General features: G+C 44.3%; 5 protein-coding genes, 2 long non-coding RNA genes and 2 pseudogenes across 12 annotated transcripts; 3 read left to right on the plus strand and 6 right to left on the minus strand.

The window, feature by feature from the left end:
* Positions 1-2,727: 2,727 nt before the first annotated feature.
* LOC114887815 (zinc finger protein 548-like) lies at positions 2,728-14,517 on the minus strand. The gene is given in 6 exon segments (XM_029209712.1): positions 2,728-7,460; positions 7,462-8,111; positions 8,114-8,326; positions 9,849-9,975; positions 10,872-12,552; positions 14,385-14,517. Coding segments are annotated over 5 exon segments (1,581 nt in total). The 5' UTR covers positions 10,878-12,552; positions 14,385-14,517; the 3' UTR covers positions 2,728-6,875.
* Positions 14,518-17,725: 3,208 nt separating this feature from the next.
* Positions 17,726-21,798, plus strand: LOC114903597 (annotated as a pseudogene).
* Positions 21,799-23,888: 2,090 nt separating this feature from the next.
* Positions 23,889-28,158, minus strand: LOC114903603 (annotated as a pseudogene).
* A 367-nt stretch (positions 28,159-28,525) lies between these two features.
* Positions 28,526-45,661, minus strand: LOC114887993. 2 transcript variants are annotated; one of them, XR_003791676.1, is made up of 3 exons: positions 36,078-38,322; positions 35,192-35,327; positions 28,526-29,743 (listed from the first exon to the last, which is right to left on the minus strand). It is a non-coding gene; the product is annotated as an uncharacterized LOC114887993 (long non-coding RNA). The 2 variants fall into 2 exon arrangements; XR_003791674.1 differs by lacking the exon at positions 28,526-29,743 and adding an exon at positions 45,441-45,661 and having other exon boundaries at positions 33,310-35,327; positions 36,078-36,204.
* Positions 29,733-33,118, plus strand: LOC114887990. The gene is made up of 2 exons (XR_003791671.1): positions 29,733-30,381; positions 32,522-33,118. It is a non-coding gene; the product is annotated as an uncharacterized LOC114887990 (long non-coding RNA).
* A 2,722-nt stretch (positions 45,662-48,383) lies between the features above and the next one.
* LOC114887896 (zinc finger protein 501-like) lies at positions 48,384-63,112 on the minus strand. Its single transcript, XM_029209727.1, has 6 exons — positions 62,879-63,112; positions 60,470-60,643; positions 53,562-53,600; positions 51,684-51,810; positions 51,039-51,158; positions 48,384-50,368 (listed from the first exon to the last, which is right to left on the minus strand). The coding sequence occupies exons 3-6, from the start codon at positions 53,574-53,576 to the stop codon at positions 49,194-49,196; spliced, it is 1,437 nt and encodes a 478-aa protein (XP_029065560.1). The 5' UTR covers positions 53,577-53,600; positions 60,470-60,643; positions 62,879-63,112; the 3' UTR covers positions 48,384-49,193.
* A 2,976-nt stretch (positions 63,113-66,088) lies between these two features.
* Positions 66,089-82,329, minus strand: LOC114903610 (zinc finger protein 547-like). The gene is made up of 4 exons (XM_029236559.1): positions 82,114-82,329; positions 79,498-79,624; positions 77,102-78,155; positions 66,089-66,320 (listed from the first exon to the last, which is right to left on the minus strand). Exons 1-4 carry the CDS (start codon positions 82,327-82,329, stop codon positions 66,089-66,091), a joined length of 1,629 nt encoding a protein of 542 aa, XP_029092392.1.
* Positions 82,330-83,433: 1,104 nt separating this feature from the next.
* LOC114887986 (zinc finger protein 548-like) lies at positions 83,434-118,035 on the minus strand. The gene is made up of 5 exons (XM_029209815.1): positions 114,934-118,035; positions 113,905-114,031; positions 110,878-112,379; positions 108,433-108,438; positions 83,434-86,638 (listed from the first exon to the last, which is right to left on the minus strand). The coding sequence occupies exons 1-5, from the start codon at positions 115,096-115,098 to the stop codon at positions 85,805-85,807; spliced, it is 2,634 nt and encodes an 877-aa protein (XP_029065648.1). The 5' UTR covers positions 115,099-118,035; the 3' UTR covers positions 83,434-85,804.
* A 14,137-nt stretch (positions 118,036-132,172) lies between these two features.
* LOC114887823 (zinc finger protein 501-like) lies at positions 132,173-142,379 on the plus strand. Of its 5 annotated transcripts, XM_029209722.1 has the most exons (4): positions 132,173-132,786; positions 134,841-134,879; positions 136,690-136,816; positions 138,154-142,379. In XM_029209722.1, exons 1-4 carry the CDS (start codon positions 132,772-132,774, stop codon positions 139,530-139,532), a joined length of 1,560 nt encoding a protein of 519 aa, XP_029065555.1. In that variant the 5' UTR covers positions 132,173-132,771; the 3' UTR covers positions 139,533-142,379. The 5 variants fall into 5 exon arrangements, with proteins under 5 accessions (XP_029065555.1, XP_029065554.1, XP_029065558.1 ...); XM_029209721.1 differs by lacking the exon at positions 132,173-132,786 and having other exon boundaries at positions 134,211-134,879; XM_029209724.1 differs by lacking the exon at positions 132,173-132,786 and having other exon boundaries at positions 134,838-134,879; positions 137,352-142,379.
* Positions 142,380-144,179: the final 1,800 nt, after the last annotated feature.

Raw genomic sequence — 144,179 nt, forward strand, 5'->3', positions numbered from 1 at the left:
GCCTGAGAACTCTTATTTCCTTTATTTTCAAAGATGTCTTACAAATTAACCCTTTTGTTCAAATCAAGTGTCCCCCAGAGTGGCCACTGAAGGCTCAAATCATCTTTGGTACAGTTATGCTATTCGGAAACACAGGCACAAGGGACTTCCCTGGTGGTCCAGTGGCTAAGACTCGGTGCTCCTGGGCTTCCCAGGTGGCGCAGTGGTTAAGAATCTGCCTGCCAATGCAAGGGACACGGGTTTGAGCCCTGGCCCAGGAAGATCCCACATGCCACGGAGCAACTAAGTCCGTGCGCCACAACTACTGAGCCTGTGCTCTAGAGCCTGCAAGCCACAACTACTGAGCCACGTGCCACAACTACTGAAGCCTGTGCACCTAGAGCCCATGCTCTGCAACAAGAGAAGCCACCACAATGAGAAACCCGTGCACCGCAACAAAGAGTAACCCCCGCTCGCTGCAACTAGAGGAAACCCACGTGCAACAACGAAGACCCAACACAGCCAAAAATAAATAAATAAATTTATTTAAAAAAAAGACTCCGCGCTTCCAATGCAGGGGGCCCGGTTTTGATCCTGGTCCTGCAACTAAGAGTTTGCATGCCACAACTAAAAAGATCATGCATGCTGCAAGTAAGACCTGGCGCAGCCAAAGAAAGAAAGAAAGAAAGAAAAAGAAAAGAAACACAGGCACAAGAATTAGGATTGTAACAAGAATATGAAGATTTAAACTTAGACCACCCCAGAGGGCAGGCAGTGATCAGTAGGTATGGAATACTTGTGGACCTCAAGTCCCTAACCTGATGGTTGGCTCCTCACCACACAGACCCACTGTGTTCCCCTGGCATGCAGATACCAGAGAGAATGCTCTCTCTAGTTTATAGCCCAGCTCTCAATACAACAGTTTTAAGATGGAAGGAGACCTCATTTGGTTTATTGGTAACCTGCAAGAAAGTTTGTCCATGTAGCCTCCAGTACTATGAGAACTGCAAACCCATTGGTCTGTGAGGCTGGCCTGAACAACAGGCTTATAGGGCAGTGTCTGTGTTCTACCCTGTGATTCATATTCTCATGAGAAACTACATTTTTAGACAGCACAGGAAAAACAAAAACAACCAGTAACTCAAAGTCATCAGAAAAGGTATGAAAAGGAATAGCCTGATTCACCCAAGTATCTCAACAGGGAACTATCAACAAAGTCCACGTGTCAAACTGAGAACGAAAAGCCAAGAAAATCAACACAGAGCAGAGTTTAGACCTACTGCTGATTTACCACGTCGTCATAGACTCAAGTTGCCCTTGAGCAGCAAGGCACATGGACATCTGTGGGTACTGCACCTGGTGGAAGGCTAGGGTCTGCGGTGACAGCATAAACCATATTTCAGTGGGACTTCCACAGTAAACATAATAGGTTGTAACATAGCTTCTACAGTGGATACATCCAATTTTATCTTGTTCCTTTTGTCCATTGAACGTTGATTAGTGAGACACAGGCTCAACAGTAGTGTGAGCTGGAGGACTGATTATATACAGTGTGGAAGCTCCTTACAACTTCTCCTGTTACTATTTTCCCTTCTTAATCTGAATTTCTCGTAACAATTACTTTTTCACTTGCTTTAATACTAGTTGAGGAAATCATATAACTCTCATGCTTAACTTTAGTAATGTTGATTTACATCTGTCCATCATTTTCAATATTGAATGAACAATTGTATATCATTCAGAGACCTCAAAGAGGACTTTTACCACATTTAATAAATAACCACTCTGAAGGAAATTCATCACAAAAATTTTTTTCTTTTTTTTTTGCGGTACGCGGGCCTCTCCCTGTTGTGGCCTCTCCCGCTGTGGAGCACAGACTCTGGACGCGCAGGCCCAGCGGCCATGGCTCACGGGCCCAGCGGCTCCGCGGCATGTGGGATCTTTCCGGACCGGGGCACGAACCCGTGTCCTCTGCATCGGCAGGCGGACTCTCAACCACTGTGCCACCAGGGAAGCCCCATCACAAAATTTATATTTGCATTTTGCATTTTTATATTCAGTATATACAAAAATAGATAATAGCAATTTCAGCAAGAATAGAAAACATTGCCTTTGAAATCTCACGTGTGTGTCAATTTGTCTGTTACAAGTCCAAACTCATAACTGCTAACAGGTTGAACCGTTGAAAGGTTTTCAAACTTGTGAACTAACGGTGAATTGAACTTGGTATCTGATACAAAAAAAAAAAGGAGGGGGAACATTCTGTTTGCCTGCCTGCTCTAATTGTCAGGCAGTCACCTCAAAAAAAGCCAGAGCGGTTCTCATAGGAGCTTTTGGGAAGTCTGACATTCAGGAATTGGCAGACTTTCAGAAATGGGCATGTTTAATGATTGATGGACTTCCAGGTGTGTTACTTTGCTCGCTACTGTTGACTAGGACTTTCAGAAGCAAGGTTGCTATAGTGAGGCACTTACTGATTGGTTGTTACCTAGGGGCTGGGGCTGTCACTGATTGGCTGTCTTTCAGGACTGGGGCCTGAACACTGATAAGCTGAATTCTAGAAGGTTGGGACTATCAATTATTTGCGAATTTTCAGAAGCTTCAGTTTACTGGGGTGAGGCTGTTGCTGACTGGCTGGCTTTCACAGGTTATCTGAAGTTATCTCTAAAAAACCATGTTTTCTTGTTCAAGATTTTGGAATTGGGCTAAAGAACAGTCTTTGCCTTCCTGTTATGAAAAATAAACACTTTAATTATTAGTCCCCTCTTTTGTTCTTCCTTAGCCAGACCCTAAGGAGAGACCAGAAGGCATTGTCCAGAAGGTTATTTCTGGGGCTATGTTTATGAGCTAATGTTGCCACTAAGTGATTTAACTGCCAATTACAGTGAGAGAAAAATAGCTCTAACTGCTGGGTTTTTGTAATATATTGTAAAGAGCTAAATACAGGATATTTAGGGCATTCTGACAGTATCAACACAGGATACAGGATGTGTGCTCTATATGCAGAACAGCTGGCAGTCCTATTCCTGATGTCTGTCATGCACCTACTCTTGGACCTGAATCCTTGTTAGTGCTCATTGAACAGTTGTAAATCAGTAAATACACAACAGCACAACTTCTTTATTCATTTTTACCTCTCTGGCAACTCTTTTTAAATATTGTCTTTACCTCTCCCTCCAAGCTGTTAATGCATCATGTTTTCAAGTATTTAAAAAAATAATCACATTTTGGAACCAAACTCTGAGTGTGGCTAAGGTTTCAGCAAGCCTTGAAGTCTCAGCTTCATTCTCTGACTTCTCAGACTCAGTGACTCTTTTTCAGACTTCATTGATTTCTTACCTTTTTTTCCTCCACTCTCACAGATAAATTTCTCTAGAACCATTTCTGCCACTTTCCTTGAAAACCTATAAAATTATTATTAATAACATTTAGTAATATCCATTTAACAACTGTTTTCCCAGAGATAATCTCAACTCCCTGTGTATACTGTTGCTGCGATTACAGTTGAAATGACAAACCATTTTCCAGCAAGGAAATGAGATCACAGAATCCCAAACCTTTATGTCAGGAATAAGATGGCCCCTTTGCACACGTGGTCAAATTCTCAGGAGAGACATATTCTGTCCTGGCAGAAGATGGCATGTGATAAGTCCCTGTTCTTTTAGAGAGGTTTCACATTTCTTAAAAGAAATGGAGTAACCTCAGAGTTAATTAATTTATTTAGGCCCTGCTGTGCAGCATGCAAGATCTTAGTTCCCCGACCAGCGATCGAACCCATGCCCCCTGCATTGGGAGCACGGAATCTTAACGACTGGACTGCCAGGGAAGTCCCAAAATGGTGTATATCTCAGAAATGAAGTAATATTATCTTAAATAGCAATGTTGTTGAAACACCATCACTGACTATTCAGGCAGGAAGGATGTTTTCTGTGGGAATCAGGTGCACATCGTCACCCTTTCTGGTGCCTCCAGACATCCCTTCTCCAAGTTCACCATCCTAAGCCCTGTCTGGGGGCTTCTTATATTGCGCTTGAGCGAAGCTACTGAAACTCATGAAAAGCGGGAGTGTACGTGTTTTTGACAAGCAGCAAGATAGCCGACAGCTACGAGAGGACGACAAGTAACATTATGGTATGGTGGATCCCTTTATATGTGCAGTCTTTGGAAATTTGCTGCGATTCATGCAGTCTGAAATAATATGTCTCTAAACATTTCTGTGACTTGCCATAGACTACACTCCAAGGAAATCTGGGTATAACGCCTTAAAGAGGCAGAGAAGCCCTGCCGGGTTTACAGCCTAAGAACCGCATTTCCCAGAGCCCTTCACGCCCTCGCTCGGCCTTTAGCCACAATCTGGAACTACCAACATTGAGAAAGCACAGGTAACACCCGTAGTGGAAACTACTCTACCCACAAGGCTGTGCAGCGGCGACCGCGCACCGGAGAGACTTCTGGGTAAAGTAGTTTCCGCTGCTAACATCACCTACTATCTCTCACAGAATGAGTTACTTCCTATCTGGCCTATTAAAAGCCAAGAGGCACCCTCAGGGACACTGGGAAAAGGAGTTCCCTGCTCCAACAATGGGACAGGCCTTGCTTACTCTTAAGTCGCACCCAGATTTGGAGAGCAGTGTTGGAAAAGCCCACAAAGATTAGGGACCTGTAATTTCAGACTCTATGAACTATAGCAAGTTCCCAAATCTACACACCGAAACAGACACACTATATCATGACACTCTATGTCCACACATAGTTGTCAGCTGTCTTGTTGACTGTCAAATAGACTGAAATTTTAGAGGCTGTTTCATGATATTGAATATGCAAGAAAAGACCCCAGACAGGGCACGAGGAAGAATTGGAGACAGGTAACTTTCCTGCCTTGATAATCAGTGATCGCGTTCCAACCTAGCAAACAACACTTTTATTGAAATGATATTTATTTCTCTCTAAGATTTCTTTCAAAATCTGAAGCCTAGCTCTAAAGGACAGCGAATCATCACATGCCATCTCCTGCCAAGATACATCACTGAACATTTAAAGATGGTAGATAAATTTTATGTGTATTTTACCACAACAAAATAATTAATGATTAAAAAATGCGCTAAGAACTTTTATGACACAAAGACATAGCTGAAAGACACTAGAAGAAAAAAGAAGTCAAATAAGAAAAATCTAGAAAGATGTGTCAGTGGAAGCTTGTTTACGAGGCACATGGTTCAAAATTTTTAAAGATATTAATTTCCTATGAAATTGAATTTAAATTTACTTAAACTTCACTTTCCCACTTTAAACAACTTTTTCTCAAAGTGCCTGTCAGAACACACAGCTTTACTACATAACAGAGACTTGTTTATTCTTATATGATGCCATGCTTTTGTGCACACAAAAGGGATAACACTAAATATATATTTATACACTTAGTGAAAGCAGCCATACAAGAGTAACTATAGGATTCCATTTATATAAAATTCTAGAAAACAAAAACTATATTGGGAATTCCCTGGAGGTCCAGGGATTAGGACTCCACACTTTCCCTGCTGAGGGCCCAGGTTCAATCCCTGGTCAGGGAACAAGATCCTGCAAGATGTGTGGCGCAGCCAAAAAGAAAAAAGAAAAAAGAAAAAAAACTATAATGTCTCCTTAGAGATGGCAGGTTGGCTAGGGCTGACAGAGAGAATACAAAGGGGCCAATGGAAACTTTACGACAGACATGTTCATTATCATGACTTTGGTGATGGTCCCATTATGCACACATGTGAAAATACATCTTACATTTTTAATAAATGCCGTTTATTGTATGTCAGTACCACAATAAAGGGGTTAATAAAATCTAAATCTCTTCCTCTACAAAAATCATATCTGGCAAGGTAGTATTGACTCCATCAGCACCCTTCCCCATGTCTTGGGTGGGTCAATTCTGATTCCTTCTCAAAACAGAAGGAAGTGCTGACAAATGCTTCAACATGGGGAAGTTATGCTCAGCTAAATAAGCCAGTTAAAAAGAGGTGAAAAATGTATGATTACACTTATATAAAGTATCCAGAGTAATCAAATTCATAGAGACAGGTCCAATAGAGAGGGCATAGGAAGAGATGTTGTTTAATGGGTATACAGTTTCATTTTTGCAAGATGAAAAGAATTCTGGAGATTAGTTGTACAAATACTTGAATTTTTAAACACACAAAACTGTACAATTTAAAAGGTAGAGGGTAGGGCTTCCCTGGTGGCACAGTGGTTGAGAGTCCGCCTGCTGATGCAGGGGACACGGGTTCGTGCCCTGGTCTGGGAAGATCCCACATGCTGCAGAGCGGCTCGGCCCGTGAGCCATGGCCGCTGAGCCTGCACGTCCGGAGCCTGTGCTCCGCAACGGGAGAGGCCACAACAGTGAGAGGCCCGTGTACCGCAAAAAATAAAACAAAAACTAAAACGTAGAGGGTAAACTTTGTTACATGTATTTTGCCACAATCAAAAATGTAAAATGTAAAAAAAAAAAAATACTGTATTAGGATACTATTAAGGATATATTACAGCAGATATTTTGCTGAAGTCTTTCCCCATTTGCAACACTTTCCCTGTTGTGAAATTTTTGGTGCTGAATGAGGTAGAAATTTTGGCTGAACATATGCCCATATTCACTGTACTTACAAGGTCTTTCTGCATTGTGAAATCTGTGATGTGCAATGGGCCTGACGTTTCACCTAAAGACTTATCCACATTCACTGCACTCAGAAGGCCTTCCTCCAATGTGAACTTTTGATGTCTAATGAGTGGGAAGCTGTACCAATTTCCCATATTTTCTGTACTCATAAGGCCCATTCCAACATCAACTCATAAGGTGCTCCTCCAGTGTAAGGAGTTTGGAGTAGTACCTAAAGAATTTACCATATTCTCTGAACTCATAAATTTTTGACCACTGTGAATTCTCTGCTGAATGAGGTTGGAGTTGTATCTAAAGAGTTCGCCACATTAAGGGCACTCATATCGTTTTCACTGTGGATTTTCTGGTGATGTATGAGGTAGGACTTCCTAATGAAGGCCTTCTGACATTTTCTGCACTCATAAGGCCTTTCTCCAGTATGGGTTTTCTGATGCTGAAGAAGTACATTCTTATGGCTAAAGGCTTTCCCACATTCGCTGCACTCATAAGGCCTCTCTCCACTGTGAACTCTATGTCTAATGAGTCTACAGTGGTACCTGAAGCCTTTCCCACATTCACTGCACTCGTAAGACCGTTCTCCAGTGTGATTTTGCCAATGTTTAATAAGCTTGGACTTGTAGTTAAAGAATTCCCCACATTCACTGCACTCATAAGGCCTTTGTACAGTATGAATTCTTTGATGTCTAGTGAGTGTGGAGGTGTACCTAAAGAATTTCCCACATTCACTGTACCCATAAGGCCTTTCTCCACTGTAGACTCTCTGATGTTTAATGAATGCAGAGTTGTACCTAAAGAATTTTCCACATTCACTGCACTTATAAATAAAGCCTTTCTCCAGTGTGAACTCTCTGATGTTTAATGAGTGTGGAGTTATACTGAAAGAATTTCCCACATTCACTGCACTTATAAGGCCTTCCTACAATGTGACCTCTCTGATGTCTAATGAATGTGGAGCTGTACATGAAAGATTTCCCACATTCACTGCACTCATATGGCCTTTCTCTGGTGTGAATTCTCTCATGTCTTACCAGTCTGTAGTTATATCTAAAGAATTTTCCACATTCTCTGCACTCATAAGGGCTTTCTCCATTGTGAATTCTCTGATGTTTTATGAAGTTAGCGTTGTACTTGAAGAATTCCCCGCATTTGCTGCACTCATAAAGCCTTACTCCAGTGTGGATTTTCTGGTGCTCAACAAGCATCTTTTCTCGGCTGAAGGCTCTCCCACACTGAGTACGCCTGTAATCACTCTGTCCACTACCAAAGGCCTCCCTGCACTCAGTGTCCCTGTGTGGCTTCCCCACACTGTGAGGGGCCGGCTGCTACAGAAGGCCTGCACTGCCTGAGAAGTCCTTTCTGTCTCTGTTGCATGTCAAGGTCCTCTTTGCCATGTGAACGCTGCTGTTGGTCAGAAATGAAGGCTGCCCCTCACCCCTTCTGGAAAGGTTGTCTCTAATCTGCTCCTTCTGGTGTGGAAAAGGTTTGCCCCACCAAAGTATAGTCTGGGATCAGAGAACATTCTGTCATGCTCAAGCAGCTGCAAAAAGTCTTTCAAGAGTGGGCCATATATCTCACAGGGCTGGGCCTTCCTGGAGGATGGATCTGGCTTTGGAGTCCTGACCGGTGACACTCCTACAGAAACATCTTGCTCAGAAGGTGTCTCCTCATCCTGGACTCCATGCCAACAACCTGTAAGCAGAGAAATGCTGGTGAAGTTCATGATGATTTTGGTAGGAGGGGCAGCCCCATCAGAAATAACACACCGAAGGCTAGAGCCAGAGAGAGGAAGGTCTGCTGTGCAGAATGGACCTGCGTAGCTCCCATGAGAGAGCCCTGACAATAGGTAAGGACTGAAGGAAAAGTTACTGTCTCAGTCCTATTTTGCTATGACAAAATACCACAGACTGGCTGGCTTATAAAGAACAGAAATTTATTTCTCACACTTCTGGAGACTGGAACCCATAGATCAGTCTGCACTCTCCTGCGTCACAGACTTCTCATAGTGTCCTCACATGCTGGAAGGAGCTAGGAAGCTCTGTGGGGTCCCTTTTATAAGGGCACAAATCTCATTCATGAGGGCTCTTCCCGCATGACCTAATCACCTCAAAGGCCCCATCTCCTAATAGTGTCACCTTAGGCATGACGTTTTCAACATACGGAACATGGTGGGGACACAAACATTCAGACCAGAGCAGGGAGGAGAGACAGGCCTCCAAGTCAACATGGCCATGGCTACTGGTGACAGGTGAGCACTGTGTCAAAGGTTGTACCCAGACCTAGAAATACTTGATACAAAAGAAATGCTAAAGTTCAAGGACTATTTAAGGATACATGCAGACCTCACAACATCTTACATATAGGTCAAATGTTGAACACTGCAAAGGGAGCAATGAAACAGAACATGTGACAAGTCACATGTGAGAGTCACAAAAGTGTGGCTGGAGTGTGACAGAAGAAATAAAAATGAAAAGTAAGAAATGAGGTGTGGCACTGGTCCAAACATCAATCAATGGTGAACACAGGACAGGTTCCCAGCTCTGACATGTGACCTTTCCCAGGACCTCACACGAAGCCCAAGTACTTCTGAGTGTCTCCTGCCATTGATGTAGTAATGGCCACACTAGCAGATACCCCGAGTCCTCCCCATTGTTCCAGGTGAGCATTGATATAACACCTGAAAGAGGCTAGTCCTACATGAAAGACAGAAAAAGAAGGGGCCAGCACACGTAGATAGAGATCCAACGCAGGGCTTCCAGCATTCTAAAATTATAAGAACTTCACAGGGGAGACTAGTGACAATCAGTGGTTCCCCAAGTTAGTAACTAGGTTGGTGCTAAAATTCCTGGCACAGGAGGCCCTAAGAAATGTCAGCAAGAGGAATGGGTTAAGCCTGGCACAACAAGAGTCCAAGCATCTAGACTGAGGACCCAACCAAGAACAGGCCAAGTCTGAAGGGGTCTCAGACAAAATCTAGATTTCTGACTCCTGAGCCCTATCTTGGAAGGACTCGGAGTAGAAGGGATGGGGCTCCCTGCGAAGAAAAATGACACTGTACACACAGTCCAGCCCCGGCACCAACAACACATATGCCAGGAAACCAGGAAAGGAAGCAGTACCCGTGGTCTCAGTGTGGGGAGTACAGAGCTGCCCCCTGGGAAAAGGGAAAGAACAGAGCACAGCTCAGGGCACTGGCTGAGCTTGTGGACCTTACCTAGGGAGGTCACAAGTGCAAAGTTCTCCGTCATCACAGCATGGTACAAGTGTCTCTGAGCTTCATCAAGGAGGCCCCACTCCTCCTGGGAGAAATACACAGCCACGTCCTCAAAGACCACACGGTCCTGCCAAAATTGGAAGAGTTTGGTTCATGGACAGCTTCTTGTTTTAACTATATTTTTGTGGATTCTGTATCTATTTGCCATCCATTAATTACAGGGCTAAACTATGGCCAAATTTGTTTATATCTCCCTTGCAATCCAGAGCCCATACTCTCAACCAACTCCTTAACTAACTCTCACGAACCAGGTGAGTATTTCCCCTGCCCTAAAGCAGCCCAGGGCCAGGTAACAGACAGCTAGGGACAGTTCCCATACCCCAGGTACACAGAATTATACAAACTAGTCACCCATAAACTTTTCATCCAATCCTCCCTGCATTTCCCTCAAAAGTCTAATAAAGGCTCTGACCTTTGGTGTCCCTTAGCTTGTGCTCACGCCTCCTGACCGAATCTGGTGCTTCTAGAGGTAGCCCTGTTACATAGTGTACCTCCTCCTCTTGGGAAATATAAGTAATAAAACTGTCTTTTAATGTCATTGGCCTCTCTGTATCACGACTCACTCGTCTCCACTAGTTAAAATCCTGCGGGTGCAATCACTGATGCACTTCCCTTTCCAGGACCTTCAGCCCTCCCCCTACACATCCATCCCTGCTCATCCTCCTCCCACACGTCCCAGCAATGGAAGATATACCAGGTCCCAGTGGCACCAGTGCCTGCTCTCTCATTATTACCATTGATCACTGTGTCTGGCACACAGCATAAAACACATGGGGGAGGGGATCCACCATCTAAGTGGAGTCCACCATCTAAGGTGTGGAACTGCATGCAGGGCTCTACCCCTCTCCTGCCACACAGTTTCCCTGGGGTCCCCCAGGTGTTGACCCACAGACACATTCAGACTCGTCCCTGTCCTCAAGCGCCCAGTGCTAGGGCCCAGGGCCAACCATTCACAGTCCTTACCTGCATCTCACTCGTTGGACTGCACCTTCCTCATGACTCTGACCCTTCCACAGTGACAGTTCCACAGACAGTCCCAGCCCACACCACAGGCACTTCCTTCACCTCCTTACAGGGTACTCTGCACATGGAATCCAGGCAGTGAATGGAAATGCATCCAGCATTCATCTCAGCCCAGTCCTGCCCCTGAACACCAAAGTCCCCTGGGGCCAGGGCCTGCCCCAAGCCCTTCTTGGAAGGTCTCACCACCTGGCCCTGTTTTTTCCTTCCTCCCCAGCCACCCTTTTTATGTGAGACCTCATGTCCCCTTAGCCCTCTCCCTCTTCCGTGTTGCACGAACTGTCCCATAAGCAGTCAGCACCTTCTCTCCTCACGTGAAGCCCAGGTACACCGACCTCCCCACCCACACTGTCAGTGCACCCTAAGTCTAGCGACTTTCCTAGCTGATCCCATTTCCTCCCTCAACATCCATCTCATGTCCGCTCTGGCCTCAGAAGACCCTCACGCCTACATCCCGCTGTCATGCACAGACAAGGACACTCTGCTCCCTCATGTGTCTTCGTGATGCGCATCACCACCAGCCAGGTACCCAACCCACAGACTTAGTCCTGAGGCCCTTCATTCTCACTCCTTGTCCTCTAATGGCATCACCACCATAAACTAGAAATGATGCCGCCTAAATCTTACCTTCGGCTTCATCATAGTCCACACACGGGCCACTCTGTTGTGGCTGTCTCCATCCTGAATCCGTCCTCTGAACTCCAGCCCTCTGTGTAAAAGTGCCCACTCAACACCTCCCCTTGGGAGTCTCTGGAACATTTGTGACGTGGACAAAAATGGACTCTCCTTATTCCACCTGCAAATTCCTCCTAAAGCTGACTTTGCCCATTTTAGTTGATGAGGCATCCATCCTTCCTAACAAGCCCAGAAACCTGAAGTCATCCCCAATTCTTCCTATCGGCCCACTTTCTTGAGTCCCTTTCTCTCCATTACATAAAACATGGGCAGCTCTAGTTCAAAATACATCCAGAAACCAGCCGATCCTCCATCTCAACAACTAGCATTCTTGTGTTACACCACCAACACTAATCTGGATTGCTGCAGGAAATCCCCCCTCCAAATATTCCTGCCTTCACTCATCCGTACCCCCAGCCCCATCTTTCTTCCGATTTGCAGCCAGAGGAAGCCTGTTAGGCTAGGTCATAGCACCTTTCTCCTCTGATTCAAACTTTCCCTACCACCCACCTTCCTCAGTAGAGGCTCAGGACCTCAGGCTATCATTCAAGGCCTCATACCTGTGTAATCCTCACTCAGCTCCCCATTTCCACTAGATATAACAGAGACATGCAGTTCCCTGACCTTCCCAGCTAAGTCTCACCTGCAACTGTCTGAATATTCTGCATCCTGTAGTCAGGACTCTCTGCCACAACTTACCCCACCAGTTGTCAGAAATGGAACTGTTCCATGTAACCTGGTACTAAATATAGGATCCTGGGCCTGGTGAAAGCACATGATCTATAGATGCGAGAGAGGGAGAATGGATAGAAGTCTTGGGAGCTACCATTCCCTGAGGGCATATATATCAGAGTGAAAAAAACATCAGGGTGATAATTGGGATGGGTGAAAGGACCCCTCCACTCACCTGTACAGGGTCCATAACCATTTCTGCCACTGCCGTGGGACCCTGAGGAAGAAGGAAGCCTTGAGAAATGGGTAGCATTGTAGGATCCTACAGCTGAGCTGGACCACCACCCCAGCCTTGCCCTGCCTTGGTATAACGGGATCTCAGCCTGACAGTCTGTGGTCAGTTCTTCAGAAAACAGTACTGCCTCTTACTAGCTGAGTGACACTGGAGAAGGACTAAGCCTCCCTGAGCCTCAGGGAAAAGAAAATGCTTATGAAGATAAGAATGCTTCCAAACTCATAGGGATCTAATGTAAGTAGGACATACCATGTATCAGCTATGATTGTACATAGGATCAATAGTTTTGTACATATTTTCAGTGCAAGTGAAGCAGCAGAGTTTTGAAACTTAGGGTCTTCATTTTTACTGCTTTTTAAGATTTCAGAGGATGTCATATATAGAACTTTGCATTGTAAGCAAATACCTAGAGGTAAATCAATGCCAAGCCATTTAAAAAGTGTTTACATAAATTTAACTGAGTGAACAGGCTTATTTCTAATTGCCTGTATGTATTTAGAGGAATGTTGATTAATTAGTGTTTAAATTAGTTTTCATACATTCTTAAGTTAATGAGTCATGGGGAGGGGCTGGGCAGGCAGGTCAGCTATTAGTCCATTCAGTACCAGGCCTATCACTAAATAATCCTCAAAACAGAGCTTGTTGGGGACCCTTGACCGAAGCAGTGGATCATCTCTCTTGCCTTGAGAGGTGGAGGTGAGTTGGCAGTGCCCTTGTCTGGGACCCACTGGCTGCACTAGCCTGGCTGAGTGGCCCTGAGGGTTGGCAGAGCCTGCAAGTGGAGAATCCGCACCAGCACACACTGCAGGCTCTACAGAAGGAAAGCTCCTTACTCCATCCAGGCCTCCCTTTCAACAGACATATCCCAGAATCCCTCCTATGTCAGGTCTGCTCTTCTGGAGGGAGCATCAGGGATGCCAGCACCAGCCCTCATGCCCTGCCCTCCAACTCTCAGCCCTCCCCTCCCTCACCACAGGGCCCATCTCAAGTAACACTCTTAAGACTCCCTCCTCAATCTGATCCCCAGGCCATGCCCTGGTCCAATCCACACCCTCCATGCCTTTGATATTTCCAACCCTGTCCCCTTCCTTTGCTTCCAGACTTTATGTTCACCTCCACATATGGTATCTCCATTTGGTGACATCTCCATCTTGATACATGTCAGGATCAACATGTCCAAATACAACTCATGATCTTCCCCCGGAACCTGCTCCTCGCGCTGACTTCCTCATCTCCCCACTATCAGATGTTCACGCAAAAAACTTGGATGGTACTTCATTCCCTACTTTTGCTTACAACCGTATTTTATGCAGCAGGAAATCCCGTTTCCTCCAAGTTTGAGATTTTTCCAGAATCTCATCCCATCTCCCAATGTCGCACTACCTTCCTGGCCCAGCCCCTGCCATAATTCTCCTGGGGTCTATCGCGGTGGTCTCCTCAGCAGTCTCCCTGCCTCCATCCTCAACCCGTTCTCCCAATTTTTAACTTCTAACTCTGGATACGGTTCTCCCATCCCCATTCCCTTCACAACCTTCCATGGATTCCACCTGCTCAGGTTGCCGTTTCAGGTGAGACAACTCCTCCCCCTCTGTCCACGACACAAGAGACTCCAGGTTTCCCCAATGCTGCCGACTCCGTAGCACCTGCAAGCCGTGCACCGGGGGCCCCCCGAGGGAACTCTCTCCCTCACCCCAGTCCACGGGCTGAAAGGGGACCCCTCCCAAGGCCGCCTTCTGTTCTGGGCGCCAGGGCTGACCGGCAGGGAATTGAACGGGCGCACCACCGGGTGGGGCCCTGGGAGACACATCACCCACCTGAGCTGGGCTCATCCCTAAGCCTCTCCGCCTGCTTCTTCGCTCGGTCACCTCCATGCCCGCCAAGCGGCGTTTAAGCCCGGAACTCCTAAACGTCCAGAGAGACCCCCAAAGACAGGAAAGAACTCCAGAAGTCCCGCCCCAGATGATGCGCACGCAACCATCCGTCCCTCCTCTAAGCTTTCATTGGCCCAGTTACCGCCGCCGCCGCCGGTCACCGAGCTAATGAAGGCTCAGCAGACGAACGTTTTCGTCTGCACGCATTCGGGGGCGGGACTTCCATAGGCTTCATGTGGGGTCCGGTTTCCGTGTTTTTTCACCTTTTTCAGGGTAGTGAGTCCTGAGTCGGGACCGAAGAGAATGGAACAGGCGAGGAGAGGCGTTGGCCCCGGTGCCCAGAGGCGGCTGTGAGGCCCCCCCGAGCCCGTAGTTGACGGCAGTGCCCTCGTTCCCGCCCCGCCCACCGCCTCTTCCGGCTCCGTTCTTCCCACCGACCGGTGACCCCGGTGACCGAGGCTGCGCCGATGAGGCCCGCTCAGGTGGGTGCTGCGTCTCCCGGGCCCCCATCCGGCCCGACTGCCGCCTCCGAGTCCTAAATATGGACGGAGGGGCGCCCGCTCGGTTCCCTGACGGTCAGCCCCAGAGCCCAGAACAGAGGGCGGCCTTGGGAGGGGGTCCCCTTTCAGCCCGTGGACTGGGGTGAGGGAGAGAGTTCCCTTGGGGGCCGACGGTGCATGGCTTGCAGGTGCTACGGAGTCGGCAGCATTGGGGAAACCTGGGGTCGCTTTTGTCGTGGACAGAGGGGGAGGAGTTGCCTCACCTGAAACGGAAGCCTGAGAAGGTGCAATCCGTGGAACGTTGTGAAGGGATTGGGGATGGGAGAACCGTGTCCAGAATTAGAAGTTAAAAATTGGGAGAATGGGATGAGAATGGAGGCAGGGAGACTGCTGAGGAGACCACCGCGATAGACCCCAGGAGCATTATGGCGGGCTGGGCCAGGAAGGTAGCGCGACCTGGGAGATGGGATGAGATTCTGCATAGATTTCATTAATAGAGCCTACAGGACTTTCTGATGTGCCATGTATAGCTGTGAGCAGAAGTAGGGAGTGAAGGACCATCTCAAGGTTTTTTTTGTTTTTGTTTTGTTTTTGCGTTTTTGGCAGGAAGCAACCACAAGGAGCAGGTTTCAGAAGATAATGAGTTAAATTGTGAATGTGTGACCCTAAGATACCTCAAGGTGGAGACGGCACATAGGTATGTGGACATGAAGGTCTGGATGCAGGGGAAGAGGGCTGGACTGAAGCCGTCAAACGAGTGGAGGGTGTGGACTGAACCAGGGCATGGCCTGGGGATCAGATTGAAGAGAGAGATTTTTTTTTTTTTAAGAAGATGTTGGGGGTAGGAGTTTATTAATTAATTAATTTATTTTTGCTGTGTTGGGTCTTCGTTTCTGTGCTAGGGCTTTCTCTAGTTGTGGCAAGCGGGGGCCACTCTTCATCGCGGTGCGCGGGCCTCTCACTATCGCGGCCTCTCTTGTTGCGGATCCCAGGCTTCAGATGCACAGGCTCAGTAGTTGTGGCTCACGGGCCTAGTTGGCTCCATGGCATGTGGGATCCTCCCAGACCAGGGCTTGAACCCGTGTCCCCTGCATTAGCAGGCGGTTTCTCAACCACTGCGCCACCAGGGAAGCCCGAGGAGGGAGATTTTTAAGGTTGTTATTTCTGATGGGCCCTGTAGTGAGTGTCCGGAGAGCTGAGACTTTGAGTTTGGGGCATTACAGGGTTCATCATCCCTGATGTTCTCTCCATAAAAGAGCATATCTGGCATAGGAGCTACTCTGGCCTGTGTCTGTAGAAAAGGATACCTGGATGTGATGAATTGCCGGCCTGGATGGAGATGAAGGTGTAAGGTCGTGTAGAATGAGCCCTGCAGGTCAGCTCTTCTCCTAGAGGAGAATCCCTGTGGAACAAAGAAATAGCCAGGTTTGTGGAGCAGATTGCTTCCAGACAAGCACACTTCTGACACACCTCTTCCACCACTCAGGGCAAGAGGAATGAGAGCACTATAGTCAAGGGACTCCTGCAGTGCACTTGAGCGGATCCTTTGCAAACAGGAAACAGTCTTGTTTGCAAAAAGGAAAAGTACCTGACCTGCCTGTTCAGACTCTCCCTACAACTCATTAAATTTAAAATGTATGAAACATACTTACTGATCAAAACATCTGTTAACCAGTATCCTTCTAAATATGTACACGTAGAGGGGCAGTTAGAAATGAAGACATTCAATAGATTAAACATAGGAACACTTTATAAAAAATTGCTTGAAATTTAATTTACCTGTAGTATTGGTAATACTTTAGGTGTTAGCAAATTTAGTGGAATGTTATATATCTCATTTTCTGAAAACCTTAAAAAGCAGAAACAGGAGGGGTGGGATGAGTTGGGAGATTGGGATTGACATATATATACTTTATGTATAAAATAGATAACTGATGAGAACCTACTGTACAGCACAGGGAGCTCTACTCAATGCTCTGTGTGACCTAAACGGGAAGGAAATCTAAAAAAGAGAGGATATATGTATATGTATAACTGATTCATTTTGCTGTACATCAGAAACTAACACAACACTGTAAAGCAACTATACTCCAATAAAACTACTTTTTTAAAAAAAGCAGAAACAATGCAAACCCACATTTTGAAAACCCAGTCCCTTCATTTGAACTGAAAACATGAAAAATTGTGAATCTTATGTATAGTTACAGCTGATAGGTAGTGTGTCCTCTTATGTTTAATACTACTGTCAGCCTTATGAGGTAGAAACCATTGTTATCCCTATTTTACAGTAAAGGAATTGAGGCTCAGGGAGGTTCAGTCATTAAAGAAGGGTCACACAGCTGATAATAGTGACACTGAGGTCAGAGAAACAGCATAGACCATCAGGCTGAGACCATTTTGCTCCAGGGCAGGCCAGAGGTGATAGTCTAGCCCAGCCTGTAGAATTCTAACGTGGTTGCCCATTTCTCTTGGCCTCCCTCTTCCCACAGGTTCCCATGGCATTTGCAGAAATGCTTATGGACCTGTACAGGTGAATGGAGGATGTGCCAGACCTTCATCCACCCCAGTTATCACCCTGATGGTTCTGCCACTCCCATATAAAGAATGCTGGTGGCCTGAGATTGTTCACCCATCCTCCCTTCCTTGGGTCTGAAGTCCCTGTGGTTTCACCAAGGCCTAGGGTCTTGAACTCAGTCCCAGATTATATGGAGCTGTTCCCATTTCCAACAACTGATGGAGTAAGATGTGGAAGGATGTCGTGGGCACAGGATCCAGAATGTCCAGATGACTGGAGGTGAGACTGAGCTGGAATGTTCAGGGAACTGCAAGTCTGTTACATGTGATAGGATTATGGTTGGGGGGAGTGAGTGGAGGGTAGGGGCACACAGTTATCAGGTCTCAATTACAGCCTGAGGTTTTGGGCCTCTAATCCCAGGGAAGTAGGAGCTAGGGAAGGTTTGAAGTAGAGGAGCCAGGTATTTGACCCAGGTTGTAACTGGCTGTGTCTAGCCACAGGAGATGCTGTGTGAGAGGGAAGGTAGAGGTAGAGTGACATGGGGGAAGTGACTGTGGTGGACGTTGGTGGTCTCTGGAAAAGAGTCACTGCCGTGGAGGGAGCGAAGTGGTTGCCTTCTGTTTGTGTTCTGAACAGACCTGCCCACATTGAGTGATGTGGAGAGCGTGGGACTGGGAGATGAGATGGAAGGGCGAGTCAGAGGTGACCCCAAGTTTCTAGCTTTCTCTGGAAAGATGTGTTCTGGACACAGTGATCAGTAGAAATAAGGAGAGAGAAATAAGGAGAGAGAGGCACTGGTGTCACTGGACCTTGTATCTCTTCCACATTTGGGAGAGAGAGGCACTGGTGTCACTGGACCTTGTATCTCTTCCACATTTGGGAAGTGGGTGTGGAGGTTGAGGAGGGAATGGACTTGTCGGGGGAAAGAGTAAAGATCCTGGAGAAATGAGCTGCGCATTGATTGAACCATCCCCATTTTGGCGGGGACTTGTGGTTTTTACAGACGTGGCCATACATTTCTCTCAGGAGGAGTGGGGGCTCCTTGATGAGGCTCAGAGACACCTGTAACACCATGTGATGCTGGAGAACTTTGCACCTCTCTCATGGCTAGGTAAGGCCCTCATAACCCTTCCCCCACCCCAGTGTCCTGGGCTGGGCTGTTTTTTCCAACCAAACCATGAGTAATCCTTCCTTCCTTGGTGTCCTAGCATATGTGTGTGGGAGCCATTCCCAGGCTGTGTGCACCGTACTGCCTCTCCCCAAGCAGCCCCATCCCATGTTGCTCTGAAACCTTGCCTGTCCCTGGTCAAGTTACTCTGTTCAGATGCATGGAGGCCTTCCCCCTTCTTGCTGACGTTTTGGGGGGCCTGCCTGTGGCAGAAATACATGCTTACTACTTGTAGAGACCACTGACTCTGCGAGACCCTCCACTGTAGTTCTTGCGATTTTTGAATGGGGGCCGTCATGTGTTGGCTCACTCTGGGGGCATGCTGTCCACTCCCTTTTCCTGTGTTTCACCTGGGTTGTTCTGTGCCAGGTCCCATAGAAGTGCTCACCATGAGGCAGAGAGAGGGGCCTGAGTGTCTTGAAAGGATGGACATTACTCCATCAGTGCCAACAAGAGGTGGCTCTGGAGCTTAGGAGCTGGGAGAGGGTGTGTTGTCAAAGCTGGCTTCAAATCACACTGGAAGCCAGGCCTTTGTCCACCACTGGGTGATGCCAGGAACAGTGGTCAAACTTCATTTCTACATTTTCTTTCCTATTGTCATTTCTAATCTTCCAGTCCTCGGCTCCCCTGACTTTTGTAGTCTCCACTTCCTATTTGTTCCTTTGCCGTGCTGTCAACATTTGACCGACACTTAAGCTATTGTGACATTTGCACATATCTTTTTTATCTAAGTTACAAGTTCCTGTATTTTTTTAATTGAAGTATAATTGATTTACAATGTTGTGTTAATCTCTACTGTGCAGCAAAGTGATTCAGTTATACATAGATATACATCCTTTTATTTTTTAATATTCTTTTCCATTATGGTTTATCACAGGATATTGAATATAGTCCCCTGTACTATACAGTAGGACCTTGTTGTTTATCCATCCTATGTATAGTAACTTACATCTGTTAACCCCAACTTCTCACTCCATCCCTCCTCCAACACCCTCCCCTTGGCAACCACCAGTCTGTTTTCTATGTCCATGAATCTGTTTCATAGATATGTTCATTTGTGTCATATTTTAGATTCCACATATAAGTGAAATCATATGGTATTTGTCTTTCTCTTTCTGACTTACTTCACTTAGTATGATAATCTATGGCTGCATCCATGTTGCTGTAAATGGTATTATTTCGTTCTTTTTTAAGGTTGAGCAGTATTCTATTGTATATATGTAGAACATCTTCTTTATACATTTGTCTGGCGATGGACATTTAGGTTGCTTCTATGTCCTGGCTATTGTGAATAGTGCTGCTGTGAACATACGGGTGCATTTATCTTTTTGAATTAGAGCTTTATCTGGATATATGCCCAGGAGTGGGATTGCAGGATCATATGGTACTTCTCTTTTTAGTTTTCTGAGGAAGCTCCATAGTATTTTCCAGTGACAGCACCAACTAACATTCCCACCAACAGTGTAGGAGGGTTCCCTTTTCTCCACACTCTCTCCAGCATTTGTTATTTGTAGAGTTTTTAATGAATGGCCATTCTATTTGCACATATCTTTAAACAGTCCTTGGATACCAACTACTGGGTCACAATCAGACATCTCTGGCTCTGGACACAGCCTTCTACCCAGTACTCACTTCTCACCAGCAGCCATGGCCTTGTGGAAAGCCATTTTCAGAGGAGTGAGCTGGGGACCCTTCTCCTTCCTGCACTGTACCCCTTCCTTGTGTCCTTACCTACTGTCAGGGCTCTCCCATCATCTGAGCTTCCCAGGCGCAGCTCTGCACAGCAGGCCTTCTCACTGGCTCTGGCCCCTGTTGCTTATCATCAGTCCTATGTATTTATTCGTAGGTGTGGGTGACACACATTTGTGGTGGGGCTGCTCCTCCCACCAGTGTCAATATGCTTCACCAGCATTTCTCTGGTTGCAGGTTGTTGGCATGGAGCCCAGGATGAGGAGGCAGCCTCAGAGCAAGGTGTTTCTATAGAAGTGTCACTGGCCAGGACGCCAAAGCCAGGTCCCTCCATCGGGAACGCCCAGCCCTGTGGGACATGCAGCTCACTCTTGAAAGACATTCTGTCCCTGGCTGAGCAGGGTGGAACGCACCCTGGGCAAGGACTATACACTTGTGAGGCAAAGCTTTGCCAGCACCAAAAATGTCACATTAGAGAGAAACTTTCCTGAAAGGACAAGGGGAGGCCTTCATTTGTGAAAAACTGTACTGTCCACATGACACAGAGGACCTTCACATGCAGGGAAGGTGGGAAGGACTTCCCAGCCAGCACAGGCCCTCTCCAGCACCAGCCTCTTCATGGTGTGGGAAAGCCACATGGGGACATTGCAGATGGAGAGGACTTTCAAAATGGGCAAAGTGCTTACAAGTGCAATCAATGTGGGAAAGCCTTCAGCCATAACCATACACTTGTTGACCAAGAGAAGATCCACACTGGAGAATAGTTTTATGAGCATAGGGAATGTGGGAAGGCCTTTCTTAGAAAGTCCCACCATGAGCAACATCAGAAAGTCCACACTGAGCCTGGGCTTTATGAGCGCTCAGAATGTGGGGTATTCGTTACAGAAATATCTGGCCTCAAAGACCACCAGAGAATTCACACAAGGCCAAGGCCTTTTGAGTGCAGCCTTCTTTAGACCGTCCCAACTCGTTGGTCACCAGAAAATCCACACTGAAGAAAGAACTTACGGTTGTAGTGAGTGTGGAAAATTCTTTAGGAACTGTTCCACACTCATTAGACACCAGAGAGTTCACACTGGAGAAAGGCCTTTTGAGTGCACTGAATGCGGGAGAGCCTTCACCTGCAAACATAGGCTTGTTGAGTACCAGAAAATCCACAGTGGTGAAAAGACTTTTGAGTGTAGAGCATGTGGGAAAGCTTTCAGCCACAAAGGCACAGTTGTTGAGCACCAGAGAATCCACACTGGAGAAAGGCCTTACAAGTGCAGCAAATGTGGGAAATTCCTTATGGACAGCTCCTCACTCATTATTCATTAGAAAGTTCACACTGGACAAAGACCTTATGAGTACGGCAAATGTGGAAAAAACATTTTTTTAATTTATTTTAATTTATTTATTTTTGGCTGCGTTGGGTCTTTTTTGATGCACGTGGGCTTTCTCTAGTTGTGGGGAGCGGGGGCTACTCTTTGTTGTGGTGCACGGTCTTCTCATTGTGGTGTCTTCTCTTGTTGAGCATGGGCTCTAGGGCACGTGGGCTTCAATAGTTGCAGCGCATGGGCTCAGTAGTTGTGGCTCGTGGGCTCTAGAGCTCAGGCTCAGTAGCTGTGGCACACAGGCTTAGTTGCTCCACGGCATGTGGGATCTTCCTGGACCAGGGCTCGAACCCGTGTCCCCTGCATTGGCAGGAGGATTCTTAACCACTGCGCCACCAGGGAAGCCCCAAATGTGGAAAATTCTTTAGGTACCACTACACCCTTATTAGACATCAGAGAAATCATACTGGAGAAAGGCCTTATGAGTGCATCGATGTAGGAAATCCTTTTGTTGCAGCTCCACTCATTAGACATTGGACAAATCCCACTGGAGAAAGGCCTTATTAGTGCAGCTAATGTGGGAAATTTTTGTAGTAAAACTCCAGAGTCAGTACACACCAGCGAGTTCACATTGATGTGAGGCCTTATAAGAACAGCAAATAAGGGAACATCTTTACATACAACTCTGGTCTTGTTAAGCACTGTTGAATTTACACCGGAGAAATGCCTTCTGAGTGCAGTGAGTGCTGGAATGTCTGTAGCCAAAACTTCCATTCATTTGGCTCCAAAAAGTTCACACCAGAGAAAGAACTTATGAAGTAAGCAAATGGGGAAAGGACTTCAGCCGAAAGTCTGCTCTGATTGGCACTGTGAAGTACATATTATGTACTTTTGGGGTTTTTTTTTTTCCTTCTTATTGTGTTAAAATACACACACATAAAACTTGCCATCTTTTAAGTATTTTAGTGTGCCGTTCAGTACCGTGAGGTACATTCACACTGTTGTGCAACCTAATCTCCAGAGCTCCTCTTGTTTTGCAAAAATGAAACCCTGTACTCATTAAATAACAACTCATACTCCTCTCCTTCTCCAGCCCCTGGAAACCACTATTTTCTGTCTCCTTGAATTTGAGTGCCGCAGCTGCCTCATGTAAGAAGAATCATACAGTTTTTGTAGTTTTTGAAGACTTCATTTACCAGAATCTCACATTTCACGTATCACGTGTTCTGTTTCAGAAGTCCTTTCCTTTTTAAGCCTGAGTTATACTCCATTGTATGCATATACACATCTTTATCCATTCATCTGGTGACGAAGACTTCCCTTGTTTCCATATTTTAGCTGTTGTAAAGAGTGCAGCTGTGAGAACGACTGCACAAATATCTCCTTGAGATCCTGTTTTCAGTTATTTTCAGTGTATAGCCAGAAGTGGAATTCCTGGATCATATGGTCAGTTTTTTTTTCTAATTTATTTTTGGCTGCATTGGGTCTTCATTGCTGCACGCGGCCTTTCTCTAGTTGTGGAGTGCGGGCTTCTCATTGCAGTGGCTTCTCGTTGTGGAGCACAAGCTCTAGGCGCGTGGGCTTCAGTAGTTGTGGCTCGCAGGCTCAGTAGTTGTGGCGCACGGGCTTATTTGCTCCGTGGCATGTGGGATCTTCCCAGACCAGGGCTCGAACCCGTGTCCCCTGCATTGGCAGGCAGATTCTTAACCACTGCACCACCAGGGAAGTCCCCGATCTATTTTTAACATTTTGAACTGTTCCCTTTATTGGCTGCTCCCATCCTTTATTTTATGCTCCCATCAAACGTCCACAGAGTTCCAGTATCTCCACATCCTCATTGACATAATTCTATTTTCCGTTTCATGTTTAATAGTAGTTATCCTAATGGATGTGAGATAATTTCTCACTGTAGTTTTGTTTATTTTATTTTATATTATTTTTTCTTTTTTATGGCTGCGTCGGGTCTTAGTTGCAGCATGCAGGCTCTTTGTTGTGGCGCACGGGCTTCTCTAGTGTGGCATGCAGATTTTCTCTTCTCTAGTTGTGGCCCGTGGGCTTCTCTCTAGGTGTGGTGTGCAGGTTTTCCGTTCTTTAGTTGTGGCGCGTGGGCTCCAGAGCATGTGGGCTGAATAGTTGTGGCATGCAGGCTCCAGAGCGTGTGGGCTCTGTAGTTTGCAGCAAGTGGGCTCTCTAGTTGAGGAGCACGAGCTCAGTAGTTGTGATGCGTGGGCTTAGTTGCCCTGTGGCATTTGGGATCTTAGTTCCCCAACTAGGGATCAAATCCACATCCCCTGCATTGCAAGGTGGATTCTTTACCACTGGACCACCAGGGAAGTCCCCTCACTGTAGTTTTGTTTAGCATTTCCCTAATGATTAATGATCATGTCTTCTTGGCCATTTGTGTATATTCTTTGTAAAAATCTCTATGTTTACCCCTTTAAAATTTTTCTTATTGGTGAGTTTTAGCAGTTCTTTATATAATCTGGATACTGACCACTTATCAAATATATGATTTGCAAATGCTTTTCTTCCATTCAGTAGCTTGCCATTTCACTCTGTTGATTGTGTCCTTTGCACAGAAGTTTGTACCCTTATTTTTGCTTTTGTTTCCTATGCTTTTCATGTCAATGCCAAGAAGTTATAAATCCAATGTCATGAAGCTTTTCCCCTATGTCTTCATCTAAGAGTTTTTGAGCTTACATCGTACTGTCAGGTCCTTGTTTATTTTGAGCTCATTTTTGGGTGTGGTGTAAGGTAAGGGTCCAACTTCATTCATTTGAATGCAGATATCCACTGTAATTTGTTGGAGAGACTGTCCTCCTCCCATGGAATTGCGTTGGCACTCTTGTTGATTATTTGATCAAATATACTGGCTTCCAGTTCTGGGCACTCTGTTCTGTTTCATTGGGCTAAAGTTTTGTGCTTATGGCAGTACCAGTGTTTTGTTTTTGCTTTTTAAAAATTTTTATTACAATGTAGTTAATTTACAGTGTTGTGTTAGTTTCAGGTGTACAGCAAAGTGAATCAGTTATTCGTATACATATATCCACTCTTTTTTAGATTCTTTTCCCATATAGACCATTACAGAGTTTTGAGTAGAGTTCCCTGTGTTAGACAGTAGCTCCTTATTAGTTATATTTCAGTTTTGAGTCCCTGGCTTGATGCTAGTCATTTCCTCTTTTAGAGCAACAGCTGATTAAGACCACAACCAATCACTGTCTATATCAGGCACTCACACTCTGAACACCATCCCTTATGTCCCAGGGCCAGGATACCAGGCAACTGGAGACAGCCTGTATGCCCCTGACCCCATGAAATTATTCCAGCTAGGTCATCCATGGGGAGCCTGGGAAACCTAGGTAGCCCCAGACCACCTGCTATGTATAGGGTGCTCCCTACAGCCCCAGGTTACTTACTGTGTCCCTGTACAGCCTGTTGTGTGCCCTGCCTGATGCCCTTGTCTCATCCTAGGCCCTAGGTAACAGAATTCTTCTTTTTATCTACCCAAGTGTCATCAAGAACATTTAAATCTTACAAAACAACTACAAACCCAGAAGAGTGTTAGGAATGCAGTGAATGTTGAAAGTTATTCAGCTATTAGCCTAAACTCAAACAGCACTGGTAAATTTAAATCGGAGAAACATCTTCGGAGTGCAGGCAACATGCTGTTTCCTTGTTCTACGTAATTACAGAGCGACATTTGGAGATTAGTCTTTGTGAAAGAGAACTCAGCCATAAATTGAACTTCATGCCTCCAGACATCCCAGGAAGATTCTCTTAAGTACCAATTATATTGGAAGCTTTCATGATAACACCTTGCACTTCCGGACCTGCCTGGAGTCCTTGCCAGAAATAAGTTGTTACCAGTATCTGTTACGTTAGCCCTCCCTCCTCTGCCACACGGCAGGGTGCCGCAGTGTGTATGAATCATCCTTACAGTGCTTGGGAGGCAGGAAGCTACACTTTCTCCCTTCATCTGGAGGACTCACCCGTCTCTTGACTTTTGGGGTATCTCATTCACTTCCCACTGATTGTTTTGGGTGGGATATTACCCAGTTCTGGAAAAGAGGACTCCAGCTGGCTTCTGCAGGCAGCTTGTGGAGATTTCCCTTCTTCGTGAGTATATTTGATTGACTTGTAATGGTTGGGTTGATTTTTCCACCCTCAGAGTCACCCGACCCAGGACTATCAGCAGAGCTTAGAAGGGTTTGAATTCCGCTCTATCCCCAGAATCAAAGCTCTCAGAAACCAGGGAACACTACCCTGCTCACCTGTCCCATGACTCCAAGATTCAACCCTTCTCTCACTCATGAACTCAGGATACATTTCTGTCATAGCAGTAGAATTGTTTCACTGCATGCACCTGCTTTCGCATATGTGTACCATACTTAATGACGAGCTCCTTCCCTGCTCAAGGGCAGGACCCATATCTCTGTCATCCATATGACATATGACTACTCAGAACACAGTGCTTGGTGGGTGGAGCAGAAAGGCCACAGCCAGACCCTCTGAGTGACCACAGATATGAAGACAAGGCAGAGAAAACTGGATGGTGAGAGAATGAACCCTGGTGGGTCCTTCACCCACTGGGATGCATCTCATATGTCTTGCAGTTTGGGGCCCAGGTCCCTTTATGGGCCACCTTGTCCCAAGGAGCTCCCAGTTATGGAAAGAATAACCCTCTGCTTTGAACCAAGAATTGTTTCCTGAGAGTGGATTCTCCGACTCTCATGGATCCCAAGGCTCAGATTCATGTACAGCTACAGCTACAACCCAGACAATTATCTTGAGAGGAGATATAAGAGGGTAGTGTCTTCAAAACGCAACTTACTTTCCTACAGAATACAGGAACCACACAAGCTATTCTCAAAACATTATAAATTTAGCGGAAAAAATGATGTTTTTTCTCACTGAGAGCTGTGTGTGCGGTAACAATATTGGATAAAACAAAACATAAAGGGTTCGTGTCCACCTTGGCAACACAAAAGTATGTATTTGATTATATAAAAGGCTCCAAGGAGGGCTCAACTGGACAGTACATTTTTTTAAACCAAAGGTCATATTGATTATTTTATGCAGCTTTGAAATTAGCCCCAAAGACAGTCCCAAGGGAGGAATACCAACACAACATGACTGATAAGAGCATCCTGAGAATAAGACCACAGTAGTAACTGTGAAACCCATACGTGGCTACCTGTATGCATCCTGGTTTGCCTGTTAAAGTTCCAGTCACTTTACAATGCTTCACAGAAACTTTTTTTCCCCTGCAAAAAGCGCTATTTTTTCCATTTGGCCCAAGGCTTGGAGAGGGCTCCAGGGTGGTTAACAATCTGCCCAGTGGCTTCAGGGAGAGGCTTCAGGGAGAAGCCCTGACCCCAGAAGGACTCACAGGCCGCTGGGCTCCAGGGGCTCCTAGTGGTGCTTGAGGCTGAGCCTTTGGAAGAGACATTCGCCCAGCCCAGCCTGGGGGCCGAGCAGCCTGCGGAGGTTGGTCAGGTGGTCGCCAATCTTCTTGATGAATTTCACCTGCTCATCCAGGAAGTGGCTCCAGGAAGTCCAGAGGTGGAGTCTGCGCGGGGAGAACCGAGGGCCTACGGATCCACAGGGCCTGGCGCAGGTTCTTCTCCGTCAGCCGGGCGGCTTCCATGGCGTCCTGAGCTTTACCCACTGCTCTTGGAACGGCTTCAGCACGTCCTGGAAGAGGGCGCGGCCACGGCGCTGCTTTTGGCTTTTCCACTGAGCTCGGGCCCTCCGGCTTCTCCTCGGCCATTTCGCGAAACGATGTGTCACACCCTCGAGAGCTGATGCGTCGGGTCAAAAGAGAAGCGCAGAGACAGGTAGGTGTGGGAGAGCGGCAGATGCACGTTATCAGGCGGGTGACTGCGGCCTCCACCTGGCGGAGTAATTGTGACGAATCTGGGAGCTGATGCTTGGTCGGCAACAAGGAGCTAAGCTCAGAAAGTGGTGTTGGCTGGTCCCGGAGGGCGAGGAGAGCTGAGTGGGTGGTTCCAAGGTTGTGACTGGAAAAAAGGTTGGAGGGTGGTCAGAGTCAGGAGGAAGGGGCGCCCCTGGGTCTGTTCAGTCCAAATGCTGTTGAAATGAGAGATCTGCCGGACAGCCAAGAAACTTTTATAAAATTAAGCAATGAGCTTTCTTTTCCATGTTTGTTTTTCTGAATTTAACTTAGGTATGTGTTTTATTGTCTTTGTTGTAGTTGCAGTTCAGCACATAGAAAATTAGAAACGCCCGTCTACTCAGGAGTAAAGACTTCAAGAAACACCAGGAAAGGAAAGACTTAGGACTCACCTGGGATGACAACACAGCTACATGATCATCCTCACCCCTCTGGGTAAAATACAAACTTCCCAAACAATGGCTAACAATCCAGGGAAATAATTCCTCCCTTCGCCAAACCACCCTTGATCTGCTGTCCCTGAAACTTCCTCAACGCATACTGACCCTCCAGTAGAGGCTATAACCTCCCCCAACTGTCCCCTTCAGACTGTGATTCCTGGGCCTTGTTAGCAGGCATTTCGGATATAGGTTTCTGCTACCAGGGCTTGGGCTGATTTGCTTCCATCACGTGACCTTTAGTGTTTACATTCGGTCTTCAAACGTGTGAGACTGCAGGTTGTGGCAAGATGAGCACCCGGCTCCTGTTCTGGCTGCCATTGGCACATCATCAAACCTGCAGGGATGGTGCTAGGATGGGGAAGAGCAGGGGTTATCTCCCAGCCAGGTTGAAACCACCTGTCACACTCGGTCCACGTGCATGATTGTGTGATCCTGTGTGTATATCCACACACTAGGCTTTTGGGTCTCCCTGTCCCATGCTTGTCTCACAAGTCTCCCTGGAGCATTTGTGCATTTGTGTCCTCATACCTGGTGTGGTAGTTCAGCGCCTCTCTCTATTCCCACAAGCCTCTAATGTGTGTCACATACACTGGTTGTGTGTCTCATGACTATCACATGTCTTTTCAGTTGTGGACGTGGTGTAATGCATGTGTGTGCGTAGGCTTGTTGAGGGGTGTCAGCATGCAGACCTCATCACAGTGTCCCCAGGATGCCTGTGCACGGGCCTCCAAGTTGTGCTGAGGTGTATCATTATTGTTACCGGACTCAGTGGGTCCTTCCCTTGGGGTGCATAGCCAGTGAACACACCAAGTACTTTCAGTTAAAGCAGAAGCATTTATTACTTGTGACAAGTAAGGAGACAGGGAGATAGCTCTCAAAGCACTGGACTGAAGTATTAAGCCTGGGGGGCATGCATATTCAAGAAAATGTTACTGTAGGTTGCCAAAATCTGCAAGCAAGCAGGCACTGGGTTGTTTGCTCACAGTGTGTTATCTTGTTCACTGGGATTCACCGTAACCTTTTCGGAATGTTGGGTATTTGGAGCTTTGTGCCATGAATCTCCAATCTCTTTTCTTAGAGCATTTCCGTTAGCAAACTTCTAATTCTGAATTCTTTCTCTGTCCCTTTGAGACGTACATAAAGCTTTCGAAAAGCTAAATAATCCTCTTGTCAGTTTTACAACTGTGTAAAAATGTGCTCCCGGGATTTTAATTTATGGAGGTGACTGAGTGACGACAGGAGAGGCTACTGCCATTGAAAGTTCCCCAAGGAAACGACAGGCACAGCAGGCCACGTAAGGCCACATGAAGCCTGTCACATGCAGGTGTCAGGAAGCAGAGAGGAACTGGGGCTGTGCCTTTATGACCACAGTGGCGGGAAGAACTAGGTAGTGACCTCCACTAGTGGGCAGGAAGCAAAAACACACATGCTATAGCTGGGAGTTTGTAACCCGTGGCCATGAGACCAGCTCGGAGGTGGGCCGGGACTTAACGAGGTCGGGCATCCGGGCGGCCGGCAGTGCGCCCTCGCCGGCCAGCGATCCGGATCCGTCCCGCTAATGTTCCCGCCGGTTGTCGGGCGCCATCTGGCGGTCACGTTTATTTTGTCCCTTCCCGGCCGGAGCTCGGGCGACGTCTGCAGGGGATGGGATTCGGCCGCGATGCCCGAGGCAGAGTTCCGGGAGGTCGGCGGGGCTGGCGGGATCATTCCGGTCTTGCAGGGCGGGCGCGCTTAGTGCTCTCTCCGGAGGTTGTACCTGCAGACTTACAGGGAAGAGGCTGGGTCCTCTCCGGTTGCCGAAGGGAGCAGGAAGGGGGTCTCCCGGGTCCGGAGGTGGGAACCGGGCCGGGTGGGGAGGCCCGAGGAGGGCGTGAGCCGTTCGGCCGCGGGCTCGCGTCGCCCGGTCTGCAAAAGCTCCCCCGTGGGGTTTTCCCGGGTCCTGATTCAGAGGCCGGCCGGCACCGCACTGCCTGCGGGCGAACCAGGTAGGGCAAGCCGGGCCGCCTCTGCCCCCGGGGTCGGGGGTAGAAGGGGGGGGCCGTCAGCAGGTTCTGTCATTTTCTTCACAAGGGAATTAGTGATGCAGCCCTGGTCTCCAGCTCTGAAGGGCTTCCCCTACTCCTCAAGAGGTAAAAGTAAACATTTCAATCACAGCCAAGGAGTTTTTTTTTTTTTTTTTAAGGTCTGGAGCCACCTCTTTGGAAAGAAAACATTAAGGAAGATCCCAATTGCTGCGGTAGGCGTCGGGTCCTACGTTTCCGGTCATAAAGACACGGATGGGAAGCTCTAGGATTGCTTCGAATAAAGGTGAAGAGCTCCTGCAGAGTGTCACTCGAATTCCCAGGCACATTTAGGATAAAACTAACAAATGGGGCAGTCAAGTCCTCTCACCTGAAGGCAAGTGAGTGTTCATCTTGGTGCTTGCGTTGAATGGGCTCTGTCTGCTTGGTGTATCATGAATGGGTGCGGTTTGTCTTTATAATGTCTTTAGTGGGCTGTCTGTGATGTGCATCACAGTTTAGTTTCGTGCTCATAGAACGAAGTATGTTTTTTCTCTACTTTGTGGAGAAGGTCTTGTTTTATTATCTCCCCAACATTGGTCACCGTGTCAAACAGTATCAGATCCAATACAGGTGAATTGAGAAACGTGGCAAATCCTAAAACAACGGCTATTACAAGAAGGGAAGAGTATTTTCTAGTATCAATTCTGTAGGCTAAAGGGGGGATTAATTACAAATGGCTAGGAGAAAACCTTTGGTGTCAGAAGTATAGGCTAAAGGGGGGATTTAATTACGAATGGCTAGGAGAAAACTTTTGGTTTCAGAAGTGTAACCCTGTGCCAATGTTTTTCAAACCCTGCACTTAAAATGCATTTTATTTTTAAGTTGATTATACGTAACAAAGCTTTTTAAAAAGCACAATTACGTTCTGGAATGTGGGAAGACCACATTCAGGTTAAATAAATTGCTATCCACACTTCCAGAAGTTAGAGAAGCTATTAAAAGGCTAATGATCTGTTACAGTGAAAGGATACAGATGAAAAGCAGGAAAGATGGCACAATAGGACAAAGTCACAGAGGGACCACATTGCCAGTTTCCTGTGCCCTGTCACTTAGGCCTCACAGCATCCGTGGGTGACAATATGAAGCGTACTGCTAAGGGGAGACCTCACACAAGACCTGGTATACAGGCTTTTTTTAGTATGTCACGCACAAGGGACACCTGTGTGGCTGAACTTTCTAGCTTCTCTGAATGTCAAACAGCTACAGAGACCCTAAGGCTCCCCTACCCACTGGCATGTCAAATTATTAATATAAATTAGAATGGCACAAGGCCCCGGGTAAACACACACTCTTATTAGTCCAAATGTTTCAAGGGCTCAGAGGTTTATTTCCCAAGAGTTGGGCCACTCTGCCAAACGTTTCTTTCAAATGAATACACATTGGACAACACAGGCCTGTGATGTAATCCTTTATACAGGTCAAGTAAAAATACTCAAAGCTCGTACCCTTGTTTTAATACATGTTGGTATTTATTATCTATGTCCTCAACCTTATTTATGGGCATCTCTGTATAAGGGAATAGTAGAAAGGAATGCTACTGCATGTGTTCCCCAGTCCACACTGGATGACCTTGAAACTGTGCCCCATAGGGTTAACAGAAGCTGATGACTAACAACTTCTTGAGCTAGAATTATAAAAAAAAAGGGAACAATATCATGTCAAAACCCCTAGCTTGTGAATTGTCTTAATTGGTTAAGCTCACTTGGGTGGGGTTTTTTTTCCTCCTACTTGCATGTGCTCCAAGCTCCCTCCCTAGTTGGGCCATGTAGGTTTTCTCTTCTCTAGTTGTGGAGTGGGCTCAGTTTGTGGCATGTAGGCTTAGTTGCCCACTGCATGTGGGATCGTAGGTCCCTGACCAGTTGTATCACCCTCATCCCCTATATTGGAAGGTGGATTCTTTAGCACTGGACCACCAGAAAACATCTCTGACAGGGTGGGGACACTGTAGGGAAGGGAGCCTCAGTTGTTTTTTAGAAAATTGGAGTCAGCTCTTGTCCAGCTATGTGTGAAGAACAGAAGCCTGTAATGCAGATACAGCTGTACACACTGACTACTGCCTCACCTTTTCTCTGATTGCCCTTCCCCCCACCTAAGACTACCCTGCCTCTTTGTCCCCTACAGCACCTCACCTCCAGGAAGGTGGCTGTGAGACTTTTTTGTCTCCTGGCTTGCTGCCTTGTGAGTGAAATTCCTCTCCGGCAAGCTTTGACATCCCACTGTTTGGCTTCTTGCACCTCTGGTTCAGTAAAATAACCTCCTGTTCACAGTGTGAAACTCCCCACAGTTGGAGTATTCATACCAGGGAAATTGGCAAAGACAATAATTGGGGGGGGGTGTTGGGTTTTTTTTTTAAGTAGGTGCTAGACTTACAGTAATGGAGACTATGTTAATACAGGTGGGGCACTGAACATTTATTCCATCCAGCAAAGTCACTGAGAAACTCAAGTTGCAACACATTTCTTTTTATTCTCTCCACAGTTACTAATAAAAAGACATTTAATCAAAGAAGACAATACACCTGGCAGATGAACATAGGAATGTTCAACATCGTGAATCACTAGGGAAATGCATCAGACCACAGTGAGGTATGTATCCACACTTTAAAAACAGCTAATATTCTGGGGCTTCTCTAGTGGTGCAATGGTTGAGAGTCTGTCTGCCGATATAGGGGACACGGGTTCGTGCCCCAGTCTGGGAAGATCCCCACATGCCGCAGAGTGGCTGGGCCCATGAGCCATGGCAGCTGAGCCTACACGTCCAGAGCCTGTGCTCCACAACGCGAGAGGCCACAACAGTGAGAGGCCCGTGTACCGCAAAAAAAAAAAAAAGGTAATATTCAAAACAGTAACCATACCAACCCACTACTGGTGAGGAACACAGGGGATGGAAGGTTCCCATACTGTTAGAATGCAAAAAGGATACAACCCTATTCATTCGTTTTGAAACATGAAACCAGGGGTTTCCCTGGTCCAGGGGTGTAAGACTCTGTACTTCCACTGCAGGGGCCACAGGTTCGATCCCTGGTTGGGGTAGATGCCCCATGGTGTGTGATGTGGCAAAAAAAAAAAATAATAATGTGAACATAAAGACCCCAATGATATTAAAAGTCTAGAAAACACTAACTGAATGGGAAAAAAGGAACAATAGTTGCCTGGGAGTTGTGAGGGGGTGTTCAAAGGTGGGTGTGGCAGTGATGGTGGATGTTTGTAATTATGACAATTATGACACTGGTTCTGGGGGTTTACATGTATCAAAATTTAATCAAGCTGTTATGAGGTATGTTCAAATTCAATACATGCCCATATACTACAGCTCAATTAAATTTTGGCTCCACATAAAAATCTGAATTTGGGGTGTGTGTGTGCCATGTGCCTTGCAGGAGCCAAGGATCCCCCTGAATCTTACTGTGAATCTCCTTTTCAGTAGAACTCTGGCAAACCACGACCCCATCCTTGATTCCTTGTCTCATGGGAGGGATTCTGTAGTAGTAGTGATGAAGACTGGTGAGAAATGAAAGGTTTTTTTAAAATTTATTTTTGGTTGTGTTGGGCCATTGTTGCTGTGCCTGGGCTTTCTCTAGCTGTGGTGAGCAGAGGCTACTCTTTGTTGTGGTGTGGTGGCCTCTCTTGTTGCAGAGCACAGGCTCTGGTAGTTGTGGCACACAGGCCTAGTTGCTCTGAGGCATGTGGGATCTTCCCAGGCCAGGGCTTGAACCCCTGTCCCCTGCAGCAGGTGGATTCTTAACCACCGTGCCACCAGGGGAGTCCCTGAAAAGTGTTTCCACTTAAGTTATCCAAGAACTCTGCCTGGGTCCTAAAAATCACATGCCTGTACTACACGATTTCCACACTCATTCCCCATTGTTTTCACTGTGCATCAAATGGCCTTGAGATAAACTTTGCAGATGCTGAGGGAATCCTAAAACCTTTACGTTACTCAGTCTGACACTGACTGAGGCTCAGGAGGTTTCTGCAAAAACCTTAATGCAGAACAGCCACAGTGGTGGGAACATACATGAATGCAATTTTATATTTTATTCCTTCTTCTTTGGTAGTCTCTCCCTATAATTCCCTGTTTTAGTCCCACAGAGAGCCCTGCACTCTACCCCAGAAGGCCTTGGACAACGATGCAAAATGGGCCAGAACTGGAGTGAAAACTATTCTCTGCCATGATACTACCCCCAGTGAGGTATACTAAGTTTGGAACACCCACAAAACCTGTTCCTGTGTCCTGTCCTAGCCAGTTGATGGAAGAGAATGACAAAACCCACGTGCTCAGGGAATCCATGCTCTTCTACAGGGGATACGAGAGCACAAAAGGCTACCTACCCTGATCACACTTAGATGACTGAGTCCCAGTATGGGGATCTGCCACTTGGAAAAGGTAAGAAACTCACATTGACAGTAAGTCAGAAAGTAGAGCATAGCTCCTGAAAAGCTTCCTACAAACTTCGACAGGTAATCTGCACACTAGGGTTGTTCAGTTGTATGGCATTCAACTTCTGTTGATGAGTCCCTCACAAAGCCTATTCAGTATGATGTATTAACTAAGGAGACAGTTCATTTGCTACTCTCCTCATCTCATCTCAAGGTCTTTCTCCAGTATGAACTCTGGTGATAGATGAGGTTATAGACCTTTGGCTGAAAGCTTTCTTACATTTGCTGCACTCATGGTCTTTTTCTGTGGCGTGACCTGTTTGGTGTTCAGTAAGCTGGGTGTTTTGTCTGAAGAATTCTCCATATTTAGTGCATGCATGTGTTTTTTTCCTCCAGTGTGACTGTCTTCTTAAGGCCTCTCTCCTGTGTGGACTCTCTCATGCTCTGCAAGCCTATACATCCAGGAGTAGTCTTTCCCACACTCATGGCACTTATAGAGACTTTGACCACTGTGAAACACTGCTGTGCAGTCAGCATCCTTTTGTGGAGTGACCTGGTGCTGGAGAAGGCTAGAGCTACCAGGGAAATCCTTCCCAGCCTCCTGGCATGTGAAGGAGTTCTTGGATGCATGGACTATGTGGCTCCTCATAAAGGCCTTACCCCTGTCTCTTCTAAAGAGATTCCCTCCACTATGCTGGTGAAATTTCACACCTGACACACACAGTTTCTGGCCAGGAATTGTTCCCAGGTCTTCACCTAGAGGCAAACTTACTGTTTAAGGCCAGGCTACACATCTTGCAGGGACAGGACTTTGGATGGACAGGTCTCTGAAGTATTTATTCATGGCACTTCTACAGAAACATTCTGCTCAGAAGTTATCTCCTTGTGCTCTGCTCCATACCAACAAACTGAAAGCAGAGAAATGACACAATGTTGGGGGGAGTGCACACAGAAATGAGGTACACAGTCACTGGCTTTGGCACCAAAACACTGTGGGGCACAGGACATGATCCTGATATAATTTGAACCCCTGATGCCAAATCAATGGAGCCAAGCCCACTTTGAACCCCTCATGCTGGGGCTTGGAGTCATGTCCACTCTGTCATGTCCCAGGTTTCACCTCCCATCCAGCTGGACAACAATATGGAACCTAGAAAATGCAAGTCCTAAGGGAAAGACAGGACAGGTGAACAGTCAGTACTAGCCCAGGAGAACAACCAATCCCCCAAAAAACCTGAGGAAAGAAAAACAGTGTCACAAAATGAACCAGTGACCCTGCTGGATCCCAACAATTCCTGGTACAGTCAGGGCCCAGGAAATATCAGCTGGAAGGGGGCAGAACCTAGAGCACAGAGGTGTGTGGGTCTACAGAGTCAACTTAGCAGGGAGTGGCTGAGACTAATGGAACCCACTGAACTAATTCCAAGTCTTATGACCCAGAAAAACTTCACTGAAAAAACTTCAGAGCTGCTGGTACTGGGGATACTTCTGAAAGGAGGTCGTACTCATTCAGCCTTGGCACCAACAACACAGATGAGAGGGAAGCAGTAATAGAGACGTGCCCACTGTCTAGGAGTCTGTGAAAAAACAGACTTGCCTTTGGAAAAGGGAAAGGCAGAGACCTGCCTAGGATGCTGGGATAGGTGGGAGGGCCTTACCCAATGATGCAACAAGTGCAAAGGGCTCCAGGATCACATCACGGTACAGGAATCTCTGGGCCTCATCAAGAAGCTTTCATTCCTCCTGGGAAAAGTACACAGCCACGTCCTCAAAGGTCACAGGGCCCTGTGATGATGGGACAGATTTGTACATAAGCAGCCTCTCTCCCCAGAACCCCATAAGTACTTCTAAACCCAGCCCATACTCTGGGTTCATCATCCACCCCAGCTCCGTGACTTAGAGGGCAGTGGGGCCCAATAACTCTTCATGCTTCCTTGATCAGTATGTACAACCCTGAGCAACAACAGGCAGGTGGACAGATAGATACCATGTAATCTGTGAGCCTGGTATGCAGGGCCCTTTCCCTTTCCTCCAAGACAACAGCCTGAGTGTACCCACATGTCTCCCAGACACAAGCAAACTTAGCCCCATCTTTCTTATACTTCTAATACTAGGGCCTGGGGCAATTAATTACTTCACACACTTTCCTCACATGCATATTACTCACTGAACCTCCTCATACATTACATATCTACCAATCATTCTCAGAACAGAAACCTCGTGCTACCATTCTAACTCTGCCTCCCTTGCTCTCTGTCCTTATCAGTTGTTAACAGACCTACAAGTCCTAGAGCACTCCCATCACAATCACATCCTCAAGCATTTGTATATACTAGTCCCATTACTAAGACAACCTTTCATGTCTCTGTCCACTGGCTGCCAAAAATTGGAATCTGTCCATAAAACCTAGGGTCTACAGACACCAAGTCCACGAAGACACCTGACACCAGTGCAGGGGTCATAAATGGTTCTGCTGAGTGAACCATTTAATATTTCAGGCAAAGACAAATACTCAAGAGAAAAATAAAGCATGTAAAAGAGGGCAGAAAATGTTATAGAGTTGTGCCATAAGGTCATGTGGATACCTTGAGAAAAGGCTGTCCAGAAGTGGGACAAGAAAGTGCAAAGCCTCTCTATCAGAGTCATGTCTGGTGTGTATGAGCAGCATCCACGAGGCTAGTGTGACTGGAGCCCAGTGAGCCAGAAGAATAAGGGATTGTGTTGGGGAGGAAATGGTTCTTTTCAAATTTTACTTTGGTTATATTAAAAATTATTACTTTATAAAAATCTCCACCTTACATAATCCATAGATTAAATTTTGATTTGGAATTGTGCTAACATTACATAATAGGATTCAAGAATACTTTTTATACTTATCCACCATATTCTTTGATATAGCCATTTTTTCCCCCCATACCTGTTCAGAGAGACTATCTGTAATTTCCTACTAGATTTCTTCTCCAGGGGTAGAGATCATGAAGCACAATTTACTGAATTCACACTGAAAATGACTCTGGAAAAGGGGTTCTTGCCAGAATCAAAGTGCTTGGCCTCCAGCAGTTGGGGATAACTGGGCATCATTGCTGACTCTTTAAACTTAAGAGAACTGCAACAAGCTATAGGACTTGACCTCTAGTCCATCTGCATTGTAGAAACACAGAAATACCATATTGAGTTCTTAACACCTTGCTAGGGATTCACAAAGCATTATAACTTTTTACACATACAATGATTCATTTTATCATCCTTAAAACAAGTATTTTAACAAGATAGCTTAATCATTTATGATTTTCCACTAAAATAAGTATTATTCAGGAACTTCCCTGGTGGTCCAGTGGTTAAAAATCTGCCTTCCAATGCAGGGGATGCAGGTTTGATCCCACATACTGTGGTGGGGCAACTGAGCCCATGTGCTTCAACGAAAGATCCTGTGTGCTGCAACTAAGACCTGACACAGCCAAAAATAAATAAAAGAATACATAAGCATTATTTGAAGAGTACAATCACATTGTACCTGAAAAAGAATTCAGAGTAATGATAGTAAAGATGATTCAAAATCTCAGAAAAAGAATGGAAACAGATGGAGAAGATACAAGAAATGTTTAAAAGAAAGGTAGATTTGATGAACAATACAATAACTGAAATTAAAAATACACTGGAGGGATTCAATAGCAGATAACTAAGGTAGAAGAAAGACTAAGTGAGCTGGATGACAGAGTGGTGGAAATAACAACATTTAATGAACCAACATTTGCATTATAAGGGTCGAAGAAGAGAAAGGGAAAAGGGCCTGAGAAAATATTTGAGGAGATTACAGCCGAAAACATCCCTAACATGGGAAAGGAAACACCCGAGTCCAAGAAGTGCAGAGTCCCATACAGGATAAACCCAAGGAGAAACACACCAAAACACATATTAATCAAACTGATACAAATTAAACACAAAGGAAAAATATTAAAAGCAGCAAGGGAAAAGCAACAAATAACATACAAAGGAATAATAACCATAAGGCTATATCAGCTGATTTTTCAATAGAAACTCTGCAGGCCAAAGTGGCACAATATATATTTAAAGTGGTGAAAGGGAAAAAACCTACAACCAGCAATACTCTACTCAGCAAGGCTTTCATTCAGATTAGATGGAGAAATTAAAAGCTTTACAGACAGACAAGCAAAAGCAAAGAGAATTCAGCACCACCAGACCAACTTTGCAAAAAGTGTTAAAAGAACTTCTCTAGGCAGAAAAGAAAAGGCCACAACTAGAAACAAGAAAGTCACAAAAGGGAAAGCTCATCAGTAAAGGCAAACGACGGAAACCATCCACACACGAAATATATCAAAACAGCAACCATGAGGAGTACAAATGCAGGAAATGGGAATTTCATTTGAAATTAAGACACCAGCACTTCAAAACAATCCTGTACATACATAGACTGCTATATAAAAACCACATAGGTGCAGGGGACACGGGTTCAAGTCCTGGTCGGGGAAGATCACACATGCCATGGAGCAAGTAAGCCTGTGTGCCACAACTACCGAGTGTGCACTCTAGAGCCCCCAAGCCACAATTACTGAGCTCGCGTGTCTAGAGCCAATGCTCTGCAATGAGAAGCCATGTAAATGAGAAGCCTGCACACTGTAATGAAGAGTAGCCCCCAATTGCCGCAACTAGAGAAAGCCCGCACACAGCAACAAACACCCAACTCAGCCAAAAAGAAAAAAAACACACAGGCAGACTGCAAACCAAAAAATTACAATAGGTTCAAAAAAATAAAAAAAAAAACAACCCCAAACACAACACTAAAGATAATCATCAAACCACAAGAGATGAAATCAAAAGGAAGGGAAGACAGAACACCAGACAAAAACAAATCCAAAGTTGGGGAACTATGATCCCTCAAGCCATGGGAAGAAGAAAAAATAAAAGAAATTGCCTATATGAAATCCAAAGAAAGCTAGAGTAGCAATACTCATATCACACAAAATAGACTTTAAGACTGTTACAAGAGACAAAGAAGTACTGCAGAATGATCAAGGGATCAATCTATAATGCAAAAAAGGCTAACAGCCGTAAGAAGAGAAACTGACAGCAACACAATGATGGGGGGACTTTAACACCCCACTTACACCAATGGACAGATCATCCAGAGAATCAATATGGAAAAACAAGCCTTAAATGACACATTAGACAAGATGGCCTTAATTGATATTTAAACCACATTGCATCCAAAAGCAACTGAATACACATTCTTTTCAAGTATACCTAGAACATTCTCCAGGATAGAACACATCCTGGGCCACAAAGAAAACCTTGGCAAATTTAAGTGAAATCATATCAAGCACCTTGTCCATATGAGATTAGAAATAAATTACACAATGAACTATTTAAAAAAAAACCCACACATGGAGACTGAACATGTTACTAAAAAACAATGGATCACTGAATACATGAAAGAAAATCAAAAACTACCTAGAGGGTTCCCTGGTGGTGCAGTGGTTGAGAGTCCACCTGCCGATGCAGGGGACACAGTTTTGTGCCCCGGTATGGGAAGATCCCACATGACGCGGAGCAGGTGGGCCTGTGAGCCATGGCCCCTGAGCCTGTGCGCCAGGAGCCTGTGCTGCGCAACGGGAGAGGCCACAACAGTGAGAGGCCTGCATACCGCGAAAACAAAAAAACTACCTAGAGACAAAGGATGATGAAAACACACTGATCCAAAACTACGGGACGTAGCAAAAAGTTCTAAGAGCGAAGTTTATAACAGTACAATATTTTCTCAGGAAATAAGAAAAATCTTCAATAAACAACCTAATCTTACTTACACCTAAAGCAAATAATAGCAAAGATCAATGAAACTAAAAGCTGTTTTTTTGAAAACATAAACCTTGCCAGAGTCATCAAGAACAACAGGGGAGGGCTCAAATCAATAAAAACGGACACCACAAAAATACAAAGGCTCCTAAGAGACTACTGCAAGCAACTATATACAATAAAATGGACAACCTAGAAGAAATAGGCAAATTCCTAGAAAAATACAACTTACTAAGACTGAGCCAGGAAGAAAAAGAAAATATGAACCACTGACCAGTACTGAAATTAAAACTGATTTAGAAAAAAACTTCCAACAAACAGAAAGGCCAGGACCAGATGGCCTCATAGAAGAACTTATCAAACATTTAAAAAGAAAACACCTATAAAAAACTGCAGAAGAGGAGACACTCCCAAGCTCATTCTGTGAGGTCATCACCCTGATATCAAAACCAAACATACCACCCACACACAAGAAAATTACAGGCCAATATCACTGATGAACATACATGCAAAAACTCCTCAATAAAATACTAGCAAACTGACTACAACACATTAAAAGGATCATACACCATGGTCAAGTAGGATTTACCCAGGGATGCAAGGATTCTTCAATATATGCAAATCAATCAATGTGATACACCGTATTAACAAATTAAAGAATAAAACCCATATGATCATCTCAATAGATGCAGAAAAAGCTTTTGACAAAATTCAAAACTGATTTATGATAAAAACTCTCCAGAAAGTTGGCATGGGGGAACCTACCTCAACATAATAAAGGTCATATACAACAAACCCACAGCTAACATCATTCTCAATGGTGAAACACTGAAAGCATTTCCTCAAAGATCAGGTACAAGACAAGGATGTCCACTCCTGCCAATGCTTTCGGAAGTTCTAGCCACGGCAATCAGAGAACAAAAAGAAAAGAAATGCAAATTGGAAGTAGTAAAACCATCACTGTTTGCAGATGACATGATACTACTCAGAGAAAATCCTAAAGATGCTATCAGAAAACTACTATGCTCATCAGTGAATTTGGTAAAGCTGCAGAATACAAAATGAATGCACAAAAATCTCTTGCATTCCTATACACTAACAATGAAAGATCAGAAAGAGAAATTAAAGAAATAATCCCATTCACCACTGCAACAAAAAGAATAAACTACCTAGGAATAAACCTACCTAAGGGGCTTCCCTGGTGGTGCAGTGGTTAAGAATCCACTTGCCAATGCAGGGGATGTGGGTTCGAGCCTTCGTCCGAGAAGATCCCACATGCCGCAGAACAGCTGAGCCCCCATACCATAACTACTGAAGCCTGCATGCCTAGAGCCTGTGCTCTGCAACAAGAAAAAAACGCCACTGCAACAAGAAGCCCATGCACCACCACGAGGAAGTAGCCCCTGCTCGGCATGACTAGAGAAAGCCTGCGTGGAGCAACAAAGACCTAATGCAGCCCAAGATAAATACATAAATAAATTTATTAAAATAATAAAAATAATAAAAATAAACGTACCTAAGGAGGCCAAAGACCTGTACTCAGAAAACTGTAAGATGCTTATGAAAGCAATCAAACATGACATAAACAGAGAGATCATGTTCTTGGATTGGAAGAATCTATATTGTGAAAATGACTATACTACCCAAAGCAGTCTACAGATTCAGTGCAGTCCCTAACAAATTACCAATGGCATTTTTCACAGACCTAGAACAAATAATTTTACCATTTGTATGGAAACAGAAAGACCTCGAATAGCCAAAGCAACCTTGAGAAAGAAAAACGGAGCCAGAAGAATCAGGCTCCCTGACTCCAGACTATACTACAAAGTTAGAGTAACCAAAAGTTTGGTACTGGCACAAAAACAGAAATACAGATTGATGGAACAGGATAGATAAAAAGTCAAGAGATAAACCCACACACCTATGGTCACCTAATCTATGACAAAGGAGGCAAGAATGTAAAGTGGAGAAAGGACAGTGTCTTCAATAAGTCGTGTTAGGAAAACTAGACAGCTACATGTAAAAGAATGAAATGAGAACACCCACTAACACCATACACAAAAAGTCAAAATTGATTAAAGACCTAAGTGAAGGCCAGACACTATAAAACTCTTAGAGGAAAACATACGCAGAACACTTTCGACATAAAGCGCAGCAAGATCTTTTTTGACCCACCTCCTAGAGTAATGAGAATAAAAACAAAAACAAATGGAACCTAATTAACCTTACGAGGTTGTGCACAGCAAAGGAAACCATAAAAAAGACGAAAAGACAACCCACAAAATGGGAGAAAATATTTGCAAACGAAGCAACTGACAAGGGATTAATTTCCAAAATAATCAAATAGTTCATGCAGATCAGTATCGAAAAAACCACAAACAATCCAATCAATAAATTGGCAGAAGACCTAAATAGACATTTCTCCAAAGACATTCAGATGGGCAAATGCACATGAAAAGATGCTCAACATCACTACTATTAGAGAAATGTAAATAAAAACTACAGTGGGAACCACCTCACACTGGTCAGAATGGCCATCATCAAAAAGTCTACAAATAATAAATGCTGGAGAGGATGTGGAAAAATGGGAACCCTCCTACACTGCTGGTGGGAATGTAAATTGGTACAGCCACTATGGAGAACAGTATAGAGGTTCCTTAAAAAACTAAATATAGAAGTACCATATAATCCAGCAATCCGACTCCTGTGCATATATCCATAGAAAACCACAATCTGAAAAGAAACAAGCAGCACAATGTTTACTGTAGCACTATTTACAACAGCCAAGACATGGAAGCAACTTAAGTGTCCACCAATGGAGGAGTGGATAAAGATGTGGTACGTATACACACTGGATAAAAAAGCCATAAAAAAGAACAAAATAATGCCATCGGTAGCAACATGGATGGACCCAGAGACTGTCATACTGAGTGAAGTAAGTCAAACAGAAAAAGGTATGATGATATTGCTAAAAAACAAAAAATAATAGAAACAAACTTATTTACAAAGCAGAAACAGAGCCACAGGTGTAGAAACAAACTTCTTGTTACCGGGGGAAAGTGGGGAGGGGGGGATAATTTGGGAGACTGGGATTGATATATACACACTACTATATATAAAACAGATAACTAATTAGGACTTACTTTATAACACAGGGAACTCTACTCAGTACTCTGTAATGACCTATATGGGAGAAGACTCTAGAAAAGAATGAATATATGTATATTTATAAGCGATTTACTTTGCTGTACACTTGAAACTAACACAACATTGTAAATCAACTATACTCCAATAAAAATTATTTAAAAAACCCCAAAACCCTCTAAGTGTGTGTACGCTGTAAAACTGAGTTTATGTAATGTATAATAAGTCTGTATCAAAATCTAACAATGGGGTAGTTGAAAAATATGTATAATTTCATTCAAAGAACTAAGTTAAAATTAGTAAGAACAAAATTAAAAAGTGGAAATGTTCATTTAAATAAAAATTTTAACATATATGCTAGATAAATGCATATGTGCACAAGAACAGATGGCAGGTATGGCTATAAATACAGAAAGTAGACCAAAAACAAAAAAAAAAAAGAAGAAAAAAGAAACACGTAAACAAAGAAGAGCCTTCAACAGGGGAACTTATAAAGACATTTTACTCATATATTCATATCTACAGAATACAGCACAAGAAAGGAAAATGAATGTGTTAGGGAACTGAAACCGCCCACCTTGGCCAGGCACAATGATAACCACTTGCCTGAATTGTCTCACAACAGGAAGTTCCGATAAAGAAAGGGGTGCTGCCTCTGAAAGCTAACTGGGAGAATTTGGGAGGGTCCGAAAGGAGGAGGGAAGAGATGATATGTCCTGCCTACCTCCCAGAATCCCCCTCACGCTGGAAACCACCTTGGCTGAGAGGTGAGTGCACCACCAGGAAGGACCCTGAGTCAGAACAACTGGCCATAGACAACCCGGAAACTAACCCTATTACCATAAAAGCTGAGATTGCGAGCATCATGGCAGAGCAATTCTCCTGGGTTCCCTACTGTGTTGCTCTTCGCCTAGGCACCCCTTTCCAATAAAGTCTCTTGCCTTGTCAGCATGTGTGTCTCCTTGGACAATTAATTTACGAGTGTTACACAAGTGCCCACTCTCAGACCCTGCAAGGGGTCCCCCTGAAACCATGCAACTCAGATTGGGACTTTACTTGATATCACACACCTGGTCTCAGGACTTAATGAATCTCAGGTTCTTGAAGTCTCCTCACAGAAAGAGTTCAGTGAGACAACGTGATAGGCAAGAATTGGATTTATTTAGCGAGGAACACACTCCACAGAGTGTGGGCCATCTCAGAAGGCGAGAGGCCTCAAAATATGACGTGGTTACTTTTTATGTTCTACGTAATTTCACAGGCTGAGTGGGAGGATTATTCCAACTACTTCCCGGGAAGGGGCAGGTATTTCCAGGAATTGGGCCACTACTCACTTTTTGGCCTTTTAGAGTTAGCCTTAGAACTGGCAGGTCGCTGGTGGGTGTGTTATTTACATGCTCATGTATTACAATGGGAATATAATGAGCCTCAAGATCCACCGGAAATCAAATCTTCCGCCATCTTGGACCTAATTGGTTCAAACCTGTTTGTTTTAGTCAAGTCCTATGGATATATCATTCCTTTAAAGGCTGTGCCCTGCCCCTTCCCTCCTGTTTCACCTCTTTCTTCCACAAAGTGATAGCCATGAAAAACATGGGTAAAGTCACACCACATTGCGCAAAAGAAGAAAAACGCATCATAAAACATATTACATTCATAAAAACTTTTAAAACAAGCGAAACTAAACAAGACACGTCAAATAGTTTCCACATAGTTGGCAAAACTATCAAGAAAAGAAAGGAAATGCTTACTTCAAACAGCAGCCAATACATTAACTTGCTGGGGATGGGGATAATTGTTTGGAAGAACCCCACAGGCTGCTTCTGAGGTCCTATTTATACAGCAATTTTGGCCTGAGCGGTGAACGGATATTAATCTCAGAGCTTCTTCAACCGCACATTGAAGTCCTCTGCAATTTTTTTTTCCCAGGCAGGTCATATTTCAAACTTCGGAAAGCCAAGTTTTGGGGGTACAAATAATAACTATAGGACACTAGTAAAAGAACACAGATAAAACACTGCTGAGTGAGAAGAGTTGGGGGAGGGCCCGGATGACGCAGCATTTACCTGAATCAGACACATCTGCGCCGGCGCCAGCGGAGTTTGTGGGTGAAGGTGGGGCCCGGGCACTGCGGCACCAACCGCCCAAGACAGAGTCAGGCCGGATAGCGCCCACGCCGAGCCTCAGACGAAGCTCAGAGAAGCGAGCACGGCGCCTTCCTGGCTCCCTGACCTCTGGCCTTCACAGCGTTGCGAAGTTCTCCGCCTGTGAACACAGCCGAGTTTACAAAATAACGACCTCAGTCGACGCCGGAAAAGCCGCCCAGATTCCGTCCTCTAGAACGGAAGTGACTCTTTCCTGAGCCTTCATTGGCCCAGGGGCGCCCACGAACTGGCGTAGTTTTTTTCTGGGTAATGCAGTTCACAGGCCTCTAGAACCTGTCAAGGGGTGGTGCTCCCCGCCTACAGGAAAAGCCCCGCCTCACTGCCCGGGTTCCTGGGAGTGTCCTGGAGGCTCTGAGGACGGGGGCGGAGTTTCACGCTTCTTAAAGGAGACGAACCCAGATTTCCATGGAATGTAGTCTTCGCTGGTCCCAGAGAGACAGCCATAATATTTCAGATGTTTCCGAAATCTACAAAACCAAACGGGCACATGATACCAGGTTGTCACTATGACACAAAGTTCATGCATCCATAGCTGGGGTCTATTTAACATTGTTTTATTGCTCTTCCAAAGGATGTAGGCTAAAGCTTTAGACCTCACTGTGTTAGGTCAGAATCAAGAGAACATAGACTCCAGACAGGGGGTCATAGTGAACAAGACAGAGGAGGAATGTCGGGTGGCCATAAGCAGGTGGACCATGTGTTGCTTCTCTGGTTCCCTCATTAAAGAGTAGAGCCAGTGATGTCCCATTCAGGGACACCATTTTTGAACATGCATCTGTGAAGAAGCATGTAATGAAATACACCTGCACACAGCAATTACCTCACCTTTTCTCTAACTCTGATGGCCTTTCCCCACACCTAAGACCACACTGCCTCTTTATACCTTAAATATCTCAAGCACATCGCCTCCGGGAAGGTGGATCTGAGACTTCTTCTAGCTCCTGGCTTAGCTGCCTTCTCCCCTGCAAACATTGGCATCTCAGTGTTTGGCTTCTTGCGCCTCTGGTGCAGTAAAAACTTCATATTCACTGCTTGGAATTGCTCACAGTTGGAGTATTCATACCAGGGAAATTGGCAAACACAACAATCAAGGTTCGGTTAGTTGTTTTATACGTGTCTAGACTTAAAGTAACGGAGACTATGTTAATAATGAGGACCATACGTGATGAATAACGATGTGAGCACATTTATTCCACCCAGCGAAGTCACTGAAGAAAAGTCAAGCTCCAACAGATTTTTGCCTTCTCAGTTACTAATAAAAGACAGACATTTTATCAAAGAAGACATACACCTGGCAAATAAACACAAAAATGTTCAACATCATGAATCATTAGGGAAATGTAATCAGACCATAGTGAGACACCTCTACACATTTAAACAGGTAATACTGAAACACTAGCCATATCAACCAAGTACTAGAGAGGAATACAGGAAAACTGGAATGCTCCCATACTGTGAATGGCACACAAAAGGGTATAGTCATTGAATTTTGAATATGAAACCATACGTACATATAATTTATTAAGCTTATCTGTCATAGACAAAAAGGATACAAACCACAAAAACCCATCCTTTAACAGATGTATGGATAAACAGTCAGTGGGTGGTGTATCCAAACAGTATATTTTTCAGGAAAAAAATGAATTATACTTATCAGCAACTTAAATGATTCTCAAAATAATTATGCATCATGAAAAAGAGACAAATATAAAAGTAAACATTAAGACCCCAATGATATTAAGTGTAGAAAACACTAATTGAATGGGAAAAAATAAATCAATACTAGTTGCCTGGGAGTCCTGGGAGAGATGTCAGAAGGTGGATATGGGAGTGATGGATGTTTGTAATTATGATGGTTCTGTGGGTTTACACATATTAAAATTTAACCAAGCTGTACACTTTAGTTATGTTCAGTTCAGCGCATACCAACTATACAGCTCAATTAAATTTAATAAAAATTGGATTCACATAAAAAATCTGAATCTTTTCTGAATCTCCTTTTCAGTAGAACTCTGGCAACCACATGTTAACCCCATCACATCTCCTTGTCTAATGGGAGGGATTCTGTTGTGGTAGCAATGAAGACTGGTGAGCAATGAAAGGTGTTTCCACGTGAGTTATCCAGGAACTGCCTGCATCCTAAAAACCACATGCCTGGACTACACGATTTCCACTTTTATTACCCATTATCTTTGCTATGCACCAATGGCCTTGAGATAAACAATCTGCAGATGTTACAGGATCCCAAAACCTTTACATTATTTAGCCTGACACTGACTGGGACCTCAGGAGAGAAACCGCTCCATAGCTCCTGAGAATTTTTGCAAAAACATTATCCTAAACAGCCACAGTCAAGGGAACATTCATGGATGCAATTTTAGAATAGGTTCATCTCTTTTTGTTTGCTAGTCACTCACTCCCTATTAATTCCCTGTTTCTGTACCAAATATGGTTCCCACCTGATGTCTGTAATCTAACGCTCAGCAAAACCAGCCTACCATGTTATGGACATTATGGCACATGGCTCTTTTCCAGCTGGACCTAGAGAACTTCTCTTGAACAGTACTGGAGTCATGATGTGACATCCCATGTGAAAAAAGAGAACTTATGCAGCTCCAAAAAACACTGGTGGTTCATACAACTGTCCTCATCTCAGGGTGACCTCGGCACCCACCAAAAATTCTAACATCCAGGTCATATTAGTCCCAGAGCCCTGTAGTCTACCCCAGGAGGCTTTGGACAACAATTCAAATTAGATCAAAACTGGAGTGAAAACCATTCTCCACCATGATACTATCCTTATTGAAGAATACAAAGATTGGAACACCCACAAAAGACGTGGCTTAAACTATAGTCTTTATTTTTTCACAGAGTAGAGCAAATGGAGGCAGATAGTTCCCAAACAGGGTGATCTGGAGCTAGAAACATCCATCGTGAGCATGACATGAGACAATACCACCAAGGAAAGTAAACTGTAAGCTGCCAAGGGAACCCACATTGGGTCACAGTGGTCAAAGCTGCTTAGGTCCTGTCCTTGACAGAAGAGCATGACAACACCCAAGTGCTCAGGCTATTCATGCTTCCCTCCAGGGGACAGGATAGCACAAAGGTCTACCTACCCTGATCACAATGCGATGACTGATGCCCAGTACTGGGATCTGCCACTTGGGAGAGGTTAAAAACTTACAGTGACGTTGAGTCCAGCAAGGGGCTTGCACAGGTTAGAAAGTAGAGTATAGCTCCTGAAAAGCTTCCTATGAAGCCAGTACTCATAGGCAATCTGCACACAAGGGCTGTTCAGATGTATGGCATTCAACTTCCAGTTGATGACTTCCTCAGAGAGTCTATTCAGTATGATGTATTAACTAAGGAGACAGCTCATTCACTGCTCTCATCTCATTTGAAGGCCCTTCTCTAGATGAACTTTCTGGTATCAAATAAGGTTAAGACCTTTGGCTGAAAGCTTTCCTACATTTGCTGTACTCATAGGGTCTATCTGAGCTGTGAAGTTTCTAGTGCTCAGTTAGAGCAGACCTTTGACAGAAAACTTTTCCACATCTGCTGCACTGATGAGGCCTTTCTGGGGTGTGAGCTTTTCGGTGTTGAGTAAGCTGGATGCTTTGGCTAAAGAATTCTCCTCATTCAGAATTCTCCTCATATGGTTTTTCTCCAATGTGAACTCTGGTGCTTAATAAGAGTAGAGCTTTGGCTAAAACACTTTCCACATTCACTGCACTTATAAGGCCTTTCGCCAGTGTGAACTCTCTGGTGCGTAGTGAGAATAGAGTTTTGGCTAAAACATTTCCCACATTCACTGCACTTGTAAGTCTTTGCTCCAGTGTGAATTCTCTGGTGGACCTGAAGGTGGGCCCTTTGCCTAAAGGACTTCCCACATTCACTACACTCATACGGCCTTTCCCCAGTGTGAATTCTTCTATGTTTAATGAGGCTGGCGATGTACCTAAAGACTTTCCCACATTCACTGCACTCATAAGGCCTCTCTCCAGTGTGGACTCTCTGATGCTGAACAAGCATGCGTTTATAGGTGAAGGCTTTTCTGCATTCTCCACATTCATAAGGTCTCTCTCCAGTGTGGACTCTCTGGTGCTGAATAAGTTTGCTTTTAGTAATGAAGGTTTTCCCACATTCACTGCACTCGTAAGGCTTGGCTCCAGTGTGAATTCTCTGGTGCACAATAAGTTGGGCGTTTTGTCTAAAGAACTTCCCACATTCTCTACACTCATAAGGCCTTTCCCCAGTGTGAATTCTTCTATGTATAACAAGGTTGGAGTTGCATCTAAAGACTTTCCCACATTCACTGCATTCATAAGGTCTTTCTCCAGTGTGGACTCTCTGGTGCTGAGCAAGCCTGTATTTACGGCAGAAGGCTTTCCCACATTCACTGCACTTGTAACGCTTTTCTCCATTGTGAAAGGCCTCTACAAACTCGGTGTCCTTTTGTGGAGTGATCTGGTGCTGGAGAAGGCCAGAGCTACAAGGGAAATCCTTCCCAGACTCCTGGAATGTGAAAGACTTCTTGAATGCATGGACGGTGTGGCTCTTCATAAAGGTCTTACCCACGTCTCTTCTAAAGAGTTCCTCTCCAGTGTGCTGGTGAAACTGCACACCTGCCCCACAGAGTTTCTGGCCAGGGTTTGTGCCAAGGTCCTCAGCTAGATGCAAACCACCTTCTAAGTACAGGCAGCACGTCTCCCAGGGATAGGACTTCAGGGTGGACAGGTCTGCCTCTGAAGTATTTATTTGTGGCACTTCTACAGAAACATTCTGCTCAGAAGGTGTCTGCTTGTTCTCTGCTACATACCAACACCCTGAAAGCAGAGAAATACGGGTAAACTTGACATAGGATTTTGGTATAAGGAGGCAGCCCCATCACAAATGTTTGTCTGACATAGAAAGGAATAAATCTATGGGACTGTTTTCAAGACAAGAAGTTGTAGGGAGGCTAGGCAAGCCTTGCTGTACAGTACTGACCCCCTACACATCACAGGACAGGGAGCACTCACCAGGCAAATGACAGAAGGACGGGGTGGAATGCATAAAGGAGCTAGGGGTCCACAACTCATTCCTCCAGGAACAGTTTTCACTAGGACCTTGGCTGCTGGTGGCATGTGTGTGCTATGTGGAAAGCTGTGTCCAGGTCCAGGAAAATCTGATTTTCATTGAGTAGCTGGCGTTCAAGGACTATTTTGGGGAGAGGTGCAGACCTCATGAAACATTAAGTGTAGGTTAATAGTGGAAAGCACAGCAGAGGGAGGATGGAGAGGAACAATTAGGAGTGGAAGACAAAGAGGTAAGGGATAATTCTGGGTTGGAAGTCAGAGGAAAAATCACAGGAGTCAAGTGTCAAGGATGGAGGAGAAACAGAAATGAGGTACACAGTCACTGGCCTTGACACCAAAACAGTGTTGGGTATGGGACATGTTCCTGATATGACGTGAATCGAACCATGATGTCACTTCCTCCCCCAATGCTAATTACCAGGGTCAGGCCATATTTGAGCACCTCTTGCTCTGTCTGGAGTCATGTCCACTCTGTCATGTACCCAGGGTTCTCCTCTCAGCTCCAGCTGGACAACATGGTACCTAGAAGATGAAAGTCCTAAGAGAAAGACACGACAGGTGAACAGTCAGTACTGGCCCGGGGGGCAACAAATCCCAAAACAACCTCAGGAAAAATAATATGTAACAAAAAGAATCTTTGAGATGAGAAACAGCCAAGAAGACCCCACAAATACCACATTAAGTCCCAACAATTCCTAGAATGTTAAGGCCCCAAGAAATGTCAGCTGGAAGATGGCAGAGCCTGGAGCACAGAGGTGCATGGGTCTACGGAGTCAACTTAGCAGGGAGTGGCTGAGACTAATGGAACCCACTGAACTAATTCCAAGTCTTATGACCCAGAAAAACTTCACTGAAAAAACTTCAGAGCCGCTGGTATTGGGGATACTACTGAAAGGAGATCGTATACACATTCACTCAGCCTTGGCACCAAAAACACAGATGAGAGGGAAGCAGTAATATAGATGTGCCCACTGTCTAGCTGTGAAAAAACAGACTTGCTTTTGGAAAAACGGGGAAAAGCGGAGACCTGCCTGGGATGCTGGGACAGGTGTGAGGGCCTTACCCAATGACGCAGCAAGTGCAAAGGTCTCCAGCATGACATCGTGGTACAGGAATCTCTGGGCCTCATCAAGAAGCCTCCATTCCTCCTGGGAAAAGTATACAGCCACGTCCTCAAAGGTCACAGAGCCCTGTGATGACAGGGACGATGTCTCCATAAGCAGCCTCTCTCCCCAGGACCCCATAAGTGCCCCTAACCCATACTCACTCGGTTCATCTTCCTCCCCAGCTCCCTAACTCTTCATACTTCCTTGAGCACTAGGTACAACTCTCAGCAACAACAGGTAGGTAGGTGGGCAGATAGATGCCATCTAAGCTGTGGGCCTGTTATGCATGGCTCCCTCCCTGTCCTCCAAGACAACAGCCTGAGAGTCCCCAGGATCATGTCTCCCAGACACAAACTTAGGCTCATCATTCTCTCTTAAACTGGTATGAGGGCTCTGGGGTAATTTTGTCACACACCTTCCCCACATGCATACTCACTGGCTAACTCCTCATACATCTGATCCCCACCACCACCACCCAGCCAACAAAACTGGCATGTCTCCTGCCTCCTCACATACCCTCCTGCACATGGCATCAGAAAGTTCCTGCCAATGCAACAGGATCCCACCGTACCCCAACTCTCCACCGGTCTGTTCTGAAGGCTTCTCCACCAGGCCTTGTTCCTGACTTTAACCTCAGTCAAAACATGCAAATCTAAATACGCCTGTTCATGTTCCACCTCTGTATTGCACGTTATGTCTCTTCACCAGTTGCAATCTCTGTCCATATAACACCCATTCAAAATCCACACCCACTTGACACACCTTAGGTAAACTCATCTGACATTCTGTCAGAAACTACCCAAGTTCCACCACAAAAGCCTAGTGAGTGCACAGGAAGAAAAATAACCACCAGCCTGACTTTACTTTCACTTCACCTACATTCTGCTTTCCCTCTGCATCAATTAATCAATTTCATAGGCACTCCCCCATAAAAACCTGAGCCACCTGATGGACTTTCCCTCCCACCCCCCACCTTCCCACTGATGACCACTCTTCTTATCTGTCTTTGTGACAGCCCCCTTATCTTCCCTTGTCCCCTAATGGCATCCTGAAGCCTCCCCCAGCACTCTAGATCTGCACCTTCAGCCGTCCCCTTGTCTCCTATACTTGGAGTCACTGGAATATCTGAGAATCAAAACAGCCAAAACCCAATTCCTAATATTCTCACGGAAAAGGACTGCTACCACTGACTTCCCCATCTCAGTTGATGGCACTGCCACCCTTCCAGATGCAAAGGGAAAAGAAACTTGGAGTTACCTGTGAGCCCTCCACATTAGAAAATCTGATCAGCCCCTACTTTAAAAGCAAATCCAGAAGCCAAGTATTTCTCCTACCTCCTCATGCACCACTTTGGTCCAGCAAGAAGTAATGTGCGTCTGGATGACTGCAATAGCCTCCTTCATTATCTCCTTTTCTTTCTCTCCCCCAGTCTCTTGTGCACTCTGCAGCCAGGAGTAGCCTCTTAAAACCTAAGTCACATCACTTTCCCTCTCTGTTCCAAAAATTCCATGTCTTCCATCATTCTCAGAACAGAAACCTCTTCTCAGTCTACCATTCTAGGTCTAACTCTGGCCCCCTTGCTCTCTGTTCTTACCAGCTGTTAACAAAGACCTACAAGTCCTAAAACACTCCCATCTCAATCTCATCCTCAAACATTTATATATATTACCCGCTATACCTAAGACAACCTTTCACATCTCAGTCCACTGGCTGCCAAAAATGGGAATCTGTCCATATAACCTCTGGCCTGGACTTGGAAACCTGGGCTTAGGGTCCCCAGACACCAAGTCCAGGAAGAGTGGCAGCAAAAGACTTCTAGGACACCTGACACTCACCAGTGCAGGGTCCATAAGTGGTTCTGCTGAATGTGGAACCTGTGGGAAGAGTAGGGCCATGTAATATTAATTCCCATCAGCAACATAGACAAAAAAGGTTAATGAGTGAACCATTTAATATTTCAGATGAAGACAAATGCTCAAGAGGAAACTAAAGCATAAAAGAGGGCAGAAAATGTTACAGTTGTACCATAAGGTCATGTGGATATCTTGAGAAAAGGCCTTCCAAAAGTGAGACAAACAAGTACAAATCCTCTCTATCAGAGTCATGCCTGGTGTCTTTGAGCAGCATTTACAAAGCTAGTATGACTGGAGCCCAGTGAGCCCAGAAGAATAAGGGATCGTGTTGGCAAGGAAATGGTGTTGACATGTCATAAAGCACTATTATAGTCGTAAGTCACAAATAACAAAATTAAGTCTCATTTTACATACAGGTCTGTTTCTGACACTTCCACTTGATTCCCTCTTCTATTTCTCCCTTGCTAATAATACATTTTTTTCTTCTTGTAGCTTGCAGTTGGCCCTCACATCTGATCAGAAGTTCGTATATTATACTTCCTTTTCCAATTTTACTTGGTTATCTTTTTGTTTTGTTGGTTTTTTTTTGCAGTATGCGGGCCTCTCACTGTTGTGGTCTCTCCCGTTGTGGAGCACAGGCTCCAGACACGCAGGCTCAGCGGCCATGGCTCACGTGCCCAGCCACTGTGTGGCATGTGGGGTCTTCCCGGACCAGGACACGAAACCGTGTCCCCTGCATTGGCAGGCGGACTCTCAACAACTGCGCCACCAGGGAGGCCCCTTTGTTATCTTATAAATTATTGCTTTATATAAAATTGCAGCTTATATAATCCATATACTAAGTGCTGATTAGAAATTATTATAACATTATGGAGACTGGTTCAAGATGGCAGAGTAGAAGGATGTGTGTTCTCTGCCTTTTGTGAGCACACTGGAATTACAACTTACTACTGAACGATCATTGACAGGAAGACACTGGAACTCAGGAAAAAAGACACCCCACATCCAAAGACAAAGCAGAAACTGCAATGAGAGAGTAGGAGAGGTGCAATCACAATAAAATCAAATTCCATAACTGCCGGATGGGTGACTCACAAACTGGAGAACACTTATAACACAGAAGTCCACCCACTGGAGTGAAGGTTCTGAGCCCCAAGTCAGGGTTCCAACCTTGGGGTCTGGCAACAGGAGGAGGAATTCCCAGAGAAACAGACTTTGAAGGCTAGCAGGATTTGACTACAGGACTTCGACAGGACTGGGGGAAACATATACTCCAAGCTTGGAGGGCATACACAAAGTAGTGTGCACATCAGGACCCAAGGGGAAGGAGTAGTGACTCCATAGGAGACTGAACCAGACCTACCAGCTAGTGTTGGAAGGTATCCTGCAGATGCAGGATATGGCTGTGGCTCACCACAGGGACAAGAACAGCAGCAGCAGAAGCTCTGGGAAGTACTCCTTGGCATGAGCCCTCCCAGAGTCCACCATTAGCCCCATCAAAGAGGCTGTAGCCTCCAGTGCTGCGTCACCTCAAGCCAAACAACCAACAGGGAGGGAATTCAGCCCCACCCATCAGCAGACAAAACAATTAAAGTTTTACTGAGCTCTGCCCACCAGAGCAACACCCAGCTCTACCCACCACCAGTCCCTCCCATCAGGAAGCTTGCAAAAGCCTCTTAGATAGCCTCATCCACCAGAGGGCAGACAGCAGAAGCAAGAAAAACTACAATGCTGCAGCCTGTGGAATGAAAACCATGTTCACAGAAAAACAAACAAAATGAAAAGGCAGATGACTATGTACCAGATGAAGAAACAAGATAAAATCCCAGAAAAACTACTAAATGAAGTGGAGATAGGCAAACCTCGGAAAAAGAATGGAGGCAAAGATCAAGAAGATGCAAAAAATGTTTTAAAAGACCTAGAAGAATTAAAGAACAAACAAACAGAGATGAACAATACAATAACCAAAATGAAAAATATACTAGAAGGAATCAATACCAGAATAACTGAGGCAGAACTCACCTGGAAGACAGAACGGTGGAATTCACTGCTGCGGAACAAAGAAAAAAGAATGAAAAGAAAAGAAGACAGCCTAAGAGACCTCTGGGACAAAGTTAAATGCAACAGCATTTGTATTATACAGGTCCCAGAAGCAGAAGAGAGAGACAACGGACCTGAGAAACTATTTGAAGAGATTATAGTCAAAAACTTCCCTAACATGGGAAAGGAAATAGCCACCCAAGTCCGGGAATCACAGAGAGTCCCAGGCAGGACAAACCCAAGGAGTAACATGCTGAGACACATAGTAATCAAACTAACAAAAATGAAAGACAAAGAAAAATTATTGAAAGCGACAAGGGAAAAATGACAAATAACATACAAGGGAACTCCCATAAGGTTAACAGCTGATTACTCAGCAGAAACTCTACAAGCCAGAAGGGAGTGGCATGATATATTTAAAGTGATGAAAAGAACCTACATGAAGATTAATCTCATTCAGGATCTCATTCAGATTTGACGGAGAAATCAAAAACTTTACAGACCAGCAAAAGCTAAGAGAATTCAGCACCACCAAACCAGCTCTATAACAAATGCTAAAGGAACTTCTCTAAGTGGGAAACACAAGAGAAGAAAAGGACCTACAAAAACAAACCCAAAACAATTAAGAAAATCGTGGCAGGAACATCCATATCGGTAATTACCTTAAACGTGAATGGATTAAATGCTCCAACCAAAAGACACAGGCTCGCTGAATGGATACAAAAACAAGACCCATATACATGCTGTCTACAAGAGACCCACTTAAGGGGTAAGACTTAGGGACACATAAGACTGAAAGTGAGGGGATGGAAAAAGATATTCCATGCAAATGGAAATCAAAAGACAGCTGGAGTAGTAATACTCATCAGATAAAATAGACTTTAAGATAAAAAATGTTACAAGAGACTAGGAAGGACACTACATAATGACAAAGGGATCAATCCAAGAAGCGATAACAATTATAAATATATATGCACCCAACATAGGAGCACCTCAATACATAAGGCAAATGCTAACAGCTATAAAAGAGGAAATTGACAGTGACACAATAATGATGGGGGACTTTAAGACCTCACTTACATCAATGGACAGATTATCCAGACAGAAAATTAATAAAGAAACACAAGCTTTAAATGACGCAGTAGGCCAGATAGATTTAATTGATATTTATAGAACATTCCATCCAAAAACAGCAGATTACACTTTCTTCTCAAGTGCACACAGAACATTCTCCAGGATAGATCACATCTTGGGTCACAAATCAAGCCTCAGTAAATTTAAGAAAATTGAAATCATATTAAGGATCTTTTCCAACCGCAATGCTATGAGATTAGAAATCAATTACAGGGGAAAAAGGTAAAAAACACACACAGAGGCTAAACAGTATGTTACTAAATAACCAAGAGATCACTGAAGAAATAAAAAAATATCTAGAGACAAATGACAATGAAAACACGACGATCCAAAACCTATGGGATACAGCAAAAGCAGTTCTAAGAGGGAAGTTTATAGCTATACGAGCCTACCTCAAGAAACAAGAAAAATCTCAAATAAACAATCTAAACTTAGACCTAAAGGAACTAGAGAAAGAAGAAAAAACAAAACTCAAAGTTAGTAGAAGGAAAGAAATCATAAAGTTAAGAGCAGAAATAAATGAAATAGAAACAAAGAAAACAATAGCAAAGATCAATAAAACTAAAAGCTGGTTCTTTGAGAAGATAAACAAAACTGATAAACCTTTAGCCAGACTCATCAAGAAAAAGAGGGAGAGGACTCAAATCAATAAAATTAGAAATGAAAAATGAGAAGTTACAACAGACACCACAGAAATACAAAGCATCGTAAGAGACTACTAAGGGACTTCCCTGGTGGTACAGTGGTTAAGAATCCACCTGCCAATGCAGGGGACACAGGTTTGGGCCCTGCTCTGGGATAATCCCACATGCCGCGGAGCAACTAAGCCAGTGCACCACAACTACTGAGCCCAGGTGCCACAACTAATGAAGCCTGCATGCCTAGAGCTTGTGCTCCACAACAAGAGAAGCTGCCACAATGAGGAGTCCACACACCGCAACAAAGACCCAATGCAGCCAAAAATAAATAAAATAAATAAATAAATAAAATTTTAAATTGAAGAATAAAAGCCATATGATCATCTCAATAGATGCAGAAAAAGCTTCTGACAAAATTCAACACTCATTTACATGATAAAAACTCTCCAGAAAGTGGGCATCGAGGGAACCTACCTCAACATAATAAAGGTCATATACAATAAACCCACAGCAAACATCATTCTCAATGGTGGAAAACTGAAAGCATTTCCTGTAAGATCAGGAACAAGACAAGGATGTCCATTCTTGCCACTATTAGTCAACATAGTTCTCGAAGTAGTAGCCATGGCAATCAGAGAAGAAAAAATAAAAGGAATACAAATTGGAGAAGAAGAAGTAAAAGTGTCACTGTTTGCAGATGACATGATACTATACATAGAGAATCCTAAAGATGCCACCAGAAAACTACTAGAGCTCATCAATGAATTTGGTAAAGTTGCAGGTTACAAAATTAATGCGTAGAAGTCTCTTGCGTTCCTATACACTAACAATGAAAGATCAGAAAGAGAAATTAAGGAAACAATCCCATTCACCATTGCAAAAAAAAAGAATAAAATACCTAGGAATAAATGTACCAAGGAGGTAAAAGACCTGTACTCAGAAACTGTAAGACACTGATGAAAGAAATCAAAGATGACACAGATGGAGAGATATACCATGTTCTTGGATTGGAAGAATCAATATTGTGAAAATGACTATACTACCCAAAGCAATCTACAGATTCAATGCAATCTCTATCAAATTACCAGTGGCATTTTTTACAGAACTAGAACAAAAAATCTTAAAATCTGTATGGAGACACAAAAGACCCCGAATAGCCAAAGCAGTGTTGAGGGAATAAAATGGAGCTGGAGGAATCAGACTCCCTGTCTTTCGACTATACTACAAAGGTACAGTAATCAAAACAATATGGTACTGACACAAAAACAGAAATATAGATCAATGGAACAGGACAGAAAGCCCAGAGAAAAACTCAAGCACCTATGGTCAATTAATCTATGACAAAAGAGGCAAGGATATACAATGGAGAAAAGACAGTCTCTTCAATAAGTGGTGCTGGGAAAACTGGACAGCTACATGTAGAGAATGAAATTAGAACACTCCCTAACACCATACACAAAAATAAACTCAAAATGGATTAGAGACCTAAATGTAAGACTGGACACTATAAAACTCTTAGAGGAAAATATAGGAAGAACACTCTTTGACATAAATCACAGCAAGATCTTTTTGGATCCACCTCCTAGAGTAATGGAAATAAAAACAAAAATAAACAAATGGGACCTAATAAAGGTTAAAAACTTTTGCAAAGCAAAGGAAACCACAAACAAGACGAAAAGACAGCCCTCAGAATGGGAGAAAATACTTGCAAATGAATCAATGGACAAAGGATTAATCTCCAAAATATGTAAACAGATCATGCAGCTCAATATTAAAAAAACATACAACCCAATCCAAAAATGGGCAGAAGACCTAATTAGACATTTCTCCAAAGACATACAGATGGCCAAGAAGCACATGAAAAGTCGCTCAACATGACTAATTATAAGAGAAATGCAAATCAAAACTGCAATGAGGTGTCATCTCACACCAGTTAGAATGGGCATCATAAGAAAATCTGCAAACAACAAACGCTAGAGAGGGTGTGGAGAAAAGGGAACTGTCTTTCACTGTTGGTGGGAATGTAAATTGATACAGCCATATAATGAAGAGTATGGAGGTTCCTTAAAAAGCTAAAAATAGAATTACCATATGACCCAGCAATCCACTACTGGGCATATACCCAGAGAAAATTGTAATTCAAAAAGACTCATGCAGGGACTTCCCTGGTGGCACAGTGGTTAAGAATCTGCCTGCCAATGCAGGGGACAAGTGTTCAAGCCCGGGTCCGGGAAGATTCCACATGCTGCAGAGCAACCAAGCCTGTGCATCACAACTACTAAGCCTGCACTGTAGAGCCCACAAGCCACAACTACTGAGCCCAAGAGCCACAACTACTGAAGCCCACATGCCTAAAGCCCATGCTCTGCAACAAGGAACTGCAATGAGAAGCCCACACACTGCAATGAAGAGTAGCCCCTGCTTGCCACAACCAGAGAAAGCCACACACAGCAATGAAGACCCAACATAGCCATAAATAAATAAATAAATAAATAAATAAATGATGCATGCACCCCAATGTTCACTGCAGCACTATTTACAAGAGCCAGGTCATGGAAACAACCTAAATGCCCATTGACAGACGACTGGATAAAGGAGATGTGGTGCATATATACAATGGAATATTACTCAGCCATAAAAAGAACGAAATTGGGTCATTTGTAGAGACGTGGATGGATCTAGAGACTGTTATACAGAGTGAAGTAAGTCAGAAAGAGAAAAACAAATATTGTATGTTAACACATATATGTGGAACCTAGAAAAATAGTACAGATGAACTGGTCTGCAGGGCAGAAATAGACACACAGATGTAGAGAACAAACGTATGGACACCAAGGGGGGATGTTGGGGTGGGGGGAATCAATTGGGAGATTGGGATTGACATATACACACTAGTATGTATAAAATAAATAACTAATAAGAACCTGCTGTATATAAAAAAAAATAATAAAACTCAAGAAAATTATTATAACATTATATAATAGAATTCAAGAATACAAATTTTAAATTTTTATCCATGTTATTTATGTATCTTTTTTCTTTCATAAATATTCAGACAGATTTTCTGTAATTTCCTACCTGCTTTTTTCTCCTGCAGTAGAGAAGGGAACCACCATTTGTTGACTTCACAGTGAAAATGAATCTCAGAATTCCCTGGTGGTTCAGTCGCTAAAACTTAGTGCTTTCACTGCCATGGGTTCGATTTCAATCCCTGGTCTGGGAACTAAGGTCCTGCTAGCTGCATAGTGTGGCCTAAAAAAAAAAGAGAGAGAGAGAGAGAGTTACAAGAAGAAAATGGCACCAGAAAATTAATCTGTGATAAAGGGGTTGTTGCTGGCATCAGAGTAAAAGTGCTTGGCCTCCAGCAGTTTGAGATAAGTGGCTGTCAAAGATGACTCCTTAAACTTAAGACAAAGGAAACAACATATGAGACCTGACCTCTATTCCAACCTCATTATAAAAACATGGAAATTTCTTTGGTTCTAAACATCTTGATAAGGATTCCCAGCATTATAACTTTTTATCCTTACAAGGATTCATTTTGTCCCCCTTAAAACAAGTATTTTAACAAGATGTCTTAATCATCTTCTCTTCCAATACCAGCAGAGGACGATGACGTAACAGTAAAATAAATACTATTAACAGAGTACAATCACTGCAAAAGCAGAAACCCTCTAAGTGGCTGCATACTGTAAAACTGTAAGTTTACCTAATGCATGATGTGTATAAAAATACAACTATGGCATCACTAATCATTAGAGAAATGCAAATCAAAACTACAATAAGGTATCACCTCACACCAGTCAGAATGGCCATCATCAAAAAGTCTACGAACAATAAATTGTAGAGAGAGTGTGAAGAAAAGGGAAGCCTCTTGCACTGTTGGTGGGGATGTAAATTGATACAGCCACTATGGAGAACAGTATGGAGGTTCTTTAAAAAACTAAAAATAGAACTACCATACGACCCAGCAATCCCACTACTGGGCATATACCCTGAGAAAACCATAATTCAAAAAGTGTCATATACCACAATGTTCACTGCAGCGCTATTGACAATAGCCAGGACATGGAAGCAACCTAAGTGTCCATCGACAGATGACTGGATAAAGAAGATGTGGCACATATATACAATGGAATATTACTCAGCCATAAAAAGAAACAAAACTGAGTTATTTGTAGTGAGGTGGATGGACCTAGAGTCTGTCATACAGAGTGAAGTCAGAAAGAGAAAAACAAATACCGTATGCTAACACATATATATGGAATCTAAAAAAAATAGGTTATGAAGAACCTAGGGGCAGGACAGGAATAAAGACGCAGATGTAGAAAATGGACTTGAGGACTCGGGGAGGGGGAAGGGTAAGCTGGGACGAAGTGAGAGAGTGGCACTGACAGATATACACTACCAAATGTAAAATAGATAGCTAGTGGGAAGCAGCCGCATAGCACAGGGAGATCAGCTCGATCAGCTCAGTGCTTTGTGACCACCTAGAGGGATGGGATAGGGAGGGTGGGAGGGAGACGCAAGAGGGAGAGGATATGGGGATATATGTATACATATAGCTGATTCACTTTGTTATAAAAAAGAAACTAACACACCATTGTAAAGCAATTATACTCCAATAAAGATGTTAAAAAAAATACAACTAACTACGGGATAGATTAAGACTAAGTATAACAATCTCATTCAAAGCACTAAATTAAAATTAGTAACATGGAGCAAAACAAGATCAAAAAGTGGAAATGTCCATTTAAATACAATAATAATTTTAACATATACGCTAAACAAATGTGTGCTTTATATACCCCAGAAAGCAAGGAAGGTATGGCCAGCATAGCAATGTTTATAATTACAGAAAGGAGACCAAAAACAAACAAGCCAAAAGAAAAAAACAAAGAAAACCTTCAACAGCAGGATTTATAAAGATATTTTACTCATATACTGTATTCACACTATTAGAACACTGCAAAAGAAGGAAAATTAACGGATAGCCATGAAAAAATGGGTAAAGTCACACCAATTGGGTATGACACATCATAATACTTATATGATTCCAGTCATAAGAGTTTTAAGATAACTGAGCGAAGGTAAACTACAGTCGTCGAATATTTTCCACACAGCTGAAACTATCAGGAAAAGCAACGAAATGCTTACTTGAAACATCAGACAATACCTTAACTTTGGGGGGATGGGGATAACTGTTATGAAAGGAACCCACAGGCGGCTTCTGGGGTCCTACTTATATCTCATATCTTGACTTGAGCAAAGAACGGGTATTAGTAAGAGCTGCTTATTCAACTGAACATGGAAGTTCCCTGCAATTTTTTTTTTCCCCACGCACGTCTTATTTCAATATTCGGAAAACCAAGGTTTTGGGAAACAAAAAAACATAAACATAGGATGCTTGTTATAGAACATTGATAAGAACGAAAATACTGCAGAATGAGAAGAGTCGTCTGAGGGTCCGGAGGGAGCAGCATTTACCTGAATCGCACCCATCCGCTTGGCCGTCCCAGCGGAGTCTGTGGGCAATGGTGGGGCCCAGGCACGGAGGCCCGTCCCGGACCCGAGACAGAGTCACGCCGGATGGCGCCCACGCGGAGCCTCAGCCTTTCCTCAGAGCAGCGGACACAGCGCCTTCCTGGCTCCCTTTACCTGGTGCCGACCCAAGGTACCGGAGCGGGCACCAGCGAACAGGTCCGAGTTTAAAAATGTCGCCCGCGGTCGACGCCGGAAGGCCCGCCCAGACACCGCCCCCTAGAACGGAAGTGGTTCTCTCCTGAGCTGTCATTGGTTCAGGGGCCCTTACGCGCAGCGCTTTGCCTTCAGGGTAATGTGGTTCACAGCGCTCTACGACCTGTCAAGTGGCGGTGCTCCCCACCTCTGGGAAAGTTCCTCCTCACCCTGAGAGTAGCTGGGAAGGAGTGTCCCAAGGCCCTGAGTACTGGCGGGGTTCACGCTTCTTAAAGGGGACGCACCCAGATATCCGCAGAACCACGCTTCTTAAAGGGGACGCACCCAGATTTCCGTGGAATGTAGTCTGTGCTGTTCAGAGAGAGGTACTCAGATATAATAGAGTTATATTCATATATATATATATATATATAAACTATAATAGAGTTATAGTTCAGCTGTTCCCCAAACCTAAAAAAAACAAACGCGCACATGATACCAAATTGTCACTCAGCCACAAAGTGCATCCATCCATAGTTGGGGTCTAATAAACACTGTCTTACTGCTCTTCCAAAGTATGTAGGCTGATGCTTTAGACTCAATTTATGAGTCTCAGTGTGTTAGGTCAGGGTCAAGAGAGCAAAGTTTCCAGACAGGGCCATGGTGGGGAAGACAGAGGAGGGATGTGGGATGGCCAGAAGCAGGTGGACAATGTGTTGTGTCTCTGGTTCCCTCAGAAGAAACGTAGAGCCAGTGACGGTGTCCCATTCAGGGGTGGACACATACTTCTTACTCCACATTTAGATATATATTCAGTTCTTTTCTAGAACCTAAGATCTACCTATCTCAAAAGAAGAGTGACTTACCGCATGCCATTTTCTCCCTGGACAGTGACTCTACGGTCCTAGTCATAGTTTATTTACAAAGGGGACATTTGAACCCTGAGATAAAGGATTGGTTTACATGATCCTCGTTCCTTGCTGGGTACAATATAATTTTACCAACAATTGCAGTAACAATGCATGGAGAGTTGATATCATCTCAGAAAAATATTTGTGAAATTTGGAAATTGCTGAAATCCATCATTATTTAATTATTCAAAGTTAGTGGCCAAAATAGCCCTTGGCCATGTGAACAAGGTTAGGCTCTCAGCGCAGTTTCTAGAGACACTGAAGTCTGAGAAGTGAGGGAATAAAGCAGAGCACGTAGTTACACAGGAAACTTGGCTAGCTTGTGGTTATAGCTTTGTAACATGTGATCTATTATTTATTTATTTAAAAATTTTTTTATTTAAGTACAGCTGGAAGGGCTATGTAAAGAGGCAGACAGCTTTGCCAAAATGCTAAAAACAAACAGGGTATCTGTAGCATCATATTTACTCCCTCCTTAAGAAACATTCATTAAGTGCCTACCCCATTCCAGGCACTACTTTGGCTGCATCAAGATCAAAAGAGAAAAAGATGCCTGCCCTCATGAGTCTGACCTTCCGGTCAAAGGAGATGAACAGTAAGAATTAATGACAACACAGTCAATTACAGAATACATTTATGTGTTTTGAGTGTTAGCCAAAATTTCAGAAATGAAGACGTGATTGATCAGGCATTTATTTAGGGCTTGTTAGGACGCCCAGGAAACGTAGGTGAGAGAAGCACTTGAATTGTTACCTGAACTACAAATGGAGGAAGCCTATAAAGGCAAAAAATGGAAGGCCACAGTTAGTTCCATAAGTTGTTTGTCAAGAATTATAATTGGAGCTGTCAAGAAGTAAGGGTGCTTATAAAGAAAGGATTGGTTAGGGTCAGAAATGGCTATATAGTTACAAAGGGGAGAATGTTGAAACTGCAAGGTTGTAGTTAGCAGAAGTTTTAAAAATGTCTCGTGTCTGTTATCAAACTGAACCTGGGTCTGCTCACCTACTTTCTTCTGATTGGTTGCTGGTAAGGTCACAGGGTGATTTTCAGGAATATTCATCATCAACTTTCTGTTTCCAACCAGTCTCAGGCCTATGTACTTGTTGTCATCATGTAGTCACCATCCTCCACCTGGCTGGAGGTCTTGTTTCTGCAAAACAACTCAAGGATATGCATCAGATTGTTATCTGTAACCTTTCAGAAGGAACTAGAATTCCTGTGAGTGTTTTATCACTGAACTATTGTTCCAACTGTCATTACTAGTTTTGACTGCTTTTCCTTTCTTTCTACACTCTCACCTCCCTAATTAGTAACTACTTGAATCTGCTCTTTGGAACTCAGGGAAGGCCTAGAAAACTAAAGTCTTTCTCTATGTACAGGAAACAAGGGAGACTTCCCTGGTAGCACAGTGGTTAAGACTATGTGCTCCCAACGCAGGTCAGCCTGAGTTCGATCCCTGGACAGGGAACTAGATCCCACATGCATGCCTCAATTAAGAGTTCACATGCCACAACTAAGGAGTTCACCCACAACAACTAAGACCTCACACAACCAAATAAATAAATAAATATTAAAAAAAAAAAAAAGAAACAAGGGGGACAGACTTTTGTACCCAGGAGGGCCCTGCAGGGTCCTGTTCAGTTTCAGAAACAAGGGTGCCATTGCTTGCAGAGCCTGGTTCAGCTGGGACTCAGAGGCACCTCTGTAACGTCTCTTCTTGTGCTTTTCCTCTTGGTCACCTCTGCGTGGACCCAGAACTCTAGAAGCCCATACAGGTGGGAAAAATCCAGAGTCCATAACAATGCCATCCCTAAAGGATGCAGGAAGTTCCACTCACCTGGTGTGCACTGCATCTTAAGAGCACTTTGCTAAGCCTTCACTGGCTCAGTCACTGTACCTGCAGACTGAAGTGATTTCTGGGTAATACAGTTCCCAAATGAAGCATGTAGATCTCCAAAATGTGATTCTTCTTCATACTTGAAAACACGGGTACTTAAATGCTTAGCAGGAAAGGTGAAGACAATGTTTAGACTTGCCAGAAAGGTAAAAATGAATAAAGAAGCTGTACTGTGGTATGTATTCACTGGCCTAACAAATGTACCACAAGCACCTAAGGAGTTTCAACCACAATAGTAGGTGCATGGGACATATTGGGAATAGGGTTGTCAGCTGTTTCATGTATACAGCACAAGTCCTGTATTTCACAATTTTGTCCACAGTCCTTTGACTTCGTCAGCACGACATAAACATCGTACATCCCGCTTTTTGCAATGATTTCCAAAACGCCATCAGTTAATTTGGACAATGCTTTATGGTTTCTCTCAGGTTTGGCTGAGGGAAGACTAAAAACAGATATTAACAAATAAAGTGCTTACTTTACATAGTCAGGAAAGGGAAAATGTGTTCCTTGGCCACAGTCCAAAGTCATGAACAAATATTCATCGTTTCTAAGAGATAACTTTTGATGAATACATGTGTCCTCAAAATCAGCAGGGTCAACGACAGCCTCAACAGAGAAACTAAGCTTCTGGAAGTTAGCAAATCATTGATAGGGACAAGCTTTTGAAATTTAACCAATCGGTGATAAGACTACCGCTCCCCAACCCGAGTCCTGAAAGACAGCCAATCAGTGACAGCTCAGGCTCCTAAGCAAAAGTCAATCAGCAACTACCTCAGTTCCATGCCCCAGCTTCTTAAAGTCAGCTGGTCAACAGGAGTGACCACACTAACACTGCGGAAAGTCCAGAAATCCTTCAACACACACTTCTGAAATTCCTCCATTCCTTAATGACTGGCTCCATAAAAGATAAATGCAGCTCAAGCTTTGTTCTAGGACACTGCCTGACAACTACAGCTCTCCCTCGTATGCATGCATAAGGTCCACATTTTTTGTATAAATATTAAGTTCAATTGATTGTTAGCTCAGAAGTTTGTAAACTTTTCAATGGTTCAACATTTGTTTATGGCTTCTTATGAGTTTAGAGTTAATGGCTATGTATAGATGGCAATTTGGGTGGGGATGCAAGGAAAAGAAAAGAGAAGGGCACTGAAACCTTACTGAGGCAACGGGAATATTCATTGACAACTCTGATGATGGGTTCAATGTCTATACATATGTGAAAATATGTCATGTTGGACACTTTATATAAATGCAGTTAATCTACATCAGTAATCCCTCAATGAAGCTGTTTGGGGAAAACTTTTTCCCATAAAGCGTTAAAATGCTATTCCTTCTAGAATATCAAACAACTGACAAAGCTGTACTGATCATCAGGACCCTCTCCCCACATCTTACATGAGTCAACTCTGATTCTTTGTCTACAAAACGGGGGAATAATGGAAATATGTCCACTTGTGTCACCAAGAATGATGGCTAGGACACAAAAGACCCATCCCTGAAGAAGAGAATCTCCGTTCACTCCCTCATGAGGTTCCTGCCTTGCCATTATTGTTTGAGGGAAACAGCCCAGAGAGGCTACAGGGATCCATAAAACCTCTGGCTCTGCTGCTTTGCCAATAAACTGGCTACGGGGACTGGTCTGCAGATCCCAAGTTCTGTACACTCTCTTTCCACCTGGCCAGTTACTCAGATATTCACAGAGGCCCCTTTGGAAGTGGCTTATCCACTCTACTTTGGGGCAGTCTCCACCAGTCCAGTCCCTATTAATCCAGTCACAATTTCTGTACACAATATGGTTCCCAGCCTGGGCCTTGTTAAAATTTTATGTCCATGGACATAAACCTACATGATTTTTCTTCCTCAGGACACAGAGCTTCTAGGTGGGTATCAGGAGAAAGCTATCTCTCAATAATGCCATGGAACATCCACGAAGTTCATGGTACTGTCAAATACGTTATTGTTTGCAAACCAACTGCCCCAAGTGACTGCGGAGCCACAAATAATCTTCACAACCAGGGCAGGAGATCTTGGTGCAAGGGTCATTCAGACTTTCCTAGGAGGCCTCAAGCAGCAATGCATCTAGGCCAAATCTACACTTAGATTTGTGCTTTGTCCTCCTGCTGTTTCCTTTGGAGCACACAAAGTTGAGAGCCCCAGAAGTCTGTACTTTTTATTCTGGCAGAGCCCAATTCTGTTCTCAACCCACAGCATACAGTAAACAGAAACCCAAGAGTAAAGGTGGCTTAAACAATAAGACCTAGGGGAGGGATGGAGTGGGAGTTTGGGGGTAGCAGATGTAAACTTTTATACAGAATGGATAAACAACAAAGTCCTACTGTATAGCACAGGGAACTATATTCAATATCCTATGATAGGGCTTCCCTGGTAGTACAGTGGTTAAGAATCTGCCTACCAATGCAGGGAACCCGTGCCCGAGCCCTGGTCCAGGAAGATCCCACAGGCCGCGGAGCAACTAAGCCTGTGCACCACAACTACCGAACCTGTGCTCTAGAGCTCGCAAGCCACAACTACTGAGCCCATGTGCCACAAATACTGAAGCCCGCACGCCTAGAGCCTGTGCTCCGCAACAAGAGAAGCCACCACAGTGAGAAGCCCGTGCACCACAATGAAGAGTAGTCCCCGCTTGCCGCAACTAGAGAAAGCCCGCGCGCAGCAATGAAGACCCAACACAGACAAAAATAATTAAATTTATTTATTTATTTATTTTAAATCCTATGATAAACCATATGGAAAAAAATATACATATATCTGAATTCCTTTTCTGTATACCAGTAATAAACACAACACTGCAAATCAACTGTACTTCAATAAAAAAGAAAGAAACAAAGAAAAACACCCAATAATAACTTTATCGCAAAAACCAGCAAGGTGAGCAGTTCCTAGGGTGGGTAAAATGGAGGCTCGAAAAAATTAAGAATGTCATAAGACAATCAATAATGACCCTGAAACAAGGGAAACCTCTGTAAGCTGCCAGCCAACAGTGGATGGAGTCCTCTGTCCAAAGTGGGTGATGTCCACACCTGAACAAATCAAAGGGGTGGGCATGAGGTCTCACCAAAGGGCTCAAATGGCTGGCGAATACTCCAGGAAAAGCAAGAGACTACAGCAATCTGTTCTCCCTGCTTTCTAAAAAAAATTGAGATATAATTAACACATAACATTTATTAGTTTCAGATGTATAACATAATGATTCAGTATTGGTTTATATTGCAAAATGATCACCACAATAGGTCTACTTCATGTTTTCCTCATAGTTACATAAGTTTTTGTGTGTTGAGAACTTCTATGATTTACTCTTAGCAAGTTTTAAACACCCAATACAGTATTACTAACTATAGTGACCATACTCCCTGCCAGCTAATACCAGGAGAGTGGCTTCTATAACACACATGGGCAGTGACAGAACTCCAGTGACGGCCCCAGGCAGGTCTGAAAGTGCAACAGATTTCACCAGTTTCCCACAAACCTGGCCCTTACCGTGAATCTCCCTAGTGAGGATGTCTGGATGTACGAGATGCAGTTTCTGGGGGATATCTCCCTCACAGGGGCTAATCTCCAGAGCTTACATCTGTTATTATGTTAAAAAGCCAAGAGCACAGTGGCTGCACGTCTAACGTCTTTCTCCAGTGTGAGCTTCCTGGTGCTGAATGGAGACAGACTAGTGGCTGAAGACTGTCCAACATCTGCCGTACTCCTAATACCCTGCTGGGTGTGGAGTTGTTCTGTAAGATCAAAAGGTTCTTGATGGTGGAATACACAGCACAATGATACTGGGATACATGAAAGACAGAACTGTTTGTTACTTACAGCTCAGAATGAAAGACGTTAGACAGGGCAACAAAGAGGGCTGAGCCCAGGGACAGGATTAACAGAAAGCTGGAGCTGTGGTGGGCAGTTTATATTTGGCAAGAGTGATGGTATTAGCTAGGTTTCATGAGCTGTCTGTGGATTGGCTATTTTGAATAATTGTATGGGTTCCAGAACATAGGAGCTATCACTAAATGTCTGGCACCTTGGTGTCTGGTAGTCCAGAGAATGAGAGCCTGATAAGGAAAGTGGTTGGGGTTGTGGGCTTCATCAGCTGTTCTAGAAGGGGAACGGACAGTCCTTCTCCTGCCAGGGCTTCAAAACTGAGTCAAACCACTTTCAAAAACTTAAAAAGTATATATCAAAATGCTGTGTTATTGACATACACAAACATATAAGAGAATGGAATAAAAGAGCACAGAAACAAACCTTCGCATACATACTCAGATGTTTTTAAAGGGTGCAGAGACCATTCAAAGAGAAATGAGTTTTTGCAGCAGGTGGTATTGAAAAAACTAGATAATCATACATAAAAGAATGAAGTTGCACATGCACCTTACATGATATAGCTGTATCGGTGTAAAATGGTACAGCTACTATGGAAAATAGCCCCTTAGTTCCTCAAGAAATTTACATATTGAAATAATGATCCAACAATTCTCCATCTGGAAACACACCTAAAAAGGACAGAAACCAGGGCCTCAAAGAAATATTTGTGCAATCGTGCTTACAACAGCATTATACGCAATAGCCAAATAGTGAAAGCAACCCAAGAGCCCACTGATGAAGGGATACAGAAAAAGTAGCATATATATAAAATGGAGCACTACTCACTCAAAAAAGACGGAAATTCTGACACATGCTAGGACGCAGATGAAACTTGAGGACATTGTCTTCAGTGAAATAAGCCAGCCACAAGAGGAGAAAAACTTTATGATTCTTATATAAGGTACCCAGAGTGGACAAATTCATAGACAGAAAGTAGAATAGTTGTTGTCAGGGGATAAGAGAGCGGGGATGAGGAGTTGTTATCTAATGGGTTTACTTTCAGTTTTATAAGATGAAAAGACTTCTGAATATTTTTCTGCACAAAAGGTGAATGTATTATTACCGATAAACTTACAGTTAAATATGGTTAAGACTGTAAATGCTATGTTACAAGCATTGTACCACAATTTAAAAAAATTTTAAACACCTGCATAGCAGTACTTCCCAGCACTAAATCAGACCAGATTTTCCCACATTCACTGCATTTATATGGCTTTTCTCCCATGTGAACCCTCTGATGAAAAACGAGCGTAAAGTGGTCTTTTAACGTGCTTCCCACACTGGCTGCACTCATAAGGCATTGGCCTAGTGTGAGCTCTCTGGTGTTCAATGAGGCCAGATCTTCGTGTAAAGAACCCTCCACATCCAAGGTGCTCATATAGCGTCGTTTCAGTGTGGATTTTCTGGTGCTGAACCACATGGAACGGTCTGATTAAAGTCTTCCCACTTTCGCTGCAATGGTTTTTCTGGTGCTCAACAAGTATGTGTTCATGGCTAAAGGTTTTCCCACATTCACTGCACTTGTAATCATTCTATCCACTTTCAAAGGTCTCCCTGTCCTCCATGTCGCTGTGTGTCTTCCCTCGTGTGAGGGGCCTGGTTCTGGAGAAGTCCTGAACTGGCCGGAAAGTCCTTCCCTTCCGTTCAGCACGTCAAGGTCTTTTCTGCCACGTGAAAGCTGCAGTTCTTCACCAATGAAGTCCTCCCTTCATCCCATCTGGGGAGTTTCTTCCTACTCGGCTCCTTTTGGTGCTGGGAAAAACTCACCACACACGGGTACACCTCTTGCTTGTGCTGTGTCCCATCATACTCAACCAGGCGCAAAATGTCTTTCAAGAGTGGACCACACATCACATTAAGAATGAGACTTCTGGGACTTCCCTGGGGGCGCAGTGGTTAAGAATCTGCCTGCCAATGCAGGGGACATGGGTTCGAGCCCTGGTCCGGGAAGATCCCACATGTCGCGGAGCCACTAAGCCCATGCCACGACTGCTGAGCAGGCACTCTAGAACCCGTGAGCCACAACTACTGAGCCCTGATGCCACAACTAATGAAGCCCATGTGCCTAGAGCCAGTGCTCCACAACAAGAGAAGCCACCACAATGAAGAGTAGCCCCTGAGTGCTGCAACTAGAGACAGCCTGTGCGCAGCAACGAATACCCAATGCAGCCAAAAATAAAAAGATAAATAAATTAATTTAAAAAAAAAAGAAAAGAATGAGACTTCTGGATAGATGGACCTGGCTTTGGAGTCTTGACCTGTGACTCTATAACTGCATCACCTTGCTCTGAAAGCACCTCCTCATCCTGGGCTCCATGTTGAAAACCTGGAAGGAGAGACATGCCAATAAACGTGGCCCCAGCAGAAATGTGTCTCAGACACACCCAGCAGTAAGTCCTTAAGATTGCTGAGATGCATGGGACCAGAGCCTGTGTGAGGAAGGCCTGCTGTGCAGAGCTGAGCTTGGGAAGCTCATCTGATCGCAGAGCACAGACGATGGGAAAGAACACGAGGAAGGGTCTTCAACTTACCTTTCAACAAAGCCTGGCTACTGGTGACTGGTGAGCAATGAGTAGAAGGCTGTGTCCAGACCCAGAATGTCTGAATGCATCACAGCAGCTGGGCTACAAGGAGTATTTAAGGACACATGCACATATCCCAACACTTTAAGTGCAGGTCAATGTTGACAGCACTGCAAAGGGAGCAGTGGAAGGGAATGGGTGAGAACCAGGGCCAGAAGTGAAGAGTCAAAGCATCAACAGCGGGCTTCCCTGATGGCGCAGTTGTTGAGAACCCGCCTGTCAATGCAGGGGACCTGGGTTTGATCCCTGGTCCGGGAAGATCCCACATGCCACGGAGCAACTAAGCCCGTGCGCCATAACTACTAAGCCTGTGCTCTAGAGCCCGCATGCCACAACTACTGAAGCCCGCACGCCTAGAGCCCATGCTCTACAATGAGAAGCCACCACAATGAGAAGCCAGCGCACTGCAACGAAGAGTAGCCCCACTCGCTGTCAACTAGAGAAAGCCCGCACGCAGCGACGAAAACCGAACACAGCCAAAAATAAATAAATAAACTAAAATAAACTTATAAAACAAAACAAAACAAAAAACATCAACAAGAAAGTAAAGGTAGAAACTCTTGAAATCTGTTGCTGGTACCACACACTGGTGGATATAGGACACAGGCCTGGTGTGAAGGGAACCCAGCTCTGATACCTCACCATTTCCTCACCCCCACACACGTAGGCCACATTCCTTTCAGCCTCCCTTGATGCTGCAGGAAAAACATCCACCCTGTCAGGCACCCAGGGCCCTCCTATTGCTCAAGGTGAGAAACCACCTGGGCCTGAGGAGACCAGTCAAAGAGGAAAGACAGGGAAAGGGAGTGGGCCCCGTCCCATGAGATCACACATTCTAAAATTATAAGGACATTAAAGGAAGGTCTTAAAGGAAACAAGCCAGTGGTCCCCTCAAGTAGTGACCAGGTCAGTATGTGAACATCCTGGCATAAGCAGGCCCCAGAGTCTGTCAGCAAAGGACAGTGGAAGGCCTGGGACACCAAGGTTCCATGCCTCTGGACAGAGTCACCCAACCACGGACAGGGAAGGGTGGTGGGATCTTTCACACAAACATCAAGATTTCTGACTCCTGAGCCCTGTCTTATAAGACCTCAGAGCAGCAAGGATGGGACTGCTGGGAGAGAAGGAATACAGTGCACAGAGCCCAGCGCTGGCACCAACGACACACATGCCAGGAAACCAGGAAAGGAAGCAGTGCCCATGGTCTCACTGTGGGAAGCTCCGAGGTTTCACTTGGCTTGATCTGACTCTGGTTTGCTAACAACCTCATATTAACAGCTTGAAACTGCCCAGGGTTGGAGCATTTATACCAGGGAAATTGGCAAATGCAATAATCAAGGGTTGGCTGGGGTTTTTTTCTTTTTACTAACTGTCTAGACTTAAAGTAATGGAAACTATGCTAATAATTAGGACTACACATGGTGAGTAATGTTGTAAATAGCAGAAACATTTATTCCACCCAGCAAAGTCACTGAAGAAAAGTCAAGTTCCAACACATTTATTGTCTTCTTATGTACTAAAAAGAAGACATACATCTGACAAATGAACATAAAAATGTTCAACATCATGAATCACTAGGGAAATACAATCAGACCACAGTGAGATACATCTCCACACTTTTAAAACAGATAATATTAAAAATACAGACCATACCTACCTAGTTCTGGTAAGGAATACAGGGGAACTGGAATGCTCCCATACTGCCGATGGGAATGCAAATGGGTACAGCCATTCACTTTAGACTAAGAATCCCTATGTTCATATAAAGAATTTTATGTACACGTTTATAGTAAGCTTATCTGTGATAGCCAAACTGGAAACAAACCACAAAACCTCATCCTTTAACAGAGAGATGGATAAACAGTCAAATGTTGGTATATTTAAACAGTACATTTTTCAGATATTAAAAAAATGGTCTCTTCATGTAGACAAATTAGATGATTCTCAATATAATTATGCATCGTGAAAGAAGAAAACAAATACAAAAGTAAACATTAAGATCACAGTGATATTAAAAGTCTAGAAAACACTACCTAATTGAATGGGAAAAAAGTAAATCAAAGGACTTCCCTGGCAGGCCAGGTATTGGAAATTTGTGCTTTCACTGCCACAGCCAAGGTATAATCCCTGGTTGGGGAACTAAGATCACATAAGCTGTGCAACATAGCTGGGGGAAAAAAAAAAGTAAATCAATACTAGCTACCTGAGAGTCCTGGGAGAGATGTCAGAAGTTGATATGGGAATGATGGATGTTTGTTATTATGATGATGATTCCATGGCTTTAGAAGTATTAAAATTTACCAAGCTGTACATTTTAGGTATGTTCATTTCAATGCATACAAACTATACAGCTCAATTAAATTGTAATAGGAATTGGTTTCACATAAAAATCTCAACTTCTTTTCTGAATCTCTTTTCAGTAAAACTGTGGCAACCACAGCTCAATTCCATCACCTCTCCTACTCTCATAAGGGGATTCTGTCACAGCAGCAATGAAGACTGGTGAGCAATAAAACGTGTTTCCACTTAAGTTATCCAGGAACTCTGCTTGGGTCCTAAAATTCACATGCCTGAACTACATGATTTCCACTCTCATTCCCCATTGTCTTCACTGTGCAGCAGTGGACTTCAGATAAAAAATTGGCAGATGCTATAGAAATCCTAAAACCTTTACGTTATTCAGTCTGACACAGACTGGGGGCTCAGGGGGAGAGAAGTAGCTCTGTACCTCCTGAGAATTTCTGCAAAAACCTTATCCTAAACAGCCAGTCATGGGAACATTTGTGGATGCAGCTTTAGAAAAGGCTCATCCCTTCTTGTTGCTAGTCTCTCACATCCTATTAATTCCCAGAGTGTTTCTGTACCAAATATGGTTCCCTCCTGATATCTGTAATCTAACACTCATGAACACCAGCCTACCACATTGCGTACATCATAGCACACGTGGACATTATGGCACACGGCTCTTTTCCAGCTGGACCTAGAGAACTTCTTCTCTTGAACAGTACTGGGGTCATGATGTGACATCCCATGTGAAAAAAGAGAACTTATGCAGCTCCAAAAAACACTGGTGGTTCATACAACTGTCCTCATCTCAGGGTGACCTCGGGACCCACCAAAAATTCTAACATCCAGGTCACAACATTAGTCCCACAGAGCCCTGCAGTCTACCCCAGGAAACCTTCAACAACAATTCAAATTAGTGAAAGCTATTCTCCATGATACTATCCCCAGTGAGGTATACAAACTTTGGAACACCCACAAAACCTACTCCTCTTCATCCTGAGAGTCCAATTTGCTTCTCAACATCAGTCTAAGAGTAGACAAACCCCAAGATGAAAGGTGGCTTAAATAATAGTTTTTATTATGGCATAGAGCAGAAAAACTGAGGCAGATAATTCCCAAACAGGGTGACTTGGACCTGAATAAAATCCACCATTAGCATGGTATTAGACAATGCCACCAAAGAAGGCAAACCACTGTGAGCCACCAGGAGAAACTGGACTGGATCCCCATGATCAAAGCTGCTTTGGTCCTGTCATAGGCAGTTGACAGGAACTAAGAGAATGACAAAACCCAAGTGCTCAGGGTATCCATGCTTTTCTACAAGGGATAGGAGAGCACAAAAGCCAACCTACCCTGATCACACTGAGGTGACTGATTCCAGTATTGGGATCTGCCACTTAGTAGAGATAAGAAACTCACAGTGACATTAAGTATGGCAAGGGCCCTGCACAGGTCAGAAGTAGAGCACAGCTCCTTAAAAGCTTCCTATGAACCTGGAACTTATAGGCAATCTGCACACTAGGGCTGTTCAGATGTATGGCATTCAACTTCCAGATGATGAGTCCCTCACAGAGCCTACTCAGTATGATGTATTAACTAAGGAGACAGCTCATTCACTGCTCTCCTCATCTCATTTGAAGGCCTTTCTCCAGTAAGAACTTTCTGATGATGAATGAGGTTAGACCTTCAGCTGAAAGCTTTCTCACGTTCACTGTGCTCACAGGATCCATCTTGGCTGTTAAGTTTCTGGTGCTCAGTCAGAGCAGACTCTGGCAGAAAAATTTTCCACTTTTGCTGTACTGGCAATGCCTTTCTGCAGCATGAGCTTTTCAGTGTTGAGTAAGCTGGGAGTTTTGGCTGAAGAATCCTCCACGTACAGTGCACTCATATAGTTTTTCTCCAGTGTGAACTCTGGTGCTTAATGACAGTGGAGTATTGACTAAAATGTTTCCCATATTCAATGCACTTATAAGGCCTTTCCCCAGTGTAAACTCTCTTGTGTAAAACGAGAGCAGTTTGGCTAAGTCACTTCCCACACTCACTGCCCTCAGAAGTCTTTGCGTCAGTGTGAATTCTCTGGTGTACAATAAGGTTGGAGATTTGGCTAAAGAACTTCCCCTTTCACTGTGCTCATAAGGCCTTTCTCCAATATGAATTCACTGGTGCCAAACAAGTGTGAGTGGGTCGCTATTTAAAAGTTTTCCCATGGGCTTCAACTAAAGACACCTCAACTAAAGATCCTGCATGCCGCAACAAAGATCAAAGATCCAGGGTGCTGCAACTAAGACCCAGCACAGCTAAATCAATCAACCAATCAATAAATATTTTTTAAAAAAAAGTTTTCCCTCATTCACTACACTTATAAGGCTATTTTCCACTGTGGACTCTCTGGTGCTTAACAAGTGAGTCTTTGCGGCTAAAGGCTTTTCCACATTCACTGCACTCATAAGGCCTTTCTCCAGTGTGGACTCTCCAGTGCCGAACAAGACTGTCTTTATAAATGAAGGTTTTTCCACATTCACTGCATTCATAAGGCCTTTCTCCAGTGTGGACTCTCTGGTGACGACAAAGGTTTACTTTAGAAATAAAGGTTTTCCCACATTCACAGCACTTATAAAGCAGTTCTCCAACATGGAGTCTCTGGTGCTCAACAAATGACTTTTTGTGTCTGAAGGCTTTCCCACATTCACTGCACTTATAAGGCCATTCTCCAGTGTGGACTCTCTGGTGAACAAGTGACTTTTTGTGTCTGAAGGCTTTTCCACATTCACTGCACTTATAAGGCCATTCTCCAGTGTGGACTCTCTGGTGCTTAACAAGTGAATTTTTGTGTTTGTAGGCTTTCCCACATTCACTGCACTTATAAGGCCATTCTCTGGTGTGGACTCTCTGGTGCTGAACGAGCGAGCTTTTCCAGCTGAAGTCTTTCCCACACTCACAGCACTCATAAGGCCTTTCTCTAGTGTGGATTCTCTGGTGCTTAACAAGTATCCCTTTAAAGCTGAAGGTTTTCCCACATTCACTGCATTCGTAAGGCCTCTTTCCAGTGTGGACACTCAGGTGATGAGCCAGTTTGTGTTTGCAGCTGAAGGCTTTCTCACATACATAGTATTTATAGAGGCTATGTCCATTGTGAAAGGCCTCTGCACACTTGGCGTCCTTTTGTGGAGTGACCTGGTGCTGGAGAAGGCTAGAGCTACCAGGGAAATCCTTCCCAGCCTCCTGGCATGTGAAAGAGTTCTTGGATGCATGGACTATGTTGCTCCTCATAAAGGTCTTACCCATGTCTCTTCTAAAGGGTTTCCCTCCACTGTGCTGGTGAAATTTCACACCTGACACACACAGTTTCTGGACAGGAATTGTTCCCAGGTCTTCAGCTACACACAAACTACTGTCTAAGGCCAGGCAGCACCTCTCCCAGGGATAGAACTTCCAGATGGACAGGTCTGTCTTTGAAGTATTTATTTGTGGCACTTCTACAGAAACATTCTGCTCAGAAGTTATCTCCTTGTGCTCTGCTCCATGCCAACAACCTGAAAGCACAGACATATGGATGAACTGTATGTAGATTTTGGAAGAAGGAGGCGGCCCCATCACAAATATGTGTGTGATGTACCAAGAAATAAATCCATGGGACTATTTTCTGGACAAGGGAGCTGGCAGCATGTTAAGGAAAGGGCCTCTGTGCAGCACTGTGCGTCTCCATGTCACAGAACAGGGAGGACTAACCAGGCAAAAGACACAAGGGTGGTGGGAGCTCATGGAGGAGCCACGGGTCCACAACTCACTCTTCCGGAAACAGTTTTGACAGGCCTTGGTTGCTGGTGACATTTGTGTGCTGTGTGGAAAGCTGTATCCTGGACCAGGAAAATCCGACTGTCACTGAGTAGCTGGTATAAAAGGAGTATTTTATAAATAGGTGCAGACCTCATGACACATTAAGTGTAGGCCAATATTGGAGAGCACAGCAGAGTGAGGATGGAGAGGTCCAATAAAGAATGGAAGACAGAGAGGTGAGGGGTAATCCTGGGTTGAAAGTCAGAGTAGAAATGAAAGAAGGAGCAAAGTATCATGAATGGGTAGGAAAGATAAGATATGAGAAAAACAGTCACTGTCCTTGGCACCAAAACAGTGTTCAGCACAGGACATGTGCCTGATATGATCTGAACCCAGCCATGGTATTACTTCCTCCCCCTGATGCCAATCACCAGGGCCAGGTCCACTTTGAGCCCCCCTAGCTGGGGTTGGAGTCATGTCCACTCTGTCACGTACCCAGGGTTCTCCTCCCAGCTCCAGTTGGAGAACAACATGGAACCTAGAAGTTGCAATTTCTGAGGGAAAGATAGCACAGGTGAGTGGTCAGTACTGACCAGGGGAACAACCAATTCCCCCAAAAAAAACCTCAGGAAAGAAAAATAATGTCACAAAAATACTCGTTGAGGAGGGTATCATAGAAACAGCCTAGTGGACCCCACAAATAGTGACCATGTTGGTTCACAACAATGCCTGGTACACTCAGTGTCCAGGAAATGTCACCTAAAAGAGGACAGAAGCTGGAGCACAGAGATGGCATGAGCTTATAGAGTCAACGTACCTGGGAGTGGCTGAGAATTATGGAACCCACTGAATAAATTCCAAGTTTTTGAAGCAGAAAATCTTCACTGAACAAACCTCAGAGCAGGTGGTATTGGGGCTCCTTGTGAAAGGAGGCAGTCTACACACTCACCCAGCCTTGGCACTTACAGCACAGATGACAAGGAAGCATTAATAGAGATGTGCCCACTGTCTAGCTGTGAAAAGAGCAGACTTCCCCTTGGAAAAAGAAAGAAAGGCAGGGAGTAGCTCAGGATTCTGGGATAGGTGTGAGGGTCTTACCCAATGATGCAACAAGTACAAAGGTCTCCAGCAACACATCGCGGTACAGGAGTCTCTGGGCCTCATCAAGAAGCTTCCATTCCTCCTGGGAAAAGTACACAGCCACGTCCTCAAAGGTCACAGGGCCCTGTGATGATGGGACAGATTTGTACATAAGCAGCCTCTCTCCCCAGGACCCCATAAGTACTTTTAACCCCAGCCTGTACTCACTCTGGGTTCACCATCCACCCCAGCTCTGTGACTTAGAGGGCAGTGGGGCCCAATAACTCTTCATGCTTCCTTGATCAGTATGTACAACCCTGAGCAACAACAGGCAGGTGGACAGATAGATACCATGTAATCTGTGAGCCTGGTATGCAGGGCCCTTTCCCTTTCCTCCAAGACAACAGCCTGAGTGTACCCACTATCATGTCTCCCAGACACAAGCAAACTTAACCCCATCCTTCTCTCTTATACTCCTAGTACTAGGGCCTGGGGCAATTACTTCATACACCTTCCCCACATGCATATTACTCAGTGGACCTCCTCATACATCTGATCCCCATCACCACCACCCGGCCCACAAAATTGGCATGTCTCCTGCCTCCTCACATACCCTTCTGCACATGGCATCAGAAAGTGCCTGCCAATGCAACAGGATTCCACTGTACCCCAACTCTCCACTGCCGGTTCCCCAGCCCTCTTCTGAAGGCTTTTCCACTAGGCCTCGTTCCTGACTTCTACCTCAGTCACAACATGCAGATCTAAATACGCCTGGTCAGGTTCATTTCCATATAGCACATTATGTCTCTTCACCAGTTACAATCTTTGCCCATATAACACCCATTCAAAATCCACACCCACTTGACACACCTTAGGTAAACTCATCTGACGTTGTGACAAACTCCCCAAGTTCTACCACAAAATCCTGGTGAGTGCATAGGAAAAGAAATAAGCACCAGCCGGACTTTGCTATTACTCCACCTCCATTTCTGCCTTACCTCTGCATCAGTTTCATGGCCAATCTCCCATAAAAACCTGGGCCACCTGCTAAACTTTCCCTACCCCCTACCTTCCCGCTGATGACCACTCCTGTTGTCTGTCTTTGTGACAGCCTGCCTCTCTTCCCTTGTTGCCTAATGGCATCCTGAAGCCTTCCCCAGCACTCTAGCACTGAATGTTCAGCTGTCCACTTTTCTCCTATATTTGGGAGTCACTGGAACATCTGAGACTCAACATGGCTGAAACCCAGTTCACCTGGTGCTTTCACTGCCATGGGCAAGGGTATGATTACTGGTCAGGGAACTAAGATCCCTGCAAGCCGCATGGTACAGCCAAAAAAAGAGGGAGAGAGAGGGAGCAACAAGAAGGAAATGGCACCAGAAAATTAATTTGTGATAAAGAGGTTGTGGCTAGAATCAGAGTAGTTTGAGATAACTGGACATCATTGATAACTCATTAAACTTAAGACAAAGGAAACAATCTACAGGACCTGACCTTTACTGCACCCTCATTATATAAACATGGGTTCTTGGGTTCTAAACATCCTGATAGGGATTCCCAGCATTATAACTTTTTAACCTTACCATGATTCATTTTATTCCCCTTCAAAAAAGGATTTTAACAAGATGTCTTAATCATTTTCTCTTCCAATACCACCAGAGAACGATGATGTACCAGTAAAATAAATACTATTAGAAGAGTAATAGTATTACTATCACTGAAAAAGCAAAAGCCCTCTAAGTGCCTGTATACTGTAAAACTGTTAAGCTTACCTAATGCATAATGAGTGTGTATGAAAATACAACTATGGGATAGATTAAGACTAAGTATAATCATCTCATTCAAAGAACTAAGTTAAGATTAGTAACTTGAAGCTAAAAAAGATCAAAACGTGGGAATGTTCATTTAAATATAATAGTAACTTTAATATACACGCTAGACAAGTGCATTCTTTATATATCCCAGAACACATAGCAGATATGACTGCAGTACGAAGTTTATAAATACGAAAGTAGACCAAACAAAAAAGCAAACCAAAAACCATAAACAAAGAAAAGCCTTTAAGAAGAGGATCTATAAAAACATTTTAATCATATAGTAATATCTATAAAATACTTCATAGAAAGAAAAATGAATGGATACTCACGAAAAACATGGGTAAAATAACACCATATTGTGCAAATGAAGAAAAACACAGAATTCTTACATGATTCAATTCATAAAAAATTTTAAAACAAGCGAGCAAAACTAGAATCATCAAATATTTCCCACATGGTTGGCAAAACTATCAAGAAAAGAAAGAAAATGCTTATTTGAAACATCAGCCAGTACATTCATTTTGGGGGGATGCGGATAATTGTTTTGGAAGAACCCCGCAGGCGGCTTCTGGGGGTCCTATTTATATCGCATTTTTTGACCTGAGTGGTGAACGGATATTAGTTTTAGAGCTTACTGAACTGCACATTGAAGTTCTCTGCAATTTTCTTTTTCCACGCAGGTCATATTTGAAAATCCGGAAAACCAAGGTTTTGGGGAATAAAAATAACTATAGAACACTGGTAAGAGAACACAGATAAAATAAAACACTGCTGAATGAGAAGAGTTGGGTGAGGGCCCGGATGACGCAGCATTTACCTGAATCCGACACATCTGGGCTGTCGCCGTCGCTAGAGTTTGTGGGCGAAGGTGGGGCCCGAGCACGGACGCCCCTCCCGGCCCCGAGAGAGAGTCAGGCCAAAGAGCAACCACGCCGAGCCTCAGACTAAGCTCAGAGCAGCGGGCACAGCGCCTTCCTGACTCCCTGACCTCGGGCCGGCCCTGCGTTGCTAAGTTCCCCACCTTTGAACACATCCGAGTTTACAAAATGACCACGGCAGACGCCGGAAAACCGCCCAGACGCAGTCCTCTAGCTCGGAAGTGCCTCTTTACTGAGCCTTTATTGGTCCAGGGGCGCCGAGGAACGGGGGCAGAGCCTTCAGGGTAATGTAGTTCACAGGCCTCCAGGACCTGGCAAGGGGCGGTGCTCCCCTCCTCCAGGAAAGGTGCCGCCTCTCCGCCAGGGTTACTGGGAGTGAGGCTCTGAGGAAGGGGGCGAGGTTTCACGCTTCTTAAAAGGGACGCACCAGATTTTCATGTAGTCTTTGATGATCACAGAGAGGTACACGGACATAATATATGAGTTGTTCCCCAAACCTACAAAACCAAATGGGCAGATGATACCAGGTTGTCACTCAGACACAAAGTGCATCCATCCATAGAGGGGGTCTAATTAACACTGTATTATTGCTCTTCCAATGGATGTAGGCTAAAGCTTTAGACTCAATTTATGAGTTTCACTGTGTTAGGTCAGGGTCCAGACAGGGCCATGGTGGACAACACAAAGGAGGAATGTGGGGCGGCCAGAAGCAGGGGGACAATTTGTTGCTTCTCTGGCTCCCTCAGAAAAGAGTAGAGCCTGTGACGTTGTCCACTTATGGACACCACTTCTAAACATGCATCGTGAAGAAGCATGTAATGAAACACACCTGTACACACCAATTACCTCGCCTTTTCTCTAACTCTGATTGGCCTTTCCCCACACTTAAGACCACCCTGCCTCTTTATCCCCTAAATATCACAGGCACCTTGCCACTGGGAGGGTGGATCTGAGAATTGTTCTTCTGTGTCCTCACTTGCCTCACTTGTGAATGAAATACTCCCCAGCAAACCTTGGCATCTCAGCGTTTGGCTTGCTGTGCCTCCGGTTCAGTAATAACCTCATACACACAGCTTGAAATTGCCCACAGTTGGAGTATTCATACCAGGGAAATTGGCAAACACAACAATGAAGGGTCGGTTGGCTTTTTTATTAAGTGTCTAGGCTTAAAGTAATAGAAGTATCTTAATAATGAGTATACGTAGTAATAATGTTGAGTACAAATACCTATTCCACCGAGCAAAGTCACTGAAGAAAAGTCAAATTCCAACACATTTATTAACTTCTCAGTTACTAATAAGAAAACAGACATTTTGTCAAAGAAGATATACACTTGGCAAATGAACACAAAAATGTTCAACATCATGAATCATTAGGGAAATGCAATCACACCACAGTGAGATACGTCTCCATGCTTTTAAAACAGGAAATATTCAAACTACTGACCATACCAACCAAGTACTGGTGAGGAACACAGGGGAACTGGAATGTTCCCATACTGTCAATGGGAATGCATTTGGGTACAGTCATTCATTTTAGAATGAAACCATGTGCTCATATAAAGGATTTTATGTACGTTAATAGTAAGCTTATCTGAGAGACAAACTGGAAACCACAAAACGCCATCCTTTAACAGATCAATACCAGTGAAGTAATGGTATATCCAAACAGTATATTATCATGAAAAAAATGAATTATTCACATCAGCAACTTAGATGATTCTCAAAGTAACTATGCATGGAGATAAAAAAAGACAAACACAAAAGTAAACATTAAGGCTCCAATAATATTAAAAGTCTAGAAAACACTAAGTAATTGAAATGAGAGAAAAGTCAGTCAATAGTAGTTGCCTGAAAGTCCTGAGAGAGATGTCAGAAAGTAGATATGGCAGTGACAGATGTTTGTTATGATGATGGTTCCGTGGCTTTACAAGTACTAAAACTTACCAAGCTATGCATTTTAGGTATGTTCTGTTCAGTGCATACCAACTATACAGCTAATTAAATTTCAATAGAAATTGGCTTCAAATAAAAATCTTAATCTCTTTGCTGAATCTCCTTTTCAGTAGAACTCTGGCAACCTCACATTAACCCCATCACATCCCCTTGCCCATGGGAGGGAATCTGTAGCAGTAGCAAAGAAGACTGGTGAGCAGTGAAAGTTCTTTCCACTTAAGTTATCCAGGAACTCTGCCTGGGTACTAAAATTCACATGCCTGGACTACACAATTTCCACTCTCATTCCTCATTGTTTTCACTGTGCAGCAATGGCCTTGAGATAAATAGTTTGCAGATGCTGATTCTTAAAACCTTTACATTATTCAATCTGACACTGACTGGGGGCTCAGGAGGAGAGGAACAGCTCTGGAACTCCTGAGAATGTCTTCAAACACTTTATCTTAAAGCGACACAGTCACTGGAATATTTGTGGATGAAACTTTAGAAAAGGCTCATCCCTTCTTGTTTGCTTGTCTCTCACTCCCTATTAATTCCATGAGTGTTTCTGTATGAAATATGGTTCCCACCTGATGCCTGTAATCTAACACTCAGGAACAGCAGCCTATCACTTTGGGCACATTATGGCACATGGCTCTTTTCCAGCTGGACCTAGAGAACTTCTTCTCTTGAACAGTACTGGGGGCATGATGTGACATCCCATGTGAAAAAGAGAACCATTCATGTTGCTCCAAAAATCACTGGTGGTTCTCACAACTGTCCTCATCTCAGGTGACCTCAGGACCCACCAAAAATTCTGACATCCAGAATTCAACATTAGTCCCACAGAGCCCTGCAGTCTACCCTAGGAGGCCTTGGACAACAGATTGGACCAAAACTGGAGTGAAAACTATTCTCTGCCATGATACTATCCTCATTGAGGTATAAGAAGTTTGGAACACTCACAAAACCAGTTCCTCATCATCCTGACAGTCCAATTTGGTTCTCAACACCAGTCTGAAAGTGAACAAACCCCAAGATGAAAGGTGGCTTAAATAGTCTTCATTATGGTATAGAGTGGAGCAAACTGAGGCAAATAGTTCCCAAACAGAGTGACTTAGACCTTGAAAAACCTATCCTGAGCATGATATGAGACAATGCCACCAAATAAGTTGTGAGCCACCAGCAGAACCGAGACTGGATTCCATTGGTCAAAGCTGCTTTGGTCCTGGCAGGACCAAAGAGAATGACAACACCCAAGTGCTCAGGCTATTCATGCATTTCTAAGGGGATAAGAGAGCACAAAGATCTACCTACCCTGATCACACTGAGGTGGCTGGTGCCAAGAATGGGGATCTACCACTTGGGTGAGGTAAGAAATTCACAGTGACATTAAGTCAGAAAGTAGCATAGCTCCTTAAAAGCTCCCTACGAACCTGGTACTCATAGGCAATCTGCACACTAGAGTTGTTTAGATGTATGGCATTCAACTTCCAGTTGATGACTCCCTCACAGAGCCTATTCAGTATGATGTATTAACTAAGAAGACAGCTCATTCACTGCTCTCCTCATCTCATTTGAAGGCCTTTCTCCAGTAGGAACTTTCTGGTGACGAATGAGGTTAGACTTTCAGCTGAAAGCTTTCTTACATTCACTGCGCTCATAGAGTCCATCTTGGCTGTTAAGTTTCTGGTGCTCAGTCAGAGCAGACTTTGACAGAAGAATTTTCCACATTTCCTGTACTGGCGATGCCTTTCTGTAGCATGAACTTTTTGGTGTTGAGTAAGCTGGGAGTTTTGGCTGAAGAAATCCCCACGTTTAGTGCACTCATGGTTTTTCTCCAATGTGAACTCTGGTGCTTAATAAGAGTAGAGTTTTGGCTAAAACGTTTCCCACATTCACTGCACTTATAAGCCTTTGCTCCAGTGTGAACTCTCTGGTGCAAAATGAGAGTAGAGTTTTGGCTAAAATGTTTCCCACATTCACTACACTCATAAGTGTTTGCTATAGTGTGAATTCTCTGGTGGACTTTAAGGTGGGAGCTTTGCCTAAAGAACTTTCCACATTCACTACACTCATAAGGCCTTTCCCCAGTGTGAATTCTTCTATGTTTAATGAGGCTGGAGATGTACCTAAAGACTTTCCCACATTCACTGCACTCATAAGGCCTCTCTCCAGTGTGGATTCTCCGGTGCTGAACAAGCATGCATTTACAGCTGAAGGCTCTCTTGCATTCTCCACATTCATAAGGCCTTTCTCCTGTGTGGACTTTCTGGTGCTGAACAAGTTTGCTTTTAGTGGTGAAGGTTTTCCCACATTCACTGCACTCATAAGGCTTGGCTCCAGTGTGAATTCTCTGGTGCACAATAAATTGAGAGCTTTGGCTAAAGAACTTCCCACATTCTCTACACTCATAAGGCCTTTCCCCCGTGTGAATTCTTCTATGAGTAATGAGGCTGGAGTTGCATCTAAAGACTTTACCACATTCACTGCACTTATAAGGCCTTTCTCTTGTGTGGATTCTCTGGTGCTTAAATAGTATGGGTTTACAGGTGAAGGTTTTCCCACATTTGCAGCACTCATAAGGCCTCTCTCCAGTGTGGACTCTCTGGTGCTGAGCAAGTCTGTATTTGCGACAGAAGGCTTTCTCACATTCACTGCATTTGTAAGGCCTTTCTCCAGTGTGAATTTGCTGGTGCCGAACAAGTGTGTGTTTGTCGCTAAAAGCTTTCCCACATTCGCTGCACCCATAAGGCTTTTCTCTAGTGTGGACACTCCAGTGCTGAACAAGTATGTATTTACAGCCAAAGACTTTCCCACATTCATCACATTCATAAGGTCTCTCTCCAGTGTGGACTCTCTGGTGCTGAGCAAGCCTAGACTTCTGGCAGAAGGCTTTCCCACATTCGTGGCATTTATACTGCCTTTGTCCATTGTGAGAGGCCTCTACACACTTGGTGTCCTTTGGTGGAGTGACCTGGTGCTGGAGAAGGCCAGAGGTACCAGGGAAATCTTTCCCAGGCTCCTGGCATGTGAAAGACTTCTTGTATGCATGGACTGTGTGGCTCTTCATAAAGGTCTTACCCACATGTCTTCTAAAGAGTTCCTCTCCACTGTGCTGGTGAAAGTTCACACCTGCCCCACACAGTTTCTGATCATGGTTTGTGCCAAGGTCCTCAGCTAGATGCAAACCACCTTCTAAGTACAGGCAGAACCTCTGCCAGGGATAGGACTTCAGGGTGGACAGGTCTGTCTTTGAAGTATTTATTTGTGGCACTTCTACAGAAACTTTCTGCTCAGAAGGTGTCTCCTCATCCTCTGCTCTATGCCAACACCCTGAAAGCAGAGAAATGTGGGTGAACTTCATGTAGATTTTGGTAGAAGGATGCAGCTCCATTACAAATATGTGGCTGACATAGAAATGAATAAATCCATGGGACTATTTTCAGGACAAGAGAGCTGGGGCAGGTTATGAAAGGACTGCTGTGCAGTACTGGGCCTCTACATGTCACAGAACATGGATGACACACCAGGTGAAAGACACAGGATGGAGTGGAACACACAGAGGAGCTGGGGTCCACAACTCACTCCTCTGGGAGTGGTTTTCACCAGGGCCTTGGCTGCTGGTGCCACATGTGCTGTGTGGAAAGGTTTGTCCAGGCTCAGGAAAATCTGACTGTCACTGAGTAGGTAGTGTTCAAGGACTATTTTAAGGATACGGGGGGAACTCATGACACGTTAATGTAGGCCAATATTGGAGAGCACATCAGAGTGATGATGGAGAAGACCAATAAAGAGTGGAAGACAGAGAGGTGAGGGATAATCCTGGGTTCAGATTCAGAGTTGCAATGACAGAAGGAGCAAAGTATCAAGAATGGGTAGGAAAGGTAGAAATGAGGTACACAGTCACTGGCCTTGGCCCTAAAACATTGTGGGGCACAGGACGTGTTCCTGATATGATCTGAACCCAGCCATGATATCACTTCCTCCTCCTGATGCCAATCACCAATGTGGGTCCCTCTTTGGGTCTCTCTAGCTGTGCCTGGAGTAATGTCCACTCTGTCATGTACCCAGGGTTCATCTCCCAGCTCCAACTGGAAAACAACATGGGACCTAGAAAGTGTAAGTCCTAAGTGAAAGACACGACAGGTCAGTACTGGCCCAGGGGGACAACCAATCCCAAAACAACCTCAGGAGAGAAAAATAATATCACAAAAAAAATCTTTGAGGAAGGTCTCACAGCAACAACCAAGTGGACCCCACAAACAGTTACCACATTGAGTCCCAACAATTCCTGAAATAGTGAGGCCCCAGGAAATGTTAGCTAGAGGGCACAGCCTGGAGCACGGTGGTGTATGGGTCTACAGAGTCAACTTAACAGGGAGTGGCTGAGACTAATGGAACCCACTGAACTAATTCCAAATCATTTGACCCAGAAAACCTTCGCTGAAAAAACTTCAGAGCATCTGGTATTGGGGATACTTCTGAAAGGAGATTGTATATACGCTCACTCAGCCTTAGCACCCACAGCACAGCTGACAAGGAAGCAGTAATAGAGATGTGGTCACTGTCTAGCTGTGAAAAGAACAGAGTTGTCCTTGGAAAAAAGGGGAAAGGCAGAGACCTGCCCAGGATGCTGGGATAGGTGTGAGGGCCTTACCCAATGACGCAACAAGTGCTAAGTTCTCCAGGATCACATCACGGTACAGGAGTCTCTGGGCCTCATCAAGAAGCCTCCATTCCTCCTGGGAAAAGTACACAGCCACGTCCTCAAAGGTCACAGAGCCCCGTGATGACGGGGACAGATGTGTACATAAGCAGCCTCTCTCCCCAGGACCCCATAAGTACCCCTAACCCATACTCACTCTGGGTTCATCATCCTCCACAGCTCCCTAACTTAGAGGGCACTGGTACCTAATAACTCTTCATACTTCCTTAAGCACTAGGTACAACTCTCAGCAACAACAGGCAGGTGGACAGATAGATGCCATCTAAGCTGTTGGCCTGGTATTCAGGGCTCCCTCCCTCTCCAGCAAGACAACAGCCTGAGAGGCCCCAGGATCATGTCTCCTAGACACAAACAAACTTGGGCTCATCGTCCTCTCTTAAACTCCTGGTATGAGGGCTCTGGGGCAATTTGGTCACACACCTTCCCCACATGCATATTACTCACTGGCTAACTCCTCATACATCTGATACCCATCACCACCACCCGGCCCACAAAATTGACATGTCTCCTGCCTCCTCACATACCCTTATGCACACAGCATCAGAAAGTTCTTGCCAAGGCAACAGGATCCCGCCATACCCCAACTCTCCACTGGCGGTTCCCCAGCCCTGTTCTGAAGGCTTCCCCACCAGGCCTTGTTCTTAACTTTAACCTCAGTCAAAACATGCACATCTAAATACGCCTGGTCAGGTTCCACTTTTATATTGCAAGTTATGTCTCTTCAACAGTTAACAATCTTTGCCCATATAACACCCATTCAAAATCCACACCCACTTGACACACCTTAGGTAAAACTCATCTGACATTGTGAAACTCCCCAAGTTCCACCACAAAAGGCTGGTCAGTGCATAGGAGGAGAAATAAGCATCAGCCTGACTTTGCTATCACTTCACCTCCATTACTGCTTTCCCTCTGCATTAATTTCATGGCCACTCCCCCATAAAAACCTGGGCCACCCGCTGGACTTTCCCTACCCCCTATCTTCCCGTTGATGTTCACTGCTCTTGTAGTTCTTTCTGACAGCCCAAGTCTCTTCCTTTGTCCCATAAGGGCATCCTGAAGCCTCCCCCAGCACTCTGGCGCTGCATGTTCAGCCAGTTGTCTCCTATACCTGGGAGTCAATGGAACTTTTGAGACTCAACACAGCCAAAAGCCAATTCCTAATATTCTCACTGAAAATGACTCCTACCACTGACTTCCCCATCCCAGTTCATGGCACATACCCCCTTCCAGATGCAAAGGGAAAAAAACTTTTGTAGTCATCTGTGAGCCCTCCACATTAGAAAATCTGGTCCACCTCTACTTAAGAAACAAATCCAGAAGCCAAGTATTTCTTACCTCCACATCTGTCACTCTCGTCCAGGCACAACAAATGTGCTTCTAGATGATTACAAGAGCCTCCTTGATTATCTCCTTGTCTTCCTTCCCCCGAATCTGCTGTGCACACTGCAGCTAGAGGTAACCTCTTAAAACCTAAGTCACATCACTTTTCCCCCCTGTTCCAAAAATTCCATATCTGCCATCATTCTCAGAACAGAAACCCAACTTCTCAGGCTACCATCCTAGGCCTGACTCTGGCCCCCTTGTTCTCTGTTCTCACCAGACATTAACAGAAACCTACAAGTCCTAAAACACTTCCATCTCAATCTCATCCTCAAACATTTGTACGTACTATCCCCGTACCTAAGACAACCTTTCACATCCTAGTCCACTGGCTGCTAAAAATGGGAATCTGTCCATATAACCTCTGGCCTGGACTTGGAAACCTGGGCTGAGGGTTTCTCTAGGGTCTACAGCCACCAAGTCCAGGAAGAGTGACAGCAAAATACTTTCAGGACACCTACACTCACTGGTGCAGGGTTCATAAGTGGTTCTGTTGAACGTGGAATCTGTGGGAAGACCAGGGCCATGTAATATTAATTCTCATCAGCAACATAGACAAAAAAGAAGATTAGTGAGTGAACATTTAATATTTCAGGCAAAGGCAAATACTTAAGGGAAAAACAAAGCATGTAAAAGAAGGCAGAAAGTATTTTGGAGTTGTGCCATAAAGTCATGAGTATACCTTGAGAAAAGGCTTTCCAGAAGTGGAAAACACAAGTGCAAAGACTCTTTGTCAGAGTCACCTCTGGCATGTTTGACTACCATCTATGAGGACAGTGTGACTGGAGTCCAATGAGAAAAAAGAATACAGGATCATGTTGGCAAAGAAATGGTTGTGCCAAGATATATAACACTATTATAGCCCTAAGCCACAAATATCAAAATTAAGACTCATTTCATGTACAGCTGTTTCTGACACTTGCATTTGATTCCCTTATTCTGTCTTTCCCTTGCCAATAACACATTTTTCTCTTCTTGTGGCTTGTAGTTGGCCATAACAGCTGACCAGGAGTTTTTATACTTCCTTTTCAAATTTTACTTTGCTTATGTTAAAAACTGTTTTATATAAAATTCCAACTTACATAATCCATAGATTAAGTTCTGATTTGAAATTATTATAACATTACATAATAGGATTCAAGAACATGTACTTTTTTCATTTATTCCTATTCTTTGATATATCCATTTTTTTTTCCCACAAATGTTCAGAGATTATTTGTAATTTCCTAAATGCTTTTTTCACCTGTGATAGAGAATGGAACTACCGCTTACTGGCTTCACATCCAAAGTGAATCTGTGATAAAGGGGTTGTTGCTAGAATCAGAGTAAAAGTGCTTGCCCTTCAGCAGTTTGGGATAACTGGTTGTCATTTCTGATACTTTAAACTTAAGAGAGGGGAATTCCCTGGCAAACCAGTGATTAAGACTCCGTGCTTTCACTGCCAGGACGCAGGTTTGATCCCTGGTCTGGGAAGTAAGATCCCGCAAGCAGCATGGTGGGGAAAAAAGTAAAGTAAAAGTAAAGTAAAATAAAATAATCTTAAGAGAAAGGAAACAAGCTATAGGACCTGGCCTCTATTCCATCCTCTATGGAAATACCTTCTTGCTTTCTAAACGTCTTGAAAGGGATTTGAAGCCTTATAACTTATTACCCTCACAATGATTCACTTCGTCCCCCTTCAAACAAGTATTTTAACAAGATATTTCTTAATCAGTTTCTCTTCCAATTCCACCAGAGTAAGAAAACTTAACAGTAAAATATATATTATTATGAGTACAATCACTGAAAAAGCACAAACTCTCTAAGTGGACGTACAATGTAAGACTGTAAGTTTACCTAATACATAATAAGTGTGTATCAAAATGTAACTATGGGAGACTTCCCTGGTGGTCCAGTGGGTAAAGCGCTCCCAATGCAGGGGCCCAGGTTTGATCCCTGGTCAAGGAACTAGATCCCACATGTGTGCCGCAACTAAGAGTTCCCATGCCATAACATAGAATTCTGCATGTCACAACTAAGGAGTCCACATGCCACAAATAACAGTCCACATGCCACAAGGAAGAGTCCACATGCCGCAATGAAGATCCTGTGTGCCGTGACTAAGACCCAGTGCAGCCAAAATAAATAAATAAACTATTCCTTTAAAAAATGTAACTATGGAATAGATTAAGTAGAATCATCTCATTCAAAGACCTAAGTTAAAATTAGTAACATGGAGCAAAACAAGATCAAAAAGTGGAAATGTTCATTTAAATACAATAATAATTTTAACATATACCCTAGACAAATGTATGCTTGATATACCCCAGAAGACATGGCAGGTATGACTACAGTAGCAATGTTTATCAATGCAGAAAGCACACACCACTGTAAAGCAATTATACTCCAATAAAGATGTTAAAAAAAAATACAGAAAGCAGACCAAAAAACAAAGCAAAACAAAACAAAACAAAAAAGCCTTCAACAGCAGAATTTCAAAGGACATTTTACTCATATATCCATAGTAAAGAATACTGCACACACACACACAAAAATTAACGGACAGCTATGAAAAACTTGAGTAAAGTCACGCCATGTTTTGCAAATGAAGGAAAACACATCATAATATTTACTTGATTCCATTCATAAAAAGTTTTAAAACAATTGAGCGAAGGTAAACTACAGTCGTGGAATAATTTCCACGTAGTTGGCAAAAGTATCAAGAATAGCAAGGGCTTCCCTGGTGGCGCAGTGGTTAAGAATCCGCCTGCCAATGCAGGGGACACGGATTCGAGCCCTGGTCCAGAAAGATCCCACATGCTGCGGAGCAACTAAGCCCATACGCCATAACTACTGAAGCCCGCGCACCTAGAGTCCGTGCTTCGCAACAAGAGAAGCCACCCAATGAGAAGCCCGCGCACCGCAACAAAAAGTAGGCCCCGCTCGCCGCAACTAGAGAAAGTCTACATGTAACAACGAAGACACAACACAGCCAAAAATAAATAAATAAATTTATTTAAAAAAAAAAAGAATAGCAAGAAGGCGGCTTCCCTGGCATTGCAGTGGTTAAGAATCCGCCTGCCAACGCAGGGGACACGGGTTCGAGCCTTGGTCCGAGAAGATTCCACGTGCCACGGAGCAACTAAGCCTGTGCGCTACAACTACTGAGACCGCATGTCACAACTACTGAAGCCCACGTGCCTAGAGCCCGTGCTCCACAACAAGAGAAGCCACCACAATGAGAAGCCCGCGCACCGCAACGAAGAGCAGCTCCCATCTCTGCAACTAGAGAAAGCCCGCGCGCAGCAACAAAGACCTAATGCAGCCAAAAATTAATAAATAAATTTTTAAAAAAGAAAACTTACTTAAAACATCAGACAATACCTTAACTTTTGGGGGATGGGGATAATCGTTTTGAAGGACCCCACTGGCGGCTTCTGAGGTCCTATTTATATCGCATTTCTTGACTTGAGCAGTGGCCGAATATCAATTTTAGAGCTGCTTATTCAACTACACTGGGAAGTTCTCTGCAATTTTTTTCTACACGGGTAATATTTCAATATTCAGAAAGCCAAGGTTTGGCGGGACAAATAAATATAAATATAGGACACTTGTAAGAGAATATTGCTAAGAACAAAAATTCTGCAGAATAAGAAGTGTTGGCTGAGGGCCCGGGAGGCGTAGCATTTACCTGAATCGGATCCATCAGCGCGGCCCCTCCAGCACAGTTTGTGGGCGAAGCAGGGGCCCAGGCCCTGCGGTCCCTATCCCGGCCCCGAGACAGAGTCAATGCGGATGGCGCCCACACCGAGCCTCAGACCCGCCTCAGAGCAGCCAGCACAACGCCCTCCATCCTCCCTGACCTCGCGCCGGCTCAGTGTTGCGAAGCTCACCACCGGTGAACAGACCCGAGCTTACAAAATGTCGCCCGCCGTCCACACCAGAAAACCCGCCCAGACGCGGTCCTCTAGGTCGACGCTCAGGAGCAGTGCCTTTCGGGTAATGTAGTTCACAGCGCTCCAGGCCCTAGCAAGGGGCGGTGCTCCCCGCCTCCGGAAAAGTTCCGCCTCACCCAGAGGGTTGTTGGGAAGGAGCGTCCAGAATCTCTCAGTACCAGGGCGGGGTTTCACACTTCTTAAAGGGGACGCACCCAGATTTGCGTGGAATGTAGTCTGTGCTGATCACAGAGAGGTACAGAGACATAATATTTCAGATGTTCCCCGAACCTACAAAACCAAGTGGGCACATGATACCTGGGTGTTGCTCAGACACAAAGTGCATCCAGCCATACTTAAGGTCTAATAAACAGTGTCTTATTGCACTTCCAATACATACAGGCTGGAGCTTTACACTCAACTTAAGAGTTTCACTGTGTTCGGTCAGGGTCAAGCGAGCAAAGGCTCCAGACACGGCCATGACGGGCAAGACAGAGAAGAGATGTGGGGCGGCCAAAAGCAGGTGGACCACGTGCTGTGTCTCTTGTTCCCTCACAAAAAACGTAGAGCCAGTGACGATGTCCCATCCAGTGACCGACACATACTTCTTACTCCACATTTTGATATATATTCAGTTCTAATTTATTTATTTATTTATTATATAAATTTATTTATTTATTTATTTATGGCTGTGTTGGGTCTTCATTGCGGTGTGTGGGCTTCTCATTGTCGTGGCTTCTCTTGTTTCAGAGCACCAGCTCTAGGTGTGCAAGCTTCAGTAGCTGTGGCACGCGGGCTCAGTAGTTGTGGTTCGTGGGCTCTAGGGTGCAGGCTCAGTAGTTGTGGCACACAGGATTGGTTGCTCTGCAGCATGTGGGATCTTCCCGGACCAGGGCTTGAACCCGTGTCCCTTGCATTGGCAGGCGGATTCTTAACCACTGTGCCACCAGGGAAGTCCCAGTTCTTTTTTAGAAGCCAAGTTCTACCTGACTGAAAAGAAGAGTGATTTACCACTTGCTGCTTTCTGCCTGGAGTGTGACTCTATGGTCACAGTCATACTTTATTTGGAAAGGAGACCTCTGAACCCAGAGATAAAGGACTGGACTACATGATCTACTTTCCTTGCTGGGTAGTCAATATAATTTCACCTGCAATTGCAGTAACAATGCATGGAGACTTGAGATTATCTCAGAAAAATATTTGTGAAATGTTGAAAGTGCTGATATCAACCATAATTTTAGTTACTCAAAAGTGGTTGCTGATGTCTTCCCTGATGGCGCAGTGGTTGGGAGTCCGCCTGCTGATGCAGGGGACACAGGTTCGTGCCCCGGTCCGGGAGGATCCCACGTGCCGTGGAACGGCTGGGCCCGTGAGCCATGGCCGCTGGGCCTGCGCATCCGGAACCTGTGCTCCACGACGGGAGAGGCCACGGCAGTGAGAGGTCCGCGTGCCTCAAAAAAATAAAGAAATAAAAATTTTTAAAAAGTGGTTGCTGAAATAGCTCTTGGCCATGTGAACAAGGTTAGGGTCTCAGTGAAGACTGAAGGAACATTGAAGTTTGAGAAGTGAGGGAATGAAGCAGAGCACCTAATTACACAGGAAACTTGGCCAGCCTGTGGAAATGGCTTTCTAAATTGCGATTCATTATATATTTAAATCTTATTTTTTAGTACAACCTTAGGGGACATGAAAAGACAGCAGATAGCTTTGCCTAAAAACAAACAGGTATCTGTCCCACCATATTTATTCCCTCCTTAACCAACACTCATTAAGTGCCTATCCCATTCCAAGTACTATTTTGGCTGCATGGGACACATCAATATTCAAAATGTCAAAGATGCCTGCCCTCGTGAGTCTGAACTTCCAGTCAAAGGAGACAGACAGTAAAAACTAATGACAACATAGTCAATTACATACTTTTATGTGTTATGAGTGTTAACCAAAATTTCAGAAACAAAGGCCTGAATGAAAGAAAGAAGCATGTATTTGGGGTTTGTTACAACTGCAGCTGAGGGACACAGATTCGAGAAGCACGTGCATTGAGTTCCCCTGGACTACAAAATGGAGGAAGGTTATAAAGGCAAAAAACGGAAGGCCACAGATAGTTCCATAAGTTGTTTGTCAAGAATTACAATTGGAGCAGTCAATATGTAAGGGTGTTTGTAAACAAGCATTGGTTGGAATTGGAAATGGCTTTAGAATTGCAAGGGGAAATATTGAAACCACAAGGTTGTAGCTAGCAGATGTTTTAAAAACGTCTAGTATCTGTTATCAAACTGAACTTGGGTCTAATCACCTACTTTCTTCTTCTTTTTAATTTTTATTTTATATTGAAGTATAGTTATTTACAAAGTTATATTGGTTTCAGGTGTACAGCAAAGTGATTCAGTTATACGTATACATATATCAATTCTTTTCCAGACTTTTTTCAAATACAGGTTATTGCAAAATATTGAGTACAGTTCCCTGTTATATACAGTAGATCCTTGTTGGTTGTCTGTTTTATATATAGTAGTGTGTATGTGTTAATCCCAAACTCCTAATTTATCTCTCCCCACCATATTTATCCTCTGGTAACCATAAGTTTGTTTTCCATGTCTGTGAGTCTGTTTCTGTTTTGTAAATAAGCTGATTTGAATCATTTTTTTAGATTCCACAAATATCATATTATATTTGTCTTTCTCTGACTTACTTCATTTAGGATGATAATCTCTATGTCCATCCATGTTGCTGCAAGTAGCATTACTTCATTCTTTTTTTTCTATCTGAATAATATTTCATTGTGTATATATACCACATCTCCTTTACCCATTAATCTGTTGATAGACATTTAGGTTGCTTCCATGTCTTGACTATTGTAAATAGTGCTGCAATGAATATTGTGGTGCGTGTATCATTCCCAATGATTATTTTCTCCGGATTTATGTCCAGGAATGGGATTGCTGGATCATATGGTAGTTCTAGTTTTAGTTTTTTGTGGAACCTCCACACTCTGCTCCATAGTGGCTGTGAGCCATATTATATTCCTACCAACAGTGTAGGAGGGTTCCTTTTCCTCCAGCACACTCCAAATCATATGGAGGCCTCTTGAATAAATCAAGGTTTCTCCTGTTGGAGTTTTCATGGGAAATTGAATCTACCCGGATTATCTAAAATGGTTCCTTCCGTGACTTTTATCAAGTCACTGGGATGATGAGGTTATGGGAATGCACCCCTGGAATTTCCCCCAGCTCTATATAGAGACATTTCAGCTCAGACACATTTTGAGAGCCAGTCCCTGACTTGAGGAGACTGAAGACAAGAGGGTTCGAAGGGGTGAGTGACAAGAGGGAATGTCTAAAGAGAGTCCTTAGAAATCAGGACAGATGGAGGCGGGCTTCAGAAAGCTTTGGCTTCCTATTCACCTTGCATTAGCTCAGAGAACTTGTGAAAGCAATGGATCTCCCTCAAACCCCACATTAACTATGGTTGATTGTTGAACTCTTCTGTGAGATGAGAAGAATGTTTCCACACACGTTGGTGTGGTGTGGTGTGTTGTGGATCATTTTTTCAGCAAGTTTCTGAACCGCGGCCCTATAGACATTTTTGACCAGATACTTTTTTGTTTTACTATAAAGGTGGATGTCAGAAGAATAACAGAATGGATTATAGTTCTCGGTATCAAATATTGAAACAGTGGGTGAGTGGTGTCCAATACTGGGATGAGGGATGTAGGAGAGTTGGAAGGGTGGAATAAAGTGAAAGACATCAGGTTCATTCTTTTTGTTTGTTTGTTTGTTTTTGTCCCCAGCCTTCTGAACAGTGACTCTATTGCAGAGGAAAAGCAGAGGAAATCCCTTTCCATAGGGGTCAACTGGCCACCAGCTTCTAGAAGCGTTTGCTCAGAGTCCTATTGGAAAATTCGTCCATCAATATGGCTGAGGACCAGACATTTTTCCAGGGTCGTGGAAAACTCCCCAAAGGCCCTAGTTCAGAGTCACCAGTGTCTCTGCCATGCCAACATACACTTATGGAAAAGCCAGGCTGTGACTGGGAGATGTGGCACGTTCGCTTCAGAACATTTAGAAGCTCAGAGGAATCCGGCCCCGTCCAGGATCTGAGGAGACTCTGTGAGCTCTGCCATTAGTGGCTGATGCCAGATTTTCACACAAAGGAGCAGACGATGGACAAGCTAGTGCTGGATCAGTTTATGATCTGCATGCTGCTGGGGTGCCAGGTCTTAGTCAAGGAAAGTGGAGTGCAGAGTTGCAAAGACATGGAGGACATGCTAAGAAATAACCAGACACCCAGGAAATGGGTGAGTTGGACCCTTATGATTGGAATGGGAAAGGGAGAGGTGGGATGGGATCTGCAAGCTGGGGATTGAACAGATAGGACCTGAGTGATTGACTCTAAATCAGTGATTCCCAAATGGGTGAGAGTTTGCATTGGGCATCGTTGAGAGATATTGATGTTTTAAACAAAAAAAAGTATGCTTGTGTGGTATGATGTCATCGGATGCCTTGAGAGCTACTTTCCAGGTCTTATAGGAGACCGATCTCAATTTAGTTTTTCCCTCACAGACTACAGTTCGCATACAAGGAGATGAATATCTTGTGCAAAGCTTGGATATTGAGACGTTTGAAATTGAGCTCAGTGACACCAACGATGAGAAAGACCTACCCAGGGATCCCCAATCCCTTGTTAGTGAGATACCTCCAAAGAATGGCCAGCAGGTAAGCCAAGAGCTGCAGAATCCAGCAAGAGCCAAAGAACTGTCAAGAGGGTGGGTGAGTGTGTGATGTGCTGATAGCTAGAGAGAGTCTGGGAGAAGGTAAAAGAGGTTCAGATGGGCGTGACTGCTACAGTAATTGGTAGATTTGGCAAAGGACAGAAATGAACCCATTGACTCCATGAATTCCCATGGATGCATTCGGTTCCTAGACATTTTCAAGACAGTGTGAGAATGAAGACTCATCCACCTTTGTCCCTCCGCCATGAAAGCTTGTGGCCATAAGCGTGAGGAGAAAGAAATCCTGTCTCAATGAGATGGTGCTGGGTCAATTTGCCACGGGTGAATTCTTTGACAGCTGTTTCCCCATGGTCGTTTTCCTCAGAGGCACTTCTTATTTTGGAATATTGTCAATCCCTTGAGTTGAAGAGGAGTTCCCAATTGGAGTGGTTTTGCCTCTCAGAAGATATTAGAGAATGTCTGGAGACAGTTGATTTGTCCAAATGGGGATGGGGGTGGGGGATGCTATTGTTTTCTAGTGAGTAGAGACTAGGGATTTACTGCTCATCATCATACCATTCACAGGACAACTGTCATCATAAAGACAAATCTAGGCAATGTATCAAAATGTGCTGAAGTTGGGAGACCTGGACCTAGAGTCCTTTGCTCCAGAGTCAGGGGCAGAGAGAATTTGCGATGACTTGGAGAGACGTATGCGTAGCGAATTCACAGTGCCAACTGTGATGTCCGGACTGGATTGCAAGATGGGGTCAGTATAGATTAAGGACAGACTTGGGAATTAGGAGACAATTATCAATCGGGGTGTTAGGGTGGCCCAGAAGAAGTCAGGGTATATCCCCCAAAATTATATTTAGAAAGTTGGAGTCTTAGGCTAGGATATGAGGGGGATGAGGGAAGAGGAGACAGAGCTTTCTATGGGCTAAGATGGATGGGTTATTGACTCTGCTTGGTTACCCATTGACAGGACCAGAATGGTCTCCTGCCAGAGATCATTCCTGAAACAGGTGAACTAGAGGGTCTGACACCCAAGGAAAACTTGGAGAAGGACCTGATGGAAGACACGGAAGAGACAAGAACCCGTCAGTCTCAAGAGCTTGAACTTCCAAAGCGTCGTGGTGAGTATAAAAACTTGGAATCCAGAGGAGTTAGTGACTTGCTTCCAATGGTGGCACGGAGCTGGGTACCCAGTATTAACATTCCTTGTGGGGGGCAGGGGGTAGCTGGTTCTCTAATGCCAAACTTCTCCATCATCACCTTTCCAGGGTGTTTAATAATCTAGACTCTTAGGTATTTTGGTTGATGGGAAGTCCTCAGCCAACATCAGTGCTGGGTTCCAGTGAGGTTGGCACCACGGAAAATGCTCCTTGTTAAATGTTGTGTGCTGAATCTCTTCTTTCAGCACATTCTGGGAGGGTAGAGGGCAGCAAGAATCCCCAAGAAGGAACTGATATTTCAAATGTGAATGCTGAATGTTTTCCTCTTGTGTTATAGAAGGAGAAGTTTCGACTAAGAGTGGATACAGAAGAGGCTCTCCAAGGGGTCTCAGACGTTTCAAAAGGAAACTGGCCAACATTCCCAGTTCCCATGAAGTGCATCAAGAAGGAGCCACAAGGACTTCCTTGGTGGCGCAGTGGTTAAGAATCTGCCTGCCTGTGCAGCGGACACGGGTTCGAGCCCTGGTCCGGGAAGATCCCACATGCTGCAGAGCAACAAAGCCCGTGCACCACACCTACTGAGCCTGAGCTCTAGAGCCTGTGAGCCACAACTACAGAGCCCGTGTGCCGCAACTACTGAAGCCCATGCGCCTAGAGCCCGTGCTCCTCAACAACAGAAGCCACCACAACGAGAAGCCCACGCACCGCAACGAAGAGCAGCCCCCGCGTGCCACAACTAGAGAAAGCCCGCGCACAGCAACGAAGACCCAACGCAGCCAAAAATAAATAAATAGATTTATTTTAAAAAAAAAGAAGGAGCCACATCTTTGTACAAAGGACAGTTCTCAGGACAATTTGAGTCCCATTCTGTTGTTTCACCTAGCACAGTGGGACCAACCAGTCTTCTTGAGGGAAAAGAAGTCCAGGGATAGGCACCCTATTAATGTAGGGTATGCAAGAAGAGATTTCCTTATCAATCTCAGGTTACCCTTCACCAGAGGACACACACAGGAGAGAGACCCTTTCAATGCAATATCTGTGCCGAAGGGTCCATGCAGTCTTCCGACCTGTAAACTCACGAGTGGATCCACACAGGCGAGAAGCCATACTGCTGTGATCTCTGCCCCAAGAAGTTAACCCACAACTCCACGATGCGTGCTCACAAGAGGACCCACACCAAGGAGAAGCCTTTCCGATATGAGCACTGTGACAAAGCCTTCAGCCACAGAGGGAACCTCAGCGTTCACCGATGTACCCACTCTGGGCTCAAACCGTACGTGTGCCCCGAGTGTCACAGCGCCCTCCGTCAGCTGGGAAGTTTCAAACGCCACCAGAAAACACATTCAAAATGACTCATCCAGGGGCTTCCCTGGTGGCTCAGTGGTTAAGAATCCGCCTGCCAATGCAGAGGACACGTGTTCGAGCCCTGGTCCGGGAAGATCCCACATGCCGCGGAGCAACTAAGCCCGTGCGCCACAAGTACTGAGCCCCCGCGTCACAACTACTGAAGCCCGCACGCCTAGAGCCCATGCTCCACAACAAGAGAAGCCACTACAATGAGAAACCCACACACTGCAACGAAGAGTAACCCCCACTCGCCACAACTAGAGAAAGCCCAAGCGCAGCAACGAAGACCCAACACAGCCAAAAATAAATAAATAAAATAAATTTTAAAAAAATGACTCACCCAGGACTCTGCCCTCAGGTCCAAGTCCCTTCTGCTCCAAGAAGGAAATTCAGGATGATTTGTCACCTCTGAGATACAAAAGATGGATGACATGTGAAGAACTTAGGAGGATACTGGAAACCAGTTGGGTTCCATCCACATGAATTAGGAGGATCTTTGAGTGATGACTTATTTTCCCTTTGGCTTTTGTTTTCTTCTTTATATAGCCTATTTTCTTATAAGTTTTTGCTTTGTGTTGTTCTTTTTCTTCCAATGAATGCATGTCTCATTGGCTTTTAGTACTTCAGCATGAAACTGAGGCTACTGCTGATTGTCTTCATGTTAGGCATGATATGTAAAATAGGATGTTCCAGGTAGGGCGACCAGATTAAACATAGGATAATCAATGAAATTTAAATTTCAAATAAACAAATACATTTCTGTCAAAGAGTGTTTGCGTATTTCCTTCTCCAAGATTTTCTACATGGAGTAGATAATAGCTGTGTTTTTGTCTATGTGGCCTTTATTTCGTTGAGATTTGTACCCTCTATACTTGTTCGCGTATTGCTTCCTTAGTTACTTAGAAAAAGGAAGGTTCCCTAAATTGATAGGTGTCATTAGTTTTCCCTACTGGTGTACAACCTCTGGTTTTCTAAATGCCTACTCCGAAATAGGTTCTTCTCACACTTGAGTTCATCAGCTGATTTTAGACAAAAAGTCTTTTAAGACTTATTTCATGAAAAAAGAAAAATAGATTAGGTAACCCAATTCGATTACAACTACCAGATCTCAATTCTCTGACTCCCTCAAACTCTCCAGGCAATGAGAAAAAATTCCCTAGATCAGGAAAACCAATCTGTTTCCCCCCAAAATGCAACCCATAAAGTCTAAAATAGATAAAATACAATAAAGAAAATCTACCACCAAACCAATGTGGAGGCCTCTTTAATAAATCACGGTTTCTCCTATTGGAGTTTCCATGGGAAACTGAATCTATTCGAATTCTCTAAAATAGTTCCTTCCATGACATTTATCCAATCACTGTGCTGATTGGGTAACAGGAAGTGACCCCTAGAGTTTTCCCTAGCTCTGTAAATAGAGACATTTCAGCCTCAGAGACACTTTGAGAGCCAATCCTCGACGTTTTATTTTTAACTTATTTTATATTAGGGTACAGTTCATTAACAATATTGTGTTAGTTTCAGGTGTACAGCAAAGTGATTCAGTATACATATACGTGTATCTACTCTTTTTCAAATTCGTTTCCCAATTAGCTGTTACAGAATTTTAAGCAGAGTTCCCTGTGCTGTACAGTAAGTCCTTGTTGGTTATCCATTTTAAGTATACCAATGTGTACATGTCAGTCCCAAACTCCCTATCTGTCCCCCCTGCCTGCCCTTCCCTCTGGTAACCATAAGTTCGTTCTCTAAGTCTGTGAGTCTGTTTCTGTTTGTGAATAAGTTCATTTGTGTCATTTCTTATATTTTGCATATAAGTGATATCATACGATATTTGTCTTTGTCCGACTTACTTCACTCAGTATGACAATTTCTAGCTCCATCCATGTTGCTGCAAATGGCATTATTTCATTTTTTTTTTTTTTTTTTTTGTGGTACGTGGGCCTCTCACTGTTGTGGCCTCTCCCGTTGCGGAGCACAGGCTCCAGACGTGCAAGCTCAGCGGCCATGGCTCACGGGCCCAGCTGTTCCGCGGCATGTGGGATCTTCCCGGATCGGGGCACGAACCCGCGTCCCCTGCATTGGCAGGCAGACTCTCAACCACTGCGCCACCAGGGAAGCCCTATTTCATTCTTTTTAATGGCTAAGTAATATTCCATTGTATATATGCAACACATCCACACATTCTTTATCCATTCTTCTGTCAATGGACATTTAGGCTGCTTCCATGTCTTGGCTATTATAAAGAGCACTGCAATGAACATTTGGGTGCATGTATCCCTTTGGGCCATGTTTTTCTCCAGATATATATCCAGGAGTGGGATTGCAGGATCACATGGTAGCTCTATTTTTAGTTTCTTAAGGAACCTCCATACTGTTCTTCATAGTGGCTGCACCAATTTACATTCCCACCAACAGTGTAGGAGGGTTTCCTCTCTCCACATCCTCTCCTGCATTTATTGTTTGTGGATTTTTTTTTTTTTTTGGTGGTACGTGGGCCTCTCACTGTCGTGACCTCTCCTGTTGCAAAGCACAGGCTCTGGACACACAGGCTCAGCGGCCATGGCTCACGGGCCCAGCCGCTCCGCGGCATGTGGGATCTTCCCGGACCGGAGCACGAACCTGTGTCCCCTGCATCGGCAGGTGGACTCTCAACCACTGCGCCACCAGGGAAGCCCGTTTGTGGATTTTTTGATGATAGCCATTCTAACTGGTGTGAGGTGATATTGTAGTTTTGATTTGCACTTCTCTAAGAATTAGTGATGTTGAACATCTTTTCATGTGCCTCTTGGCCATCTGTATGTCTACTTTGGAGAAATGTCTGTTTAGGTCTTCTGCCCATGTTTTAATTGGGTTGTCTATTTTGATGATATTAAGCTGCATGGGCTGTTTGTAAATTTTGGAGACTAATCCCTTGTCGGTCACATCATTTGAAAATATTTTCTCCCATCTGTGGGTTGTCTTTTCATTTTGTTTATGGTTTCCTTTGCTGTGCAAAATTTTTGAGTTTAATTAGGTCCCATTTGTTTATTTTTGTTTTTATTTCCATTACTCTGGGAGATGGATCAAGAAAGCTCTTGCTGCAATTTATATCAGAGAATGTTCTGCCTATGTTTTCCTCTAAGAGTTTTATAGTGTCTGGTCTCAGAATTAGGTCTTTAATCCATTTTGAGTTTATTTTTGTGTATGGTCTTAAAGAATGTTCTACTTTAATTTTTTTACATGTAGCTGTCCAGTTTCTCCAGCACTATTTTTTTTTAATTTTATTTATTTTTGGCTGCATTGGTTCTTCATTGCTGTGTGGGCTTTCTCTAGTTGTGGCGAGCAGGGGCTACTCTTCGTTGTGGTACATGGGCTTCTCATTGCAGTGGCTTCTCTTGTTGTGGAGCACGGGTCCTAGAGCAAGTGAGCTTTAGTAGTTGTGGCACATGGGCTAAGTAGTTGTGGCTCGTGGTCTCTAGAGCACAGGCTCAGTAGTTTTGGAGCACAGGCTTGGTTGCTCTGCAGCATGTGGGATCTTCCAGGACCAGGGATTGAACCTGTGTCCCTTGCATTGGTAAGCGGATTCTTAACCACTGCACCACCAGGGAAGTCCCCTAACACTATTTATTGAAGAGACTGTCTTTCCTCCATTGTATAGTCTTGCCTTGTTTGCCACAGATTAATTGACCATAGGTGCATGGGTTTGTCTCTGGGCTTTCTATCCTGTTCTATTGATCTATATTACTGTTTTTGGTGCCAGTACCATACTGTTTTGATGACTATAGCTTTGTAGTATAGTCCGAAGTCAGGGAGAATGATTCCTCCAACTTTGTTTTTCTTTCTCAAGGTTGCTTTGGCTATTCAGTGTCTTTTGTGTCTCCACACAAATTTTAAGATTTTTTTTGTTCTAGTTCTGTAAAAAATGCCATTTTAAAATTTGATAGGTATTGCATGGAATCTGTAGATTGCCTTGGGTAGTATAGTCATTTTGACAATGTTGATTCTTCCAATCCAAAACATGGTATATCTTTCCATCTGTTTGTGTCATCATCAATTTCTTTCATCAGCATCTTATAGTTTTCAGAGTACAGGTCTTTTATCTCCTTAGGTAGGTTTATTCCTAGTTATTTTATTCTTTTTGACACAATGGTAAATGGAATTATTTCTTGAATTTCTCTTTCTGACCTTTCATTGTTAGTGTATAAAAATGCAACAGATTTCTGTGTATTAATTTTGTAACCCGCAACTTTACCAAATTCATTGATGAGCTCGAGTAGTTTTCTGGTAGTGTCTTTAGGATTTTCTATGTATAGTATCATGTCATCTGGAAACAGTGAGAGTTTAACTTCTTTTCCCATTTGGATTCCTTTTATTTCTTTTTCTTCTCTGATTGCCATAGCTAGGACTTCCAAAACTATGTTGAATAAAAGTAGCAAGTCACTTGTCTTATTTTGTTCCCAATCTTAGAGGAAATGCTTTTAGCTTTTCACCATTGAGTAGGATGTTACCTGTAGGTTTTTATGGCCTTTTTAAAGTTGAGGTATGTTCCCTCTATGCTATCAGCTATCTTCTTGCTTGTCAAAGACATGTTGACTGAAGTTTTGGAAGATGTTTCGTGACCTTCAATATGCAAGAAAAGACAGGGCATAAGGGAGAGTTGGAGAGGGATATCTTTCTGGCCTTGATAATCACTGATTGCTTTCTGACCTAGCAAGTAAAATTTATTGAGATATTTATTATTCTCTGAGATATTTTCCATTTCTTTTAAAATCTGAAACCTGTCTGTAAAGGACAGCAAATAATCACATGCCATTTTCTGCCAAGATAGCAGGTGACCTTCTAACTGTCGAAGCCTGTGTGCAAAGGGGGCATCTTACCATGGAAAAAAAGGTTTGGCATTCCATGGTCTCTTCTCCTTTATGGAAACTGATTTAGCAGTTCACCTGAAATTGCAGCAACAGTGAATGCACAGGGAGTTGAAATTATCTCTGAAAATTACTTACAAATTGGATATTACAAAAAGTTAATAATAATAATTATGTAGCTATGCAACAAAATTGACAAAAATTGTAGAGAAACGTATGTTACAGCCGAAAGAAAGTTAAGATCTCAGTGAAGTTGGAGTGAGAGACAGAGATGTCTGAAAAAGTCATAGAATGAAATTGCACCTGTGGCTGTGCTAGAACCTTGACCACACTCAGGGTTTTATCTCCAAACAGTGCTTCCTTTTCACATTTGAAAACGTTGGACTCTAACAACTTGGAGAGATAGGGTCGAGATGACATTTTGAAGAACTTACTGGAAATGTAAAAAATAAATAGGAGAACCATAATGTCATGTGTATTTACTGCTCTAACACGTGTTCAATAAACCTCTACTCAGTTTCAGGAACAGTGGTAGGTTCATGAGACACATCTGCAATAGGGTGGCCAGTTCTGTCTATACAGGGTATTTCCTGTATTTAATGATTTTCGTTCCGGTTCCTATACTGATTTGTTAGGATGCCTTAAGTCTCTTGTAGTCCACTTTTTGTAATGGTTTGCAAAAAGTTGACACAGTGCAATTGTTTGATCAATATTGGAAATGATGAGCAGTCAACTATAAAACAGCATGTAATAACAGTTAAGCATGGGAGATATAAATTTTCCACTACTAGCAAAGAAGACGATAAAATAAGATTGTTATTAAGAAGAATGTGGGTGAAAAAGATTTTTAAAAATCAAAGGAGAAGTTGTAGTGGTCTTCCACACTGGACAGCATCATCTGTCCTCCAGCTCACAATGCTACTTATAGCCTGTGTCTCCATGAGGAATGTTCAGTGGACAAAGGAATCAAATAAATTGGATGAGACTACCCTGGAAACTATGAAACAAACTAAATGGAATATAGAGGGTAATTACAAGGAATTTTATAAACAAATACTACAAAACAAGGAAAAGTTAAGAAGAAGCAAATTACCAGGCAAATATACTTAAAGAGGTATGAAACTTAGTTATAATTTCCTTCAGAAACACAACAAATGATTTTTATATAAGTATGTCCTATGCAACATTTCCTTCTTATTTCAGTGTATATGTGCATAGGGAGTTAGAAATTTTCAAAATTTACTGAGCCAGATATTGTTTACTAAATCTAGCAAGCCTACTTTTCCACGTTATATTACCTAATAACCCTCTCAAGTAATTTCTGCTACTCATCCCCTCAATGGTAAATTCTGCATGCTGGGAGGACTTTTTCTTTAAGGGAGAAAAATTCCACCAGAAGAATAATATTATAAACCTGAATTGGGATATGAGACAGCCAATTGGTCATTTTGGGCTCCTCATGCCACTTAGAAAAAAAGTGAAATGCTCTACTGCCCAGGTGATGATGATTACTCTTTTTTACTAGAGGAAACTGAGTTGCTGCTCTCAATGGAATCCTGGAGCACTATGTCCGGAATCTGGGGGATTCTCCAGGGAATGTGACGGTAAATCCATGTCCAAAAATACACCTGCAACAACACAATGAAGGCAGGATCCCTTGGAGAGTCGGACCATTCTGGTTTTGAATTTTTGGTTCATCCACCAAATTAAAAAGCAAACCAAAACAAAGAAACCTCTGCCAGCTGAAGGTCTGGCAACGACAAAAGTGTAGGGTGGGTGATGGACAATGAGTGAAAATTAAAATAAAGTTCAACATGTGACCAGTTAAGAAAACAAGAAATCTCACTACTTTTTTTAGGTAGGAGAGATTGACTATACAAATTGGCAACGGGTACAGCAAATATAAAATAGAACTCAAGACTGCTCTCAGGAACCTAATAAGAGTTGCTGATTTTCAGCTTTTTACTTGCTGTTAGGATGGAGTGGTAACTTCCAGCTTCTTACACGCCAGGACAGAAAACGGAATTCCCTCTATCTGCTCTTATTTTCTTCATTTCTAGGGTCTTTGACTTATTTCTTAATAAGAATCTAAAACTCGTATGTCTAAAATTACACAAAATAGGCACATTTAGATATTTTAAGTATCTTCTCTTAATGCCTCAAATCTCTAAATTTTGACTGTCATGAACTTCATGAAACAGAAAGACTTAAATTCAGATACAATTATCTTAAATTTTTCATTAAGTACATTGTGCACATTGGGACTTTAAAAATACAACCAGACAGTGGCCTCTGTGATTGTTTCCTAGCTCTCACTCTAAAACTATTCTCTTTTGATTTCCTGGTCTATAATGCCTGCTGACCTTTGTAAATTTTCATTTTCTCAAGAGCCACCTGGTTTGAGCATTACATGATAAAAAGATGACAAGGAATTAATTGTACCAGCAGACTGCCTTTTGTCTTGACGGCAACTCTTCACTGGGTCTCCAGCCTACTGGCCTACCCTGCAAATTTTAGACTGCTGGCTATCACAATCACATCAGCTAAGTCCTTTAAAAATCTCTCTCCTTTCTCTGTCTCTACACAAAATGCACGCGCTCACACACATACACAGATGGTTCTATTTCACTGGAGATCCAAATATATCACAGAACTGAACATTTAAAATAATGAGATGATACAGTTTATGTTAAGTGAATTTTACCACAAAAAATGATTTTTAAAATTCCCTAAGAACCTTTATGACACAAAGATATAGCTTAAAGACACGACTAGAAAAAAGAAGCCAAATAAGAGAAAAATCTAGAACGATGTGTCAGTGGAAGCTTGTGTACGACGCAGATGGTTCAAAATTCTTTCTTTTATAATGAATTCATATGAAACTGAATTTCAGTTTAAATTACTTAGTTTCAACTTCACTTCCCACTTTAAACAACTTTTTCTCATTGTGAGAAAAAAACCACGTTTCTTACAAACAATGCAGCTCTAATACATAACAAAGCCTTCCTTATTTTTATTTAGTGTCATTCCTTTGCACACACATGAATAATACTAAAAATATATTCATGCACTCAGTGAAAACAGTCATAACAAGGAAACCTGTAGGATTCCCTTTATATGAAATTCTAGAAAATGGAAACTACAATGTCTACCTGGAGATGGCAACTTGGGTAGGCTTGGGAGAGAGAATACAAAGTGGCTAATGGAAACTCCATTAAGTAATGGACATGTTCATTACTGTGACTTATTTTTTTTGTTGTTGCGGTATGCGGACCTCTCACTGTTGTGGCCTCTTTCGTTGCAGAGCACAGGCTCCAGACGCGCAGGCTCAGCGGCCATGGCTCACGGGCCTAGCCACTCTGCGGCATGTGGGATCTTCCCGGACCAGGGCACGAACCCGTGTCCCCTGCACTGGCAGGCGGACTCTCAACCACTGCGCCACCAGGGAAGCCCTCGTGACTTTGGTGATAGTCCCATTGTGCACACAGATGTGAAAATACATTTTACAATTTTAATATGAAATTGAGTATGTCAGTACCTCAATAAAGCTGTTAATAAATATTCCATATAAAATCTGGATCTCCTCTTTCTCTAAATAACATCATATCAGGCAAATCTGTATTGACCATCAGAACCCTTCCCCATGTCTTAGGTCAATTCTGATTCCTTCTCAAAACAGAAGAAAATGCTGACAAGTGCTTCAACATGGGGAAATTATGCTAAGCTAAATAAGCCAGTTGCAAAGAGGTGAAAACTGTATGATTATACTTGTATAAAGCATCCAGAGTAATCAAATTAATCGACTGAGTGTAAAAAAGAGGTTGCCAGGTGAGGTAGGGAAGGAGTAGAAAGAGACGTTAAGAGGCATAGAGTTTCATTTCTGCAAGATGAAAAAAATTCTGGAGATTAGATGTGAATTTTTAAACACACTACACCCAACAATTTAAAAGGTAGAGGGTAAATTTTGTTACATATATTTTACCACAATCAAAGAAAAAAAGTAGTTCTCAGGGACAGATTAGAGCAGACATTTTGCTAAAGTCTTTACACATTTGCAATACTCTCTCTGATGTGAACTTTTTGGTGCTGAATGAGGTGGGAGTTTTGGCTGAACATATGCCCATATTTGCTGCACTTAGACCTTTCTCCATTGTGAAATAGATGTTTAATGGAGTTGGAGTTTCACCTGAAGACTTCCATTCACTGTACTTAGAGGGCCTTCGTCTGGTGTGAACTCGATGTCTAACGAGTGGGGAGCTGTACCAAAACAACTTTCCATGCTCACTGTACTCAGAAGGCCCACTCCAACATAACTCATGAGGTACTTCTCCAGTGTTAGGAGTAGTACATAATTTACCATAACCTCTGCACTTGTAAGGTCTTTTGTTTTTTAATTGAAGTATAGTTGATTTACAATGTTTCAGGTGTACAGCAAAGTGATTTAGTTTATATATATATTATATATATATAATTCTTTTCCAAATTCTTTTCCATTATAAGTTATTACAAGATACTGAATATAATTCCCTGTACTATACAGTAGGCCCTTTCATAAGGCCTTTACCACTGTGAATTCTCTGCTTCATGAGGTTGGAGTTGTATCTAATGAATTCCCCACATTCACAGCACTCATATTGTCTTCAGTGTGGATTTTCTGGTGATGAACAAGGTGGGACTTCCTAATGAAGGCTTTCTGACATCTACTGCACTCATAAGGCCTTTCTCCAGTATGGATTTTCTGATGCTCAACAAGTATATGCTTGTGGCTAAACGCTTTCCCACACTCTCTGCACTCATAAGGCCTCTCGCCTGTGTGATTTCTCCAATGTTTAATGAGGTTGGAGTTGTATCGAAAGAATTTCCCACATTCGCTGCACTCAAAAGGCCTCTCTCCACTGTGAACTCTCTTATGTCTAATGAGTCTGCAGTGGTACCTAAACGCCTTCCCACATTCACTGCACTCGTAAGGCCTCTCTCCAGTGTGATTTTGCCAATGTTTAATGAGTTTGGACTTGGACCTAAAGTATTCCCCACACAAGCTGCACTCATAAGGCCTTTCTACAGTATGAACTCTTTGATGTCTAATGAGGGTGGATGTGTACCTAAAGAATTTCCCACATTCAGTGCACTCATAAGGCCTTTCTCCAGTGTGAACTCTCTGGTGTTTAATGAGTGTGGAATTATACCTAAAATATTTCCCACATTCATTACACTTATAAGGCCTTTCTGAAGTATGAACTCTCTGATGTCTAATGAATGTGGAGCTGTACCTGAAAAATTTCCCACATTCGCTGCACTTATAAGGTCGTTCTCCACTGTGAACTCTCCCATGCCTTACCAGTCTATAGTTGTACCTAAAGAATTTTCCACATTCTCTGCACTCATAAGGCCTTTCTCCATTGTGTTTTCTCTGATGTTTCATGAAGTTGGCATTGTACTTGAAGAATTCCCCACATTTGCTGCACTCATAAGGGCTCAATCCAGTGTGAACTCTCTGATGACTAATGAGTGTGGAGTTGTACCTAAAGCATTTCCCACATTCACTGCACTGAAAAGGCCTTTCTCCAGTATGGATTCTCTGGTGCTGAACAAGGTGAAACTTTCTAATGAAGGCCATCCCACATTTGCTGCACTCATAAGGCCTTACACCAGTGTGGATTTTCTGGTGCTCAACAAGGATCTGTTTTTGACGGAAGGCTTTCCCACACTGAGTGCACCTGTAATCACTCTGCCCACTATCAAAAGCTTCCCCACACTCAGTGTCCCTGTGTGGCTTCCCCGCATTGTGAGGGGTCGGCAGCTTCAGAAGGCCTATGCTGCCTGGGAAGTCCTTTCTGTCTCTGCTGCATGTCAAGGTCCTCTCTGCCGAGTGAATGTTGCTGTTGGTAAGAAATGAAGGCTGCCCCTCATCCCTTCTGGAAAGTTTGTCTCTAATCTGCTCCTTCTGGTGCTGGAAAAGGTTTGCCCCACAAATATACAGCCCTTCATCAGGGTACACTCCGTCATGCTCAGGTAGGTGCAAATGGTCTTTGGACAGTGGGTCACACATCTCATAGGGCTGGGCCTTCTTGGTGGATGGATCTGGCTTTGGAGTCCCAACCTCTGACATCCCTACAGAAACACTTTGCTCAGAAGGTGCCTCCTCATCCTGTGCTCCATGCCAACAACCTGTAAGCAGAGAAATGCCGGTGAAGTGCATGATTATTTTGGTAGAAGGGGCAGCCCCATCAGAAATGACACACCGAAGACTAAAGCCAGAGAGAGGAAGGTCTGCTGTGCAGAGATGGGCCTGCATAGCTCCCATGATGAGAGAGCCCTGACAATAGGCAGGGACTGAAGGATGAGTTACTGTCTCAGTCCATTTCGGATGCTATGACAAAATACCACAGACTGGCTGGCTTATAAAACCAGAAAGTTATTTCTCACACTTCTGGAGACTTGAACCCACAGATCAGCCTGTACTCTCCTGGGTTGCAGACTTCTCATAGTGTCCTCACATGCTGGAAGGAGCTAGGAGGCTCTGTGGGGTCCCTTTCATAAAGGCACAAATCTCATTCATGAGGGATCTTCCCGCATGACCTAATCACCCCAAAGGCCCCATCTCCTAATACTGTCACCTTAGGCATGGGGTTTTCAACATATGGAACATGGGGGAACACAAACATTCACACCAGAGCAGGGAGGAGAGGCAGGCCTCCAAGTCAACATGGCCATGGCTACTGGTGACAGGTGAGCACTGTGTCGAAGGTTGTGCCCAGATCTAGAAATACTTGATACAAAAGAAATGCTAAAGTTCAAGGACTATATAAGGATACATGCAGATCTCACGATATCTTACATACAGGTCAAATGTTGAACATTGCAAAGGGAGCAATGAAACAGAACCTGTGACAAGTGAGAGTCACAAAAGTGTGGTTGGAGCGTGACAGAAGAAATAAGAGTGGGGAAGAAATGAGGTGTGGCACTGGTCCAAGCATCAATCAATAGTGAACACAGGACAGGTTCCGAGCTCTGACATCACACCCTTTCCCAGGACCTCACACCAAGCCCGGGTACTTCTGAGTGTCTCCTGGCATTGATGTAGTAGTGACCACGCTAGACTAGCAGGTACCCAGAGTCCTCCCCATTGCTGCAGGTGAGCATTGATGTGGCACCCGAAAGAGGTTCGTCTTACGTGAAAGACAGAAAAAGAAGGGGCCAGCACATGTAGACAGAGATCCAACACAGGGCTTTCGGCATTCTAAAATTATAAGAACTTCACAGGGGGGACTGTAGTAACAATCAGTGGTTCCCCAAATTAGTAATTAGGTTGGTGCTAAAATTCCTGGCACAGAAGGCCCTAAGAAATGTCAGCAAGAGGGAGGGGTAAGGCCTGGCACAACAAGAGTCCAAGCATCTAGACTGAGGACCCAACCAAGAACAGGCCAAGTCTGAAGGGGTCTCAGACAAAATCTAGATTTCTGACTCCTGAGCCCTATCTTGGAAGGACTCGGAGTAGAAGGGATGGGGCTCCCTGCGAAGAAAAATGACACTGTACACACAGTCCAGCCCCGGCACCAACAACACATATGCCAGGAAACCAGGAAAGGAAGCAGTACCCGTGGTCTCAGTGTGGGGAGTACAGAGCTGCCCCCTGGGAAAAGGGAAAGAACAGAGCACAGCTCAGGGCACTGGCTGAGCTTGTGGACCTTACCTAGGGAGGTCACAAGTGCAAAGTTCTCCGTCATCACAGCATGGTACAAGTGTCTCTGAGCTTCATCAAGGAGGCCCCACTCCTCCTGGGAGAAATACACAGCCACGTCCTCAAAGACCACACGGTCCTGCCAAAATTGGAAGAGTTTGGTTCATGGACAGCTTCTTGTTTTAACTATATTTTTGTGGATTCTGTATTTATCTATTTGCCATCCATTAATTACAGGGCTAAACTAATGGCCAAATTTGTTTACATCTCCCTTGCAATCCAGAGCCCATACTCTCAACCAACTCCTTAACTAACTCTCACGAACCAGGTGAGTATTTCCCCTGCCCTAAAGCAGCCCAGGGCCAGGTAACAGACAGCTAGGGACAGTTCCCATACCCCAGGTACACAGAATTATACAAACTAGTCACCCATAAACTTTTCATCCAATCCTCCCTGCATTTCCCTCAAAAGTCTAATAAAGGCTCTGACCTTTGGTGTCCCTTAGCTTGTGCTCACGCCTCCTGACCGAATCTGGTGCTTCTAGAGGTAGCCCTGTTACATAGTGTACCTCCTCCTCTTGGGAAATATAAGTAATAAAACTGTCTTTTAATGTCATTGGCCTCTCTGTATCACGACTCACTCGTCTCCACTAGTTAAAATCCTGCGGGTGCAATCACTGATGCACTTCCCTTTCCCTTTCCAGGACCTTCAGCCCTCCCCCTACACATCCATTCCTGCTCATCCATCCCTCCTCCCACACGTCCCACCATGGAATATATACCAGGTCCCAGTGGCGCCAGTGCCTGCTCTCTCCTTATTACCATTGATCACTGTGTCCGGCACACAGCATAAAACACATGGGGGAGGGAGCAGAAAACCACTATATAAGATGTGGACCTGCATGCAGGGCCCTACCCCTCTCCTGCCACACAGTTTCCCTGGGGTTCCCCAGGTGTTGACCCTCAGACACATTCAGACTCGTCCCTGTCCTCAAGCGCCCAGTGCCAGGGCCCAGGACCAACCATTCGCACTCCTCCTTACCTGCATCTCACTCGTTGGACTGCACCTTCCTCGTGACTCTAACCCTTCCACAGTGACAGTTCCACAGACAGCCCCAGCCCACACCATAGGCGCTTCCTTCACCTCCTTATAGGGCACTCTGCATATGGAATCCAGGCAGTGAATGGAAATGCATCCAACATTCATCTCAGCCCAGTCCTGCCCCTGAACACCAAAGTCCCCTGGGGCCAGGGCCTGCCCCAAGCCCTTCTTAGAAGGTCTCACCACCTGGCCCTGTTTTTTCCTTCCTCCCCAGCCACACTTTTTATGTGAGACCTCATGTCCCCTTAGCCCTCTCCCTCTTCCGTGTTGCACGAACTGTCCTATAAGCAGTCAGCAACTTCTCTCCTCACGTGAAGCCCAGGTACACCGACCTCCCCACCCACACTGTGACTGCACCCTAAGTCTAGCGACTCTCCTAGCTGATCCCATTTCCTCCCTCAACATCCATCTCATGTTCGCTCTGGCCTCAGAAGACTCTCACGCCTACATCCCGCTGTCATGCACAGACAAGAACACTCTGCTCCCTCATCTGTCTTCGTGATGCCCATCACCACCAGCCAGGTACCCATCCCACAGACTTAGTCCTGAGGCCCTTCACTCTCACTCCTTGTCCTCTAATGGCATCACCGCCATAAACTAGAAATGATGTCGCCTAAATCTTACCTTTGGCTTCATCGTAGTCCACACAGCCACCATCCTGAATCCGTCCTCTGAACTCCAGCCCTCTGTGTAAAATTGCCCACTCAATACATCCCCTTGGGTGTCTCTGGAACATTTGTGACGTGGACAAAAACGGACTCTCCTTATTCCACCTGAAAATTCCTCCTAAAGCTGACTTTGCCCATTTTAGTTGATGAGGCATCCATCCTTCCTAACAAGTCCAGAAACATGAACTCATCCCCAATTCTTCCTATCAGCCCACTTCCTTGAGTCCCTCACTCTCCATTACATAAAATATGGACAGTACAATACTGTAAATCATCTATACTTCAATTAAAAATATACTGATATATTTTAAAAAATAAATAAAACACAGGCAGCTCTAGTTCAAAACACATCCAGAAAACAACCACTCCCTACTTCCATAGCCACCACTCGGATGTAGCCACCACCAACATTCACCTAGATGACTGCAGAAATTCCCCTCAGGTCTCCCTACCTTCACTCACACTGTTGTCTGTCTTTTATTCTACAGCCAGAGGGAATCTGTTAAAACATGAGTCATAGCACCTTCCTTCTCTGCTTCAAACCTTCCGTACCTCCCATCAACCTGAGATGAGAGAACCAGGACCTCAGGCTATCATTCAAGGCCTGATACCTGAGAACCCCATCCCAGCTCCCCATTCCCACCAGATATAACAGAGACCTGCAGTTCTCTGAACATCCCACCTCAGTATCACCTGCAACTGTATGAACATTCAGAATCCTGAATGTAGTCAGGACTCTCTGCCACATCTTACCCCACCAGTTGTCAGAAATGGAACTATTCTATGTAACCTGGGACTAAATATAGGATCCTGGACCTGGTGAAAGCACAGGGTCTACAGAGACAAGAGACAAAAAAGGGATAGAAGTCCTGGGACACTACCATTCCCTGAGGGCATACAGATCAGGATGATAAAACTATCAGGGTGATAGTTGGGATGGGTGAGAGGTGGGACCCCTCCATTCACCTGTACAGGGTCCATAAGCATTTCTGCCACTGCCATGGGACCCTGGGGGAAGGAAGCCATGTGAAATGGGTAACAGTGGCAGGATCCTACAGCAGAGCTGGACCACCATTTCTGCCCTACCCTGGTGTAATTAGATCTCAGCCTGAGAGTCTAAGCTCAGTTCCTCACAAAACAGTATTGTCTCTTACTAGCTGAGTGACACTGGAGAAGGGTTAAACCTCCCTGAGCCTCAGGGAAAAGAAAAAGTTTATGAAGATTAAGAATAATTCCAACCTCACAGGGGTCCTATTGTTATCTAACGTAAGGAGTACATACCATGTGTCAGCTATGACTGACCATAGGAACAACGGTTTTGTATATATTTTCAGTGCAACTGAAGTGATACAGTTTTGAAAACTGGGGTCTTTATTTTTACTGCTTTTTTAAGATCTCAGAGGATGTCATATATAAAACTTTGCATTGTTAAGCAAATACCTAGAGGTAAATCAATGCCAAGCCAATTACAAAGTGTTTGCATAAATTTAACTGAGTGAACAGGCTCATTTCTAATTACCTATGTGTATGTATTTAGAGGAATATTGATTAATTAGTGTTTAAATTAATTTTCATACATTCTTTTTGCGGTACGTGGGCCTCTCACTGTTGTGGCCTCTCCCGTTGCGGACGCGCAGGTTCAGCGGCCATGGCTCACGGGCCTAGCCGCTCCGCGGCATGTGGGATCTTCCCAGTGGGATCTTCCCAGACCGGGGCATGAACCTGTGTCCCCTGCATCGGCAGGCAGCTTCTCAACCACTGCGTCACCAGGGAAGCCCTCATACATTCTTAAGTTAATAAGTTGTAGCAAGGGGCTGAGCAGGCAGGTCAGCTATTAGTTCATTCAGCAACCAGGTCTACCCATAAAATAATCCTCAAAAGGGAGCAGTGGATCATCCCTCTTGCCCTGAGGGTTGGAGGTGAGCTGGCAGTGCCCTCGTCTAGGACCCACTGGCTGCACCACTCTGGCTTACCTTCCCCTTGCTCCATCAGGAGTGGCCCTGAGGATCAGTAGAGCCTGCAAGTGGAGAACCCACACCAGCACACACTGCAGGCTCCACAGAAGTGACGCTCCTTACCCCATCCAGGCCTCCCTTCCTACAGACACAGGCCAGAAGCCCTCCTATGTCAGGTCTGCTCTTTTCTGAAGGGAGAACCAGGGATGCCAGCACCCAGCCCTCATGTCCTCCCCTCAAACTCTCGCCCCTCCCTCACCACAGGGCCCATCTCATGTAACAATCTTAAGCCTCCCTGGTGACGCAGTGGTTGAGAATCCGCCTGCCAATGCAGGAGACACGGCTTTGAGCCCTGGTCTGGGAAGATCCCACATGTCGCGGAGCAACTAGGCCTGTACGCCACAACTACAGAGCCCGCGCTCTAGAGCCTGCCAGCCACAACTACTGAGCCCACGTGATGCAACTACTGAAGCCCGTGCACCCTAGAGCCCATGCTCCGCAAGAAGAGAAGCCACTACAATTAGAAGCCCACGCACCACAACGAAGAGTAGCCCCTGCTCGCAGCAACTAGAGAAAGAAAGCCCGCGTGAAGCAACAAAGACTCAATGCAGCCAAAAATAAAAACAAACAAACAAACAAAAAAAACAATCTTAAGCCTCCCTCCTCAATCTGATCCCCAGGCCATGCCCTGGTCCAGTCCACACCCTCCATGCCTTTGATATTTCCAACCCTGTCCCCTTCCTTTACTTCCAGACTTTATCTTCACCTCCACATATGGTATCTCCATTTGGTGACATCTCCATCTTGATACATGTCAGGATCAACATGTCCAAATACAACTCATGATCTTCCCCCGGAACCTGCTCCTCGCGCTGACTTCCTCATCTCCCCACTTTCAGATGTTCAGGCAAAAAAATTTGGATGGTACTTCATTCCCTACTTTTGCTTACAACCGTATTTTATGCAGCAGGAAATCCCATTTCCTCCAAGTTTGAGATTTCTCCAGAATCTCATCCCATCTCCCAGTGTCGCACTACCTTCCTGGCCCAGCCCCTGCCATAATTCTCCTGGGGTCTATCGCGGTGGTCTCCTCAGCAGTCTCCCTGCCTCCATTCGCATCCTATTCTCCCAATTTTTAACTTCTAACTCTGAACACGGTTCTCCCATCCCCAATCCCTTCACAACCTTCCATGAATTCTACCTGCTCAGGTTACCGTTTCAGGTGAGACACCTCGTCCCCCTCTGTCCCTGACAAAAGCGACCCTAGGTTTCCCCAATGCTTCCGACTCCGTAGCACCTGCAATCCGTGCACCGGCGGCCCCGAGGGTACTCTCTCCCTCACCCCAGTCCACTGGTGGAAAAGGGACCCCTCCCAAGGCCGCCCTCTGTTCTGGACTCTGGGGCTGACCGGCAAGGAATTGAGCGGACCCACCTTCTTCCGGATTTGGGACTCGGAGGCGGGGGTCGGGCCGGGTGGGGGCTCGGGAGACGCAGCACCCACCTGAGCCGGCCTCATCAGGGCCGCCTCGGTCACCGGCCGGTGGGAAGAACGGAGCCGGGAGAGGCGGCGAGCGAGTCGGAAACTAGGGCACCGCCGTCAACTATGGGCGCAGGGGGCCTCACAGCCGCCTCTGGGCAGCGGGACCAACTTCTCTCCTCCCGCTCTTCGCTCCGTCACCTCGGTGCCCACCAAGCGACGCCGACACCCTGAACCGGTGAACAGCCCGACAACCACCCAAACACTACCAGAGACAACGCCGGAAGTCCCGCCCCCAGGCGATGAGCACGCACGTATGCGTCCCCCCCTAAGCTTTCATTGGCTTAGTCACCGCCGCTTTCGCACCGTAGCTGCTTCTGGGTAATGTAGTTTCCGCTGCCACCACTTCTGTCTATGATCTGAGCAGAACTCACTCCCTAAGTGGCTGGTAGTGGCTTTGAGACTCCTTCAAGAGCACTGAGAAGCGGAGTTCCCAGTCTCCAACGGTGGGCGGGGCGTCCCCTGATGTTAAAGGGGACGCACCCAGATTTCTGGAGAGCAGTCCAGGAATACTTACAGAAAGTTTAGTGACCTGTTATTTCAGACTGTGAAACAGAGCAAGTTCCCAAATCTACACATCCAAAGGGACACACTATATTATAGTGATACTCTATGTGCACTCATAGCTGTCAGCTATGCTGTCGCTTTTCAACAACTTGAAACCTAACAGGACCCTATGAGACTTTCCTAGAACAGATCCCTCTCCCCCATCCCATGTCCTCTGGCTGCCTGTTGTCTGTAGAAAAAGTGTAGCCTCCTAGGCCTCCCGGAGGCAGGAAAGACAGGGACAGGCCCAAGGACAGCCTCTTCATGCATAAGGATTAAGCAGAAGCAAAACCACCTACTTGTTTTGCACTTAATGCGGCCATGGTGCATGGAGGAATAGCTGGGGTTTTTTTTTTTTGGCGGTGCTGCGCTCTTGTGGAATTTTAGTTCCCCGACCAGAGACTGAACCCCAGCCCACGGCAGTGGAAGCGCCGTGTCCTGACCACTGGACAGCCAGGGAATTCCCTGGAATGGCATCTAAAACAGAAACTTTGCAACATCTCAGCAAGAAACTCTTGACGGTGAAAACCATGGAGCCAGCGTGTGCTTTGAGGTAGGAGATAGATAGGCTTCGGGGTAACCTGCTGCAACTGGTTTCATGCTGACCCTTTTGATAAACTACTGTTGGGACTAGGAGCCCTAATTGGATGAAAGATGAGAGGGTCCGCCCCAGCCTCCACATTCATGTGGTCAAGGAGATTTCCCAGCCCCACACATGCGCAGAGGGAGTTCTCAAGTCGTCCTCTAGTAACTTTGGCTACATTGTAATATCATTATAATATCATTAGCATTGCAATTTTGACACCCACCCCCAATAGGTTATGCTTAGGTGTTCTTGGGAAAGATTCAAAATGGAGCCTGGTGGAAGCCCAAATAAGGAATTGCAGATGACACTATCGTAGGGGAGGGAAAAGGGGAGTCATCCTGGCCCAAACCCTGGAAGATTAACCCCATACTAACAACCTAAGCTGCCCCTATTGCACGCAGCTCACTCCGTGAGCTAGCCTTGTCTTTCCCACATGTACTGTGCTTCTAATGAATTCTGTGCCTGCCTTGCAATCTTAGTCTCTTTGTTGAATTCTTTCACCAAAGAAAACAAAGACCGAGATCCTCTCGTTAGCTAAAATCATTCCCTGAGTTCCAGAGAGTAAATTTAATCACAGAAGTGAGAAAATCCAGAAGGGAAGTAAAACAGCCAAACAAGACAAAATAATAATTGTTTACTTGTTAAACAAAGTCAAGGACTTTTAGTTCCTCTTCAAGGGTTATAGATAAAATTCTGAGCCATGACCTTTGAGCTCTTTTACAGATACTGAAACCTGCACCAAGTGGGAAAAATGAACTACATGCAGCCTGCAAGCACATAAACACCAGAATGGTTGGAACCAGAAGGTTGGTGATGTTGACTCCAGATTACCTCACCACCAACCAATCAGAAGAATGTCCACGAGCTGATCACACACCCTATAACCCCCCTCCCTCATCCTATCTTTGAAAAACCTTTCCCTGGAAGCCTTTGGGGAGTTCGGGTCTTTTAAGTACTAGCTGCCTTGAATTCCTTGCTTGGCACCCTGCAATGAACACTGCATTTTCCTTTACCACAACCCGATGTCAGTAGATTGGCTTTCCTGCCTATGGGCAAGTGGACCCAATTTTGCTTCGGTAACAGACTGAAGCTCTGTATTCGGTTTAATGACCTTCAGCATATTTGGTCCAGGACAAGAAAGAAAAGACTTCAGATAGAACCATGGTAGGGATAATGGAGGAAGAATGACAGGAAATGCAGAATTGCTTGAAAGGGTGAAACTGTGACTCTGGTTCCCAGAAAAACAGCTTTTCTGGCTGTACAGTCAGTGATTCTGTTTGAACCTAGTGAACAACACGTTTCTTCAAACAATATTTTTTACTCCATATCTGAGATATTTTCCAATTCTTTTAAGAATCTGAAACCTACCTGAAAAAGAATAGTGATTTATCACATTCCATCTTCTGCTGGGACACTGTATGATCTTTTAATAGTCGGAGCACGTGTACAAGGGGAGCATCTTGCCCCCAAGACAAATGTGTGGGATTCTAGTCTCTCCTCTTCTTGCTAGGAAGTTATTTATCACTTCACCTCAAATTGCAGCAACAGTGTCTTCAAAGGGAATTTAAATTATCTGAGAAAAACACTTGTGAAATGGAAATTACTGAAAGGTATTATTGATTATGTAGTTATTAAGATAAAGCAGCAGAAATAGTTCTAGAAAAGCATATGTGTGACATGTAAAAAAAAAAAGTTAAGATCTTAGCCAAGTTTAAGCAAGAGATAGTGAAGTCTGAAAAGCCAGAAAATGAAGCTGAGCCTGTGGCTTTTCTCTCCAAAATGTGCTTCTTTTTAATACTTGAAAACATGGCTCATTAACTGCTTGGAGTGATAGATTGAGACAATCTTTTGAAAGTCTTGCCAGAAACGTGAGAATGAATACGGAAGCTATGTTGTAGTGTGTATTTACTGTTCTAAGAAATGTTCAGTGAGCACCTACTGGGTTTTAGGCACAATTGTAGGTGAATGTGACACATGTGGAATAGGTTTGCCAGCTGCTCTGTGTATGCAGGAATGTTGCATATTTCCTAAAATTCTGTATTTGTCTATTTAGCATTCATTTGTGGCAAGGCCAAACAAATCATTTCTCTCTCTCGCAATTCAGTTTTCACAGGCTCTCAAACATATTGTATATTTAATATTAATATTACATATTATAAACACCCCTAGAACAAACCCTAACATGTATTTTTTCTTCTTGCTAAATAAGGGATGTGTCCACCTAGGTATTCTGTGCTTCTTTAGCCATAAAAGCATTGTAGAAATTAAGTAACCTCCACTAAGGAAAAGTAAAAATAAGATAAATTCCCTAAGAAAAGGACATAGAAAATGGACCCAGTGTGTCTAACAGGGACCCAAAATAAAATGGAGTCGGGAGGGAGGGGCCTTCCTCCCCACCCCCGCTGGGCAGCTCCACTGTCCGCTTCTTGATTCTAAAATATTTCTAGCGCAATGGTGACCCCCTTCTCTCCTTGGCCTAGGGCAGCCCGCCCCCTCCATAGCAGGGCTGTTGATCCAAGCAGACAGGGCCAAGGGGCCAATCTGGAAAGGCCAGCAGGGGCCTCTTCCAATACTCTTGGGGACAAAATATATTTAATAGTTAAGGGAGTCATCCCAAGTCTGACAGCTAGAACAGTAGAAAGGGCCAGAGGCCCTTCCACACAATCTTGAACCTACTCCAGGACTAGGATCCGAGGGTAGTTGATCTGCATCGTTGATTCAGTATAGTTCAGAACTCCGCCATGGCATAGATATATTTATTTATTTATTTATTGGCTGCACCATGCGGCACTCGGGATCTTAATTCCCCGACCAGGGATCGAACCTGTGACCCCTGCAGTGGAAGCACGGAGTCCTAACCACTGGACTGCCAAGGAATTCCCCGGATTTCTTTTTTTATAAATTTATTTTATTTATTTTTGGCTGCATTGGGTCTTCACTGCTGCACACAGGCTTTCTCTAGTTGTGGTGAGCGGGGGCGACTGTTGCAGTGCGCGGGCTTCTCATTGCAGTGGCTTCTCTTGTTTGGAGCACAGGCTCTAGGCACGTGGGCTTCAGTAGTTGTAGTACACAGGCTCAGTAGTTGTGGCTCGCGGGCTCTAGAGTGCAGGCTTAGCTGTTGTCGTGCATGGGCTTAGGCTGCTCTGCGGCATGTGGGATCTTCCCGGACCAGGGCTCAAACCCGTGTCCCCTGAATTGGCAGGCGGATTCTTAACCACTGTGCCACAAGGGAAGCCCTCCCTGGATATTTTTAAAAGAAAAAAAAGTTTTCTTTTCTCCCTCTTCCTGAATATATGGTAAAATTCCAAGTCTTCATCACTGCCTTTCCTTTGGAACCACATCTAAAAGAGAGTAGCTTGTCCTACACTGGTCTACACTTATGGCTAAATTTTCCTGTATTCCTAACTGTTCTGTATATGCTGCATTTAGGCTTACTTATGGCAAAGAAGGCATTCTTTTAAATGAAAAAAATCTCAAGAAATCATGAAGATATATAAAAGCTACATACGCCTAAAAATCTCTGAATCCAGGTCCCATTTTCTGTTACATAGGAGTGAACAGAACTCCCACACCCACCCTTTTTTAATATAATAAAAGGGCCTTAGCATGGTTGCAACTGTCATCACTACAGTAAGCTGGATTACAGATGTTTTTCATTGAATATCACAATAAAGAGTACCTTGTGCTATGAAAAAATTAAATAAAATGGAGTCAGGCAGTCATGACAGACCTGGTGTTCAGTCATGTACTCTGTGTTCTTAGAAAAACCATGACCAAAAACTGTAAGGACTTCAGATTCTGCTAAGGGTCCTACCTAGAAAAGTCCCTGAGGAGAAGCTCTAATGACAGCCAATCATCAAAAACTTGAAGTCAAGCTGCATATGTTACTGAACCAAACTTGGGTCCACTTCCCCATGCACAGTAATGCCAATCTACTGACACTGGGTTGTGGTGAAGGAAAGTACCAGGTTTATTGCAGGGCACCAAGCAAGGAGAATGGGTACCTTATGCTCAGAAGATATGAACTCCCTGATGGGCTTTCAGGGAGGGGTTTTTAATGACAGGAGAGGGTCACAGGGTGTGTGATCAGCTCATGAACAATTCCTGATTGGTTGATGTTTAGGTAACAGGGTGGTATTTCAGAAATCTCAATTATCAATTACCTGGCTCCAACCTGTCTGGTGGTAGCATGCAGTGAACTTCCTCCACCTGGTGGGGGTTTTAGTATCTGCAAAACAACTCAAGGATATGGCTCAAGATATTATCTACAGGCTTTGAGAAGGAGCTAAAGGTCCTTGACTTTGTTTCATGGCTAAACTATCATCATTTTAGTTGATGCTTTGACGCTTGAATGCATCACTTGAATGCTTTCCTTTGTTTCTACATTTTCTTACTTCTCTGATTAAATTTGTTCTCTGGAACTGAAAGAAGGCCTAAAAGGCTAAAGCTTTCCAAAAAGTAAGAGGCAGGGGACACAGGGGTGGGGAGTTCTCTTCATGGGAAGGCCATACAGGGTCCTGCTCCATTTCACAAGGGCTTGTGGTCAAGCTGCAAGGACCATCCATTCCCTTTACAAGTCTGCCAACTGTGGCTTTTGTAGGTTTTGCTTTTAAAAATTCCTCACCCCCTTCACCACCCCTCCCAAACGTAGTTTCATTTATAGCTGAATGCTGTACATCTCTGGTTTGCAAACCTCGTGAACGATAAGCTGTCCTTTTGCTTTAAGATAACCCTTGGGGCTTCCCTGGTGGTGCAGTGGTTGAGAATCCTCCTGACAACACAGAGGACATGGGTTCAAGCCCTGGTCTAGGAAGATCCCACATGCCATGGAGCAACTAAGCCCGTGCACCACAGCTGCTGAGCCTGTGCTCTAGAACCCACGAGCTACAACTACTGAGCCCGTGTGCCATAACTCCTGAGCTCACGTGCCACAACTACTGAAGCCAGTGTGCCTAGATCCCATGCTCCGCAACAGGAGAAGCCACCACAATGAGAAGCCCGCGCACCGCAATGAAGAGTAGCTCCCACTCGCCGCAATTGGAGAAAGCCCACATGCAGCAACGAAGACCCAACACAGCCATAAATAAACAAACAAATAAATAAAAGAATGATCTCTGAGAGCTGAGAGAGGCTGTGTACCCCCAAGAGTTACAGTGTTACAAAAAAAAAAAATAACCCTTGATTCTTTTCTGGGATTTTTTTCTAATTTAGGAGGGTAGTATAATCCCCACCCTTTACCTCCTGCATGTGACTAGGTTTCATGTGGACATCCGTGGATTGCTGAGACTCTCATTTTTAGGGTGTTGAGAGTTTAGCTAAGCTACTCCGTCGTGTTGCTACCTTGGCATCCATTTTGTTTGGCCAAGCAGCCTGCAGGGGCCTTAACCTGACACTTCCCCCTCATGAAATCACATGCCCTGTTAGCTATCCCCAACAATGCTGAGGAATATGGGACATCTTTGGACAAGGGACCCAACTCGGGCTACTGCCAAATGCCCCTCCTCAAGCTGATTCTGGGAGGCAAATAATCTTCATATGCAGGGTAAGAAATTGGTGAGGTCCTTCAGACATTCCCAGGAGGCCTCGTGCAGCAATGCAAACTGAACCAAATATGGACTGACAGCTATTCTTTATCCTCTTGCTATTCCATCCTGAATAGCAAATACAAACTAGAGGTGCCCACAAAATCCGTTCACTGTTTCATTCTGTTGTCAATCCACAGCATACAGTAAATAGAACTCCATGGGTAAATGTTCCTTAATCAATAAGAACTTTACCATCACAAACACCAGCAGTGTGAGCTGGAGAGTCCTGGGTCGGGTGACTTTGAGGGTGGAAAAATCAACCCAACCATTACAAGTCAATCAAATATACTCACTAAGAAGGGCAATCTCCACAAGCTGCCTGCAGAAGCCAGCTGGAGTCCTCTTTTCCAGAACTGGGTAATATCCCACACAAAACAATCAGTGGGAAGGGAATGAGATACCCCCAAAGTCAAGAGATGGGTGAGTCCTCCAGATGAAGGGAGGAAGCATAGCTTCCTGCCTGCTGAGCACTGTACAGATGATTCATACACACTGCGGCACTCTGCCGTGTGGCAGAGGAGGGAAGGCTAACGTAACAGATACTGGCAATAACTTATTTCTGGCAAGGACTCCAGGAAGGTCTGGAAGTGCAAGGTGTATCATGAAAGCTTCCAATATACGTGGTACTTAAGAGAATCTCCCTAGGGGACTTTGGTGGTGCATTGCTTAAGAGTCCGCCTGCCAATGCAGGGGACACTGGTTCGAGACCTCGTCCAGGAAGATCCCACATGCCGCGGAGCAACTGGGCCTGTGCGCCACAGCTGCTGAGCCCGCGTGCCACAGCTGCTGAGGCCCACGTGCCTAGAGCCCAGGCTCCACAACGAGAGGTCACCACAACGAGAAGCCTGCGAACTGAAGCGAGGAATGGCCCCTGTTTGCCGCAACTAGAGAAAACCTGTGCACAGCAACGAAGAAGACCCAACTCAGCCAAAAAAAAAAAAAAAAGGTGCTGGACTTCTTAACCTTGAAAAAATATGTTCTTGGTGACACTTGGGTAGATAAAAGGCAGAATTCTGTGTTACCTAGGGCTTAGAATGAGACAAGGGCATCAGGCAGGGCACACAACGGGCTGTACAGGGACACAGTAAGCAACCTGGAGCTGTACGGAGCACCCTATGTATAGCAAGAGGTCAGGGGCTAGCTAGGTCTCTGAGGCTCCCCATGGATGACGTGGCTGGAATAATTTCATGGTGTCAGGGGCATAGAGGCTGTCTCCAGTTGCCTGGTATCCTGGCTCTAGGACATAAGGGATGGGGTATAGCAGTCCAGAGTGTGAGTGCCTGATATAGACAATGATTGGATGTGGACTTAATCAGCTGCTCCAAAAGGGGAAATGACTAGCATCAAGCCAGGGACTCAAAAGTGGAGCAAGACAGTATTTTCATAAAACTATATATCAAAACACTGTGGTACTGTCATAAAGACAAACATTTAGACCAATGAAACAACAGAGTGCCCAGAACTGGAAGCCAATATATTTGATCAAATAATCGACAAGTGTGCTAAGACAATTCAATGGGAGGAGGAAAGTCTTTTTTTAATATTTATTATTTATTTATTTATTTGGCTGCGCCAGGTCTCAGTTGCATCACGTGGGATCTTCGTTGAGGCATGTGGGATCTTTTAGTGGCGGCATTTGAACCCTTGGTTGCAGCATGTGGGATCTATTTCCCTGACCAGGGATTGAACCTGGGCCACCTGCAGTGGGAGCGTGGAACCTTAGACACTGGACCACCAGGGAAGTCCTGGGAGGAGAAAAGTCTTATCAACAAATTGTAGGAAAGTGGATATCTGCATTCAAATGAATGAAATTGGACCCTTACCTTACACCACACCCAAAAATGAGCTCAAAATGGATCAAAGACCTAACAGTAAGATATAAACCCATAAACTCTTAGATGAAGACAAAGGGAAAAAGCTTCGTGATCCTGGATTTGGAAATAACTTCTTGGCATTGGAAAAGCATAGGAAACAAAAGCAAAACTCGATAAAATTACAAACTTCTGTGCAAAGGACACAATCGACAGAGTGAAACGACAACTTATTGAATGGAAGAAAAACATTTGCAAATCATATATTTGATAAGTATCTAGATATACACAAAGAACTGCTACAACTCAACAATCAGAAAATAATCTGATTTTAAAAGGGGAAAATATAGCCATTTAAAAAAAGAATATACAGGACTTCCCTGGCGGCTCAGTGGTTAAGAACACGCCTGCCAATGCAGGGACACGGGTTTGAGCCCTGGTCCAGGCAGATCCCACATGCTGTGGAGCAGCTAAGCCCGTGAGCCACAACTACCGAGGCTGCGTTCTAGAGCCTGTGAGCCACAACTACTGAGCTTGTGTGCCACAACTACTGAAGCCTGTGCCTACAGCCTGTGCTCTGCAACAAGAGAAGCCACCGCAATAAGAAGCCCACGCACCGCAACGAAGAGTAGCCCCCACTCGCTGCAACTAGAGACAGTCCACGCAACAACGAAGACCCAACACAGCCAAAAATAAATAAATAAATAAATAAATAATTTTTAAAAAAAGAATATACACAATTGGCCAAGAAGTATGTGATCATTAATCATTAGGGAAATGCTAAATAAAATCACAATGAGACACTACACATTCATTAGGATAGCTACTAGTAAACATGAAATGGAAAATAAAATTATGTTGAAGAGGATGTGGAGATACTGGAACTCTGTGGACCTTTGATGGGAACATAAAATGGTACAGCCAATAAAGGAAACAGTTCAAAATACTAAAAATAGAATGACCGGGACTTCCCTGGTGGTGCAGTGGTTAACAATGTGCCTGCCCATGTGGGGGACGTGGGTTTGAGCCCTGGTCCGGGAAGATCCCACATGCCGTGGAGCAACTAGGCCCACGTGTCACAACTACTGAGCCTGCGCTCTAGAGCCCGTGAGCCACAACTACTGAGCCCACGTGCTGCAACTACTGAAGCCCACGCGCTTAGAGCCCGTGCTCTGAAACAAGAGAAGCCACCGCAATGAGAAACCCGCGCACCACAACAAAGAGTAGCCCCGCTCGCCGCAACTAGACAAAGCCCGTGTGCAGCAACAAAGACCCAATGCAACAAAAAATAAATTAATTTATTTAAAAGAAATAGAATGACCATATGATCCAGCAATTCCACTTCTGGCTATACACCCAAAAGAATTGAAAGCAGACTCTCAAGGAGATATTTGTGCAGTCATTCTCACAGCTGCACTCTTTACAACAGCTAAAATATGGAAACTAAGGAAGTGTCCATCAATGGATGAATGCATGAGGATGTAGTATATGCATACGATGGAGTATTATTCAGCCTTAAAAAGGAAGGGAATTCTGAAACATGACACATGATAGATTAATCTTGAGATTATTATAACTGAAGTAAGGTATTCACAAAAAGACACAAACTGGGGACTTCTCTGGTGGCGCAGTGGTTAAGAATCCACCTGCCAATGCAGGGGACACGGGTTCAATCCCTGGTCTGGGAAGATCCCACATGCCACACAGCAATTAAGCCCGTGTGCCACAACTACTGAAGCCCGTGTGCCTAGAGCCCATGCTCCACAACAGAAGTCACCGCAGTGAGAAACCCGTGCAGTGCAACGAAGAGTAGCCCCTGCTCACTGCAACTAGAGAAAGCCCACGTGCAGCAACGAAGACCCAATGCAGCCAAAAATAAATAAATAAAAAAAATAATAAATTGTAAAAAATCACTTTAAAAAATATAAATAAAATGCAATACATAAGATAGCAAGTTTTATGTATGTGTGTTTTAACACAGTAAAAAGGAAAAAAAAACCCAAAGTACATAATATGTACTTCACAATGCCATTCAGAGCAGACTTTTGGCTGAAGTCCTTTCCCCATTTGCTTCCTTCATAAGTTCTCTCTCTGGTGTGAATTTTTTGGAGCCAAATGAATGAGAGTTTTGGCTATAGACTTTCCAACATTCACTGCACTCAGAAGGCATTTCTCCAGTGTAAATTCAACAATGTTTAATGAGACCAGAATCATATGTAAAGAAGTTCCCATATTTGCTGCTCTTTTTTTTTTGGCTGCGTTCAGTCTTTGTTGCTATACGCGGGCTTTCTCTAGTTGCTTCGAGCAGGGGTTACTCTTCTTTGTAGTGCACAGGCTTCTCATTGAGGTGGCTTCTCTTGTTGCAGAGCACCAGCTCTAGGAGCACGGGCTTCAGTACTTGTGGCACGCGGGCTCAGTTGCTCCGATGTATGTGGGATCTTCCTGGACCAGGGATAGAACCCGTGTCCCCTGCATTGGCAGGCGAATTCTTAACCACTGCACCACCAGGGAAGTCCCCCATATTCGCTGTTCTTATAAGGCCTTGTATCAACATGAACTTGCTGGTGTGTAACAAATCTGGCGTTTTACTACAAAAATTTCTCACATTAGCTGCACTAATAAGGCCTTTCTCTAGTGGGATTTGTCCAATGTCTCATGAGTGTGGAGCTGCAACGAAAGAATTTCCTACATCAAAACACTCATAAGACCTTTCTCCAGTATGAATTCTCTGATGTCTAATGAGTGACATGGTACCTTCACACACACATAACCTGACACATATACTTGAGCTGTTTTGCAGAAACTTAGACCCGCACCAAGGTGGAGGATGCTGACCACAACCATTATATTCCAGAAACATCACCCTCTTACCTCAACACAAACCAATCAGAAGAAGGTCCACGAGCTGCATCCCTCAACCCTCTAAATGCCCGTCCCTAAAATCTATCAGGAAGTTTGGGTCTTTTGAGCTACAGCTGCTTGTTCTCCTTGCTTGATACCCTGCAATTAACACTGTACTTTCCTTCACCACAACCCAGTGTTAGTAGATTAGCTTTGCTGCACAGCGGGCTAGTAGACCCAAGTTCAGTTTGATAGCAGACATTAGACATTTTAAAATGTCTGCTACCTACAGCCTTGCGGTTTCAAGAGTCCCCCTTGTAACTACGCAGACATTTCCAACTCCAATCAATCCTTGCTTTACAAGCACCCTTACCTCATGACAGCTCCAAATATAATTCTTCATAAAAAATTTATGGAACTAACTGTGACCTTCTGTTTTTTGCCTTTATAACCTTCCTCCATTTTGTAGTCCAGGGGAACCACAATTTTAGTGCTTCTCAAAACTGTGTCTCCCAGGCTGCAGTCCTAACAAGCCCCAAATAAATGCGTCTTAACTTCAATCAGGTATTCGTTTCCGAAATTTTGGTTAACACTCATAACACATAAAAGTATTATGCAATAGACTATGTTGTCATTAATTTTTACTGTCCATCTCCTTTGACCAGAAAGTCAGACTCATGAGGGCAAGGATATTTGTCTCTTTGGATCTTGATGGGTCCCATGCAGCCAAAATAGTGCTTGGAATGGAGTAGGCACTTAATGAGTGCTTGTTAAGGAGGGTATAAATATGATGGCACAGAGGCCCTGTTTGTTTTTAGCATTCTGGCAAAGATATCTGCTCTCTCTATGTCACCCTTCAAGCTGGCATTGTTTGGTATACTAAAAAATGATTTAAATAAATAAATAATAAATCACAACTTGGAGAGCTTTATCCACAGAGTAGTCAAGTTTCTTGTGTACCTACGCGCTCAGCTTCATTCCCTCATTCTCAGACTTCAGTGTTCCTTCAGTCTTCACTGAGATCCTAACCTCTTTCACATGGTCAAGAGCTATTTTGGTCACCACTTTTGAATAACTAAATAATGATTGATTTCAGCAATTTCAACATTTCACAAATATTTTCCTGAGATAAGCTCAACTCTCCATGTATTTTCACTGCACTTGCAGGTGAAATTATATTGACTCCCCAGCAAGGAAAGGAGATCATGTAATCCAATCCTTTATCTCTGGGTTCAGATGCTCCCTTTCCAAATAAACTATGAGTCACTCTCCAGACGGAAAGTTGCATATGGTAAGTCCCTCTTCCTTTTCAGATAGGTAGATCTTAGCTTCTAGAGAAGAACTGAATACATATTAAAATGTGGAGCAAGAAATATGTGTCGGTCCCTGAATGGGACAGTGTCACAGGCTTTACGTTTTTTTGTGATGGAATCAGAGACACAGCGCCTGGTCCACCTGCTTCTGGCTGCCCCACATCCCTCCTCTGTCTTGCCCGGCATGGCCCTGTCTGAAGTCTTTACTTTCTTGACACTGACCTAACACAGTGAGGCTCATAAATTGAGTCTAAAGCTTCAGCTTACATGTACTGGAAGATCAACAAGACAATGTTTATTGGACTCCAGCTCAGCATGAATGCACTTTGTGTCTGAGCGAAAACCCGGTATCATGTGCCCATTTGGTTTTGCCGGTTGGGGGAACATCTGAAATATTATTGTCACTGTACCTCTCTGTGATCAGCACAGACTACATTTCAAGGAAATCTGGGTGCGTCCCCTTTAAGAAACGTGAAACCCCGCCCCGTGCTCACAGCCTTTGTACTTCCCAGCAACCCTCCGGGTGAGGCGGAACATTTCTCTGGAGGTTGGGGGTCACCGCCTCTTGCCGGGGACGGGAGCGTTGTGAACTACATTACCCTGAAAGCACTGCGCCGCGCGTCAGGGGCACTGGACCAGTGAAGACTCGGGAAGAGGCACTTCCGTTCTGGAGGACGGCGTTTGGGCGGGCCTTCCGGCGTGGATAGGCGACATCTTGTAAACATGGATCTGTTCACTGGTGGTGAGGTTGAGGAGTCCAGCCCGAGATCAAGGAACCAGGAAGCTGCTGTGCCCGCTGCTCTGAGGCAGCTCTGAGGCGGGTCTAAGGCTCGGCGTGGGCGCCATCCAGCCTGACTCTGTTGCGGGGCCGGGACGGGGGCTGCAGTGCCCGGGCCCCACCTTCGCACACAGACTCCCTTGGCGGCGGCAGCGCTGATGGGTCCGATTCAGGTAAATGCTGCGCCCTCAGGGCCCTCCCCCAACTCTTCTCATTCTGCACTGTTTCTGATCTTACCAATTTTTTCTTACGCGTGTCCTATGTTTATATTCATTCGTGCCCCCAAACCTTGGTTTTCCGAATTTTAAAATAATGACCTGCGTGGAGAAAAATTGCACAGAACTTATACATACAGTTGAATGAAGCAGCTCTAAAATTAGTATCTGTTAAGCGCTGAGGTCAAAAAATGCGATCCCAGAAGCCGCCAGTGGGGTCCTTCAAAACAATTATACCCATCCCTCAAACGTTAAAGTATTGTCTGTTGTTTAAAGTAAGCGTTTCCTTGCTTTTCTTGATAGTTTTGCCAACTATGTAGAAAATATTCGATGGCTGTAGTTTAGTTCCGGTCGCTTGTTTTAAAACTTAATGAAATCATATAAGTATTATGATGTGTTTTTCTTCATTTGCACAATATGGTGTGACCTTACGCATGTTTTTCATGCAGGGTATCTATTTTCCTTTTTGTGTAGTATTCTGTAGATATGAATACATGAGTAAAATGTCTGTACGTTTTCCTGTTGAAGGCTTTTTTTTGCCTATGGTTTTTTGTTTGGGTTTTGTTTGGTTTTTTTTTTTTCCGGTTTGCTTTCTGTATCTACAAGCACTAGTACTGTAGCCATACTTGGAATGTGTTCTGGAGTATATAAAGCACACATCTGTCTAGTTTATATGTTAAATTTTTTATTGTATTTAAATTAACGTTTCCACTTACTCATCTTGTTTTGCTCTGTGTTACTAATTTTAACTTAGTTCTTTGAATGAAAATTATACTTAAACTATTTCATAATTATATTTTGACACACACTTATGCCTTACATAAACTTACTTTTTTACAGTCTGCACACACACAGAGGGTTTTCGTGTTTTAAGAGATTGTGCTCTTCCACTAATATTTATTTTACTGTTAAATAATTTTCCTCTGGTGATCTTGTAAGAGAAAATGATTAAAATATTTTGTTAAAATACTTGTTTTAAGAGGGCTGAAAAGAATCATTGTAAGGATAAAAAGTCATAATGCTTCGAAACTCTAGCAGGATATTAAGAGCTCAAGAAGATATTTCCATGTCTATGAGGATGGAATAGAGGCTAGGTCCTATATCTTATTTCCTTTCTCTTAAGTTTAAAGAGTCCAAAATGAGGTCCAGTTATCCCCAACTGCTGGAGGCCAAGCACTTTTACTGATTCTAGGAACATCCCCTTTATCAGAGATTCATTTTGAATGCATAGTCAGAAAAATGGTGGTTCTGTTCTCTTCCACCAGAGAGAAAAGCAGGTAGGAAATTACAGATAATCTGAATATTTATGGAAAATTTAACACCAAAGAATATGGATAAGTATTAAAAGTACATATTCTTAAATTATACTATACAATGTTATAGTAATTTCAAATCAGAATTTAATCTATGGATTATGTAAGCTGGAATTTTATATAAAACAATAATTTTTAATATAACCAGAGTAAAATTTGAAAAGGAAGTATAAGAACTCCTGGCCACCTGTTAGGGCCAGCTACAAGCTATGGGAAGAGAAAAATATGATATAGGCAAGGGACAAACAGATAGAAAAAGGGAAACAAATGGAAGTGTCTGGAAGTGTAAGAAACAGACCTGTACATAAAATGAGACTAAATTTTGATATTTGTTGCTCAGGGCTTTAATAGTGCTATATGACCTGCCAACACCACTTCCTCACCAACACGATCCCTTATACTTCTGGCTCACTGGGCCCCAGTCACACCATCCTCGTGGGTGCTGCTCAAACACACCAGGCATGACTCTGACAGAGAGGATTTTCACCTTTTTGTCCCACTTCTGGGAAGCCTTTTCTCAAGTTATCCATGTGACTTTATGGCACAACTCTATAACATTTTCTGCCCTCTTTTACATGCTTTATTTTTCCCTTGAGCATTTATCTTTGACTTCAGTATTAAACGGTTCACTCATTAATCTTCTTTTTCGTCTATGTTGCTGATGGGAATTAAAGTTACATGGCCCTGCTCTTCCCGCAGGTTCCACACTCAGCAGAACCACTTATGGACACTGCACTGGTGAGTGTCAGGTGTCCTGGAACTCTTTTGCTGCCACCCTTCCTGGCCTTGGTATCTCAGGACCCTAGAGAAACCGTAAGCCCAGGTTTCTAAGTCCAGACCAGAGGTTATATGGACAGATACCCATTTTTGGCAGCCAGTGGACTGAGATGTGAAGGTTGTCTTAGGTACAGGGGTTAGTATGTACAAATGCTTGGGGATGAGAGTGAGATGGGAGTGTTCTAGGACTTCTAGGTCTCTATTAATGTCTGGTGAGGATGGAGAGCAAGGGGGCCGGAGTCAGGCCTAGAGTGGTACTTTGAGAAGTTGCACCTAGAATGGTACTCTCAGAAGTCTGTTCTGAGAGTGATAGCAGCCATGGTATATTTGGAACAGAGGAGAAAAATGATCTTACTTAGGATTTAAAAGGCTACCCCTGGGTGCAGAGTGCAGAACAGACTGGGGGAGAGGAAGACAAGGAGATTATCAAAGAGGCTGTTGCAGTCATCCAGATAAGCATTGGTTGTGGCTGGACAGGGTGGGTGGATGTGGAGGTAGGAGAAACACTTGGCTTCTGGATTTGCTTTTAAAGTAGGGGCTGACCAGATTTTGTAAGGTAGAGGGATCACAGATGACTCCAGAGTTTTTTCCCTTTGCATCTGGGAGTGTGGAAGTACCATCAAACTGAGATGCAGAAGTCAGTGGTAGGAGTCCTTTTTAGCGAGAGTATTAGGATTTGGGTTTTGGCCATGTTGAGTTTCAGCTGTTTCAGTGACTCCCAAGTATAGGAGACAAGTGGACAGCTGAACATGCAGATCTAGAGTGCTGGGGAGGGTTCAGGATGCATTAGGGGACAAGGGAGGAAAGGGGGGCTGTGGGTGTCACAAAGACATTCAAGGAACAGGACTGATCATCAGTGGCACAGAAGGGGGTGGTGAAAGTCCAGCAGGTGGCCCAGGTTTTCATGGGAGAGTGGCTGTGAAATTGATGCAAAGGGAAAGCAGAAATGGAGGTGAAGTGATAGTGAAGTCAGGCTGCTGACTTCCTATGCACTCACCAGGCTTTTGTGGTGGAACTTGGGGAGTTTCTGTTACAGTGTCAGATGAGTTTACCTTAGGTGTGTCAAGTGGGTGTGGATTTTAAATGGGTGTTTAAAGGTTCTAATTGGTGAAGAGACATAGTGAGGAATACAGAAGTGGAACCAGACCAGGGGTATTTAGATCTACATGTTTTGACTGAGGTTAAAGTCAGGAACAAGGCCTGGTGGGGAAGCCTTCAGAACAGGGCTGGGGAACCACCAGTGGAGAGATGGGGTATGGTGGGATCCTGTTGCATGGGCAGGCACTTTCTGGTGCCATGTGCAGGGGATATGTGAGGAGGCAGGAGACATGCCAATTTTGTGGGCCGGGTGGTGGTGATGGGGATCAGATGTATGAGGAGTTAGCCAGTGAGTAATATGCATGTGGGGAAGGTGTGTGACCACGTTGCCCCAGGGCCCTCATACAAGGAGTTTGAGAGGACGATGAGCCCAAGTTTGTTTGTGTCTAGGTAACGTGATCCTGGGGACTCTCAGGCTGTTGTCGCGCAAGAGAGGGAGGGGGCCCTGCATACCAGGTCCACAGCTTAGATGGCATCTATCTGTCCACCTGCCTGTTGCTGCTGAGAGTTGTACCTAGTGCTCAAGGAAGCACAAAGAGTTATTCGGTACCAGTGCCCTCTGAGTTAGGGAGCTGGGGAGGATGATGAACCCAGAGTGAGTATGGGTTAGGCGTACTTACGGGGTCCTGGAGAGAGAGGCTGCTTATGGAGACATCTGTCCCTGTCATCACAGGGCTCTGTGACCTTTGAGGACGTGGCTGTGTACTTTTCCCAGGAGGAATGGAGGCTTCTTGATGAGGCCCAGAGATTCCTGTACCACGATGTCATGCTGGAGACCTTTGCACTTGTTGCATCATTGGGTAAGGCTCTCACACCTATCCCAGCATCCTGGGCAGGCCTCTGCCTTTCCCCTTTTTTCCAAAGGCAAGTCTGTTTTTTCACAGCTAGACAGTGTGCACATCTCTATTACTGCTTCCCTGTCATCTGTGCTGTCGGTGCTAAGGCTGAGTGTGTATATGACCTCCTTTCACAAGTAGACCTAATGCCAAGTGCTCTGAAGTTTTTTCAGTGAAGGTTTTCTGTGTCAGATGACTTGGAATTAGTTCAGTGGGTTTCATTAGTCTCAGCCACTCCCTGCTAAGTTGACTGCAGACCCATGCCACCTCTGTACTCCAGGTTCTGCCCTTTTCTGGCTGTCATTTCCTGGGGCCTGACAGCACCAGGAATTGCTCGCACCCAACATGGTCACTTTTTGTGGGGTCCACCTGGCTGTTGCTGTGATATTCTCCTCAAAGATTCAATATGTGATACTGTTTTTCTTTCCTGAGATTGTTTTGGAATTGATTGCCCTTGTGGGCCACTGCTGACCGCTCACCTGTCCTGTCTTTCCCTTAGGACTTGCATTTTCTAGGTCGCATGTTGTCCAAGTGAAGCTGAGAGGAGAACCCTGGGTACTTGACAGAGTGGACATGACTCCAGGCACAACATGAGGGGCTCAAAGTGAACCTGGGTCTGGTGATTGGCATCAGGGGAAGGATGTGATATTATGGTTGGAGTCAAGTCATATCAGGAACATGTCCTGTGCCCAGCACAGTTTTTGTGTCAAGGACAGTGACTGTGTACCTCACTTCTATCTTTCCTACCCATTCTTGACACTTTACTTCTTCTGTCATATCTACTCTGACTTCGAACCCAGGATTATCCCTCACTTCTCTGTCTTCCATTCCGCATTGGTCCTCTCCATCCTCACTCCTCTGTGCTTTTCAGTATTGGCCTACACTTAACGTGTCATGAGTTCTGCACCTATCTTCAAAATAGTCCTTGAACACCAGCTACTCAGTGACAATCGGATTTTCCTGGGCCTGGACACAGCTTTCCATACAGCACACATGTGTCCCCAGCAACCAAGGCCCTGGTGAAAACCGTTCCTGGAGGAGTGAGTTGTGGACCCCAGCTCCTCCGTGTGCTCCACCCCATCCTTGTGCCTTTTGCCTGGTGAGTCCTCCCTGTTCTGTGACGTGGAGAGGCACAGTCCTGCACAGCTGCACTTTCTTTACCTGCCCCCAGCTCCCTTGTCCTGAAAACAGTCCCATGGATTATTTCCTCGGTATGTCAGACACATATTTGATATTTGTGATGGGGCTGCCTCCTTCTACCAAAATCTACATGAAGTTCATACATATGTCTGTGCTTTCAGGTTGTTGGCATGGAGCAAAGGTCAAGGAGACACCTTCTGAGCAGAATGTTTTTGTAGAAGTGCCACGAATAAATACTTCAAAGACAAACCTGTCCACCCAGGAGGCCTATCCCTGGGAGAGGTGTAGCCCAGACTTAGAAGGTGGTTTGCATCTAGCTGAGGACCTCGGAACAAACCCTGGCCAGAAACTGTGTGGGTCAGGTGTGAAATTTCACCAGCACAGTGGAAAGAAACTCTTTAGAAGAGATGTGGGTAAAGCCTATATGAACAGCCACACAGTCCATGCATCCAAGAAGTCTTCCACATGCCAGGAGGCTGGGAAGAATTTCCTTGGTAGCTCTAGCCTTCTCCAGCACCAGGTCACTCCACAAAAGGACGCTGAATGTGTGGAAGCCTTTCACAATGAACAAAGGCACTATAAGTGCAGTGAATGTGGTAAAGCCTTCTGCCGCAAGTACAGGCTTGCTCAGCACCAGAGAGTCCACACTGGAGAGAGGCCTTATGAATGCAGTGAATGTGGGAAAACCTTCAGCTATAAACACATACTTATTCAGCACCAGAGAGTCCACACTGGAGAAAGGCCTTATGAGTGCAGGGAATGTGGGAAAGCTTTTAGCAACAAACCCACACTTGTTCGGCACCAGCGAATTCACACTGGAGAAAGGCCTTATGAGTGTAGTGAATGTGGGAAATTCTTTAGCCAAAGCTCCAGCCTCAGTGAACATCAGAGAATTCACACTGGATCACGGCCTTATAAATGCAATGAATGTGGAAAATTCTTTACGTCCAACTCCAACCTAATTAAACACCGGCGAGTTCACACAGGCACAAGGCCTTATGAGTGCAGTGAATGTGGGAAATTCTTTAACCAAAGTCCCAGCCTCATTAAACATCAGAGAATCCACACTGGTGAACGGCCATATGAATGCAGTGAATGTGGGAAACTTTTTAGCCAAAGCTCTACTCTCATTAAGCACCAGAGAGTTCACACTGGAGCAAGGCCTTATAAATGCATTGAATGTGGGAAACTTTTTAGCCAAAGCTTTGGCCTCACTCAACACCAGAGAATTCACAGTGGAGAAAGACCATATGAGTGCACTGAATGTGGAGAATTCTTTAGCCAAAACACCCAGCTTACTCAACACCGAAAAGTTCACACTACAGGGAGGCCTCTTGAGTGTAGCAAATGTGGAAAAGTCTTCAGTCAAAGGTCTGCTCTGACTGAGCACCAGAAACTTCACAGCCCAGACAGACGCTTTGAGTGCAGCGAATGTAGGAAAGCTTTCAGCCGAAGGTCTAACCTCATTCGTCACCAGAAAGTTCATACTGGAGAAAGGCCTTCAAATGAGATGAGAGCAGTGAATGAGCTGTCTCCTTAGTTAATACATCATACTGAATAGGCTCTGTGAGGGAGTCATCAACTGGAAGTTGAATGCCATACATCTGAACAGCCCTAGTGTGTAGATTGCCTGTGAGTACCAGGTTCATAGGAAGCTTTTAAGGAGCTACACTCTACTTTCTAACCTGTGCAGGGCCCTTGCCAGACTAACGTCAGTGTTAGTTTCTGTGGTAAAAATCATCTTACCTCTACCAAGTGGCAGTCGCCTCAGTGTAATCAGGGTAGGTAGACCTCTGTGCTCTTGCATCCTGTGGAGGGAAGCATGAGTAGCCTGAGCACTTGGGTGTTACCATTCTCTTGTGTCTAACTGACTAGGCCATGGACTTAACCAGCTTTGACCAAGGTGACCCAGTCTGGGTTCTGCTGGTGGCTTACAGAGGGTTACCTTTTTCAGTGGCATTATTTCATGTCATACTCCGGATGGATTTTTCTAGCTCTATGTCACCTGTTTGGGAATTTTGTATACCTCAGTGGGGATAGTATCATGGCAGAGAATAGTTTTCATTGCAGTTTGTGTCTAATTTGCATTGCTGTCCAAGGCCTCCTGCAGGGCTTTGTGGGAATAATGTTGTGACCTGGATATCAGAATTTTTGGTGGGTCCTTACATCACCCTTAGATGAGGAGAGTTGTGAGAACCACCAGTGTTTTTTCTTTTGTTTGTTTGTTTTTGTGTCATACGCGGGCCTCTCACTGTTGTGGCCTCTCCCATTGCAGAGCACAGGCTCCGGACGCGCAGGCTCAGCGGCCATGGCTCACGGGCCCAGCCGCTCTGCAGCATGTGGGATCTTCCCGGACTGGGGCACGAACCCGTGTCCCCTGCATCAGCAGGCAGACTCTCAACCACTGTGCCACCAGGGAAGCCCCACCAGTGTTTTTTGGAGCAGCACGAGTTGTTCTCTTTTTCACAGAAGATGTCACATCATACCCCCAGTACTGTTCAAGAGAAGAAGTTCTCTAAGTCCAGCTGGAAAACAGCCATGAGCCATAATGTCCACAATGTGGTAGGCTGGTGTTGCTGAGCATTAGATTACAGACATTAGGTGGGAACCATATTTGGTACAGAAACACTCAGGGAATTAGTAGGAAGTGAAAGACAAGCAAACAAGTAGGGATGAGCCTTTTCTAAAGCTGCATCCAATAAAGCAACTGTACTCTGATAAAAAGACAAATTGCTGTAATTTGGGATCTTTAGGAAAATAAAAAATAAAGTTGCATTCACAAATGTACCAGGATTATGGCCATAAAGGATAAAGTTTTTGCAGAAATCCTTAGGAGGTACAGGGCTGTTTCTCTTCTCCTGAGGTCCAAGTCAGTGTCAGACTGAATACTGTAAAGGTTTTAGGATCCCACAGCATCTCCAAATTGTTTATCTCAAGGCCGTTGCTGCAGTGAAAAGAAAAAATGAGGAAGGGGAAAATCGTGTAATCCTGGCATGTTATTTTTATGACTCGGGAAGAGGTCCTGGATAACTCAAGTAGAAACACCTTTCATTGCTATAAAGACAGGTGTCTTTATTGCTACTGTGACAGTCCCTCCCATGAGACAAGAAAAGGTGATGGAGTTAATGTGTTGGTTTCCAGAGTTCTACTTTTCCAAAAAGGAGATTCAGATTTTTATGTGAAGCCAATTTTTATTAAAATTTAATCGAGCTATACCGTTGGTAGGCACTCAACTGAATATACTTAAAATGTACAGCTTGGTAAGTTTTAGTATGTCTAAAATCACAACCATCATTATAATAACAAACATCCATCAGTTCCATATCTACCTTGACATCTCTCCATGGGCTCCCAGGCAACTACTGTTGACTTTCTTTCACATTCAATTAGTTAATGTTTTCTAGAGGTTTAATATCATTGGAATCTTAATGTGTTTACTTTTGTATTTGCCTTTTTCTTTCATGGTGCATAATTATCTTGAGAATCATCCAAGTTGCTGATGTGAATAGTTCTGTTGTTTTTTCTTTTTGCCATGCCGCAAGGCTTGTGGGATCTTAGTTCCCTGACCAGGGACTGAACCCAGGCCCTGAGCATTGAAAGCACAGAGTCCTAACCACTTGACCACTAGGGAATTCCATAATAGTTTATTGTTTTAATTCCTGAAAAATACACTGTTTGGATATACCATCCTTTGATTGTTTATCCATTCATCTGTTAAATGATGGGGTTTTGTGGTTTGTTTTTGGTTTGGCTATCACAGATAATCTTATTATGAATGTACATAAAATCCTTTATATGAATATATGGTTTCATCTTCTAAAGTGAATGACTGTACCCTTTTGCATTCCCATCAATTGTATGGGAGCATTCAAGTTCCCCTATATCCTTCACCTGTACTTGGTTGTTATATTAAATGTATTAAATATTAACCTGTTTTAAAAGTGTGTAGAGTTATCTTACTGTGGTCTGATGACATTTCCCTAATGGTTCATCATGTTGAACATTTTTAATGTGCTCATTTGCCAGCTGTGTATCTTAGATGTTCACAGTAGTTATTTTCCAACTGGTAGTGAATGTTGGCTGATATTTCCCTTTTTATAATAACTAAGAAGACAATAAAAGAAATGTGTTAGAACTTGAGTTTTCTGAAGTTACTTTGCTGGGTGGAATGTTTGTGCTATTCCCAGTGTACAGTCCCCATTAACTTATTCTCCATTACTTTTTTTTTTTTTAATTGATTTTTGGCTGGGTTGAATCTTCGTTGGTGGGAGCGGGCTTTCTCTAGTTGCGGCGAGCGGAGGCTGCTCTTCGTTGCGGTGCGCAAGCTTCTCATTGCGGTGGCTTCTCTCGCTGCGGAGCACAGGTTCTAGGCATGCAGGCTTCAGTAGTTGTAGCTCATGGCCTCTAGAGCACAGGCTCAGTAGTTGTGGCACATGGGCTTAGTTGTTCTGTGGCATGTGGCATCTTCCCGGACCAGAGCTTGAACCAGTGTCCCCTGCATTGGCATGCAGATTCTCAACCACTGCACCACCAGGGAAGCCCCGTTACTTTCTTAAGTCTAGACAAGTAATAAAACAATGAATCGACCCTTGGTTGTAGTGTTTGCCAATTTCCCTGGTACAAATACTCCAACTGTGGCAATTTCAAGCTGTGAACATGAGGTTGTTACCAAACCAGGTAGCATTTCCAGAGGTGCACAAGCCAAACACTGAGACACCTAGGTTTGCGGGAGAGAAAAAATTCATTCACAGGGCAGCCAAGGGAGGAGACAGGAGAGCAAGCCTGAGATCCACCTCCCTGGAGTTGGGGTCCTTGAGTTATTTATGGGATAAAGACACAAGGTGGTCTTAGGTGTGGGGAAAGGTGATAGGGTGTGAGAAAAGGTGAAGTGATTGGTGTGTGCGGATGTATCTGCATTACATGCTTCTTCATGGGATGCATGTTCAGAAATAGTCACTTTGCATGATCTGAGGGTGGAGTTTTTGGCCATCTGATGTCCAAAGGGCATTCACTGAACACTTGTGCAGGCCAAATTTTACGGGTTGGTAGTTACAATCAGTCTTAACTAGCTCAAAGTGTGTAAGAGCTGACTCTTAAGTTCCTAAAAAAACAACTGGGGGGACTTCCCTGGTGGCACAGTGGTTAAGAATCCGCTTGCCGGGCTTCCCTTGTGGCGCAGTGGTTGAGAGTCCGCCTGCCGATGCAGGGGACACGGGTTCGTGCCCCGGTCCGGGAAGATCCCACATGCCACGGAGAGGCTGGGCCCGTGAGCTATGGCCGTTGAGCCTGCGCGTCCAGAGCCTGTGCTCCGCAACGGGAGAGGCCACAACAGTGAAAGGCCCACAGGCCACAACAGTGAAAGGCCCACGTACCACAAAAAGAATCTGCCTGCCAATGCAGGGAACACGGGTTCAAGCCCTGGTCCGGGAGGATCCCACACGACGTGGAGCAATTAAGCCCACGCGCCTAGAGCCCGTGGTCTGCAATGAGAAGCCACTGCAATGAGAAGCCGGTGCACCACAACGGTGAGTAGCCCCCGCTTGCCACAAGTAGAGAAAGCCCGCATGCAGAAACAAAGACCCAAGACAGACAAAAACAAAAACAAAAACAAAAACAACTGGGGCTCCCTTTACTATAGTGACCCATACATCAGAGGTGTTATTTACAGGGGTCATTAGGGAGTCTTGTGATATTACTTAGGCCATATGAAGCTTGGAGCATATGCAACTAAAGAGAGAGAAAAGCTAAAACAAGCTTAATCAGTGAAGGCAGTTTACAAGCAGAGGGGTTTTGACAAGCTGTTCCATTATCTGTGGTTCTGTAAGACAAACTCAAGGATTTCTGTTACTCATCAGCTTCTGTTAACCCTATGGGGCATGGTTTCAAGGTCACCCAGCGTGGACTTGGGAAGATGTGAAGTAGCACACCATTACAGTCTGTTTCCATTATACAGATACCCATAAATAACATTGAGAACATAGATTAGGATAAAATGTAAAAGAATTCCGAAGGGACAAGTTTTGAGTATTTTCACTTGACCTGTGTAAAGGATGACATCACAGGCCTGAGTTGTCCAGTCTATTCATTCCAAAGAAATGTGTGGCACTTACTTGCCCAACTCCTGCGAGACAATCTCCAAGCTCTTGATACATTCACTAATAAAAGTGTCTTTATTTACCTGGTCCTT

This window comes from Monodon monoceros, unplaced genomic scaffold, assembly GCF_005190385.1.
Source record: "Monodon monoceros isolate NGI ecotype Baffin Bay Population unplaced genomic scaffold, NGI_Narwhal_1 Super_Scaffold_10, whole genome shotgun sequence".
NCBI lineage: Eukaryota > Metazoa > Chordata > Mammalia > Artiodactyla > Monodontidae > Monodon > Monodon monoceros.

Coding starts and splice junctions, on each gene's coding strand:
- LOC114887823 (XM_029209721.1), top strand. CDS start 134,820: ATGGCCCTGCTCTTCCCGCAGGTTCCACACTCAGCAGAACCACTTATG. Junction 134,880..136,689: donor CACTTATGGACACTGCACTG/GTGAGTGTCAGG, acceptor CTGTCATCACAG/GGCTCTGTGACCTTTGAGGA. Junction 136,817..138,153: donor TGCACTTGTTGCATCATTGG/GTAAGGCTCTCA, acceptor CTGTGCTTTCAG/GTTGTTGGCATGGAGCAAAG.
- LOC114903610 (XM_029236559.1), bottom strand. CDS start 82,329: ATGTGTTCAAAGGTGGGGAACTTAGCAACGCAGGGCCGGCCCGAGGTC. Junction 79,625..82,113: donor CCCAGATGTGTCGGATTCAG/GTAAATGCTGCG, acceptor CCATCATCACAG/GGCCCTGTGACCTTTGAGGA. Junction 78,156..79,497: donor TGTACTTGTTGCATCATTGG/GTAAGACCCTCA, acceptor CTGTGCTTTCAG/GTTGTTGGCATGGAGCAGAG.
- LOC114887986 (XM_029209815.1), bottom strand. CDS start 115,098: ATGAATGTTGGATGCATTTCCATTCACTGCCTGGATTCCATATGCAGA. Junction 114,032..114,933: donor GTCCAACGAGTGAGATGCAG/GTAAGGAGGAGT, acceptor CAATTTTGGCAG/GACCGTGTGGTCTTTGAGGA. Junction 112,380..113,904: donor TGCACTTGTGACCTCCCTAG/GTAAGGTCCACA, acceptor CTCTGCTTACAG/GTTGTTGGCATGGAGCACAG.
- LOC114887896 (XM_029209727.1), bottom strand. Junction 51,159..51,683: donor TGCACTTGCTGCGTCATTGG/GTAAGGCCCTCA, acceptor TCTTTCTCTTAG/GACTTTCATCTTCTAGGTAC. Junction 50,369..51,038: donor TCAAATATGGCCTGACCCTG/GTAATTAGCATT, acceptor CTCTGCTTTCAG/GGTGTTGGTATGTAGCAGAG.